The sequence below is a fragment of the Molothrus ater genome, chromosome 9, assembly GCF_012460135.2.
Source record: "Molothrus ater isolate BHLD 08-10-18 breed brown headed cowbird chromosome 9, BPBGC_Mater_1.1, whole genome shotgun sequence".
In the NCBI taxonomy this organism is placed as follows: domain Eukaryota; kingdom Metazoa; phylum Chordata; class Aves; order Passeriformes; family Icteridae; genus Molothrus; species Molothrus ater.
In genome coordinates this window covers 25404993-25523981 of record NC_050486.2, presented here as the reverse complement: position 1 = coordinate 25523981, position 118989 = coordinate 25404993, and the positions used below count along the sequence as shown (strand labels likewise).

The 118989-nt window shown below is 40.4% G+C and overlaps 6 protein-coding genes across 7 annotated transcripts in view; 2 read left to right on the top strand and 4 right to left on the bottom strand.

The window, feature by feature from the left end:
- Positions 1–1263: 1263 nt before the first annotated feature.
- Positions 1264–20528, bottom strand: SCP2 (sterol carrier protein 2). Its single transcript, XM_036387971.1, has 16 exons — positions 20424–20528; positions 18290–18344; positions 17641–17712; positions 17016–17147; positions 16256–16320; positions 15107–15233; positions 14343–14406; positions 13983–14069; positions 13214–13364; positions 12324–12471; positions 10659–10766; positions 8148–8301; positions 5599–5692; positions 4873–5002; positions 3392–3471; positions 1264–2150 (listed from the first exon to the last, which is right to left on the bottom strand). Exons 1-16 carry the CDS (start codon positions 20463–20465, stop codon positions 2055–2057), a joined length of 1605 nt encoding a protein of 534 aa, XP_036243864.1. The 5' UTR covers positions 20466–20528; the 3' UTR covers positions 1264–2054.
- Positions 20529–21666: 1138 nt separating this feature from the next.
- On the top strand, positions 21667–28330 carry ECHDC2 (enoyl-CoA hydratase domain containing 2). The gene is made up of 10 exons (XM_036388192.2): positions 21667–21714; positions 23097–23164; positions 23774–23861; positions 24164–24250; positions 25387–25479; positions 26073–26129; positions 26539–26726; positions 27173–27223; positions 27557–27604; positions 28084–28330. Exons 2-10 carry the CDS (start codon positions 23114–23116, stop codon positions 28159–28161), a joined length of 741 nt encoding a protein of 246 aa, XP_036244085.1. The 5' UTR covers positions 21667–21714; positions 23097–23113; the 3' UTR covers positions 28162–28330.
- A 1170-nt stretch (positions 28331–29500) lies between these two features.
- On the bottom strand, positions 29501–50289 carry LOC118689725 (protein zyg-11 homolog B). The gene is made up of 14 exons (XM_036388151.2): positions 50211–50289; positions 44425–44590; positions 41318–42072; positions 39089–39229; positions 37682–37858; positions 36731–36795; positions 36052–36151; positions 35921–35971; positions 35223–35384; positions 35068–35115; positions 34238–34435; positions 34090–34142; positions 33736–33833; positions 29501–31475 (listed from the first exon to the last, which is right to left on the bottom strand). The coding sequence occupies exons 1-14, from the start codon at positions 50211–50213 to the stop codon at positions 31285–31287; spliced, it is 2208 nt and encodes a 735-aa protein (XP_036244044.1). The 5' UTR covers positions 50214–50289; the 3' UTR covers positions 29501–31284.
- Positions 50290–53248: 2959 nt separating this feature from the next.
- On the top strand, positions 53249–55076 carry LOC129046758 (cytochrome c oxidase assembly factor 7). Its single transcript, XM_054515692.1, has 3 exons — positions 53249–53437; positions 53512–53652; positions 54486–55076. Exons 1-3 carry the CDS (start codon positions 53332–53334, stop codon positions 54932–54934), a joined length of 696 nt encoding a protein of 231 aa, XP_054371667.1. The 5' UTR covers positions 53249–53331; the 3' UTR covers positions 54935–55076.
- SHISAL2A (shisa like 2A) lies at positions 54008–102110 on the bottom strand. Of its 2 annotated transcripts, XR_004980669.2 has the most exons (5): positions 101522–102110; positions 93779–93918; positions 87522–87599; positions 76377–76482; positions 54008–54862 (listed from the first exon to the last, which is right to left on the bottom strand). XR_004980669.2 is itself a non-coding variant. In XM_036388154.2 (4 exons), the coding sequence occupies exons 1-3, from the start codon at positions 101701–101703 to the stop codon at positions 87568–87570; spliced, it is 354 nt and encodes a 117-aa protein (XP_036244047.1). In that variant the 5' UTR covers positions 101704–102110; the 3' UTR covers positions 82929–83443; positions 87522–87567. The 2 variants fall into 2 exon arrangements, 1 of the variants encoding a protein (XP_036244047.1); XM_036388154.2 differs by lacking the exons at positions 54008–54862; positions 76377–76482 and adding an exon at positions 82929–83443.
- A 16157-nt stretch (positions 102111–118267) lies between these two features.
- GPX7 (glutathione peroxidase 7) overlaps positions 118268–118989 on the bottom strand; it is a 9011-nt gene continuing 8289 nt past the window's right edge. Inside the window, exon 3 of the mRNA XM_036388153.1 lies at positions 118268–118830. Within this exon, the coding sequence (XP_036244046.1) occupies positions 118667–118830 (164 nt within the window). The 3' untranslated portion in view covers positions 118268–118666. The remainder of the gene's footprint in view (positions 118831–118989) is intronic.

Below are 118989 nucleotides of genomic sequence, written 5' to 3'. Positions count from 1 at the left end.
ATAAGTCAATAAACAATGCACAGGAGGAAACCATTCGTGTGACCAGATTGTACTTTTAGAAGTTTACAGTGGAGCAATGCCACATTTGTCCTAATTAACAGAAAACTAATGCCTTGGAAAAGATGATGAACAGTGGGGTCACAAATATTGATTCATCCTGCTATTAAAAACCAGGCCTGAACACTGAGTTCCTGGGCAGTAAAAGAGAGCTGGAATTCAGTACAAATGAACTGATGCATATAGAACAATAATTTAAAATATTTCCATTTCCCAGTGCAGAAATAAGCACTGAGTTAGTATGAAAGGAATGAGCCCCCAGTTTTAAGAGATCTAAGAAAACACCACCTCAAAACAAGGAGTGGTCAGAAAAGGAACTGGGGAAAGAAAAAGAGAGGCAGAAAATGCTCTTGTATCTTGAAAACTTTTAACAGGACAATTGGAATGCTGCATACAGGAAGGATACCTGGATAGACAGAAGGTTACAAGGGTGTCTCCATGTGACACAGTTAAACAGAATGACCTCTCTGTAAGCTGAGAAGCCTGAAGGTGACAGGACAAAAATATAAACACCAGGAGTGCTCTGAAGCTGCTCACTGTTCTTCCAGTAAAACACAAAGCCCCTCAAAACCTAAGAGGTATAAAACTGCAATGTATAGGATAGAAAAGGAGTGAGTTTAATTCTATATGATGTGTAGGTACATAAAATCATGATCCATGCTAAAAAAGCTGTCCAAGGATTCCAAAAGGTACTGGAAAAACTCATGAAAGACAATCCAAACATATTCACTTTTGGCTCAAATTGGTGAGCTGGGAGAAAAAAAAAAGACAGTGGCAGTTAGGAAAGTACTCTGAGTAAACAGATGATTGGCCATCTTCCTCTTCCAATGTACCAACAGGGAGAGAATCCAGGGGGCCAGAAGGATTTTTGGTCTGATGCAGTAGAGCCATTCTAACTGCTCAGCAATCTGTCACCATTCCCAGCAGGAGGCAGAATGATTGGCCTGAATTTGCTCTTTTTTATTATTACTTTCGTTAAGCCAGGGAAGTGAAAGTTTCAGTGTAAGCTCCTCAGCCATAGCCCAAGTATGTGAGGATGTGAGATGTGTCTCCTGGACTGAGATGAAGTTTATGGATGAAGTTTTTAGTGCCTGAGGAGGAAAAGGTGGATGCCTGCAGGTGTCCTTCGTGACAACCTGAATAAAATCCTCAGTTCAGTACATTAACATGAAATCCACGCTTAAAAATCTGACCAAGAGACACACAGAAGAACAGAAAAAGTATATTTAATTTTCTATTAAACTTCCAACCAGAATACATTTTCCCAAAACAGAACTTAAAGCTTTTACATAACTGACAAGAGTTTCATCATGATCAACACCAGCTTTTACCAGGAGAAACCAGGTAACATATTGGTTATCCTCCCTCTCTGCTCTCCTGGCAAATCTAATCTGTTCTCAAGGTGAAGTATTATCAAATCCTGTGAACCTCAAAGCAGCATTCTAGTTCCTGCTTACTTCTGGATATTTTGTTTATTTTTTAATTCCAAAGTAGTAATAAGAAAAGTATTTTATAGCAAATTCCTATTCTAAAAAAATGTTAGAGATCCCCTTTACAAGATCATTTTAATGTTAAGCAGCAGCAAATTGGAGAGAATGGAAGTCAGAAAGCATTTGTATGATCTGCTATCACAACCTTTATAAAATGCAACTCATTTCATTGATATGCCAAACTATTTATAACTTTCCTCTCTTCCTACCCACCTAATCTCAACAACAGTAAGCAGCCTAATTCAGCTCTAATTTTTACAAATTGTCCATACTGATTAGAACAAAAGCTGTCACAAAGCCCCACCATGTACCATTTTAAATGTTAGTGCCTCAAGCTCAGCCATAGAGAAACTGATGGAAATTGTTAAGAGATTTAAGGTTCTAACCACAGAATTTAGGTGAGAGAGGTCCAATCAAACCCAGGCTGTGCCATATTATTGATAATGTCTAGTTTAATTCTACTTTTTTGTCAAGAATATCAAGTACTGACTATTTACTCTACTGAGCTCAAAGTTTAGCTTTGCCTGGCTGAAGCTGTAGATTCTGAAGTTTCATTGCCATGCCCATGTTCCCAGAAATCTTCAATTTGCCTTGAAAGAATGCCTGAAAAGAAAGAGAAATTCTGTGAAATGCAATACAACCTATTATCCCAAATGCACTCCTCCAGACAGTTATGGCTTATTATGGATGAGCAGTTTGGTATTTCCAACAGTTCTGGCACCTCACATCCAGCAATAAATGTATTGTCTGACTGCAGAACAGCAAGCTGAGGAAGTTGTATTGTATTTTTGATACCTAAAGAGAATAAACTTGCTTGTTTCTCAGATTATCACAGCCATGGGCCTGTACGTGGAGCAGGCAGAACAGCCCATGGTTGGGTGGTGACTGCTCATAGCAGACAAGCTCATTAATCCAACTGCAGACTATAAAGCCACAGTGACAGTAGGTGCCATAACTGATTTCTTAGCTCAATCTTCCTCAGCCTCAACTGGCTTTGTTCCTGATCAATTCAATTTTACAAATGTCTGTTTGTAAAGCAGACATGCAGAAAATTTGGATTTTTTCCTCCAGACCTTGTAAGGAGATAAACTGCATGCACCAAAATATCCAAAATGTAGATGTAAAGCTGGAGTTGCTTCTGAATTTTCTACATGGATACTACAACATTTCTATAATGTGTTTTATCTTAAAACTTCTCCTAGACACGTTTCAGTTTGCAAAATTTACCCCATGATTACCAGACCAAAATCTTGAAACAGTTACCCAGAGCACTTCAAATTTGGAAGCACAGAACAGCAACTTAAAATTAACTTAAACATCTGGTTTACTTGTACACTATGACTGCTTTTGGTGCATAGAGGGATAAAAAAAAGAAATGAAACTAATCAACCAAACAAAACCCCCCCAAACTCGCCACCCAACAACGAAAAATGACAGGCATTCAGTGGATGCTCAGCTCAATTTCTACTCTTCAGCATCAAGGTGACTCCTTACACTAATGTCAGCTATGGGGGTAAAGCCCTCCAAAGAAAGAAGGAATGTGGGCCTTTCTCATGGCATGTTGCAAAAACAGGATTGCCTCTTCTCTGCAAACCAAGCACTATTATATCTGGGATTATATTCTGGGATATAACACAGGCCACATCCCTGCAGGCTACCTGACACACATCCCTGTCCTTCTTGATGAATCTCACTTTGAGTGATTTGTTCAGAGCACACCGAAAATTGTCATTTTTCAGATCAGCCATGGCAGTTTTGGATGAAAACATTCAAATTATTTCAACTTAAACACATTCAAAACAAACCAACCTGTTCCCTGATCAGGTAATCTTTGCTGTACTTACTGTCTGAGGGTTCATTTTGCCAGTCATGAGTGCCAGCAGATCTGTGTCAGCCATGGTGATTGTACAATCTGCCTTCTTATCTGCAAGACAGGAGAAGAATGAAGACTCAAACTCAGAAATGAAACACTTATAGGAGTTACAACTGTGTGGAGCATCCCTTCAGACCACAGGTCAGCAAATGATATCTGAAGTATGTACAAGCAAGAGCCATTAAAACAATACCAGCAAGAGGCAGCTGGGCCACCTTGTAGCACAGAGCACCTCAACAGTGGAGAAAGATGGGCCTTCCTGAAAAGCTAAGCAAATTAATTCACTGAAAATCAATAACAATTACCTGTATCCAGACAGAATGTTCATTGCAAGCACTGATAAGCATTTTTCAGCTTTATCAAGCTTATATTTGCTAGTATGAAGATCAGCTTGGAATAGATGAGTTTTCCACTGGGACACTCTCTTAAGATGTTCATTACTGACATTTCAGGCATTTCCTGCCCTCTCCTTCCATGGGAACAACATGTGCACTCTGAAAGCACTCATTTGAAGTCTTTCAAGTACAGAAGTTTCTAGGATCTTCTTACTAAGTAAGCTGAAAATTTGTTTTAATAAACTCTGATGTAAATACTGATATGTAAACCAAAGGGCTAAAATCTGCACACATCTTTTCCTTCACTCATTATTAGATTGAAATCTTTGACAAATTGCTGCCCATGCAACAGAAGACTGTGGTCTTCTTTTTGTAATAACATAACAGTGAATTTCTGAATCAAATCCCCATCATGTTTTTAATTAAAAGTTTGTGTTGCAGGTTCATGGATATATCAGATTTTGAGGACTGGCTCTTGCCTTTGGGTTTGTTTTTTTTTTTCATTTTCATTACTAGGATGTGTGACTTCAGATTTGTGACAAGACATTTTCATGGCAAGGGTACAAATCTTGTGTTCTCAATATTTTTATGGGGCTCCCCAACACCACCCAGTCTGTTTCTTATTTCAAAATGGAACTGGAAGTTTATGTCAGCTGATACAGCACTGAAACCAATCAAGTTTTGTTGTTTAACTACCTGCAGAGAAGTAACCTGACAAGGCAGACCAGTTTACTGCTTACCAGTGTCTCCAACAAAGCAACTGAAGAAACGGCTACAAATTACATTTTTGGCCCAAATTTTAAGAGGTGAGAGCAACAAAATCCCTGAGGTTTGATTTTCACTTTTTTTGTTTTCATTCTGATTCCTGTGAAATCACATCACAGATCTGTCTGTAGCCTCTCAGAAAATACACTATTATCTCCAGACAGATTCAGAGTAGAAGCTGTTTAGTTCTTGGCCGAAACAGCATGGATTAAAAGTGTCAGTAATTAGAAAGTTTAAAATTAAGGTAGCTCTACATAATTTTTGCTCAAGGTCACTACAACCTGAACAGAATATGAGTCTGTATTCATTAGTTTTATGTGTGTTCTGAATGACATAATAAAAGAGCACTGACCTGAATTAACTGCCACAGAGCCTTTACCATTTTTCACATCTACTATCCAAGTTGCTTCTTTCCCACCAGGACCATCTTTTACTTTGAAGGCAAAGATTCCACCAATTTTCTTAACAAATTGCTCTCCTTCCTGTAATGACCATTGAATGAGAAAGTAATTTACTTCAACATAATTTTCAGTTAGTCTTAATTTAACAAAAGTAATTAAAAACCTTCACCATTTCTACTAACATAAAAATATCTATTCCTGCCACTAGGCATCATTTAAACAACCATCAAAAAAATCTAAACAAACAAAAAAACTCAAACTTTGACTGTCTATATTGAAATCTATTAAACTAAGAATAGTTCTAATAGCCTTGTCCTGACATGAGTTTGACAAAATGCAATTTCTTCTTCTAATCACACTTAAAAGGCAAGCACCTAACCCCAAACACAAAGTTCTTTGGTTAGTTAGCAAGCTCCTCACCTACAATCTAAACTTGCCTCCACTGAAGTATCCTTATGCAGGTAGTAACTATCTGGGAAAAGGTAACTTAAAATCATGGCAGAGTGTAAAAGGCTTCTTTTACAAAGAATTGTAAAAATTACAAAATCCAATCTATAGAATTTATTTCAATGAGCAGTCCCGAAGAAGTGGTGGATGCTAATACATTCCCAACAGGCTTCACACACATTCTGTTATCAATTAAAATCCTGTTGTAGGTAAAAGAAGTAGCCAGATACCTCTTGGAGCTTCTTTTCAATCTCTTTGAAGACCAGGTGTGCTTTAAATCCATCAACTGCTGCACTGAGAGGCACAGCTGCAATGCGGCCATTGCTGAAACAAAAACCCCATTAATTTAAACACTTTAAATCACATTTTCAACATCTTCAAATGACCACCAATGGGCCTAACACCAGCAAGGAACATTTCATTAGTACAAAGCAACTCTGGTATCAAAGTGAAGCTTGCTCTCTTGATAGCCTGAATTACAATCACTCCAGATATCTGGGTGTTCTGTGTGGATGAACTGAAGATCAATTTTACAATGGAAGTAAATCATTAATCTTATTCCTGATACTCTGGAGAAATCACCCTGCATGGCCTGATAGCAATATGAAACCCAATTCTTGATTCCTGCAGGGTCACACAGAGCCAAGGTATAGAGAAATGTCCTAAGAAATGGCAATTTAAGGAGCAGGAGGAACAGGTTCCCTGCTATCACCACCTCTTGGCAGCAGAGCCCAGAACTGTGGTCAGGGTTGATACTGCTGAAGTGATAGAATTGCTCAGGAAATGCTGCTGGAACTTACTGGGGTGGCAGTGACACTGCCCTGCAGATGTGTGACAGGGTGGCCAGAGTGGGCACTGTCTTGTCTAAGGAGACACATCCATTTTGCTAATAAACCAAGGCTGTACTAACAGGATGGACACTGTAAAGTTCAGAAAAAGCCACCAAACAAAAAGCAGAACTGTTTCAAAAACTAATGCAAAACTGATCAAGTCCTGCTGCCTTGATTCACATTCTTACCAGCTATTACTAAAGCCACAGGCCTGATCTGGAACCAGTGACTGACTGTATTGTAGGAAACTGGTGTGAAGGATCTCCATAAACATGGAGTTTCACCACCTTTCCCTTAATTTCACAATGCACATCATCACTCAGTTACATAAGGGGCACATCAGCCACTCTGTTCCATTCCAAAGTCTGACACACATTGGTGCAACTCCCTGTGTCAGGGATCTCCCACACAGAGCCTTTGGGAGAACTAAGGGGCTTTAAGCTTCTCTAGGATAAGATGAAATGAGCGTTGCTAAGATTTTTCTGGGTTGAGTTGTACTTAAAACAGTATTTTAAAAATCCTGAACACCAGTGAAGGTGAAATGAGCTACAGTAAATTAGACTTAAGTTTCTTCAGGAGAAATATTATCTGTATATGAAAAGCTCTCTCTGACAGGAAGGATTACTTCTAGCAGCACCTCAAGGCTGATGATATAAAAATAGCAACATTTTCCATGAAGTGACAGTATTTTTAAAGACAAAGCTCAAAGCAATGGGAAAAGGTGTACTCCCTGTAACAGTCTTTTCCCTTCAGATGTAAAACTGTACCAACACCCACTGACAAGTTACGTGAACATGTTTGAAGAGAATCCCTCAGAAGACATATTTTTCCTCACATGGTACAACCTCTTATGGATTAAAAAAGAGACAGAATTATCACTCCTGACACCACAAAAAATCACTGCTGCAGCCCTTCAAAGTTCAGTGGCTTCTCTCTCATCACCTCTTCCACAGGTTATATTGTCACCTCCCAGGAATTGCACAGGTTTAGCTGAAACAGATGTTAGAAATATCAGCTGGAGGAGGGAGGGAGGAGAGGGGTGTGTTTCTTTCTGAAAGGCCAGTGTATGATAAATTCTGCTGTTCACGGGTTTTCAGAGAAAACAAAGCACTGGGATTGAGCTTTAAAAGCCATAATACCCACAATAACCAGGCCTTTCTAAGGAAAGCTGAAATTGAAAATGTAAAGGGAACTGTATCGTAAGTGTCCCCTGAAATACCAGAATATAAATTTTAAGTGTTTTCTCTCAATTCCTGTCCATTTGAGCACTGAGTTCCAGCAGAATGCAGACACCTTCATATCAGTGTTCTCCCATTCTGGAATATGCTACAATTGCAAGAGCACAGTCTGCAGCGAGTAACAGCCCAGAACTCTAAGGAATTACAGTATCACATGAAACAGGGCTGAAAGCAATCCTTCACAGAGCTAAACCAGTAACAATTCTAGCAATGAAAGCAGTGGTTTCTCTGCTCCCATGAATGTCTCGCTGGTTTTGGCAGATACCTAGTTTCAATCAGTCGCTTTTAATGTGTCTTGTTTTATTCTCGGACTGGTTTTTATTTGGTGGCTTTTTTCCTCGGAACATCGCTCTTCCTCATTGAGGAATGGCTCCACATTGAGCCATTTCTACAAGCCGGTGCGAGCTTTTCAATAACTCTCAGTGCTCAATGTGACACGAGAGTGTGTGAATTTTAACCTCAGTACAGACGTGCAGTGCTGCAGGAACACAGCAGTGTTTAATTTACAGGGCAATCTCCCCCTTGAGCAGCGGCAGTAACTCCAAAAGAACGAAGTCGTGAGGGCGCAGGCAGCAGGACAGCCAGGCTGGGCCGGCAGCGCTGTCCCCGCGCTCCGTGCAGCCCCAGCCGAGCGCTCCGGAAGGCCTGGCGGCGCAGCCGCGGCTCCCCCCGTGCCGGGCGAGCCCCCGGCGTGTGTCAGCCCCGGCTCACCTGCTGTCCCGGGGGAAGCCCATCCTGAAGAGCGTCACCACCACGGCGCCGCCGAGCCCCAGGTTGTGCTGCAGCGCGACCTTCGCCCCCGGCACCTGGCGCCGCCCCGCCAGCCCGCGCAGCTGCCAGCACAGCTCCGCGCACTGCGCCAGCCCTGAAACATCGAGCGCAGAGCCGGCTCAGCCCGCGGCCTGCCCGCCGCGCACCCGGGAACGGGCTCGGGGAAACTGCCAGCTAGGGAACTGGTGAAAAATGCATGCATTTTATGACTGGCTTTTCGCAAATGTTAAAGTGAATATTATATGTGTTGTGTTAGAAAGTAATGCTGTATTAATTCTCTTAAGTAGTGTGTTAAATATAGTTTTAGGTTATAAAAAATGTTAAAATAGAAACTATGCTATGTAGGATACTTTTTTTAAAGAAAGGACTCGCAGCGAGATAGCAGCCACAGGACATCTAAATCTTTCAGAGAGAAAGAATTTATTGCCCTCTTATCAGAAGAAAGGAACTTCTTCCCGCCTTGAAGGCGCTGTTAGGATTAGAAGGAAGAAGCTGACCGCTGACCAGACAGAATCCTGTGTTTGAATGGAATTTATGCATCATGTATGAAGTGTATGAATATGCAACAGGCTATTGCTTTTAAGGGTTAATCCCTTGTTTACGGGGGTCCTTTTTCAGGCTCGTGCTGCCCAGAAAAAGGTACCCGGACTGTGTGTAACTCTTTGTATCTATTGTCTCATATTGTCCTGACTCAAATTGTCCCAAATTATTATTACTCTAAGTGTATTACTATTTTTAGAACCATTTATTACTATTAAACTTTTAGAATTTTAAAACCAAGCGATTGGCGTTTTTCACAGAACTGGATGTCCCTGGGAAACCCAAAGGAAGGGGAATCCCTCTGCACGGCAGCCCTGACACTCTGTGATTATGTTCACCCTCTGCCATGCCATCAGCCCTCTCTGCAGCCAGGCCCGCTCCGGGAGAATCCCGGAGTTCATTCGGTTGGAAAAGAGCTCCGAGACCATCGAGACCAGCCCAGGACCAAGCACCGAGTGGGTCATGTCCTTCCTTCAGCTCTCCCCCACCACCCAGGCAGCCCATTCCAATGTTTAACCATCCTTTCTGTGTCAGAATTCCTCTGGATGCCCAGCCTAAACCTCCCTAGCACAGCTTGAGGCTGTATCCTTTCATCCTCTGGCTACAACCCTTCTTCCAGGGAGGTGGAGAGAATGAGAAAGTTCCCCCTGAGCCTCCTCTTCTCCAAACTGAGTCCCCCCAGGAATTCCTCACAGGATTTGTGCTCCAGACCTTCCCCAGCTCCATTGCCCTTCTCTGCACATTCCTCACACTTTTCTCCTTTCCCTTCCCCTGGACAATGCACAGGTCCTTGGACAAGGCAGACAAGCAGTCTGCACTTCATGTACAGAATTGTACATGTTGCCAACTGACACATTATGAAGAAGTTAAGAAGTTTTAAAATTCCAGTCCTAGATGAGAATGAACAGGTTTCATTCACATTCTCTCAGCCTCAAGGAGAGGTGTGCACTGTGGTACAGCCTGCCCTGCAATGGTTTGGATATTTCAGAGGATTTACATGACCCTTGCTTAGCATGTAACTGGCCTCAAGACTGTTTCCAAGGGAAATGAAGCTGACAGGCTAGGACTTGTCATTTTCTGCATTTTACTGACTCTTCCTCCATCCCACGGCACTGGAGAAGCAAGAATGGCACAAAGTGCCTCTGCTTCTATCACTGTGTAACTGACAAAAATTAACATAAACCTGGCAATGCAGTACTCTCACTCTGTTAAGGATATCCACAGTCTCATTATCTGGAACCCTTTTCCTCCAAAGTTTCCTAACACTTCCTCTGGCCCCCACACTTAACTGCATATTGTAGCTCACTGTTACAACTGTTTAGATTAAGATTTGGTGTTTCACAAGGTTTCATCTTCTCCAGTTTTCTGATAACTTCTCATTTCCAAATTCACCCAAGGAGGGTGAATTATCTTCACAAATCCAACACATTTTGTCCAAGAGCCAACTCATTTAGAAACAAGAACAGCAGTTTAAAGAAAGGAAAAAAAAAAAACCAAAACAAACAAAAAAAAGGGGAAACCTATGTTGCTGGGAAATGGTGACCAAGTGAGCTTCTGTTGTAAACATCAGATAAATATTTTGACATCCAAGACTTAACAAAATAGGCTCTAGTACAGCTAACAATGGTACAGGCTATTCAGAGGCAGGAAAAATCTCCAAAACCAGAATTTTAAAGGATGACATCATATTAGAACAGTTATTCAAATATTATTCAGAAGTTGTACTATTGAGCAATTATTTAGGAAGATTAAGCTGTGTTACCCTGCTCCAACACTTGGATTATTTGGAAAGAAGACTTGAGGGAAGAAGCTTTGAGGCCCTCACATTTCAAGCACAGGTGGGAAGCACCTGCCTGCTCAAGAGCTGTATCTCTTATCTAATGGGTATGATTAAATGAAGGTTTTGCATACCTGTGGCACCAAGAGGGTGTCCCTTGGAAATCAACCCACCACTGGGATTAATAACCCATTTTCCTCCATAAGTATTGTCTCCTCTGTCGATCAGGTCACATGCTCTTCCTATAAAACAGTATTCATGTAAGAAAAATGTTCTTTTTGTATTTGTAAGTGATTTTTCAGTTCTCCTGTAACTTACCAGAGGTGCTACCTGTCAGTCAAACCCTAGGAAATGTTACAGCTCATCTTTTACAAAGAGCAAAAATTGGCCAAACTACATTAATGAGACTTGCTCATACCATTGGAGAAAGCATAACATGGAAGAGAAGCATTTGGTACAAAATTTGTTTTTAATTTGCAGCTGAATTGTTCTGTTGGTGTATACAGCATTATGATGTAATCAGTATAATGAAGCTATTTATATTTTGTTCATGAAACTGCAGTGATAATTACATTTTTTGTAAGTTGTAATTTGTGACCCCCAGGACTTTGAATATGAGCACCAAGCTGAACACAAACCCTTGCCACAAAGGCCAACTAATGGTACCTTGGGCTGTATTAAGACATTAAAATAGTGAATAAAACCACTCAGAAGACTAATATTCAGAATTATTTAGCTTTCCAGACTACAGACAATTCTCCCTTTTAACCAGGCTCTTACTCATTTATTCTTGTACCAGCTTCTCCAGCCTACATTAACACTGAAGTGTAAAAAAGATCTGTCATTGCTCCATGGTGCCATTAAATGAGAATACCAGGTTAGATTTGCCCATCTAAATCCACAGTGGCTTGTGCCATTTCATTAATCTTTATGCCTAATTATCTATCATTCCAAGATAAGTCTCATATACTATTAAGGCCAGACTGACAAAGGGTTGTGAGAGCAGCAGTATTAAATAACCATGCACAAGGCTAATTAGTCAAATAGACAAGTACCACCAGGATTACTCTGCATCAATTAAAGGAATGAACCTAAAGAGCTTAATGCACCTGTTTAAATATGTCAAACATTTACCATTTTTGCATTTTGTCAGCAAAAATGACAGTAGAATGCAGATATTAAAAGGCAAACACATAAGTCTTCCTGGAGTTCCATGTCTGCTTCAGCAAGAAAGCTCAGACTTAATATACCACCTAGTGCCAGAATATGGTATTTCCTCACAGTTAGTTAAAAACAAATTAGAGAAAGATAATATCAGATGATAATCTTTGCAAAACAAGAATATGTTTACAATTTAAATACATCATGAACTGAAATAGCAGTTCAATGCATTATTTATTTGAAACCATAAAAAACCCTCTTCAGCAGAAAACTTTAATGATTTTACTTACAGACACAGAGCTAAATTCTGCTGCCATTGAATCTGTTGCAAATTCACTGACATTAAACTAATCTGAGCATTGTTACACAGTTGACTTTAGATGCACATTGACAATTTGCCAATAAATCTGAGGCAAAGATGTTTCAAAGATCAGTGACTGGCTAAGGCCCCCCACAGGCAATTCTTGTCCTATATTTATCTTCTTAAAAGGAAATATGCAGATGGAGGGAAATCTTGGGGTAAGATTATGATAGAGTGCAGCTCCAAAAAAGGGGCCTGAGATCACAGGAGTTCTTAATTTGGGTATTCCTGGTGCTTTCCATTTTAATAAAACAATTATCTCCACTGCTGCTATTACCTTCTGGACACAGTCCCAGAGCTTCATAGGTGATGAACTCATTAACTGAGAAGCAGTCATGAAGTTCAATCACATCAACATCTGTAGGTTTCAGCCCTGCTTTTTCAAAACATTTTTGTGCAGCATTTTTAGTCATGTCATAGCCAACCTGAAAAAAAAGGAAAAATTCTATGTTAAAATATCATTACAGAAGTATAGCTCACAGTTTAAGTTTTACACTTAACTGTGCTTCTAGAGATCTGGTCAGTGAAAGAAGGAGATGGTATTCTGATTTATTTTAATGCATCACATGTCAGAGTTTGATATTCTTACAATAAAAATTGTCTAGAAAGAAATAACATGTTCTAAGGCTTATTGCTGGCATGCAAAACCTTTCTGGGGAAAATCCTCTATTTCCTTAACCTTGATCACAACCCAAATTGTTCCTTTGCATGACTCAGACCAACAGCCTTGAAACAAATCCTCAAATTGCACTGTTACCTTTTTCTATGATCCACCTGATTGTTTTAAATTCCATTACTATTATAAAGAGAAAAATTAAAGGAATTTTCTTTTGCTGTAAAGTTGTTTAAAAAACAGCCTGTAAATAATTGGTTAAAAACCAGGTTTCTGATAGCCTGTTTATAAGTTACTTATTATCATTCCACAATCATACTCTTTGCTTATTCCATACCTGTCCAAATGAAATCAATTTTACATTCACCACACAGCATAATATGTTTGCTCACTGACATGAAAATGTTTATAGCATCACTAGCACTTGCAGGTACTTAAAAAAACCCAAAATCAAACAAAAAAAAACCCACAAAATGCCAACCCAAAACCATAAACAAAAAACCTCAGAAAAACCACCCCAATGAGTACCAGGGAATACAGAATTGTAAACCTACCATCCTCATACAACTGTTTCCTTCAAATGTGCTTGGATAATCAGTAGCCATCACCTGTGCTAGAATTTCCACAGCTTTTGGCTGCAATTGGTGCCTTTTCACAAACTCCTCATTAGCCAAAACTGCAGCTGCAGCACCATTTGATGTTGGACTGATTGAAAGAAAAATAATGATGTTATTGTTCTAAATCAGTAATGTCAATCTTCATTAGACTGTTGATCTTCCATAGATTTATCTTTTAATGCATACAAAAAAACCCAACAAACAAAATTCCACTTTCTTTGGCTGCTACCACTGAAACTATAAATTCCATCAGTGCTTACTGGACACTTTCAGTAATATTTACAGCAGGCATTTGAAAATCATTACGTCAAAATAGAAATGTGTCATTAAGGTTTTTCAATTTAGGACAAATCAAAGCTTCTACTTGGCTATAAACATATATAAACATATATACACCCTCCAGGAGTGCTTAGGAAAGGCTGAAGGGAAGAATTAACAGTTAACAGCAATGGATGCACGTTAGTAAAAGAACAGAATTACATTAGAACCCCAAAGTACAAAACTTCTTTCAGCTCACTGTATTACACTGAGAGCAAGTACCTAGTGTTTTGTCGTTTCAGATTTTCCACATTTATTTATAGAAAGTTTTACCTAAAGCAATCTGTAAATTATAATTAACACTCAAACAGACTTTATTTAAACAGATGTCCTACCATATTTGTCCTAACATCAAGATCTATTTCACAATGCAAAGTCCTCTCCTTACCAACACTGTAAGACAGTCAAGTAATCAAAAATTTTGCGAGAATGCAGAACTTCATCTAACGTGTACTCCTTTTGGAACTGGGAATACCTAAGGAAACACACAGGTGCCATCTCAGACTGAGCAGTACACATACCAATATCACACTATTAGGCAGCTATAGAGCTCTCTTTACAAAGTATAAGGCACTGGATAGAGAATTAGTTTTTCATATATTTCTAGAATAATTTATTTCTTTTCTCATTCCATATTAATGAATATATGCTGAAAATATTGTGAACATATTCTAAAAATACTACTTTGTTGTGAATGAATTTTTTTAGCAAGCAGGGATGTTGACAAGAGGCAGAGTACGTGACTCACGGGTTGTTGGTTGAATGGCTGTGGTTCTTCCATGCAATTTTCGCAAAGTATTCTGGATTTGTCCCTGAAAAGGGGAAAAAAACCCCTGTGTTTAAATACTTTGTTTGCTCAAACAGTGCTGACATAACAGTTTAAATATTGTGTCATATAAGAATCTGACCTTTACAAGCATCTTTACAAGAGACACATTGTTATGAAGACTTTCCTTAGATCTCACCTGAGGTTTCAAAATTAGATAAAGACTACTAAACATGGCTGAGTTTTAGCTGACAGAACAACCCACTTGCATATTTAAGTCTCACATAAAAACACAGAAAGCAAGTGCATTTTATTTGATGTATTATTCTACTACTGGAACTTAAATGATCATTTTCCTATCAGTGCAAAACAGCTGCAGTGAAATTGTAGAGTCTAAGTCTATATTTTTTTTTTCATATAATAGCCTAAAAGTGCAAATAAAAGATTTATATATATTGTATATTATATATATAATAATTGGCTGTTACCTTGGAGCCAATTTCCTTGTCTGGTCAGGGGCAGCAAACAGCAGTGGCAGCAGCCTTGTACTAGGTATTAAATCAAATCAAATACCCAACAGCTTTTGCCAAACAGTTCAGCCCCATGCCCATCTACCTATCCTAAGGCACAGGGATAAAGTGCAGGGAGTTATGCAACCTTAATGCTATCATTTCATAAAACAAAATCCTATTGCTTTTAAATCACTTCATAGAGAGAAGACAATGAAAAAATGTATTTTAACAGACCATATTTCTCCATATGTTCTTTGCCAGCGCTTGCAAACATCTGAGGTGCCACTGGAGCACTTGCTAGGCCATATTTATTTATCATAATTTCCAAATGTTTGTCCATAGGATTAGTTCTGTCTGCAAACTGAAAACAGAAATACAAAGCAAATCATAATTTCTTTTTTTTTTCCCAGCATCATGACAAAACTGTCACAGATTTCAAACAAATGATAGGTTTTTCTAATATTTTAACAAGTCCCTGGGCAGTATGCTGCACTTCAGAGACATGATCAGAAGTATAGATAATTTCCCAGCTATAAAAAAAAGGAAATAAGCAGAAAATGCTTGACATTATAACCACTGCACTGATTCATGGCAAGAATCACTGCTACATGATTTTAATCACAGTCACTATTTTCAGCAGGGGACTTTAGGTATTTTTCACCTCACTTAAAATCCTACCATTTACATAGCTTTAAGTTATAAAATTAATACTCTAGTAGTATTTTCAATTAAGCTTAGATGAAATATTGTAAAGCATGTTAAAAGATAACTCTTTCTCATTTTTATCACTTGCTAAATTTAACATTTTTCACCCAAACCTCTTGAATATATTATCGAATTTGGCAGTTCTGCAGTTAAATGACATATGGGCTCTAATATTGCTTGCCTTAAGGCAAAATACAAACAAACCCACACACACTTCTCCAGTAAAAACAAATAAGAGTCAAGAAGCCCTCAGTTTTTGGGAGAGTGTGTTAAGATGTCAACTGAGTAAGCATCAGAGCAGCAGAGCCAGAATCTTTCTTTGATTTGCTGTTGTTGAGAAAGACACTTCAGTTACTCAAAGCTTCAGCATTTTATCTGGTATTTTCCTTTTCTCCCCACTAACCCAGCCTTTAACATAATCTTGGCTAAATAGAACAAACATGACACATGGATTTTGCATGGAATGTTTTAGAATTTCTTTTTTATAGTATGTCATAGCTGCCATCAGAATCACAGAACTCACTAAAAGATTATTTAGATCAAACTAATGGTTTCTTTTGTCATCATCTACAGGAACACAGTAAAGCAAGTGGTGTTATTGATAATACATCTCAGAGAATGAGGAAGAAGTGCATCTCATGTACAAACAGAAGCATATCAAGTGTTTCAGACACTTACACCTGAAGCAAGAGATCCTTTTGCCATCCTCTCAAAGCCAAGTGCCAGAACACAGTCTGCCAAACCTTAAAATAAAATAAAATTTGTGGCTATTTAAAGCACAATGTGATTATAAAAGACACTGGGTACTAACAACTATTCCATTACAAGATATGTACAGAAACACCTGCCAGCTGCTCTTCCTTCCTCCTTCATTTTTGAAAGAGCTACATTAAGATGGACAAGATATTGATACAAAGATATCGATACCTAAGAATGAAAGATCACTACAGCACTGGGCTTTATTCTTAACTGTCTGACAGCAACTCTCATAGACAAGCAAGCATTTATGTCTCAGTTACAAATACTAAACAATCATACACAGTGTTACTATGGTTGTCAGTACAGAAACATCAGCATCAGTGCAAGAAAGTATCAAAGTCCACAAACCAACTGCAAAAATAGGAGGAAAGACTAATCTGATGGTTCAAAGCAGGTCTGTCAGCCTGCTCTCTCCCCTCCCTTCCAAAAACGTGGTAGTTAAACACTTGAAGTAACTTCAAGCTAAAAGAAAAAAGCTAAGCTTTTTAGCAGATTCTTCTTTTAGTGCCTGCAGTACTCTAATGCCACTTGTTCTGCACTCCTGCAAACAATTACTGCAGAAACACTAAACTGGCAGAACTGATTAGGTTCATACTCAGGACATGACACAGGAAAAGACAGGTACACCCTCATACACCATCCTACTGCATCTCTGAGGTCACAGAGCAGAACAACCCACCTCCTTCTACAAGCTGTCTGGCCATGAACAAAGCAGTGGCTCCAGTAGCACAGTTGTTGTTAACATTGATGATGGGAATGCCAGTTAGACCCAGACCATGGTAGATTGCCCTCTGCCCAGAGGTTGAGTCACCTTCAAACGGAAACACAACATTAAAATAAGGCACAAACTAACAAAAGTTCTGCTTTTGCTGCCAGTATGTGCAATGCTACCAATTAAACTGTAATCCTGCACTTCTGAGCTGCCACCTTGAGAATGGCTCTCAGGTATGCACAGTAAAGAACCTCAGAAACAAGATGAAACTCCTCAGATTTTAAAACCAGAAAGGTTTGTCCTGTTTCTGTTTCACAGGCTGTGAATCAAAGGGACATAACTGGACTGGACAGAAGGGTCCCAGAGGTGTGGCTTGGGAGCTGCTCTAGGTACCACAGCAGACTGACTCTACTTCAGTTGCCACAACACAATTGCTGATAGAGAACCAGAAGGAAAGTAAATAGAAAAAGCTTTTTGGAACAGAAATAGATTTCCCCATAATAGAAAGTTTCTTGATGCCATTCCTCATACTTTATCTACCTAGCAGCCTGCAATTGTCGCAGAAGTCACATCCCAATCAAACAATACTCACCATAAACATAACCCACACACGCCTGCTTCACTGCTGAATAAGGAATCCCAGCATCAGCTAAAGCTGCCTGGCCTAAAAAAAAAAAAAAAAAAAAGTTTAAAAGTTGGAAAAAAAGTTTAAAATTTAAGGTAAAATTAAAAAAAAATCAGCTCTCACAACCACAACAAACAAACCTAGAGTAGTATGTATGAGTCTTGCATTCACAAATGAGAGTTGTAGAGATTCCTTATTATATGGTACAAATATGGTCTTGTACCTCATAAGGACAACTTCATTCTCATAAGGACAATTTCACAGTATTTTGAGTTCTGAACAAGCTTCTTTATCAGAAAATTTCATTCAATCAATTCTGTGCTCATGCCCAAGGTTGTTCATCCCAATGAGAGTAGGTTTTCAATAATATAGGTAAGTATTCAATTATTTAAGTGCACAATCCAGTTTTAAGCTATCCTGCTGACTTCAGCCTGGAAGGGCTGACCTGGACAGGTCAGCTATGGATTTGCTGAAAGTGGTCTGAGTTTTAAATCTGTTTTTTAGATGTATCTATTTATTAACCAGTAGCTTTTCCTTCACGTGTGTAATAAAACTATTGGCTGTAAGACCTAAAAAAACATCAGCAATCAAACCAAACGCTTTATTACTAAATTACCTGCTTCCTTAGCCATGTCAGGATAATCAGCACACTTCTCACTAGGCTTTGAAAACTGGCAAGAGAAAAAGAAGGAAAACAAGCTGAGAATAAATCACCATGAGATTTAATTCATATTTTGCTCAAATTGGTATATTTAAAAGCTTTAGATTTAATTTAGAAATAAGTTTTAAATAATGCAAAAAATGTAATTTCATTGACCCAAAAGTGCATGTACAAAATCTTTACAATTCCCAAGTGCTGCTGCCAGACCCTGCAATGGCAAAAAGGAGAAAATAGTGCAACTTTATGGGAGCTGAGAGCCATTTCTGGTCACTGTTAAAGAAGATCCATGACTATGGAGATGGACAATAATCCTGTCCAAAGCCTGTGGGTGGGACAGAGAATAACTGTAATCTTCACCAATTCATCATAATATTCATTGAAGCTCTGATAAATACTTCCCTTACACTTTTTCTTTCTTTTTTTTTTCTTATAATCCTATTTGTAACAAGAAAATGTTTGTTCTTTGTAGAGAATTTATCATACCTTACTCCTCAACATTGGAGTAGAGGTGACATTTCTATTTTCTTTGCAGTGTAACTCATTAGAGACCATCACAAGTACATGTGGTTTGCATTTTTACATCACTAACAAAAAGTGTCACTGCTAAAAGAAATCCTCATGCTAACTACTTATAATCCTACAAATTATTTGATGTCCCCTGTGAGCATATGAAAGTCAATTTGCTGCCTCCTTCTGCTTATGTCCCTGACTCCAGCCATTCGTACCACTTGGCTGTACTTTCTGCAGAGCCTCCTTTCATTAATTTAGACAGAGAACCTACACAGCAAAGGTCATAAGTTGGTGAGTTGGTCATTGTAGAAGTCTGTATTGATACTGCTTGGGCTAACAGAGAGGAGAAGAGTCCTGACAATTCCTCAAGTCATGCTCAAGTGGTAACTGAGATGATCGACTCCTGAAAATGCAGAGCACTGGGGAATTGACAGTTAAACACACAGGAAACGTGGACTGCTGTTGTCAGAAGATATAACAAATTTTAGCAGTCATTACATCATTAATGTTAATCAAATAGAAGGATTACAGTCCTAAAAGATTTCATTGTAAAATACTTAAGATACAATATGGTGCCTGACAGGTTTTACTTGTCTCTTCCATGAGGATATCATAAGTGAGCTCAATAATTTCTATTACTACATTCTGTGATCTAGTCTAGTAAACACAATTAACAGAATTGCCTTTAACCTCTCAATTCCTCCCCTATCACATCGCATGCTGGAGAGGCACCCGTGCAGCAACAAGACAAAAAAGCTATTATTTAAAAGGTGGCCAGGAGGAGGAGTTTCTGATTACCCTGGCAAATGTCAAAGCTGTCTTAAGATTCATCCATCATGCCAAAAATGTTTTTTTTAATGTTCTTCTTTGAAAATCATAAAGTCGTTTAGGTAGGAAAAGACCTTAAAGATCAAGTCCAACTGTTACCCCAGCACTTCCAAACCCAGGCTGCCTATTCCTCGGTTTGACAACCCTTTCGGTGAAGGAATTTTGCTTAATCCTAATTCTAGCCTTAATCATGCCTTGTGCAAACTTGAGGCCAATTCCTCTTGTCCCATCACTTGTTACTTGGTAGAGGAGCCCCACGCCCACCTGGCTCCGCTTGCTCCGGGGAGCTGCGGAGGAGCTGAGCGGGGCGAACCGTGCGCTCACAACCCCAGGGACGGGAAGAGAAAGGCCCCAGGACAGACCCTGCCCTGAGCCCTGTCCCGGGACGGGCCCGGGGCCAGCGGCAGTGGGGACACAGGGACACGGGGACACCGTGCTCGCTGCAGGGCTGCTGTATCGACCCGCTCTGCAGAGCACCACGTTCACCTTGGCCGGGGTCCGGCCTCCCCCGCACCCGAGCGAGGGTGAACTTTGCGCGGAGCCGCTGCCGCCGGGCCGTGACCGGGCTGTGCCAGCGCGCTCCCGAGGAGCCACCGCGTCCCGTGAGGGGCTCCAGCCGCGCCGGGGAGGGCGCGGGCGGCTCCCGCAGCACTTCCTCCGCAGCACTTCCCCCTCAGCGGACAGCCGGGGGGCGCGGCGAGGCCGGCCTGGCGCGGGCCGGGTCCCCCCGCGCACAGACGGGTGCCGGTACCTTGGTCATGCCGACGCCCACTACGAACACCCGGCGCTGCATGATGGCGATGGCGGCGGGACGATCCCTGCTTCTCCCGCTGCTGTCGCCGTGTCCCGCGGGCCCTCAGCGACACCGGGGCGGGGGCGGAGCGAGCGCCCGGGGGCCGGGCCCCATGGACCCGCCCCTTAAAGGCGCAGCGCCCCCATTGCAGCACGGGCCGGGTGTCCCTGCCCAAAGCGCAGCCATGGCCGGTCTTACAAACATCCCTGCTTATCCCCCTGAATTCCCCCATCCCGGCGATTAGCAGGCGTTTTCCCAAAGAGGACGTGCAATGAAGTTCGCTGCTTCTCCAGAGGGGGGCAGTGAAGATGGTGAAGGGTCTGGAGTACAAGTCCTGCGAGGAGCAGCTGAGGGAGCTGGGGGCGCTCAGCCGGGGGAAAAGGAGGCTCGGAGGGCCCTTGCTGCTCTCCACAGCTCCTCACCCTGGGGGTCAGGCTCTGCTCCCAGGGAACAAGGGACAGCATGAGAGAAATGGCCTAAAGTCGCACTAGAGGAGGTTTAGGTTGGACATTAGGAAGAATTTCATCACAGTAAGGGTGCCAAAATATTGGAATGGGCTGCCCAGGGAGGTGCTCTGGGCAGAGAGTCACCATCTCTGGAGGTGTTTAAGGAAAGACTGGACGTGGCACTCAGTGCCATGGTTTGGGGGACAAGGTGGTGATCAGTCATAGGCAGAACTTGATGGTCTCAGAGGTCTTTTCCAACCCAATTGATCCTGTGGCTCTGTAATTCTTTTCCTCTAGAGATGTCTTTGGGATGGATACGTGACGAGATCCTTCTCTTTTTCTGAAATGCTGCTTGTTACCTACAGATTTATTTACAGAGAGACCTGAATATCTGACCCTTCATCCACTCAACTTCCCCCTTCCCTCACTCCGTCATCCTTGGGGATCTCCACGGCTCGGGCAGAATGCAAATCACCTCCTGCCTCCCACAGACCTGGCTGCACCCCGCCCAGGAGGTGCCAACTCCAGCCAAGCTCCTGGCGGTGCTGTTTGCGGTGGCGCCCTTGTTTCCCACCTCGCGGCTCCTCCCTCGCTCCCCTGCAGCGGGCTGTCAGCGCTGCCGGCTGCCGGCGGGGGCCGTTCCCCGGGAGGCGGAGCCCGGCCCGTGCCGGTTCCGGCGGCGGCCATGGCCATGCTGCGGCTGTGGCGGGCGGTGCCCGCGGCGCTGCGCGGGGCGCGGGGCCGGGCGGGCGCGGCCGGGGCGCCGCGGGGCGCGGAGGTGCTGCTGAGCGCGGCCGGCGGCGGTGAGTGCCGGACTCGGAGCGCGGCTCCGTTTCTGCCGTTCCCGGCGGAAACAGCTCGGCCTGGCGTGAGCGCGGCCGTGTGTCCCCCCGCACGCTGGGTGACAGCCCTGCCGATCCCGGGGCGCTCCTTGTTGTTCTGCTTTCAGTAATGCCTTGATGCTATTTTTCAAAGCGCTGCTGCAGAATGAATAGTTAGATACTTTTCTCCCCCTAAAATTATGTGTGCATGCGACCTCAACGCAGGAAGTTCTGGTTTGCATACTTTAGATTTTTCTAATAGCATTAACATTTTTCTAACAGCAGTGATAAAGATAGGACAGGACACCTTGACACATTTATCCATGAGAACCACGAAGTAGTTTGAGGTTTGGCTCAGATTGCCCGGGATTTACTTTCTGTGTCACTGTTGCAGGAGTTTATGAACAGTTCTTGGTATTTTGCTGGTTACAAAGACATTAGGTAGTTACCAGCTGTACATTTCCTTTGCTGGTTCCCGCTGTTCACTCGTGTCTCCGTTCCAGTGCCACACATCTCTGGTTCAGCAGCTGGCCACGGCCATAGGCAGAGGAATAAACAGAGACCTTCCAGCAGGGCAGAAAGACCAAGCAAGGCAGGTGCAAGGTACGGCTGTGCACCTACAGCACAGCAACAGCATCTTCCAATGTTAAGGCTTGCAAAGTGAGCAGAAGTCCAGACAAAAAAAGAGAAGATGTTGGGTTTTTTCCTCTCCAAAGTATACAGAAGCCATTGGATAATAATTTACAAATCACATGTGCTAAGAAGTAGGTAGATGTTGTGGTTTTATTTTTCTGCTTGGACTTAGGAACTTTGAGTAGAGTCCTTTCTGCTGATGAGCTTATAATGTTGAAATTAAATGGAGTTCACTTTCAAAATGGTTCTGGAACATGAACTGAGTGTGACCTGTCTGTGCTGTTCTCATGCAAACAGCAATCCCAAGAGGATGGTTTCCTTCATTAGGGAATGTACTTGAATACAGCAAGACTGTACAATAAAAATTAAATAACATTCAAAGGAGAAACCTAAGATGGACCATTTGGGCTCTGGTTTGTTGTTTGTTTTTTTTTTCCCCCATTTCTGCAGTGATTCTAAGATATATGTTCTTGGATGTCCTGATCATTTTCTAAAAGTCTGCTTCCTCATAGTCTTTTACAGGCCTACTGAATTTACAGTTGTTCTGCATAACTGAGTTTTGTAGACATGGTGTGCCACCTCCAATTTTAAAATAACCGATTGTTTTAGAATATACTTTATATGCATTTTCAGGAAGGAGAAGATGCAGCATAAGCAGATATTATTCCCAGTTGAATTACTGTGTCAGAGAACTAAATGAAGTATAACTGAAATTGTCTCCTATTACTAAGGTATTGCTGAAATCCTAATGAACCGACCCCACGCGAGAAATTCACTGGGAAAAGTATTTGTAAATGAAGTGAGTATGGGCCTGGCCTGTGAGTGTGTTTGGAACCACAATCAATAACTAACTGCAGTGAGAATAGTTGTGGGAAATCTAAAAAAAAACCTTCTCTCATAATGAAGGGCAGATGATTGGGACAAGACAGGTGAACCTTGAGAAAAACAGAATGTAACAGTTACTGCCTTAGATGTGGGCAGGGATATCTGGGTTATTTAAGTTAGCTACTTTAGGTTAATTTATTGAAGTTAACTCAGATGCTAGTTAATGTCCTTACTTGTGTCATTACAACAAAAGCATACTCATTGTCACACCTTAGCAGGTGATCTGTTCAAGGATGACACATCCTATAGAAAGTCTGGCTCATTCCTGGACAGGAAGGGAATTTTAGATACAGCAAAGGTTCATCTATGAGTGGAAGGAAAAAAGAGATGGGGAAATGTGTCATTCTGAATTTGTAGTGGAAAAACCCACAGGTTCTACTGACATGATTTCCATGAATTTTCTGGCACCTGCAGGGAAAAAACCCAAAACACTTCTAGCATAGATTAGGAACTTGCTATCATTTCAGTATATATCCACATGCCTAAAATTTTTCTTCTCTTGTGTGCACTCCCTCCCCCATAGCTGTTCAGTGCCCTGGAACAGCTGCGCTTCGATGAGCAGGTGCGGGTGGTGGTGTTCAAGAGCCAGGTGAAAGGAGTGTTCTGTGCAGGTCAGTAGCAAGGCTCTGCAAACCATTCTCAGAAAATGTGGTGGCTCTTAGGGCTGTGTGCCAATCAGATCATGCACTTGGAAATGAGTGCTAAAAGAAATTAAAATAAATATGTCAAAAGGGCACAGAGGGGCACTCTCGTTACTGCTGCAGCCCAAATGTCCACACTCCAACTTCCATGGACCTTACTTAAGTGGAATGCTGTATCCCAGACTTTTTAAATGGTCTGTCCTCTGAGAGGGACAGGAGGGAACATTTCAGATGTCTTTTCCTGGATTCCAACCTTTTTCTCCTTTATTTAGGAGCAGATTTAAAGGAACGTGCAAAGATGGATGATGCAGAAGTTGGAGAGTTTGTTAGAAGACTGAGAAATCTTATGGATGAAATAGGTAAAAGGATTACATCAGTTGGAAAATCTATTCTAGACCACTTGTAGTGAAACATTTAGAAATGCTGTAGGAGGGGATAACCAGCAGGTTATCCACCTAGGAGTAGCTTTCCAAATGGCTTCAGCTTATGCCTGAAAGAAAGATCCAATTAGAATTAAATCCCATCCTGCTGCCCCTCCATGGACAAGATCTGTTTCTTATGCACAATAAAGCACATACACACCTTTGTAATAAATACCTGACCCGAGAGAGGATTAATTTATTCCACACTTCTGTGGAATGCTTGGGAGGCAAGTGCTGTGTTGGTTGTCCCACTTCCAGTACATGTTCAGAAACACTCAAAATGTGGCACAGACCTAAGAACATGGATTTGAATCTCTGAATGGATTTGCTAAATGGATTTGTGCAATGTCAGGGGGGTTGTTATCTACAACTCCCTCACCTCTCTTTTCTTTTTCTTTGCAAAATGAATATGAGCTTCTGCAAGGAGTTTTCTTCCCCTATTTATGAATTATTCTGCTCTCACTAGAAAGAAGTACCAAAGTCAAATCTGTCTAAAATACCAATCAGAATTGCAGTAATTTTTAAAAAATGACAGGAGCAGTCAGAGGGATGGTTACAACAGAGAACCAGCTCACCTCAGAAGTTTGCATCCAGCTGCCTGAGTATTTAAAAATCTAATCTCCAGGTACATCAAGCTCCTCAGCTATGAGGTAACCTAGTTAAACAGTGTTTACTGTTTTCAGGAGCCTTGGCTAACAAAAGCACCACAAAAACCAAGTGTTGTGACGGGGCCTACGGATGGTGTCTTCTCTTTGGCTGTTTAACTAACTGCAACAGATGAATATTCATGTCATAAATTTGCAAGGAGAGGATTGATTCTGTTTTGCATTGCAGTACTTTGTTTGCAAGCTTCTTTGCATGGAAGAAGCATGTTTTGCATTCTTACAAAGAAGGCAGAAGTGCAAGAAGATAGTTTTTATTACTGTTTCCAGGCCAAGAAATTTGTGGCAGGAGAAAACGAGTCCTTGAGCAATTCTGAACTGAAAGCTTTAGAACGTAAGGATTTAAATTCCAGAGCCATGCGAAACAGAACTTGTGGAACACAACTGTGCAATCTGTGCTCTGTTCTGCAGCTGCCCTGCCTGTGCCCACGATCGCTGCAATCGATGGCTACGCCTTGGGTGGAGGATTAGAGCTGGCCCTGGCCTGTGACCTCCGCGTGGCAGGTTTGTGCTGCTCACTGGAGCAACCTCCTGGTAACTGATGGCTGCATTTTAAAGAGAACTTACACACGTGACAGGGGATTGTTAATGGAGTCCAGAAGCTTGAGAGAAATTCAAGAGAAGGCTGTACAGAAATGGTGACATTTAGTTATTTGGAAAGTAGTTCCTGTGCTTAAAAAGTAAAACCTATTTTTAGATAAGATTAGGATTCCTTTAGAAAACTATTTATTAGTAGGATTGAATAGTTATAGTAACTTTATACTGGATCAGATATACTCTAGCTAGATCTAACCTTCCCAGCTTAAATCAGTTTGGGTTGCAAGACTTATTTCTTCTGTTTCTGTGCCTCCGTCCATTATATTTTATCTAGCAGGGAGTGAGGTCATTTTTCCAGCTAAAATTGCTACACTGGGGTAAGCAGACTTGAGACAGATATGGGGTAAGTACTGTAGTATTCAGACTTTCTGGCTACCCGGAGAAATGGAGTTCCAGCTCAGTATTGACAGTTTCTAATTTTATTGATCAGTTCAATCTGGAAAAGTTCTAGTTATACAAATCAAAATGTAGCTAACTCTACATTTATTTTTTTTCTATAGCTTCATCAGCTAAAATGGGCCTTATTGAGACCACACGAGGACTTCTGCCTGGAGCAGGTAACCTTCATTAAATCTTAACCTTCATTAAACCTTCATTAATATTCATTAAATCTCACTTTCTCAGTTGTATTGTAAATATTTTGCCATTAGAGTGTGTTCGTGAACACTTGAAGTGTTTTGAATGTAAATTAGAAGTAGCATCTTACAGTCACGAAAGAGATCTATGAATCAAGAGTTCTGTCTCAGACTTCCTCTGAATGTAGGAAAGTCCCTTTATACCTTTTCTTTTTTATCAAAATACTGAAGTCTTTCAGATGCCTCTCAAAATGTTAACATCTTCAGCTTGTAGTTATTAAAAAAACATATGATCCCTTTATTTTTTAAGGTTCTTGCTTTTATAAGGAGACAAAATACTAGTGAGGCATTTGTCAGAAATGGAAAATGGTGTTTTCCCCGTTGTCCTAAGGTGGAACCCAGCGCCTGCCCAGATGTGTTGGAATAGGCCTTGCCAAGGAACTCATTTTCACTGGCAGACAGGTTGATGGAGAACAGGCAGCCTCCATGGGGCTGGTAAATCACTCAGTGCCACAGAACAGCGAGGGAGATGCAGCTTACCAGAGAGCTTTAACTTTGGCTAAAGAAATCCTGCCCCAGGTAAGTGCATTGCTCATGGGACCAATGTAAACACAGTGTTTGTGCTCCCCTTAAGAGAGCAAACAAACACCTGAAATTCCTTTCTCTGAAATACTGAAGTCGTGGTTCCTGATCTTTAAGTCTTTTTAAGTCTGTTCCTTTTTGTGAGTGCAGTTTCTGTTGGAACAAGTGTTAACATCCAGCTGCTTAACCCACAGGGCAGGTTTAGCCCCCAGCTGCAGCCACACAGACCTGCAGGACATTGAAACTCACACCGTGTTCATCTGTGAACTGCAGACAACACCAAATTGATTTTTATAAAATACTTATTAACTTACTGCAGATTTCTGTAGACCAAGATGTCATTTGGAGCAAAATAATAATATAACAATCAATCTGTTATAAATTATTGTGAATTTAATTATTTTAAAGTATTTGTTGTGGTTTGTTTTTTGTTTTTAATAAAGGCACCGTTTGCTGTGAAAATGGGAAAACTGGCAATAAACAAAGGAATGGAGGTAATAATTATTTTGTTTAAATACTGAAGTGAATGCAAAGACTAGCAGCTCTTACAAATTACTACAGTAAAATGTTTAGAACAGATGAGTTATAAAATTTTTATCAGACACTTAAAAACATTTCAGAGGTTTTAAAAGATTTCTTTAGAAGTAAAAGTAAAATGGCAGGATTTTTTTTTCTACAGATAGTAATACTGTACTTGTAATTTGGAGTGAAGATCACTTACTATGACTGTTTGAGAGTGACTGACTGCTCTGATTGATTTGAGAGCTCTGGAGTAGCTTTGAGGGCTGCACTTCAGACAAACCTCACACCTTTCCTCTCCTTCCCAGGTTGACATTGCATCAGGGATGGCTATTGAGGGGATGTGTTATGCCCAGGTAATCTGCCTTCAGAATTCATTCCTGAAAGGAACAACTGTATGTTAGTTATAGAATGAGTTTTACAAATGGCTTTAGTTTAATAAATTCAAAATAATTCCTCCTGAAGTTCACTGTGGCAAGTTTTGAGAGCATTCAGCTTTCTCAGCTAATGGAACAATACAGGGTTTTACAATACTACAATATAATGTGTCTCTCAGTCTATTTTAAGATGATGAAGTATGAAGATTATGGGAAAATTGTTTTCCTATATAGATCTATGGGTTTTTTCTTAGGTGCTTTGTTTGTGAGCTACTCTACAAACTTACACTGCAACCCTGTCTCTTTTTTTCCTAATTGCAAAACATGGAATTTTATGTATCATTAAAAGAAAAGCAATCTTAGTCTTACACCACTACTGCCAAATTAGTCAGGACTTAAAAACACATCAGAGTTGTAAATGGAAAACATACCTGTGTTTTATTTTTTTTCTCCTGTAGAATATTCCCACCAAAGACCGTCAGGAAGGGATGGCTGCCTTCAGGGAGAAGCGACCGCCTCGGTTCACCGGCAAATAACCCGTCCTGCTTCCCCTTGAGTGTCTGGAGATCCACTGATTTCTTAGGATTATTTTTATGACACCATTCTGTGCACTTAGCTCCTTGCCTTGGACTGCATTTCTAACTATTCCACTGGATCGTTTTTCTGTACAAATCTCCAAATAAAGATGTAACTTTGTACTCCTGATCTTTAAAGCATGTTCATGTGAAGTCAGTGGTTATGGCTCTCACACAGATGACAAGGAAGGAATATGGAGAAGCTTTGGCTCACCATAAGCAAAAAAAAAAAAAAAAAAAAAGGCAGAATACATAGAGCATTTAAACAGGAAAACCAAACACTGGAGAGAAATTAAATTTATAAAGATGTATCAGTGCTCTTCCAACTGCTTTGACAGAAGAAGCAGTAGTAGCACAGAGCAGTGGCCCTTGACCCCAGCTCTGCTGTGAGTAGTGCAACACTGAGCCACTCCAGGAACCCAAGCTCACCTCCCTTTGGCACCAGTGCTTGAGAACACACAGGCCCTGTATGTGCACAGGGACATAAGGCCATCCCATCAGTCTATGCCAGACACCCTGGGCACATAATCTCTCTCCATCACCTATATTCCTCTGTTAGCTGACTGGAAGTCAAGGTTATTTTCTCCTTCTGCTTTGAGGTTCTCCAGCACTAAAACATGCCACACAATTTAGCTCTACAGCTTCTTACTTTCCTAGACTGGGGCTTCCAAAGAAAAAATAATTAATCAGCAAACATGGTTTTAGGAAATGCTTTATAGGTTATCAAAATAAGATGTGGCTTACCACATTGGAACTTCATGCCACAATAGTACCAAAGGAAACCACAGTTTCACTTGTGCCAAAAGTGTGTGGGAACCTTACAAATTATACACATACAAATTTTCTATGTAAAGATCTGCAAAGGTAAAGCAGAGTCAGGATTTGCAGCCTTCACAAAAGATGGCAAATGCTCCAGGTGGAACACAAAGTTTGAAAGTTGTTTCCAGAATTATTTTGCCCTGGCAGAAACTCCTGAAGTTGCACAGGAGTGTGAAGAGACCTTCCTATAAGTGGCATCTACAAACAGATATAGTGCACTTATACCTTGTAGGCATGCAGAGTTTCCAGCTTGAAAGAATTCTGCTCACTGATTGCCTGAAGTGTGGGTGAGCAAAAGAAAATGGGTATTTAGCATCTCTGTGCTTGCTGGTTGCAGAATTTCATGAAGTGACACATCTCTCAAACATCTGGCCTGATGCCAGCATCATCCTTGCATTTTGTGCTGCATGAAGGAGTTAATTTTTTTTTTTTCAGGTAAGTTGCTTCAGCAAATGCTCCTGTTATTAGGAAAAGACAGCACTGTAAGGAGAGTTGTCATCTTTATTTTAAAATCTTGTAGCAATTGATTTATATTCATTCTAGTGACACCAATTTTGACAAGTTTTGTGATCCATTTCATGTATAAAGGAAATTCCATAGCAGATATCTTAGAAGGGTGGTGGGTAAAAGCCTGTAGGCTGTTTTCATAATTCAAAGCTACAGCCAGCTGAATTTCTGTTGGAATTGAGAAAACTTTATATAACCAGATCCACAGATTAAAATGATGCCAGCCAAAATTATACTCTAGTACAAAAAACAATTACACAACACTGATTAAATTACTGGATCAGTACCTTTTGAGGTTGCTGAAATACACATTAATTAGGTTATTGAAGATTAGAGGTGGTGTTTTTATGTGAAGGATGGGAGTTGGGAGGGAAAGGATTTAAAAATAGTAAAATACAGTCATCATGAAGAAGCCATTTCTGCTGGTAAGCTACCAAACATAAGTTTTCTTTTTAAATTCAATTATCCAATATTTACAGAAGAGTCTTTGAATATCAAATCAGTTGCCATGGAAATATGGAAACGAAGCAGATAAACAAAAACAACACCTGAAATTAAATTGCATTTGAATGGACATGCAGTTTGCTTCCAGCACTTGCATTGTATCAGGCATCTGTACACTGTGCAATATGTTTCATTCAACACGTGGTTTGGAACCCAAAGGTAACCAAGAAAGAAAGAAGTTGTTACAATTAGCATCTTTATGTAAAATTTCATACTCCACAAAACAATGCAATTGACACAGGGCTTACGCAGAACATTGGGTGATACTTTGCACTTATTGTGATGGCTTGGAAATATAATTCACTGCACAATACTCACAGAATATTTACAGAAAATGAAAGCAATCATTAGTCTCTTATAAATAAGGTGACCAAATATCCCAGCCTTCTATGAATACATGCAACCCCCTCCATGACGAAGTCATTGCAGTTATTTTGCTCTAATGAGCCTTCTCCCATCCCCATGAGTATTCTAAAAACAAAAGAAAGGTATCACACACAACCAAAAGGAGTCACACAACAAAACCCCATACTTGTTATAAAATTTAAATTCTCAAACATCCTTTTAGTACTGTCTCATTTTAGTTCTGTTTCTACTGCTTTACTTCAATGGGTTTCCCCTTTCCCTGAATGTGATGCTGGTCCCCACCTCGACAGGAGCAGGGAGGACTCTGGAGAAATGAACTGTAAAAAGGCATCATCCCAGCAGTAAGAAAAACAAAAGAACATGGCTTGCAGGCAAAAGGAAAAGGAAGCTGAAGACCCATTTGTGTCTAGAAGGGTGAAGAGACAATGGACATTTTGGTCGCCTTAGTTACAAGTCTCTCTGTCACCTGCATGCACAGACTTTTGTTTTAGTCTGTAAGTGTTGATCTCACAACCACACAGAGTTTTATTCAAACACCAAACTGGTGAACAGTGTTATGAACAGCAATCACAAGGATGGAACAGCCTTTTCTCTCAGAAGTCACAAAACAAGATACTCCTTGAAGTCTTCTTTCCAGCTGTGCATATGGATCTGTACAAGTCCCATCTCCTGCAGGCATGACCAGCTCAAGCTGTGACCCTTTACAAGTTGTGCACGAGGTTGCCATTAAAGGTGACGTTCAGCAAGGTTACCACACATGGTTTGGGTACCACAGTTACCAGCAAATCACTTTAATGGTGACCAATAGGTTATAAATTACTCCAACTACACACATATCAGAGAGGATTATTACAGAGACAATACTTTACACTTCTCTACCTGCAGCTTTCAGTTTGGTTTGGTTTGTTGCTGTTTTCTACACGGTGGTGGTCTCCCATGGCGCATAATGTGTTTTTCTAAACTATCCAGGATGGCAACAGCAATCCTTTGGACATGGGGATCAGTGTGGACATTTTCCTTGATGTTGTACAAATGCTGCAAACCACCTTCTTCAATTAACATGCTGCAGTATCTGGCGGCTGTAATAGGATTATAAAAAAGAAATTAAAACCAGAATTATCTAGGGTAAAGGTAGGAGATACTGTAAACACTGACTGAAATCCACTTTTGTCTCCAGGCAGTATTTAAGACACTCCCTGAAGTGTCCACAGAAGTGCATGAGTACTTTAACAAGTGACAGCACAACAGAGTTATTTGGACAGGACTCTAGCTGTAATCAGGCCTCTTACCAGTCTGTCTCAGCTGACTGGAAAGTGCCCTGATATGCACAGTATTCTCTCTTCCCCCCACCTCCTCTACAGGCATTTAAAGTGCACATAAACAAACCAGAAGAAATGGGAATCAAAAGCACTATGGTGTATATGAGTATCCAGGTAATAATAGCCCCTTTCCCAAAAACCTTGGTACAGAACAGCTACCAAAAAATGGTATCAGATATACCACATCATTTGTGGAGGTCTCCAGGCTTGGAGAGCAAATACAAACTAGCTCCTTCCAATAGTTTGTTAAATATATTGATGGTGACCTCTCATTAATTATAAGTTGCTACAAATGCCTTTCCAGGGTTTTTTCCACTTACATTCTGGAATTCACTAAGTTGAAATCACACCCCCATCAGCTGCAGCATTATTAAGAGCAGGGAACAGCTATAAAAAGAGCTGTAGGGTGGATGTAATGTGCAAGCTGCAGAAGTTGTTATGGAAAGGTCAGGATGACTGTAATGCAATCCACAGGGCATTACCTCAGATGGGCCCAATTTCACCATTCATCTCAGTGGTGCAACACCAGACTTGTTTTAATGCTGATGTTGAGCATTTCGCTGGGGATCACATTTACTGTGGCGCTACAAATATTTTAGTTAGGTTACCTCACTGAGGTGACTGTGACACAGACAAACAGCAGCAGAAGAAAAAGATACACAAAAAAATTAAACCAATTACTTCCAGACTACTTTACACTATCTTCTATAAAAGGAGGTCAAATAAAAAGCATCTCCTCTCTGGGACTACTAAAAGCTTTCTTGGTACCAAGCACCAAAAGCTGAAGATTTTCCTCCCAAATATATCTTCATATTTCAGAATTAAACACTTTTTCCCCCACAGTAGGTTATTACATTTGCTACCAAACATTTGGTTTCTCTGCAACTTTGTCCAGAAGCTTCTGGCTTCAACGACCACCAAAAATAAAAGAATTCTGTCTTGGTCTCAAATCAGGAGTAGGCCAATGCAAACCTCAGTAGCATGTTAAAAGCTCAGATGTGAGGGCAAACAAAATACCAAAAATAAATAGAACAAATAGGACAACACAAAGTTAACAGGACTGAGGCACAAAGAGAAATTACAGGGCCTTATTTAAAATCTGTTATCCAGATCTGACCAGTAAAACAATTCTGTCAGAACAGTCTGACTTCATCATGAAAAATCTCACAGATTTCTGGACAGTACCCTGGGAACAGAGGCATATTTATGAGCTCTATGAAGGGCAGCAAAACAGTATTCTGTGTGCAGTTATATATTATGTGATGTTATTGGTGGGTTCTGAATAGATGCCTTATCACTGCAGAAATAGAGATTGATGGGACAGGGATAAACAAGCCTAGATATGCTGCCATCAGGGAGATTAAAAACTGGCACAGAAAACACTTCAAATAATTTAGAAGAAATCTGCTTTATATAGACATATTCATGACAAAAATTTCTGTCAAAAAAACCCCAACATTAAAAGCCAGGAAGGTTTGTCCCCTCCTACACTTAGGTATGGTTGGGGGATTTATTTCCTTTTCCCAAAAATTATGCATAACATCAAATGCTCTCAAATCATTCTATTTCTTATTTTGCAGATGGGAAAGAGAGATTAAGAAAATGACATTCATGCCACAGCAAGTTACTGCAAAAAGGCAATTAGAGATGAGGAATAACTATAGCTTCTGTTCCCATAGTAAGACACTGCTACCTGCCATAGTCATTGCTCTTAATTTAAAATTAATTTTTTGCCCAGCATTAATATTTGCATATTCTATTTGAATAAAAACACATGTGCAAGCAAAAAATGTAGTTAAATCTTAACAAATCCACATTTTGGAATTCACACTATGCATCTAACAGTAAAATTTCAGTTAATAGAAGAGATGTAAGGAACTTCCACTACTCTCTTTTTCTCCCCCATTTAGTCAAGCCCCAGGAGTGAACACCCCAGAAATTTTTATTTTTCCCACTTCATGCTAGTGAATAACATACCAAAAAATAAGAATTTTAAGGGTAATATTCTCTCAATACATACGATTTTTGCTGCAGACGTGCTGCATTGCCCACACTGCCCATAACTGGACACCAGGTGTCATGAAACAGCCAAGTAGTGGGAAAAATGGATTGAAAGACCTATTAAAAAAAAAAAGAAACAGTTACTTGCTTTATTACTAGATACTATTACTTCACAGGTCATACGTCTGTTCCACATGTTAACTACACATGTTAGCCACATGTTAACTACAGGAGACATTGATAAATTCCAAGAGGCTGGTCTGCTGCATCTAAAACTCATTTAAGACAACTACCTGCAGATATCAGATATAGTAGATATGTGGTATGCTTTATTTTCCCCAAGCTCTTGATCACAAGATAAGACAATATTTACCTGTAAGCCACCATCTCACATTCTGGGGTTGGCCAATTCAAAATGGCAGTATGCTGTAAAATACAGAACCAAGAACATTGATTGTTAAATACAAACATTGAAACAAAAATAGGAAAGACTGTGATAAAATTCACCATGATTTCTGTACCAGCTGTTCAAGGAGAGATGTCCTCTGGCTGCGACTCAATGTCCAGGCCTGCTCTCCTCGAGATATCAGATGAGCAATAATCCCTGCTGCAAAGTAGCTGACTTCCACCTCCACACTGTGCAACAATTTACTGATGTGGTCTATGAAGTCCTTCCACATTAACTCAGAATGGAGCTCTTTCACTTCAGCTATGTTATTCTAGAATGGGGAAATAAATAATGAAAAAAAGAGAAAATGTCAACAGAAAGAAGATGGCATGAGGGAGATAAACACAAACTTGAATTATATTGTGTGAGTAGACACAGAAAAACACTCAGATGAGATCTCTGTACATCCAGGTGACCACCACATGCCAAAATACTACTTTTGCTTCTGGAAATTTTTCCAGTCTATGCAGGAATTTGCATCAAAACAAAAAGGTTTTCTCATAAGTGATTTTATGCCATTAACAATTACATTACACTAAATCAAAGGCTATTTTTGACATTCTCAAGCCCAACTTAAAAAAATTCCAACAGTGCAAAATTCTTCATTCCACTGACTTTCAACCTACTTTTTGTATTCGGACTTATGTGAAGCCTCACTCTCCTTTCTGAAAAGCTCTTTTTATTTACTCTAACCATCAATTTCAATATAACTTTTGAAGAAACACAAAACAATCCAAAAACATGTCAATTGCAAATAATACACATTATAAGGATTAAAGAAGAACATAAAAATATTAGGATATGAAAAACTAATATTTCAGATTAACATAAGGTAAAAAAAAATCCTTTCAAAATAAAATTTTAAAAGTATATATTTCAGACTGTTTTTCTTTTTCATCTCACCAAAAGTCCAAGAACTTTCTGTTGGATGGATGATTCAGATGGAAAAGACTGTGGATAAAGGAAACAAAAACCAAGTAAACATTTATGCTTATTATTGAAACAGCTTTAATTATAAACCTGTGCTGCTAATCCACCACCAAGGCCCCGTTCCTCACCTCTAAGACTCTCATGAAAAGTTCTAGCCCTTGGTTTTCAATAAAGTGCCGACACGTTGTTGGAGATTCATCTGTGAGGTTCCAAAGTGCACTCAATGTGAACTTGAGGGTGGTATCTACAAGATTCTGATTTGTTTTCTGTTTAACTATTTGTAGAAGTTGCTGGGGAAAAAAAACCCATCAAAATGTCAATATATGTAATAACTCCTCTGCTTTTTCTACACTAAGTGGGCAATGCATAGCTGCCATTTATACACAGAGTAAAGATAAACATGCTTAGAGTCAAACTATAGAAAATAAACTGGCTATTAAACTTTTTACCTCTGCTCTGAACACGGTTGCCTGCTAAAGGAATTCCTTTGTTTCCACAGTAATTACATGTGTAGGGCTATTACAGATGGCACAAAACCACCCACAGAACTCTGAACCTTTACAGCAGTATTTACTTCACATATTCTCATTCTGAGCATCTTTCATCTTAAACAATGAATTTCAAATCAAGATATGTCTTGCTATCTTACTTTGCATGAATTGTGTCAAGTTTTTCCACTTTGGCTTACCTTCCCAATCATTTTCACCTGAATACATGTTAATATGTTCTTAGAATTTTATCTCCTTATGTTTACTTTGCATCTTCAGGAATACTGCTAGTATGAACAGGGGGAGAGGATGGGATGGCAGGAAAGCATCTGACTTACCCTAACAATGAAGAGTTCTGCACCAAGTTGAGCTGTTTGCTCTGTTGAAAGCTGTAAACAAACAAAAGCAAATCAGCATTATTTTAAACTTTAGAAATGTTATCCTATCCTCTCAAAGCTTAATTCCATACCTTTGCAGCAAGAATGGAAATTATGGCTACAGCCATCCTTTGCATGTTTTGATCTTCATGATTGCACAGCCACTGCATAACAAGTTTGGCTGCTTCAAACCTGGAAGTTAAAAACCCATAATTTTCATAAGTCTCATAAGTGTTAGTAAAAGAAAGATATACACAGACAACAGAAGTATGCTTCATACCATAAAAAGTAGAAAGACACAGTGAAATTGGATGAATTGTAGGAGCCTCTGTCAGCTTTAAGCTGTTGACTTAGGTTCTCTTACTTCTAATTATATATCAGAGTGCACAGGAAGTGCTTCCAAAGAAAGAAGAAAAATTTGGCACAATCTTCTGAAACAGTAGACAATCACACTTCAAAGTATTTGGACAAAACATTTGAGCTGAAAAATGTCTGCAAAAAGCAACCTCAGAGAAATGCTGACTTCTGTTACATGGAATTAAGGATAGACCCATCCAGGTGAAGTTAAAAAACCTCTGTACAGCAAAGGATTTTTTCAGAACTATACTCAATGGTATATATTTGGGTCAGCAGGCCTAAAACAATATAGGCCAGATAAATTCAGCATGCTGGAATGATTTAAACTGAGCAAAACTGGGGCCACAAACAAAGCTTCTGAAGAAAAATATTCTGCAATGCTACAACTCATTTCAACTGACACCTAAAACTTGCCTGTTAAATGGGACATCCTGAAGGATTCTGTCACTGCATAGTGAAAGAAGGCAATTCTTTTGCAGCTGTGAGAAATATAAAACAATTGCTTCATTAGAAACACAAAAATTTTGGAACACTTTCTATTGGGGTGCATGAGACAGAGAGTACTTTGGACCTTATGAGCATAAGAGAACTGATAGATAAAATGCCTTGGCAAAAGCAGAACGGAACTTTGAAAATTAGATAGCAAGAAGATTTAATTAGACAGGTTTACCAGAAAAAGAAAATCCTATTAATCAATGCAAGCAAGAGATGTTGGTATATGCATAAGTTTGTGTATGCGATTTCAACCTAATCACTGTAGTACACATTACTAGTCTCCCTAAAACAGTATACAAGTGCTTGTATCCCACAATAAAATCGGATTCTGATCACCAAGTTGTTTCAGACACATTTTCTGAAAAACCCTTTCCTTAGGATTTTTCCTCCTGAGAAGCCGAGAGGCCTCAGGAACAAAATGTAACCAATGGTTATCTGCTGCTGTGGAATGCAACAGGTGGATCTGGGATTGGTCTCATGTGGTTGTTTCTAATTAATGGCCAATCACAGTCAGCTGGCTTGGACTCTCTGTCCGAGACACAAGCCTTTGTTATCATTCTTCTTTTTCTAGTCTTAGCTAGCCTTCTGATGAAATCCTTTCTTCTATTCTTTTAGTATAGTTTTAATATTATATATATAATAAAATAATAAATCAAGCCTTCTGAAACATAGGATGAGGGAAGAGATGAGGATCTGACCCTAAGACCCCTGTGAACACCGTCACACCGAGTCAGTCTCCCGTCTCTCTCCATCGCCGACAACTTTCTTGCTATGAACATATTTCCCAAGGGCCTGGGACGTGGAGAAACCTTTTGTTGAGACCCACAAGACAGAGGACGGCACAGAAAGCAGAGAAGTTTTGCCCTGTACCTGCTGATGATTGGGGAAGTGCTCCATGGCCTTGAGGAGCAGGTGCGTGACGTCTGCCAGGAGGCGCACGGGCATGCCGGCCGCCAGGTCCTGCTTGGTGAGGTTGAAGACGCAGGCGCTCGCCGCCAGCTGCACGGGCAGGTTCAGGGGGTGGTTCCTCATGCCCATCACCACCAGCTGCAGCACAAGGGTGGCCCACGTTAGCTGCTCACACATTTGCACACAGACCCCCAAGAACAATCTGCCTCCTGCTCCAGGCCACAACAATGACTCACAGCACCCAATTTCTGCCTCCCTTGTACTTGAGTGAGAAATCCATCTGGTGGGATTGGAATTCTCAAGGAATAACATTTCATTCTGCTCAGCGATTCAAAGCTGGCAACTTCTACTGCTCCAAGTCCTTCTGCACAGCTTGCAGCAACCTCTCAAAGAAGAGGCTGCACAGATTGCAAGAAATTCCTAGAAAGAGCCCAGGTTGGGATAAAATCACCAAACCCTTTCAGAGGTGAATGAAGCAGGACAGATTTCTGCAGTGCAATGATAATGATGTAGTGCCTTGTTGTTTGGTGATGAGCCATCATTTGGAATCACATCCTGAGCTGCTAGGTCAAGACAGATTTTTTGCACGTTCTTCCTGAATGATGTTTTTGGCTATGTATGTTAATTTTGATCTCACCAAATAAACACCTAATAATAATATTTTTCTTGTTGATAACTGATGGGTAAAGTCTTTTCGACATTGATGCCAAATTTAAGGCCACTTGTTCAACATGGAAGACGATAAGAAAAATAAAAACCATTTGTCCTACTGGTGCCTCTTTTTAGGATCCCTACAAAACTTAAACCATCTCCAACGTTCTAGACATGGAAAGCCAATGCCTATAACGAATTTCTAAGGAAGGTTTTGGGCTCCAGGTTACAGTCCCATACAGAACACTAACAACATCCATTCACCCATTACCCTGCTGGAGGGTGACAGTAGAGAAGCTGTCACTGAATTCTTTCCTTATTATTAATGTTTTGTGAGCATCAGCAGAAGGTACTGCTCTGTCTGGTGAATAAGAGTAGACACAATTTTGATTAGAACCCAAACAGATATGATCTAATGACAGAATTCAGTATCTGAGGAATATTTCATATCATATTCAAAGATAAGTGAAAAAATCAATTTACATGCTACTAAATTTAGATAATTTAAGTTAATAGAGAACAATTTTGCCTAACATAAAACACTACAGGGCATCTTTTACTTCCCCTGTGTTTAAATAGTTCTTTTTTTATTTAACATTACAATTTTAATCTTGAAGAACACAACCAAAAAGGTAAAAGCTTATAAACTAATTTATACAGGCTTTTGGGGATGAGCTCAGGAAGAACATACGAGAACCATCAAAACTATTATTTTACCTTTAAAATTTCAGGCTTAGTTTTTTCCATGACATGTGTCAGGCTGAATAAATGAAAGAGTGCTTCTCTCACAAAGAAGGCTCGTTCACTGTACCGCTTCAGTGCTTCTGAAATCTGAGTTTCATTTGCTTCTCCTGACACCTGTGAACACAGAAATAATCTTTAGTTCAAAATGTCAACATTTTACTTGCAAAGTTTTGTTCTCAAAAAATGCAGAGCTGCAGTTTCAAAGGCAGTGATTTGGCCAAGTCTTTCAGTAAGCAAACGATTGCCAGCCTGCTCTAGTTTCCATTTAATGATATTTTCTGTTTATAACTATAAATTGTGTAACTGGTTTGTTCCTCAGTCCTACTATTTAATGAATCATTGCTGCAATCACTGTTTTTTATAATTCTTAGGGCAGCATGCAGAAATTGTTCTACTTAACATGGCACATACAAAAAAAGTAAAAGGTTATATATAAGTCTTTATATTTATATAAAGACACTTTATATAAATATATAAATCCTAATTCTGTGCATCCTGTATTGTATGCAGGCATATTTTTTTTTATTTCTGATATCAGGAATATAGTACAACCTTGAGAGAACTGACAGCATCTTGGATTTTGTTTTATATTCTGATTAGAACAGGGCAACCCTGTTTACTGACATGTTGTACAGCCAATTATACCCTACATGAAAAATTTCCACTTGGTTTCATGTTCTTCACTATAATATCTGCCTAGTGTTCATAATCAAATTTCACAGGGCTGCTGTAAAGACAGTAATATTTTACCTCTGCTGTTTCCTTGAGTTCTGTGTCTTGTTTACTCTTTAGCAGTATCTAGACTAAGCAGTTGAATATTTCAGTAGAGTTACTAATGAATTTAGGTCAGCCAAAAAAAAAAAGGAAATAATACCAATCATAGCCTACAGTCTCTTCTTGACAATTATGCCTTAAAACAAAACAAACTCAAACTGCATTTTGCTAACCACAACGCCACAAGTCCATCGTGACTTTCACATTACTAGAACCTTCTTCCTTCCTGCCTTTTCATGGTGCAGACAGTTCTATGAAGCAATTATTCTGAACAGCAAGGATTACATTGTATTATTTTATACCAAACATGAGGTATAACCTCCTGGTGCTGGATATCATCACACCAAAGGGGAACTTGCTTTCTCTGTGCATTTCAACACTGAGACACTTTGCTATCAGCTGTGACAACTAAGTACTCAAGAGACCTGGCCCTCAACAACTGCCAAATTTCAGGGGGAAAAAATACAAGAATTGTGTAGCTGTGTTACTCCACTTGCCTATAACAAGAGCATTGTGAATTTTACAACTGAAGTGGAAAACTAGACTTGCACAGGAGACAGACTAAACTATGGACACATTAGGCTCTCTTCCTCATTCCCTCTGCAGCTTCCATCATCCTCAAGACACAGCAGAAAGGAAAACTCAGTGTCAAAGATGATATACCACTGACATGTCTAAAACAACTTGTTTTCAATTAATTCTGACCTGCTCATTCTCCAATAATTGCCTTCAGATTTTACAGAACAGGGAATGATGTCTTGTTGCCTGGCTCTAAAAGATAAATAAATGCACTTCAGAAAACATCATCTCATCCTAAGGGGCTAAGTAATTGAGGATTTGTTCAAGAAGAGGAAGTCTTTCATCCTAAGTTATTGCTTCTTAGGTGATGTATTCTCAACAGAAGACCTTTCAAGATATGTAGAAATATTGTAAGAGGAAATAGCAGTGGTGATGGAGCATAACAGCAGCTGAGTGATTCAGCTTTATTGTATCTGCCGTGTTAATCATGAACTGCTCAAAGCTTATGCAAATTCTACCTCCACCCCTCACACATTGCTGACTTATGCCAGATACTGTCTGGGATCCAGAGAATATTATCCCACTTAGTGACTTCAGACAAGGCAAAGCTCAGCTTTCTTAGATATGGAGAATCAAGATCTAAGGTTCACTGAAAAGGCACAGAAAACAGATGCCTCTTACAAGTATATGTATATATACAGTATTATGTAAATTTAGCAATTTATGTCAAAATTAAATAGAATTTCACCTAAAGGCCAGGTGAAATTATAATTAACAGTTTAAATTATAATTATAAATTATAATTAACAGTTTAAAAAAATGAACCTACACACACATACATTACAAACTATTAGCTCTATTTCCCCTGCACATTCTATTTTTTCAGTGAAATTAATTCCCCCACTTAACCTTCAGGTTTCCTTCTCCTGTTAAGAACTCTGAGTAGCCGGCATCAGTAGCTAGCAGTCCTACAAACTGCATCGTGGGCCGCTGCAGAACGAATGCTTGTACAGCTTTATCTGTGACATGTTTTCTTCCAGAAATGTCCAAAGACACAAGGTTAGGCAAGATATCTTTCTGTTCCAGCAAACGAAGAGCTATGTCCGATGTGAACTGTTTGTCATCCGAAATATCAAGGTGATTCAGGTATTTTAGTTCTCTTATAACATCCAGAATCTGGGTTGTGGTCATTTTCAAGCATTTCAGGTGGTGCATGGTCAAAGACTTGAGCCTGTCTTTGCAGGTGAGGAGTGCTGTGATGTCAGTGACAGAGGTGTTGGATATATCCAGACTTTCCAACCTGGGAAGTGAAGCAACATCTGCCAAGTCCTCATTGTAGAAGAGCACATTGGTGATGCTCAACGCGCGGAGCCCAGACAGCTGACTGAAACACCTCTCGTAGGGGTCTTCCAGAGAAAGAGTCAGTGAGTTCAGCACCAGGCACTGCAGATTCTGCTGGATCCACTTATTGCTGCCCAGTCCACTGATAATGTCTGTGATTGTTATATCTGCATTGACCCCTGTGGCATCCAGCTCCACCAGCTTGTGATGGCAGAAGGCTTTGCGGAAAGCCACGGCGGAGATTTTGGCTTTGCGGATGCAGGCGCGCTTCAGGCGCATCTGGGTGCCTCGGAAGATGCCCACGGTGCCATCGTTCAGCAGCCCTGTGGGAAAACAGCATCAGTGCTTGGCTCCAGCGTTACACACCACCACTTGGACATGAAAGGGTACAAAGTGTTGGCAGAGAAAACTAATTACAAAGTAGTTTGCCTCGGATCATTACACCACTGATCCCAAAATCTTACGTTTGCGACTCCACTTTGAAGATTATGAGGTCAACGCTTGGAAAATTCCAGCTTTAAGAATAGGACAGATAAATAAGAAGCAGTAAATGCACGTTACCTGCTTGGTTCAGAAAATGGAACACACAATAAATAAAATATGGGGATGATTCATAAACAATTAGAGTGCTGCCCTCATTTGCTGTATTTTTCTCACTGAACTGGTTAGAAGTGTGCTAAAAGCAGAATTTCAAAATTTCTGAGTGCAGTTCTCCTCTGGCCACAGTTCCATTAACCTCAAGATTGCACCATCTATCAATGTTTGGTTCTCATCTTGCTTTAACTACATAATCTAGCATTTGACTGAATTCATAAGGAGGATCAATACTAAATTAAGCTAATTAAGTCCTATATGAAGAAGGTAGGAGTGTTGCTCAGAAACAAGCTGAATGTGAGAAAGAAACCTAAGAAGTGATTCAAAGAATAGAAAGAAGAGGGCAAGGAAAGGGTGGGAAGGAGAAAAAGACAGCAATGAAAAAAAGAAAAAGCAACGATCTTGTTTAGTGTCTTTTTACTCTTTAGAAAGAATGCATAAGTAGCTTTTTCTTGCAAGACACTGGCAACATCCTAACTGAAACAATACATTGAGTTCCTGAATTACCAAAAATGCATTGAATATACAAATATCAAATCTTGGTGTCTTATCAACAGAAGGATTACAAAAAGCCATGTGAAGGGTACAGCTGCACAGGCATCCACACAAAAGGAGTAGGAAGAACATGTCCTAGTTTTGCTCCTACAGGGTTATAAATGTCAACACTCCCAGCTTTTCATCTCCTATCTTCACACATACTTAAGAAAGGAAATGAAATAAAAAGGCAATTTATTTGAATAATAACATCATTGCCACAACAGTTTGGATTTAAGTCATGGGCTAGTAATTGCCAATATAAAGATGTGCAGACCTTTCTAGGGAGCAAACGCTTCAGGCACTTCTGACCAAGTAGTCTGGGGACTACTTTCCCCTTTTGCAGGGAAAGCAAAAATATGGGATGAAACAATTGGTATGGAGCAGAAAAAGTAAAAGCAATAAATACAATTAGAGTTTGGTTTAAGTATCACTAAATTAATTACTTCATAATTTTTGCTAATCTCTTCATTTGAGACCAAAGCACTCTCCCTGGCCTACCTAAAGACTGAGTTTACCTGCTACACACTTTTTTCCATCCTGCATTCTTTGTGTTTGTGGTATTTTGGTGTCTGGAAGTGTCTTCACCACTTCCAGCATTGGTAGATAGTTTCTGGCAATTCAGTTTCCTTTAATCTGATTTCTTGGGATTACTCTAAATAACTCCTTATCAGAAAGTAGTGTATATTATAGATTACCCTTTTTTTTAGTGAGCTTGTCTATTTTAGGACCTTTCCTTCTGTTACTTCTGACCAGAACAACTTGAGAAAGCCATTACTTGCCCAGTAACACCCAAATACAATCTGCATCTATAGGATAGGGTGTTTGGTCTATTTACAGCAATTTTTCTAGTGTCATGTCTCATTTTTTAACAAAAGTCTACAGTATCTCAAGGAACGGGTCTCTTATCTCTAGTACAATTTATACCTTTACTTTTTCATTATAAGAAATTTTATTATACAAATTTTATCATGCTTAAAGCAAGCAACCAAGATGGGAGCCCTATCCTCAGAGAAATGCTGACAGACAGCCAGTAAGCCAGTACACAAAATATAAGGATACCATAAGCTGTTTATACCACTCTAAAACTAAGGGCTTTGAAACAAATAATTCCATGTCAAAAAAAGTATTAAGAGAGATGAGAAACTGTTTTAATGAATCACAAGGGTTTTTTCTAACTTAATCACAGGGGCACACAGTAAAAAAATCCAATTAAATGCTCTTCAAGAGGTATTGTTGCTAGAAGTAGTAGAATCTTTTTTTGTTTTTTTTTTGTGAAATGATTGAAAGAAGATTGAGAAATGTTCAAATAAAGGAACAGTAAAATCATAAACCAAGACTAAGAACTTTCTATTTAGATCTATGTGGCAATGCAAAGCTCAGCTGAAGCTGTGTAAAGCAAAAATAACAAAAATTCTCTATTAAGGGATTACAGAACACAGTTTTAACAGCTGCAGCAGCAGATTCTACTAGAAAATATAGCAGAACTGCAATGTCACATTCCAGTGAAATAAGTTCACCACTGAGGCACAAATGATTGTTTTTACCATGAAATGCCATCGTCTGCAGCAGTCGATCAGCCACCTCTTGAGGGAACATTCCTGGCTCCTGCAAGCAAAATGTCCCATCTTGCCTTTCTGTGCAGAACTTCTCTAGGTTGGCAGTCAGGAAATTCAAACAGATATCAAGTAAAGAATACGGAGAAGCTTCCTCCTGTCATGTGCAAAACACAATGAAACAAAGATTTAGTCAAGCCATTCTTTCTATGAAACTTCTCTAGAATGTCTTTTTTGTTAGTCTGGCAAATATTACAAGAGGAAATGTCTCCCTCAGAGCCACACAAAATCAGGCCACACAATGAACAACTCGCCAAACCGACGGGAGCCTCCTTCCCCTGTCATCCCCAGAACCACAGCCAGTCACGTCTGCTGTGCTTTGAACACCACTCGTGTTCCCAGAAGAAGAAATGCAACTGCTGAAAAATAATTTTAATTTATGAAGTCTACTGGGAATTAATCTATCAAGACAGACTGAAAGAATCAAATTACACTTGTGGATTTAAAATATTTCTTTTAATCTTTCATTTAAGTCAATGCATATTAGAAGTCTACTACCAACCTACATAAGAAATGCAGATATTGCAGACAAACTGCATATATAGGAGCAATTTTTGATACTGAAAAGGGCAGCTACAGCTTCACATCAAAAAACGAAACCCAAAAAGAACTGGCTTAATTCCAAGTCTCATGCAGCAATAAACTAACATCCATTACAGTGATTCTTTTCCTCTTTCCAGGCCCTCTGCACCTGGAAATCATCTATAGCAGAGGTCTGGGTACAAAGGACAAGGCAGAATATAAACTTGATCTTTTGCCTCAGAGTTTCAGGTTGCACCCTGATACATGAAAATCTCAAAGGGTTTTTTTATTCCATGTCTAATAATAACCTACTGTTTTCAGGCACACAGATTAATCAACATAAAGAATGACTCTCAGCACTGTGAATCATCCCCAGCACCACACAAAAGAAGGCCGAGTGACTGGTACATACTCCCCCAGACAATATTGAAAATAACAGCATCAACTGTTGTCAGATCTCATCTGCAGGAAAAATAGTAGCTTCCCTTTTATACAGAAAATTCTGGATAATTTCACCTTTCTTTCTCAGCCCATTTAACTTCTGTTGCTTCGCTTGCCTAATATGCTGATCACAGGAGTACTGAAATATGTAAAAGGTTATAGAGGAGAAATATAAATAAGGTTACACAGATAAGTCTTCTAAAATAAGGCGCACATGTTTGAGGATTAGGAGGTACCACATTAGGGCGAAGATGGAATGGAGTCTATCTTTAATGAATCATGTATTAACAACAATTAGAGACTGCAGTTTAATGGCTCCTGAAGATTTAAGTACAGGCTTGGGAAGTAAAATCTCCAAATCATTCGAATGCAAGGTCTTTCTGCAGCTTTTGATAGGCAACTTTTATTCCTTTGACTCAGTTTTACTAAGTGCTTAAGTTTCATTATTTTTTACTTTATTATTACATTGTATTGTTATAAAAACAGGAATTACTTTGTGATGTAACTTGCTCCCATACCAGGAAACAGCAATTTTGGCTGCCTCTAATCTTAAGAGGATAAGAAAATGAAGGACAGAATTTGGAATTGTGAATGTCTTATGCTTCTTTTTGTTTCTTTGTAGTGTGCAATGATGCCTGACTATTTTAAAATAGTACATTTTTTATGTGAGATGGGAAAATTTCCTTTTAAACATTTCAATCAATATATATACCCAAGACTTCTATGACAGCTGATGAATCAAACAAAAATCAGAATCTTTACTCAAAGGTGTATGAAAATCATTCCCACAGAAGCAAAGACATCCACATCTCCACTAGATCTTGTGTTTCTAATTTGATGCTCAAAGATGACAAAACCAGAATACTGTCTCTCTTCATTCCTCCTGGAGCTGTTCCTTCCTGTCTGCCAGAAAAGCTGAAACACTTTGATCTATCAGTGAACAAACTCCAACGAGAATTTTTAGCCCTGTAGATAGGCCACTGGCATATGACTCAGAAAACTATTTTTTCAACCAGTACCTCTGAGTGGCCAATCTTTCCTTTGGAAATGCAAGTTTAATTTTTACATAATCCCTCTGGAAGTTCACGCAGGGCATCTCCATACAATCAAGGAACAAAAAGCACAAGCAGGGATCAATTACACTTGCAAACAAAACAGTTCTGCTTTGTTTAACTCCACTCATTCCCATTACAGGAGACATTTGTAATATTTCTTCAACTTGCTGCCAGAAGGCTGAGCAAACACCCCTGACAAAGGCTCCTGAGGTACCCTGGGCAAAATGTTTTTATCTGTATCTAATGAAGTCCTCTGACAAGCACCCTAAAAACAATTTCCTAAACTGCCTGCTGCTGAAATAGAACAACTCAAATGCAGCCTGGAAACCTTGTCACGTGAGCTGGAGGCATTCCTTCCCTCACTCTTCTATACTTCAAGACAATATTGCCCAGTTAAAGTTGTATTTAAGCTCTTACAAGGTCAGAATTTGAGTGGTTCATTTCTCTAGCTCTGCTTTTGAATGTCAGGTTGAAGACAAATCTGCCATTTGTTTTCTGATCACTTCACTTTGTGTCCAATGAGACACTATAAATGTATGTCAACCATAGCAGAGCACTTTAGTTTTTTTGTTATTATTTAATAAACATCACCCAGCAGTTTTTAAGTAGAACTCCCATTATGCTATTTTACTTTTTCATAGTCATCTTAATTATCTGATACTTCAATTAACCTCACAGTTTCTTTCATTATATCAAATTAATTGAGTAACCAGAAAAAAAAAAATTAATTCCCCAAACCACAGAATTATGAATTACATGATGCAAGCAGGGGTGCCTTCATTAACTAAAACATATATTATGAGAGTCATGTGACATATCTAAAACCTGGCTAGCTTATGGAATAGCATAAAAAGTAGAATAATTGCATTTAGATGGGCTTTTAGAAGCTTATTTAAATTAATTATGTTTTTAAAAAACTTTTGAAGTGCTCAATATAATCAAAGCAGACCAAAAGTGTGCAGGGGGATGGGGTAAACTGCCTGGTTACTGCCCTGTAACAGTAATCCAATACAGAGGTGAACTGAAATGCAAAACCAGCTTCAACTTGATGTTACCAGCTCAGCTTCGAGCTCACGCCAGTTGGAAAGGTTCTCCCAAAGAACATTATCCTGCACTTTTTCCTTTGAGAATTCCATCAAGCAGCTTTAAACATCACTAGAATATACTCAACACATATTTAGAAGTGCAGTTAAAAAGCAAAAAGAACTTAAGGGGACATATTAAAGCACTGGGAATAAGCTAAAGAACCTTAAGGCAAACATTATAAGCCCAGTTTATAATGGCTAAGTGTGAGTATCAAAATAAAATCCTGTTCATTTGGGGAAGCATCACCAGGGAAGTACCTGCTTATATAACAACACCTAAAGAAAAATAACAAACAGGTATAACTGCTGTTTTCTGTCAGTCATTACAATCTAGCTTTACAAAGAAAAAAAAAATAGTAACTCCATGGCTGTGTGGGCCTTTCTCACCACAGAGGTTGTGATCCTACCAACTCCAGCCTGGCAGATTCAGTTCCTACAGGCTCTGTCTCTCAGACTCCTTAAAAATCAAATTTTTTTTCCATCTGTAGTATTTTGTTTTGGCTGGTTCTTGCTCCCCCTCAATAAATCAGTATGTAACACTGGAAGACAAATCCCAATTTCATCTCTAAAAGAGCCATGCCTGTGATGTGCTCCCCAAGTTTTACACCAAATTGCAGACTCAGCATGACAAACCCCAAGCATGCAAAGTCTCTGTAAGCCAGGATCACCTGATTTTCCCTCTCTGAAGTCTCAAAGGAAGAGATGGGTACAGGATTAAGACTTTTCAACTTGTGGTAGTCATTTCTCTCAAAACATTAACAGGAAAAAATAGGTAATTTAGAGCCTCACTTTTGGTGTTGGATGTACCATGTTTTCCACCTCTCCACAGCCCCAAAACTTTACTTACTTTCTCAAAATGAACATTCTGAAAACAATTAAGAAATAGCAACTCAAGCAACAGCCACCAAAATTCCTCTGAGTGCTAAGAGAGGAAAGCAGTGAAAAATAAACAGTTTCATGATTTATGCCACTAAGAAAGCTTTATGATTATCCTATTTAAATTAAGTTAAATGGAATTAAACAGAAGTAGGTGATTTATTAGCCAGACTCAAGGAAGGATTATGCTCAAAACTCCAATTTAACGTTAACTATTCTGGCACAAGAAGTGGGAACATGGAGATTAAAGCTTCTACTGATACAAAGTCAGCAGCGATCACAAGAGGCCTAAAATTAAATAGTGACACATTAGAGCTACATAGTAAGGCCACATATTTTAAGATTAATATCAAGAACTTCAGAGACAAGTTCATAAATTAGAAATGATAGAGAGTGGAACCAGAGTGGTGTGCTGAACCACAAAAAAAAAAAAAACAGGGTGAAGGAGCCAAAGAAGGTGCCAGGAGCACAAAAAAAAAAAAAAAAAAAAAGGATGGATTAAATCACTTTCAAGACACTCGGGAGATGTCACAGGACTATTTATGTTAAGAGGTATCTGCACCATTTCAGTGTAAAGGTAACAGCGACTAGAATACTCTGGGGATGAAAAGCACATCGGGAATAGGACATAAACCCAGCTTTTCTTAGCCTAGAGGATCAAAAGGTGAGAGATACAAATGCTACCCATAAATAAATACAGCACAATAAACATAAACTATAGACAGGAAAAAAAGCTATTAAAGAGAAGCACACTGCAAGCACAGCAACAAAGGTATGTAGAAATGCCATGAACTGGAAGTTTTGCCATAAATTTAGACATCAGTACATAGGTAAGCAATGAAATTCTACCCTAGTTCACTGATTAATGAGCAGGCACAAAATGTACCTACTTCAATAACAATGACACATAACTTTATTAGGGGATTGACTGAAATTAGGCTTTTAATGACAAGGGATGAGACTAGATTGCCCAGGAAGCTGCTGCTAGTCCTTGAAAAGCAAATCTGCACACTCATGCCTGGAGCAGAGGAGCAATCCAAACAGCTCCCATATGTTCAGCTCCGGCCTGTCTGGAGCAGGGAAAGGCTGCTCCTTTGGCAGCTCCGTGCTGGGAGAGCTCTGCGAGGCCCACGCACCGAGCCTTGGCACGGCTTCCTCCAGACAGAGCCCGGACAAAGCAATTCCCACTGGGAAGGTGCTGTTTGGGGCTGGTGGAGGCAGGAGCAGGAGGAGGCACGGGCGGCCGGGCTGTGCAGAGCCGGGCTGTGCCCTCACTCCGGCCGGCCGAGGGGCTCTGCCCCGCTCCGCCCTGGCGGCTGCTCGGCCCCGCACGGAGCCGTGAGGGGCCGCTCAGGGCGGCGGGTCTGGGCCGGCCGTCATCGCCCTCCCGGCGCCCTGGGGACACCGGGGCACACCGAGCCGGGGATCGAGCCTCCCTCCCTGCCGTCCGCCGGGTCCCGGGCGCCCTTTTACATAACGGGCGGCAGCGCCGCGGTTACACAACGAACGGCGGGGCTGCCCCGGCCCGGCCGCGGTACCGGCGGGAGGGAGGGGAGGGGGCTCCGCCTGAGCCCCTCAGCCGGGTTTGCGCCGCCGCCATGGCGGCCCCTTCCCCGGGGTCACCTCCGCTACCTGCGCCGGGTCCGGCACCCGGGGCTGCAGGAGAACAGCTCCCTGCCTCCCTCCCTCCTGCCTCCTCCCTCTTCCCTGTCCCTGCCCGCCACCGCCACCCCCTCACCATCGCGGCGCTGGGTGCCGCCGGCGAGCGCCCAGCCAGCCGGTCCCGTCGCTGGGTTCCTTCTCTTTTCGCTTTTTTTCTTTCCCTCCCTCCCTTCCCCCGTGTTTACCCCCCCGACCTGGAAGTGAATGTTGCCTCAGCCGGCCGGGATCCCGCCTCCCTTAAAGGGGCTGCGCCAGCACAGGTTCGTGCCGTGTACGGGGAGCGGAGCCTCAACAGTCGCGTTTTAGGCTCGAAGTGTGGGGAGAAGGGGCCATTGCGCAGCAAAGCGCATCGGCCTCTCTTGCTACGAGTGTGTGGGACCTTTTCTTCGGCATGGTTGCTCCGGTAGCGGAGCCGGGACCCGAGAGCTCTGAGGCGAGCGCCCGGCTGGAGCAGGTGAGCAGCAGCTCTGGGGACCTCCCACAGCCATGAACCGGCGTCAGCTTCACGCTTCGTGCTCTCAAGCCTCTGCAGTTCAAGTGTTTCCTGCACAAACTGGTTTATTCTGGTAATATGAATAATAACGTGCACCAGTACAATAGGTTCTGCCGCCTGCTTTGGGGGGGAGCTTTGCTGTAAGCATAAACCATTCCGTACAAAGTAATTTCAGGTTTCAGATAACAGGAGTAGTGAATAAAACCTGTCTCCCAAACAATACGTACAATGTACTGTTGGTCAAGAGAATACAGTTATTTCTTGTTTCAGGATACAAACTAAAAAGTGATACAAATACCCTTGTATTTGTAATAAATAATGAATAATTATTTGAATTAATAATGAATAAAATGAATTAGAATATAGAATTTTATGTAAAAGAATTGCTGATTCTACATGCAGAAGCTTTAGATAACTGTTGTTTGCAAACCAGCAAGACAAATAAATATTAAGGAACAATTGCTAAAATTATTTATGTTTCTTTCTTTACCAGATGGCAAAAGATTCTATACATACTATGAAACACAGTTTTACCAGTTTAAGGACTGCATAACAAAGGTCAGTTATAGTTCCAATTCTTTAGATTAGACTGCTGATGTAGAGAAAATAAATTACATGCTCAGGATCTGACAAGCACAGAGTTAAGAATCTTCGTGTTCTGAATTTAACCACTTAAAAACCTAATCTGCTTAGACGAAACAACTTATATAATTATGGACACAGATATTAGCTTAGATAAGGAAGCAGCTCATACTATTATTCTTAGTCCATTACGTGTTTCTTCCACTTCGTAATGTCTTTGCAACTGTTCTCTCAATGGCTTTTAAATTAACTGATTCACTCTGACCTATCACCAGATGTCGTGTTTTCCGAATTTATGATAGGAACTGGGCTCAGGCAGTGAAAACTTTCAGTGACAGCCTGACCCCCTGCTCCCAGTGCCTGTTCTAGCCTGCCTCCCTGTACTCAGGAATCCACTCCTGGTATGGAGCAGCCATATGGTTGAGTTGGCACAGGCTCAAGGAGCTGCAAAGACAAAATCCCAGCAAGAGCAGACTCTTCAAGGACTTAAACTAATAAACTCAAGGAATTTCTACTGAGCCTGTGCAAACTGAAATGTTTTCAAAGCTGGATTTCCAGAGAAACAGTATTGCTGGTACAAAAGCAGTTCACCTTCTAATGGCCCCATCCAGAATGGAGGTTCACACAAACATTCTCAGATTGCAGCCAGCACTGGCCAAGCAATGTGTGTCTTCTTCCTGCAGTCTCACACACATAGCAGGGGGTTTTGGTCAGTACGTATTGAAAACAAGACTTTAGCTGCATATGGAAAATGTGTTTTAACGTCAAACCAAATTTTTAACAGTCTAAGAAGTTTTAAGGAAATACTTTAGAAGGTGTAACTGGTGTTTCAGCTATGTACCTGGCAGGGTTTGCTGCCAGTCCAGCTGGTGATGGTTGGTCAAAATTAGCTCTAGCCCTTAGTAAAGGATAAGGCTTCTTCCTATGGGAGACTGTGCAGAATTTAACTGAGCTTTATTTATCCCAAAAACTCGACAAGCTATTCAAGTTATTCTACTTGAATAATTTGGGACAAAGCATTTGCAAATATTGCAAATATTCTTTGAAATTTATTTTAACTCAAGCTCGGATTGATTTTAAGCAATTCATCACACAGATTTCTAATGAGCTACTTTACTCACAAAAAAATCAGTTTGTGCTCAGAACTGCTGGAATTGGATAGTGTGCCATGTTTTCTGTAAGTATTCTATTATCACATTTGGGTTAAATTAATTAACATTAATCCATAATGTGGTGGGTGCCCATCCCTGGAAGTGTTCAAGGCCAGGTTGGATGGGGCTTTGGGCAACCTGGGATAGTGGAAGGTGTCCCTGCCCGTGGCAGGGGGATTCTCACATCCAGGAGAACCAGGGTTCGTTGTGTGTTGAGTGCTTACCCGTTTCTGGGTGTTCCCAGTGCCCCAGCACTGCCTGCTCAGTGCAGGTTCCAGTACTTCAAAAAGTACCTGTGAGAGCTTTTGTGGTACCACAGAAAGGAGTGGGGGCTGGGAGCAGTCTCTCACAGCAGCACCTCTGTTCTAAAACGGATTTGGAAATTATCGAGCTGTTAATCCAGACAAAAGTGTGCAGGAGGCAGACAGAGGAATAGGGAAAGCAGCCCTGCTCCTAGGCCATGCAGAGCGCAATTAACGTACTGTCATGTCTCAGTCTCTGGATTGTGCTGAATCAGACCTCGGGAATACGCATCTGGTGGCGCAAAACTCTGAAAGTAAAGTTCTAACAGTGTGTTATCGCTTAAAACTGCTGAACCCTCAGAGTTCCCGATGACCCCGGGAGCGCACAGAAGTAATGAGAGGAGCTGTAAGGGAAGGGACGCGAAGAGAGGCCGGGGAACAGACGTGGGGGGAGTGACCGGAGGAGCGGCCACGGGACGGGGAGGAGAAGCGGGCGGAGAACGAGCGGCCGGAGGCGGGGCCGGGTACGGAGCCGGTCCGGGCGGTCGCAGCGGGCGGGGAATGTGCGCCTGTGGGCGGGGAAGGGGCGGGTGCAGGCGGGGCCGGGTGCGGGTACGGGCAGTCGGAGCTGGCGGACGGGGAAGGGGCGGCTCCGAGGGGTGGTGCTGAATCGAGCGCTCGGCGCTCACCGGAGGCGCCGTCGCGATCGCGCCGTGACCCAGCGCGGCCATGGCCGGCTTCATCAACTTCGCGGATGAGGAGGAGGTGCGGGCGTACCTGGAGAACCTGCACGTGGAGTACAGCTACCAGTGCTTCAAGGAGAAGGACCCGGACGGTAAGGTCCTACCGCCGCTCCCGCCCGCCGCCGCGGGGCCGGCGGGAGGCTCAGCCTTGTGCCGTGCCTTGCAGGCTGCCAGCGCTTCGCCGATTACCTGGACGCCGTCAGGAAAGACTTCGTGGCGGCGGCGCGGGTGCTGCGCGACAACTGCGAGGTGCACGGGCACAGCGAGAGCTGCTACAAACTGGGGGCCTACCAGGCCCTCGGCAAAGGTGCGCAGGGGGGTTCTGGGGCTCGGGCCGCAGGTGACTCCACCGCCTCCCCGGGCAACCTGCTCCGGTTCCTGGTCACCCTCACATCTGCCTGTCCTCCTGACCTTGAAGGAGCTGCTACCTGTCCCGCCCCTTTCATGGTCACCTCATAAAAGTTGGAGGAGGATGGAAAACCTAAAATTGCTTCCTTCTGAAAAATCAGCTTTATGTTAGCTATGTATTATTTTTTTATAATTACAACTGTTTAACAGGTATGTACAGTCAGTGCTCAGTGTTGCTGCATATTCAGTTCACAACATTTCTTCTAGTCAGAAGAAAGAAAGTAAGAAAGAAGGAAACTCGCAGACTAGTAATATGCATACCTCAGTAGTCCCCAAGGCTGTTCAAAATGTATTTGCTGGCACGGTAATGGAAAGCGCTTAAATTAGTCAGAGATCTTCCAAGTGAAGGTACCAGTAAGGAACAATATTATTACTGTAGTTCAAAACTAGTTACAATCGGTGTATACTGGCAAAATAATATTTTTAAGATATAATAATATTTATAAGATACTAAATGCATGGATGTAGTGATGGGAAGAGTGTTTTGTGGGTCAGGGGTTATTGTTTGGATACCGGTGCTGTTGTGCTTACTGGTGAGTGGAGGACAGTTTTCTAAGTCAAAGACATTAGCAGAATGTTTGTCACTGAGACAACAGTAGTGTCTCTGAAGTCCTAAATGTTGACTGTAGTATCTAAAGTGATGGATGCCATATTTCCAGTGGGAAGCATCCTGCAAAGCAGAAAGCTCCCAGCTGTTTTAACATGTCCTCACAGTAATGTCTTGACTGACAGGTGGACTCAGCCCAGATTTGAAAGCTGCCTACAAATCCTTCATCAAGTCATGTGAGAAAAATGGGAAGAAGTCAGCAAATGCATGTCACAGTGCTGGGCTGCTGGCCCAGGACGGGAGAGCCAACAGTGATCAGCCTGACCCTGTTGCTGCTAGAGACTATTACACAAAAGCCTGTGATAGCAATTTTGCTCCCAGCTGCTTCAACCTGAGTGTGATATACCTGCAGGGAGCACCTGGGGTCCCCAAGGACATGAGCAGTGCCTTGAAGTACTCGCTGAAGGGCTGTGAGCTGGGGCACGTGTGGGCTTGTGCCAACGCCAGCCGCATGTACAAACTGGGAGATGGCGTTGAGAAGAACGATGCCAAGGCAGAGGATCTGAAAAACAGGGCAAAACAATTGCATAAAGAACAGAAAGAAGCTGCAAGTTCTCTAACATTTGGGGAGTAAAACTGGCAGTTGCAGTTATTAAGACTGGTTTTTAAATGGCAAGTGAACTTGTTATTTAAATTGTGAGCGTACAGTTTTCATTTAAATAAATATCCTGTATTTGGATATGCAAATAAAATTGTATTTATATGGATATAACAAATTACCATCTCTGCTGTATTTCTATGCATTCTGCGCATTTCTATGGTTTTGAACACACAAGTTCTTGAGTGTGTTTTGCTTAGATCCTTTCCTTCTTTTTAAGGAAGTGAAAAACTTGTGATCGTTTGGGAGTTTTTCCTGCATGGTTTCAAGCACAAAGGGTTTCTTTTGTGTCCAACACTTCAATATCCAGGTCTGTGCTCTATCTGTTCTAACACACAAAAATCACAACTGCAGGTAATCTCAGCTTGGGCAGTCTGAACTGTTGCATCTCTCACAGGCATTTTCAGAGCTTTGATAGCTGCACCCTTGCATGAGCTGCTCTAAGTTATGGATATTCATCTGTAATTCTGTAGGTCTAGGCCAGTTCCTAGCTCCCTTAATTCCTCCAGTTGCCAACTGCTTTGTGAGTGTGTATCTGCCTGTCATATGTGCCTGAGTGCTTCAGGCTGCTCTCCCAACACACAATTGCCCCTTATTTGATCACACACAAATCATTTTACCTTCCTGCTAGCTTCTGGAACATTATGTTCTATTTCCTCTAGTTCAGATTTAGGGAACAAGGTGCTAACTCATCAGATTCTGGACTCAAATCCATAACCCATATATATGCAAACTGTAGCTAAACATACAGATTCTGAAACAGCTGTTTAAATAAGCAGGGCAGTGTCTGTAAATGTATTCGTGCACTGACAGGATCCTTTGTAATTTTGGTGTGTGTAAATATATGTGACGTTTGTGGAATGTATGTTTTGCTGTAAGTTTACTACTCAGAACCTGAATCCTCTGGCTCTGGACTAAATAAAGATACAAACTTCACAATTGAAATAAGTGAAGTGGGATTAAAAGCAACATTACTTTGGCTGTGGCCCCAAGTGAAAGCAGAGTTGTTGGAATCTTGCTGCATGCATGAATTAAAGCAGTTCTTCCAATTTAACAGAGTTCTTGGGAAGGATGTTTGCTGCTGGAACAGAACCCCAAGCTGCACAGCACAGCAGTGACACAGGCACCCTGTAACAACAGATGGCAGTGTATGAAAACTGCACACTGGTGTGGCTCTGGTGCAGCCTGGAAAAAAACAAATAGCGGTGGCAAAATCAGAGTAATTTTTTTGTTAACAGTTATTGTTTTTTTGGCAGTTCAAAAAGGTGAAGCTCTTAGAGAAACAGTCTTTGCCTGATTTTTTGCTAGGTACTATTCTGGACATTTGTTTCACTTGGGAAAGGTAAGTAAATGCTACTTCTGTGGACTGTTAACAGTAGTAATAAAACAGTTTGGAATCTGTGTGTTCTGGAATAGGCAATTACAGGTGGGTCAAGGCACTGAGAATTGGGTGGTATTTTAAGCCCTGTAATGCTCACTGCCACAGAGTGCCTTGTTCAGATCCTCAGCCCAAGCACTAGAGCAGTTTTCTTCCAGCAGGACCAATGATTGTCAGTGATCCTGCCAGGGACTTCCAATCAACACAGCAAACAGGCACCAGAGAACATCCTCAGTAGAGTAACACTCACTGGGGATAATTAAAGCCATACATAAAGCACGTGTTGTGGGGAGGTTTTTTCATAGCACTCGAGAACTCACAGACCTGCAGAGCTTAAATACTATAAAGCAAACCATTTTCATAAAAGCTGTGAAGTGTGTAAGATGCGTTTATGAAGTGTCATCCAATTTTGCACCACTAGTTGAAAAGGTAAAACCCAAATTGAGCAAGGCTCTTGTATTTTCAGGCTGTCTCTGAACAGTTTGCTGCCTGCTCTGGGCACACCTATACCTTTTTTGCACAAATATTGATGATAGATGCATTTAGATAGCTAATGCCCTCACCTATATGACTCTTTCCCCTCCAAAGTAACAAAGCATCCAAAAAAAAGTCAGCCAGTCTCATTTCAGTGTATTTCAAATTATATGTTCTTAATGCAGTTTGTAGCAGAGTATACACTCTATGAATAGCAGTCTATTCTCAGCCTCAAGATTCTGTTCAGGAGACATAATCAAAATCTTTAGAGGTGTAGATTTTCCTGCTAATCTTGGTTTATAACCATCTTGCTCTGATATTATGGAGGTAATACCAAAAGACCAATATCTTCCTGCTCTTTTTTTTTTTTAACTGATGTTAAATGAGGCTAAATTTTATGTTCTCCTGGAGGAAAACTTTCTTCAAAGCCTCTGAGGTCATAAAGAAAGAGTGATAGATATGTGATTATAGCAGAAATATGGAAGAACCCGTTGATCTCTCCAGGATCAGTGGGTTTTCTAAGAAAAAAAATTATCTCAGCTTCACAGCTCCTAAACCACTGTCTGCTTTCCCTTTCATTTGTTTGCATTGATTTAAGCATACAACCATTAATAAAGCAGCAATATACTCCAGAAGGAGCCAACCCTAATTAATTAAATAGACATGTGAATACATGGCTGTAAATGATGAAAGCATTCTCTGCAGGATGCTTCCTGCAGTTGTGAAAAGATCACCAGTGGAGGGCTGGTTTTGAACTGAGATTAAATACTCGCACCACATCTTGTGTCATTAAGTATAATTTGGATTAATCGTGGACAAAAGATGCTGTTGGGTAGAGAAGCCACATGATTTTGTAGAAAAGGAGAATCGTTCTGGTTGTTCTGTTTATGTGCTACATTGTAATAAAAGCAGTTTTGCAGCTTGCTGACCTTTTGTTCAGCCATTGGTAACAACTCGTCTCTGCAATGTGTGTGTGAAGGGAGTTCTTGTACACACCCGCCCAGAGGGATGGTCTGGGAGATTTTGTGTCATCATCACACCAAGAAACAAAAATAGTAGTGTTCCTTGTTATAGGACAAACTTTTTGTTCAGTACAGGAAGAAATTCACTCTGTTGGCAATTTTTCACTTTATCATGTGAGACAGAAGAACTCTCAAGTAGCTTTTCTTCTCCTTTGGTAGGTGGAGAGGGAAGAATTCCTCCTTCCCTTATGCTTCCCAGCATCTCCTCCACTAAACCTCAGAGCAACACAGTTCTGGGTTGGCTTTTTTGTGGGGAAGAAGAGAGAGGAAGGAAAAGGAGTCATGGCACAGCAAGAAACAGGTCAGGAAATAAGCAATAAATGTGGTTGTATCATTATTGCAGTAATCTGTGCTGGGGTAACACCCAGGGGTTCAATTCAGATCCTGACATTATGCCATTTGTGTGCACCCATAATGACACCCCTGATCCAGACATCCACAGTCTAAGATTCAGGATTGTCCAAAGTCCCTCGCACATATTTCAGTACTAAACACTGGTACCATGCTCTCATTTTCAAGATTCTCTATCAACAATATGGCCCAGAATCTACAAAAAACAAATTTTCCCAAGAATCTTTAGACTATAAGGATCAAATCCGTGCTGAATTTTTTTATGCCTGATTTCATTTGCCAGATCTGTAGCCTCCCAGTTCTTTAATTTTACTGTATCCATACTTGAAGCAAGCACAATAACCAGTAATTACACTAATTTTAGACTATATCACATATTTCTTATTTGTTGTTATTGCCTTCAACCCTTAATATTAGTTGCAAATTACCATTGTTATATTTGATCTGAATGTGTTTTATACTTCTTACAGACACACTTAGTTTTTTTCAGTCTTGTTTGTAATACCATAATATGGTTCTGTAAAATTTAAAAAAAAATTTTGTAATCTTTTTATCCTAATCAACTAATCAGACATTTGTATGCTATGAAATTATAAAATTTAGGCCACTTTGGAGTGGTGATTTCAGATGGAGATTTGTGAACAGCATAATTGCAATGCATTCATGTGCTCGAATTCATGAGTGTGGTGGGAGTACTCTGTAAGTTCTCATTCTGTCTATGCAAAACTGAAAAACAGTGCTTTAAACGTACCCTGGAGAGTTTTTCTTAGCAACTGATAAAAAAGAAGAAAGAAAGAAGATGAAAAAACCCCACATGTTTATATAGCAGTTGTCACCCACAGGATTCTAGTGCACTTCACTGAGTCCTTTCCAGCTCACAGAGAGCCATTCCATACAGAGCTGGGGCAAAAAAGCCACCAAAGAAAAATGTTGTTGTTTGGCTGTGATGTAATTTCATATCTTGAAGATGAGGTTAACCTGAGTTTATGTTAGGCATAACATGTCCTTATTCTGACAGTCCTCTTTTGACTGTCTCAATAAAAGCCTGCTGTGCACATTTCATTTTCACCAAAACCACTGAAAAGAAGTGGGTTGGTTTCCTTCCAGCTCTCCTGCCACTGGAAGCACGCCATGTTCCTATAGAGCTTCCTGCCCAGAAAACTCCTGTTGCTTTGCAACAACCTTTTCTGCAAACTCCTGAGAAGGAAACCTGGATTTTGTCTTTAGTTCAGGGCAGGAGGACAAGCCACTGAGCAGCTACTGACTCATTGCAGGACACACAATGTCAGTAGGGGCCCAAACTGATTATTCTCCAAATGATATTTAGCAGGGCAAGGACTTATCAATTCTTTACAAGCCAAGAAACACTAAGATGGGAAACTGGCCTTTGAATGCTATTCTGATAATATTTGTGGACTATTATGGCAGACACATGTGACAGCCACGTCAGCACAAGTGTTATCAATAACGGCTGAAGAGAAAATAAGAAGCTGTGACATTGTCAACACTGCAATCAGCCCTTCAGAGAAGTTATTTTCTGTGCCTCTTTAAGTGAAATGTTTTCTCCACAGCATTGTTTTACTTATTTGTTCTGCAGCTGACACAAAGGCAATACAAAATATCTTACTTGTCAGGGAGGCTGAGATAGAGTGACATCAGCTGTCACAGGGACCCAAACCTGCCTCAGACTGGCAGCTCACATGCTGTGGTATTCATGAACAGACAGTGGCCCTCAGAGAGATTATGTACCATTTGAGGTAAAAAACTTTAGATATTTTTGAAATCCTGAGCTTACTCTAAATTCTTTTCTGCTGAGTTTTGTGAGTTTTATATGTTCCTCAGAACTCAGGGGTTGATATCAGAAGATGCCAGGGACTGACATGGTTACAAAAGCCACAGAATATGTGAACAAATTCAATACAAGTGAAGGTTTCTGCAGGAGCAGCACAGGATTCGTTACAGCAAACAGTGAAAACTTCCCACACCCTTTAACTCTTAACCAAAACATCTCTGCAGTGTACCTGGCTTGATAATTTCTGTTTTCTGTGTACTGCAGCCCAAGTGTGATGTTTGCTGACTGTTCTGTTTATTGCTCCCACAGCAGGGTATGGACATTTCCAGATCACACTATCACACTGTAGTGACAGTGCTGATCCACTGATGGTTTAAACTGCAACACAAATCAACAGCTAGTTAATATAGCTCTATAAATGACAGGAGATAGGTGATCTCTAGTGACTGGTTCTAATTCTCTATGACCTTTCTTTCCTAATGTAATGCCATCCTGATATGTGTGTCAAACTAAAGCCTAGGGTCAGAGAGTATCTTCTTAGGCAGCACCTGTACCTTTTAGGCAAGAATTTAAAGCTTTCAGCCCTTTCAAATAAAGGATGATTTTGCTTTAGATATTGTACAGTTACAAGTTGCAACTTAAGGTAATATATTTTATATATATATATATACTATTTTCCCCATTATAATCTTTGGGGAACAATTCCAATAAATGGTTTTGTTCTATGATTTGAATAAATAAGTAACCCCCACTTGATTTCAGTGACTATTTTCCCCCTGCATTTTTCAGTACTGACCCAGAATAACTGCTATCATCCCACAGGCAGATACATTGCAACAGTCAATGAGAGCTTTGAGCCAAATTGTGGAAAAGTTTTATATCTTTGAAGCTCCAGTCGAAATTCTGCCCTCCAGAGAGCCAAAGGCAAGGTCATTTGGCCAGGTGCAATTCCTGCAGCATGCACACAACCTGGGAAAATGGCATCCAGAGGGAAGGCAGGACCTGGTGCTCAGGAGCCTGCTGCTCACACTGCTGAGGGGCTGCAAGTCCAGGCTGCTCACACCTTGCTTGCTGTTCTCAAAATGCATTACTGTTGCTGGGGACAAACAGAGGGTAACAGAAAGGAAGGTAACATCTTTTGATGTGTAAAGTATGAAAGAACAAAGCTTTTTGATTCAGTTCCTGTTCACTTGGCTGAACCAGAGATATTGTGAGGCTTGGAAACAGATGTACCCTTGAAAACTAATTACACTGAAGCTTAATGCTTGAAAATTTTCTTTCAGGAAGGTCCTTGTGCAATTGGGGATTTTGGGCTATTTCTCTGCTTTTGTCCTGCCACTGCAAATGGATGAGATGAATGTGTGGATGGGAATTGATTGAGTACTGTCTGTGCTTGGAGGCTTGAACTAATAAGTGACAAACATAAATGCTGTTTCTTGTTAGAACCTGCTGTGTGCAATCCTGCTCAGCCTATGAATACAGCTAAAACCAAAGGGACTCTGCACACTTCCTGCAGCACATCAAGCAGCAGCTGCCCCCACCTGGGACCTATGTGACTGCTTTAGGGGGCTGCTGGAGTGTAACTCAGCTTGGCCCAATCACTCCAAGAGGACAGCTCATAGCAGAGCTGGTGAAGATAAACAGGATCTTTTAAAATAGTAGAATCTGAAAAGCAGGGCAGCTTCACAACAGAAATGATCAGGAATAAATTGCAGAGGAGAGGAACTATTTCTGGCCAGAACCTACTTGTCCTTATACAAAATGAGGGCAGGTGATTAATTAATTCAAAGTGAATTCTATTTTTTTCTCATTGCTCAGGCAGTAAACCAAAAGGACAAGTAATTTAATTTAGCCATTTAAGCATCTTTTGATGCCAGGAAAGGGGCATATCAAACTGCTTTTTCCTGATGTCTCCAGAGTGCATCAAGAGCTACAGTTATACTGTGTGCAACAGGGAGCCTGGGAGGACTCCTTAGAGATGCTGGACTACCTTGTTTAGCTCTGGAGATAAACAGGTGATCCTTTTTTCCAGCTATGCCTGTTCCTAAAGGAAATTATCTCAATCCTAATTTAATGAAGGAGCCAGATCCAGATCATGGCATATTCAGATCACGTATTTTCTGGAATAGAATCTCAAATCAGATCAAATTAGTCCTGCAAGGTGTCTGGACAACCTGAAATAGAAATCTTCCACAACCCAAGATCTCCCCTGTTAATTAACCCTGCAATCCCTATGGAGTGAAACTCCAGGCAGGAATATGACTCTATGGCATAGAGTGGGTGTTGATGGGCATTTATTAAATAAGGTCCAGGCTTAAACCCCCTGTGGGGCAGAAGAGGTGAGGGCCAGGACAAAAATACAGCCTTTCCTCACTGGCTTCTTCACTTCCCATCTGTAGCCAGGGTTGAGCCAGTGGCTAAGTGCATACACACACAGAGACACATCTGAATTTTGGAGACTGAAGGAGTTTTTGAGCTCAGACCCAACTGTGCATTTACTTGATGGGATTGCAATAGCTGTTTGAAGATTTTTGAGAACCCATTAAAGACTGAAGAGTACCCCAGCACTTTGGATTGCAGGCAGTCTGAGTGCTCTGAATGGATGAAAGACTAGAACTAGACATCTCTATTAAAAAAAAAAAAAAAGAAACAACTCTAACCCCACAACAAAATCCAAATGTTCTCAGGATCGAACGAGCCTTTTGTGCTCTGTCCTCTCTACATGCTGCTCAGCTGTGCTTTTCTTATTTTCCTGAGGGAGGACTGTTCCCTTGGCTACCAATGCTGGCCCCTAATAGTTGGCATGTGGGCACAGGATGAAAACATTGCTCTGTTTTTCTTTCATTCCTGCAGGAGCTGTGGGAACACAACTGGAGAGGTTTCTGGTAGGCAACACCTCCAGATGATAGCACTGAACCAAGCTCGGTGATTGAGCCCTCCCAGGCACTGCTCCAGCTGATCTCTGTACTCCTGCTGGCCACTGCCTTGTCAGAGAAGTGCAAACAGGAGGTGAGGTTTGGGGCTTGTTTCTCTGCCCTCCTGCACAGCAGGCAGCACACATCACCTTCAGCTGCTCCGTTTCCTTTCAGGCACAGGCAGCAGCAGTGCCTCGTGCACAGGCAGCCTCATGCCATCACTGCAGACAAAGCTAATGCTGGCAGATGTAAGCAGCATCTCTTAATCTTGCTGCCTTTCTATTTTAAGGACATTGTTGCTTCTGCATTAGAGGAATTAGAATAGTCTTATCTCCTCTTGAGATCTCAAGGTCCTGCCTTCATTTGCCATTATGTGCTCTGTGAAACTATTTCATTAAAGCTTCCACACAGTGATCTTTGCACAATAACCTGCTCTCTGTAGTCCCTCCGTGGTCTGAGGCTGTTCTCATTTAAATTATGTTTCTGTGGAAGGAATCAAATACATCTTTTTCACTACTTAAATGCCTGGAGCAAACTAATGTTCTTCTGCAGTCATGAAATGCAACAAAGGAACCATGATTGCAAGGGTAGGCAGGCTTGCAGTTTCTGTGGAAACTGGAGACCAATGTGATGAAAGGGGCAGAAGAGGGAAGCAAGAACACAGGTCCACTAGATGAACAGAAACGATTGTACTTTTTGTTCCAAGAGAGAAGTTGAGCAAATGAGGCAATAAATGTGAGTGGATGAAGAATTAAGAGTCTGAATAAGCAGCCTGACATGGTTTTCCAGTTCTAATCCAGTAATTGTGCCTCTGAAGGTTTGCTTGATGAGATGCAATACAGAATTTATTTATTAGGTAGCTGGGAACCTGGTAAGGACTTGAGGTGACTTATAACACAAAAGTAATAAGGACACCACTAATTTGGGATTGGGAGAAAAAGAGAAGTCACAAGTGCAGAAAGTCTCTACTGCTTTTATTATTTTTCCCCCATATTTTCTGTGGTGGCCATACCAGCTACAGATATGACCAAACCTAAGAATTCAGGGACATGCCTGGTGCACATGTAGATCAATCCCATCTTTGTAAGCAGGACTGCTGGCTTTGCCCACCAGAAAGGCTCAGAGGACAGAGAAGGCAACTTGTGGAGAAGGAACACGGGAATCATTGGTGCAGGAGCTGCACTCAGGGCTTAGCTGTTGTACAGGAATGTGCAGTGTTCCTGCCTAGCTCAGGAACAGAGGGGAGGTGATTTAGCAGGTTGGTTTGCTGAGCCTGTGTGACCTGAATTGAAATTGAGCCCCCAAAGGGGCCTTGCAGTTCTACACTCTGGTTCTCTGTCTTAAGCCAGAATTATCTGTATTTATTATATCTGAGACCTGTCTGCTTAACCTCTACCAGAGTCTTCAGTCACTGCATGCAATTTTTTCCTGTGTTTACTAAACTTTCCAGCAGAGAACGCATAATTTCCTCAACCACCACAAATACAATGTTGTAAAAGAATAATATGGAAGCAAGCAAGAACAACCAGCAGTACAGAAGCAGGAGCCCCAGCAGTCTTTGGCCTCCTTAGGCCCTCAAGTACTTATTTAGTTCAAGTTGATTGCAGTAGGGTGCTGTTTACAACCAGGTGAAGAACGAGAGCCCTTCCAGCACTCTGGGAGTGAAGATTTGATTCTTCAGCACCAGAGAAGATAACTAGCAGGGGATCGGTGGAAAAATGCAGCTAGCTCATTGCAATGAGGTAGAGAGGCAGAAAAAAAGAGAGTAGCTTCTGGTACTAGGGATAAGGATCATTTCAGATTTATCTTTCAACTGTGTCAAAGTGTAACTGCTCTTCAGGTTTCATTGTTAGCGCTGTCATTGCAATAATACGCTAGAAATGAAATGCTTTATTTACTGATAAGAAAAGAGATTTACCCACCATGTGATATGCTGCTATTTTCACACCAAGATTGTATCAGAAGTCCCAGACAGCTGAATAGTATCTGGAATTAGAGGAAAGCTAATAGTGGAAACCTGCTGCTCCCAGCTGCTGTCCAAGTAGAGATGCTACAATGTGCACTAAATCCTGATTTTATTTAAAATACTTTTACAGAAAAATGAAAGCTCTGCAATGGCTGTGGTCCAATTCCCCAGAAAAGAGGATCCAAGGCAGCCTTTCCATTGCTGGCACAGACAGCCCTGCTCTGTCACCTCCCTCAGAAGCAAAGCTAAAAACCAAACTTGTTGATCTGAATAAGTAGCCTGACATGATTTTCCAGTCCTAATCTGGTAATTGTGGCTCTGAAGGTGTGGCTTGATGAGATGCAATATAGAAAGATACATAGTCTTTTGCAAAGGTTGGTCCACAGGTCATTATTTCAGCCAAAAATTTCAATTTCAAAGGAAATCAGAGGAAACCCAGTGAAGACCATGTGAAAACAGAACTCACCCACCCAGCCAGCCCAGTAAAAAAGGCTCCTGGTGTGACCCAATGAGTCAGCTCATTTTCTTTCAAGCAACTCATTTAGCAGAAGGCCTCAAACCACTTTCACTGAACAATTCTCTTAGATTTCCATGGAATAAAACACCAGATCCCATTTGCACAGTCTGCCATTTCCTTTTTGCATTAAAACTCTGAGCTGCCCTTATCAGGTCAGGGCTGCCTTATCACCTTCCCAGAAAGGCTTCAGTCCTATAAAAAACAGAATTAATATTCACTGCATCCCTCAAGTCTTGGAGCTCACAATTTAAAATTCCAAGTGCTGGCTTGGTAGCTCCAGCAAAATTCTGGAGCAATCCTAGGAAGGATTGCCAGGATCTCTGTAGCTCCTAAACCCCTTGGCACAGGCCTCCCAAGTACAGCAGTGCTTTTAGGGAGCAGCTCTGGCCAGGGGCTGATCCCTGTGGATGTAGAGACCAACAGCCCCAGTGGGAACACCAGGGGTAAGAGACCACTGCTCCCATTTAGCTCGAGATCATGATTTATTGGCACCAGTTACAAATGCAGCCTAATGAAAAGCAAAGCTGCAGAAACACGTTTTATCATTGACTCAAAAGAGAAATCAATATATTCATATATATTACAGGGAGCAATCTCCATTAAAAAGCAAAGGGATGAGACAACAATGTTCTTCATACTTGCTAGGATCCTACAGTTTTTTAACATTTAAGCCTCTCTGTCAAAAACTGGTGGGTTCATACAAGAGATCAGCCCAATCCACCTGCTTTTACTGACTCCTGGAAACTTACAGCCAACTACCAGGCCCTGCTGGGAAGGCACTTTTCCCAAAGTATGTGGAGGTCTGCAAAGAAGAGAAAGGTTTTTGCCTGTGAATGGTTCAGAGTAACCAGAAGATGCAGTGAGGTTTGAATTTGCCCATACTGACATAGTACACTCTGCATTTGCTCACTTAAGAAAATAAAATTGCATTGAGGGGATTTGTGTTTCCTTGATTGCCAGGAGATTGAATGGGGGCTGTTTGGGTCAAATGAACAATTTTAAGTGCAGTGCTTTGTGCAGGATTAAAATAAAATAATTATTAAAATAAAATAATAATTAAAAAGAAATCAAAAGAAATATCCTGAGTCACTAGCAGCCTGTCTGTCTTGTAATCACTTGTGGTCTAATTTACTGAAATTTATTTCTGAAATGAAAATTTATTGGGATGCCACTTAAAATAATTTCACTGCTTTCCTTCAGGAAGCAAAAAAGTAGGAAGAATTAAGCTGGTCAGAGCAAAAATTCTGTCAAAGGAGGCAGCAGACATAGCAGGAGTCACACACTACCCTGGCTCTACCAGGCCAGTGAGTGCACCTTTGCATAGCTGCAGTCTGCCCCAAACAGCTGCTCGTCATAGAGTGGCAAAATCCACTAAAAGAAATTGACTGCAACATTTGCTACAACAGCTACATGAAGAAGAAAAAAAGAAGAAAAAAGCTACATGAGACTCTGGTACATTTTGTTACTGAAAACAAGGAGCTTTCCAAGTGGCTCTGGTCACAGATTGCATTATGCACGTTAAATGGCTGTGTCAGCAGGAGTACCAGACAGTAGGTGGAGTGAGGAACATGAACTGAGAAAAGGCAGCAAAATTACCTAATACAGGCAGCAAAGCCACCAGCAGAGACTCACTGCCAAGTTCACAATGAGCTGGAAGCCACAACTCTACAAAGGTGTCAGCACAACCACTGTGTCTCACAGTACACCAACTATAAAGTACCTATGGCAGTTCTGAAAAGTAGAAATGTGTTAACTAAGGAACACAAGGAAGATTTGAAGAAGTCACCTCTAACTATGATGTCAAAGTACGACTTTTACATTTGCTGGTATCTCAGAGAAAACACTCTGGGGAGGGAAATCTTCTGTACTCAGGAGGTTACTGCAATGAACCTGGAGTACAAGCAAGGATTGACATTCAAAGTAGAGGGCAGGGCCTTCAGCACCACTTTCAGCTTTGGAAATTCTAAGTTACCTTCTAGCTTGTGGTACTTTGGAAGAAAATCCCGAAAAACTTGTTAAAACCAGGCATAACTAACTAAAAAGTGTGTGCTTTGTGTTCTTTAGTGTCTCTTCAGCTCTGGCTCTGATAAACCACTGAAATGTTTAAGCCGGTGCTTTGACAAAACATGCCAGGCTCACCCCTACACGGGTGGCCTGACAAAGCACCTGGAGAGCTGCAAGCTGGGTGCTGCCTTGTTGAGCAATGCCAGGACTCACCAAGTTTGTCCTGCCTCCTGTCCTGGCCATTCTGTGCTGCAGGTTTGGCCCCAAGTGCTATTCACAAGCTAAGCCACGAAATGCTGCAGTGCTGCCCTTCCCACAATGAGGAGACAAACTGACGTGGGGACATTCACACCTCAACTTGCACAGGAGTCATCCCAAAGGATAGAAACACATTTTTTACTCTGTACGTAAAAACATTGCATCTAATTGAACATCTTCTATCTAAAATAAATGTTTGGTCCCTTTCTGCAAATTCAATGGAAGTCAGAGTAAACCCATCTGTTTTCATCTCTGGGACTAATATTGCTTCCTCCATTTCATTAACGTGCATTTATCCTGCTCTCCCTTGCACAGGAAATGCAGCAACCCTGAACTTTGATTAGGAGCAATCAGAAAACAGCCACACCTGCATGTAGGCAGTGGGAGGCTTTTCAATTGGAAATGGATTTTGAGAACATAATGTCTCTGTTTTGAAAGGGCAAATGCATCTTTCAAGGAATACAAGCAATGAAAAACATTCAAGTATTGTATTTCTTCAAGGATAGTAATGCTATCATAGAATCAAGTGCCTTAATTGCTGAAGTGATTAATTTCTGCTCTTTGGAACTAAATATATTCAATGTTACTAAAGAAGTCCTGGAGAGTTTTTCATAAGCTGGATGATAGCACAGACAGTGCTTATCATCTGTCCAAAACAAGGTGTCCTTTCTCTTGCCCATTTTAGGCTCAAGAGACAGATGCAAGAACTGTGGTGTGGGGACCTGCAGTGCCACTAAAGCAGCCCAAAGAACACTGCAGCAGGGCAGGGCATGGAGGAGCAGGGTGATTTCTGCTGGAGAAAGCAGCCTGGCAGGGAAGCAGTGCCTAACTGACATAAGTGGCTTTTATTCATTCTGTTTCCAAGTCTCTACTATCTTTAATGCTTGTTGAAATAAAGGTTTTGGAAGCAAAGTCCTTCCTGATGGTGTAACTGTCTTAGAATTTAACATGGTTAAATTCTAAGGATGTTTCTGCTCCTCATTTGTCAGGTTCCCAGGAAAGAGGGAGGAAGGCAAGATTTACTATTCCCCTAACACCTAAATATAAACTGTAATCAGATTTATAAACAACATCTACAGACCTCTTTCATAAGCTATAAAAAGCTTTGCAAAGTACATCTGTGCACTTCTGTTTCCTTTTCATAGTCTTTCACCTTTGCTTCTATCTCCCTAAATAGAAAGATAATAGTATTAATCTATTCCTTGGGGCTTTGTGAAGATTCACAATTAATATTTATGCAGTAAAATGAAATAAATGCTGTATAAGTGCTGAGCATCATTATTGTTCTCTTTCTCTCTTCATTAGCACATCATGTACATGCCAAGTAGAACAGATAAACACAGAAATTAGCTGCCCTCAAAGTCAGGCAAGTGAGAAAGGTAACATGAGTGCTAGAGAGCCATTAATTAAAAATGTTTGCTGTGGGTGACATCTGTGGCAAACAAAACAACCCTCTGAGATTTAAAGAATTAAATGTTTCTTTACTCATTTGAGCAAGTTCCGTCTGCAGCAAAGAAGTTCTGGGAATATTTTCAAATTAAATATGTTGCACATACTCCCACAGCAGCTGCATCTTAAACAGGAATCCAACTGAAGCAGCAAGTAGGTTTTGCATTGTAAAACCTGGAAACCTCAGTGATTCTTTCCAGATGTCATTTATTTCCTTTGTTTATTACTACATGTGTGTTTTCCAAAGCACAACTCACATGGAACTGGCTTCACCTTTGCAACTACTAGAGTAGCCACTCGCCATTTCCACAGGTTTTTGATGCAGGAATTTGGATTAGTCCCAACATGATCAGGACTTCTCATGCTGGCCTGCAGAGCTGAGGTGGCCATGCCCTTCAGAGCAGTCAGGTTCTGCAGAGATAACCTCAAAGATTTTTTCTCTAGGAATATCTGGCTATCTGATGGAGTCTAATTAACCCTGACACAGACAGCTATTTAAAAAGTAGTGAACCATTTCATGTTCTCAGCATTTGCAATTCAGGAATATCCTTAAGGAAAAGGAGGAAGATTCATTGTGAATGCTGTCCACTAATTTGCTTGATCTTTTCCTTTCAAGAGGAATAATCTCCAATGAGAAGCAGTGGAATCTGCAAATGGTGTGTAAGAACAAGTGTAATATGCAGCTGTAAATTAAAATGCCCATTTGCCATGGATAAGAGCTAGTAAAAGACACTCAGCGAAGCAGGACAGCTTTGCTCTCATCAAAATCAGAGCAGAATCTGCCTGTCAGAAAACAAAATATTCTTTGTTCAAGCAGATCATTATGCTGCTTTTTACACACTTTGCATTTCCTAACCACTCCTTAAAGCTCTCCTCTGTGACAATCCATAGCAATCCTTAACTAGAACTGCAGACTGCAAGGGGTCTCCACCAATTAACACCATTGCTACCAAATAGCAATGAAGGAGAAAAAGCCTTTTAAAAATGAGAGAGTAATTGTAGCAGCAATTGTTAAGTGCAGTTGCCTTGCAGGACTCTCAAAGGAATCCAGAATGGAAAGCCTTGTGTTACAGCCCTCACCTGATGCTGGGAGAGACACTGCCTTTAACACATCTTTGCTGTGTTCTACCTATTTTGCTTGTACAGCAGAGTTTGGGTTGGGAGGAATGGATTGGGTGGGGAGTTATGGCTGATGTAAACTTAAAACTAGCTTAGCTCATATTTAATTTTTTAAAAAATCATGAACAGTGCATGATTCCACCTTATAGGAGCACAGAAGGTGAGTGGTGCTAGAAGGCCCTGGGCTGTGATGAGAGGGAGGGAGGACGTGCTGCTTAAGTGCCATGGCTGGTGCAAGCCTAATGCCAAAAGAAGGGGATAAGACAAGGGGACCTGGAAGAGACTGGGAGCAGGAATGTGTAATGAAGTTACTGCATGGACAGGATTAAATGGCTAAAAGTCATAAAAGTCACAGAAATCATGCGAAAGAAACTGGAATTGTGAACTTGGCTCCTAAGCTTCCTAATGCGTCCTTACCTATCCCAGTACCACTGATGCTCATTTGCATAAAAGGATGCTTTATTTTATAACAGCAAATGATTTGTCAGCTGGCCTCTGCATCTGCTCCCTGGCAATTTAGATTAATGGCATTTATGGCTTTTCTTTAAAGAAATTGTTGCAGCTTTCCCATGGTGCCAAAAGAAGGACGTCTATTGTTCTTCATGCTATAATTTTTAAAAGTCTAAGTTGTTTTTTGATTTGCTTAAACTGAGAATATGAGTAGCAAAAGAGAATTAAATTTGCATTGCATAAAATAAAGATGAAAGCACTTTGATGGAGTCTTGATATACACTTAGGAAGCATTTTTAAAATACCCATATTCCCAAAATGTACATATACACATTGAGGATCCGTTGCTTGTTCAAAGGATAATTTATTATAATTTATACTGTTTGGCTACTGAAACAATCTGTTTTCTTCTTCCTGTAAGATTTTAGATTATCTGAAAGGATCAGAGTAAGATGTTTGTTCCAGTGGATGTAGCCATCCACTATCACAAGCTTTCTTGTGCCTCTGGATAAGAATTTTACGCCCAACAATAAAGACGGTCCCATATTTAGCATAACTTGCAACAGCTCTTTTTCTTTGGAGGGTGCTGAGCCAGTTCCATAGAAGGACTGCACATGGTCTGTACATAATCTGGCAGATCCATGAACATCCTGTTAATTAGAGCTGCTTTTGTAAATTCAGGAATAAAGAAGCCTAGTCCCTGTCTCACTGAAATACCAGATACAGTAGCTTACCCGTTATTTGTGCTTCAAGTTCTTTATTTCATCCTGGGGATGAAGACTACAATGTTCATCAAAACTCCAAGCAAACATGGAGAATTTAGGTACCAAGAGCCAGTGGCCTGGTGTACTGAGGGAGGCAACAGGAGAGCAGCTGTCTGTGGTGAGTGGGCCTAAGGCAGTGGCTCTACACTTGGATGCCTTCTCTTGTAATCCTCTGGCACATCAGAATGAGTCTTTCAGCTTTTTAATCAGTGGTAAAATAGACAATCCAAATTGTTAATTGTCTGGGAAGAAGAAGAAAACAACATTGCTACAATTTTGTTGAACAATTTTGTTTTCATGATCTCCATATCCATATTGCTGATTAATTCACATTTCCAGCTGCCCTTCACATTTGCCATGAATTTACTTCACTCTAATAATTTTTTATCTTTTAAATTTTGATTTGACTGGAGCAATTTTTTTCTCAGCTAATTCTGATCGTTTCTAATTTGGAAGGCAAAGGCAGATATGGCTTAGCACGACATTAATATCCCTCAACACTCTTCAGTTTTCATTTGGCCACTGGAGAATTCTTTAGTGGCTGAATGTCATGTTTTAATGAAATGGTTTTTCTGGGAAAAACTGTTTTAATTTAGTCCTTTGCCCTTCTGAGCCACATAAATAAAGCTGGAAAACTGAACTGCTATTTGAAAACTGGGCACTGGAAGACAAGATGTGTACAATGGCAGTTCACATGCTTTACTCATTGCTTAAAAATCACATGGTGTGCAAACTTGCAGCATTGCACTATCCCAAACACTAAGCCATTGGGATTATATTCTGGAATTGTGCTGAGGGAGTTATGATACAGTTTCCTTGATAACTCGTACACATAATTAGATTATATTTCATTTAAAGAAAGCACCTAGCAAGAAGAATTCTGACTCCTATCACATTAATTCATACTAAGCAAGATTTTTAATTAAATCCAGGTATCTAGAGATGCAGCAAGGTGCTTAATCCCCATGGTCTGATGGAGAAGTAGGCTACAGTCAGTTTTATAAACCTCACTTCAACTTCCTTAAGACCAGTCCACCTTTCTTTTCTCTTCTCCTGCTCTCTCCTGAGCTCTCCCAGCCTGTGTTTCAGGCTGGCTGTGAGCCATACAGCACAATCCTGAAACTGAGCAAATGCAGATACCAGGCCAGACTCAGGGCTTTGCTAACCCATTGTTTGGAGATGGTATTTTCCTAGCAAGCAGACTGAGATCATGTCTGCTCACAAAAACAAGTGTAGGCACACCATTGGATTCAAGGTAATGTCAATTATTCCTCAAAATTGCTGGCACACAGAGTGAAGCAGAGATTAAAAGCAAATATGGTCTTAATGCACTGTTATGAGTTGTGCTGCTCAGGGCTTGGCAAATGTTCCCATGCAGAAAACCCCCAGGGATTCTGCTTATCCTGCCTATCACGCCCAGGACCATAAATCACTACACTAGAAATAAGGAGCACTGAAAAACATCACCATTATTTAACATTGTAGAGCCCTTTCTCCAGAGAAAAAAAGAGTTGCTACAAGGATGAAATACAACTTATGGATTTGGGATGTACTTTTGCCATGGCAAGCCAAACCTGGGGCACCATGTGCATACGGAAAATTTTAGGTTCCTTCCATTTTCCTTAGCCTGCTGTGCTGACTCCAGGCCCCAGCTATGGGTTGTACTGCTCTGGATTCTGGAGAACACTTCTAAATGTGGCAGATAGGTGGGAAACAGGGCATCGATTCTTATTGATCCTCCACCTTCATCCTGGCTAGACAAAATCCTCTGCTAATGTGCCTCTCTGGGTATTTTCCAGGGCTGGCCTTGCACTGGGGAGCACAGAGCAGAAAATGCCATCTTTCCAAGTAAAAATAAGGAGTAAATGTTTCTCAGTTTACGAATGTGAGCAGCACAGCACCTTGGTAATTAGTAGTTTGGGGGCTTCTCATTCTGAAGGGTTTAATGGATATTAGTGATGTTGAGGAATTCTGCTTTAAACAGTAAACACCATTGGAGCTGTTTATCAACAAAAGTTTTCAATCTAGGTCAGACACAAAGGATTAAAAAAAGCCAAAACAGTTTATGAAGTACTACTGGGTAAGAGACATTGCTTAAAAAACAAAAGAAACACAGGGGGAAGCTATTATACACATTTTGAACATATGGAATTTGATCTTTAGATTTAATTAAATGCCTTTGTGAGGCACTCAATAACACTTGAGTACTGTTCATGCCACAGTATTTCATCAGTTTGCCCACTACCAATCATATGTTAACACAGAAAACACATGCCCTGTAATGTTTTTTATTCTAATACCTTCTAAATCTATATTCACATCAGTGCCTTCTTTAAAGTCCTTAGATAGGAAAGTAAGAACAACATTATGGATTATCTTAATTGAAACCAAGATGGTCCCAGCTTTTACTTTACTTCTTTTTCCCAAGTATTTTTTATTCTTGTCTACACCATTTACCAATCACAACTAAAAGCAGTCCTAAGCCACCCCTGACGAGATGAGATGCCATCCCTGCTTGCATGAGATGCTTACAAAAGTAATAAAAGTAATGAGAATTTTAAATATCTGGTTTTGTCCTTGGGGTTTGGCCATGGGTAAGATCCCTAACATGCAGATTTGCACATTCTCCCCACCAAGGAGCATGCAGTATCTTTCCTTTTTTAATTTCTAGAAAAAAATGTTTGTTATAAATCTGGGATTAAGGGCAGGTGTGGCTACAAACAAATTTGGGAAGGTGAAGTAATTGCTGTTTGCTGAAAGTAATTGCTTCTTGTTATGATTACCATAGCAATTAATGTAATTCTCTATAATACCATTGGGAATAATAAAGTTAGTGGAGAACAGCAAACAAACACCTTTGTCTGCTCTGGAAAACAGATTAGTACCAAACCTGCCTTGTTATATGGACAGCAGGAGAGCTGCATCATCCTTATCACTTCACTTTCTTGCTTTCAAATGCTTGGCTTAGTCAAAGTCATGAGAGACAATTAGGTTTTTGTCACTTAGCAACCAAAACTGGGTTCAGGAGCAAAGCAATTTGCAACAGACAGTACTTGACTACTAAACGTTTCCACTGCAGCACATCTACAGCCACTCACTCCTGCTTGAACTGAGGGAGTCTGGGCACAGCAAAACAACCAAAGCACCTTTCGAAAGAAGTGTTCACATTCCATTTTTCAAGCTACTTAGAGGAACTTTGTCCTCCCCTGATTTCCCACCATCCCATCACCCACACAGAAGAGTTTTTGAAGAAGTCCTTGAGGCAGGAAGGACACAAGTGAGCACCTAAGGCTGTCTGAAGGCATCTCAGTGCTAATGCCAGCCAAGTCAACTGCAGTAAAACACCCATGTACCATGGATATCACATGGACCTCTCCTTCTGTGTGCTCACTCGGATCACTCAGGTGCTTTCGAGTTTCAAGTAGGTACTTAGGATGTCCCTGGATGAACAGGAAGTTTTGAATGAAAATATGACACAATGGAATAATGAAAAATTATTGTAATTCTACAGTCCTTGTAAATTATGAGACTTTGGGTATTCAACAATGGTAGACAAACATTGGTGACAAAAATACTATTCCTTTTTATAAAAGTACTTCAAATAACTCTGTTTTAGAAGGATCACAATATCTAGTTAAGATTCAAGGCCTAATTCTGGTATTGGTTGGAGCCATTCACACCATGGGCTCTCAAAGACTCAATTTCAGCAATGCATGAGAGCAGCAACAAGCACAATCTGCTTTCAGCTCTGACCTGATGAAAGCACCCTTGACTCACACAGCATTGTCCAGAAGTGACACAAGTGTGTACTTTCTGAGGAGTTTAAATGCAATCGTGAAAAATGTTTTATGGATATTACAGGAGCTCCTGATGGAAGGAGAAGCTCAGTGTTCTGGTCTCAGAACACTGATGGATGAAGAGAATTTTACTCTGATGTTCCAGCATCCAGCTAAACCCTTCAGTTCTGGAAGACTGAATAGATGTAGTTGAAAATCACAGTAGCCAAGTATTTCTCATTACTTTTTGCAGCTGAAATGCTATGGAAAGTGGAGGAAATTACTTTGGCTGGGGCATGCAATGCTTGCCTGGAAGTCCTTAAGTATTTTGTTCAGCCCCAGTACACAGAAAATAAAAATGTCTGAACAAATTTATTGAGGGTTCAGTTCTCTGCTTGTCACACTTGACAACAAATCTTTGACTGGCTGGAGATTGGTGCTGCTGTGTAGGGAAGAGCAGCTCTCTCTTGCCCCACCACCCTGCCTAATCTCTCGCACTGGTGATCTGCTTATTGATCATTGCTGGGAGATCCAGCTTTACAGACATCATCTGCAGGGATGCAGCAGAAAGGGAGTCCACAGAGTAAAAGTGGAACCTGCAGCTATGGGGCCTTGGCAGCTGAAGAGCAACTGCCTCCCCTCAAAGCAGCTCCAGTGGCACAAAAATCTACATTCACCTGAAATAGTACAAGATCCAACAACAGTCTTGGTATATTAGACATGTGTTAATTGTGTTCTGTAGATAAATAAAATGACATTTAAATTGACTCTAAGAATGTAAGTGCACATTGAAGCTACTGAATTTCCTTATGCTAAAATAAGCAACAAAGATTGTGATGGTATTTTTGCTTTAAGAAAACCTATTCTTTTTTAAACTTATGCTTCTCATTAACACAAAATAATGGGTAACCACAGATCTAATTGCCAGGGTTAGTTTGTGCTTAATGACATATGAAGTCTGCTCCTTGAATTCCAGAGAAATGTGAACTTCTGGGTGTTTCCCTCTATTCCTTTCTTAAGTTTGTGTAGCATTCCTGCCTCCTAAAGATTTACTCTTTAAAAGGCTGTTATGTGCCTTTAATACTGGGGGCTCCCACTCTTCCTAGGCATTAGACTGGAAAGCCCATGTGTTACACAAACATCTGTTAAAATATTCATATTCCAAACATGTTTCAAGACATACCTTATAAATACCCAGATGATCTTAGATTCTGGAAGTTACCAGGGATTAGTTTAATATTTTCCAGCCAGACCCCAGAGTTTTAGATACTGAACTGAACACGATGTACCTGAGAGAGAAGAACAAATTAGAAAAGTGTAAATTTTAGGGGTGGTGTGACCCAGAATCCAAAACTTCAAATACTTTTCCCTGAATCATCTTATTCCATGAGACTTGAAACCTACACAAACACCATTTCCTCCTGAGGCAGGAAGAAATTGAAGTCTGGAAGGCTGAAAAATAACTTTCCCCAAATCCTTTCTCTCACATCTCTGCTGCTGTGTTAGACATTAGGAAAAGTACAGCAGTGTGTGAAGGCCTGGATGTGAGCAGCTGGCAGTGCCATGCTCCTGGGTGACCTGCCACTGCAGCGAGTCACTGAGTGTGGGTGCTGAGCAGGCAGCCTGAGATCTGGCAGCTGCAGAAGGAAACATGGACACAACCTCACTGAATTCTCTGCTGCAGCAGCACACCTGCATCCCCTCTGGAACAATAAGCCCTGGGTGGAGAATGGCTTTGTCTTACCTGGTCCTTCCTTTCCTCCTTCTTTGTGTGCTTTTCAAACAGCACAAGGAAACAGATGGTCTATCACTGGCATTTCATCTGACAATTTTGCCCAGATAAGTCTGAGCCAAAGAATTTTTTGTAGGTAATGATGAAGCTGGACATGGCTATCTATTGGCCAGTGTTCTTGATAGGACATAGCCACAGGATTTCCATCATTTTGTCTGTGGTGTAAATGACCAGACAGAACAATGACTTCCACAGGCCTTCTGTTCTCAGAGTTCTTTCTAACTCCATCTTTTGGGGTAAACTTTTTTTACCGTTCATGCTTGTTGCTTCTGTCTATTTCCCTTTCCCTGGATGTTACCATGTGGGATAAGCAATGCATACTGAGTACTGCTTAGACACAGCCCAGTGCTCTGCCAGTGAATTCCTTCTGTGGGTGTTTGAATTCCCTAAGACTAAGTTACAGATTTAATTTAGTCCCATTATATCACTGAAACAGAATTCTGCACTTTCATTTTTCTCTGTCCTGGGATATCTTATGCTTCCTTATGCTATTCCCAAAAGCAGCTGCACAGGACATCATGTTTTGTGATGGTTTTATTTTTGGCTGGCTCATAATTAACTGTTAGCTGGTGAGTTAAAGTATTATTCCACTTCCCTTGTCTAAGGCTACAGATTGACTGTGCAGTGCTTTACAACTCCTTTTTTATTATTATTTAAGATATTGCAATATTCTGCATAACTTAGAAAATTACTTTATTTGACTTTATTACATGCTACCACTGAGGACTCTTCAGGCTCCTCACACTACCTGCTGTTGCCAAGCTGATAAACATGAAACACTGCCTGTGGATAACGTGCAAGGAATATGATTTGCCTCGAGTGGAACAAGCTCTCCAGTTGTGACGTATTAGAGGGATCTTGATGCCAAGAGCCACCCATTAACATGCTAATCAGCACCAAGGGGAAGAGGCAAAACCACAAACCCAAAAACTCATCAAAGTTTGAAGGAAACCACAGTTTTATCCCAGTGGTGTTGTACCAGCTGTACCAGCAGTTCATGCTCAGGTGCAGTACGTTTATCCTCAGGGCAGAGGTGAGGACCTACAGGACAAGTCACCACTTGTGAAGTCACCACTTCACAATCTTTTTATCCAAAAGATTTATCCAGTCCTCATGACCTTTGCTTTCCCAGCTCCTGCCTTCCCATGGTAACAGAGAAAATAAAAAATACAAAATATTCACAAAATATCCTTAGAAGAAACATATTACTCAGAGCTGATCTGTACATTTAGCCATTAGAGCCAACAACTTCAGCACTTGCTTTCCCAACTGTAGCTCAAACTGCTCTTACTATTTTTTAAAAGCACATGTATTGCATGAATACATAATCTATTTCTTGAGTTACCTGTTAATTGTGGAGAGATTCTGAATTTGTTGTATTCATCATGAATAAATCCATATATTTCATTTGCAATTTCTGGCTTTTCATGCTGTAGGAAATACTCAGACACAATCTCACATGACATTAAAGTCACTGCACCATGTCTCTCAACATCATCAAAATAAGGAATCATCTCTGCCTAAAAGTGAAAAGAAAAATTTCCCAGGTGCATTATTTTCTCCTCTGGAGAAAGGATTTTGGGATCTTTTTTAAAAAAGACAAAATGAAAACCAACACTGGGCTGAAAGGACAAGAATTTCCTTTACCTTTTAAAAAACCAAACACACAAATACCGATTCTCCCATTACTTTGCCTCACTTCTTTGCAGCTAAAAGATCTCTTTAGGAAAACCAGTAACTGAAGGGTGCAGCCAGTCTATAAAGCTCAGATGAGGTGAAAAAATGAGTTTTGAAACTTTGCAAACAAGTTGCTCTGAGCCAATTTTCCCACAGCTGAATCTTTGCCTTGTTTGTTCTTGTTTCCCACAGGTAGTTATGGCATTGGCAATTTGAAATAACTTGCTGATATTCAGCATGTTGTTTTATTTCCTCTCCTATAATTGAGTTGTGCTGGTCTGACATTTTGATTCAGCACTATAAAAGAAGCAGATCCAATTTACTGAAATTTCTGTGGTTGATTCAAAAATACCGATTCAATTTCTCAGGACATTCATTAAGGGAAACATACTTAACCTCACATTTGTTTGCACAAACAAACAGCCATTCATCAGGAACAAGAGGAACATCTCACTCTCCCCAGAATAAGTCACAACTTTGGGTAGGCATGGATCTGACCTCAGACTTGGTTTCCACAAGGCTTTTCTGTTTTGGAGTACAATCCTATAAAGCCATTGCAGAGCCACTTCAGCACTCTCTTGACCCTGCATCAACACCTAAAAGGTTTCCACCTGCTCCAAGCTGTGTGAGAGAAGAGGGAGAACAGAGGCAGCAATAATGGCAAAGGAGCAGGTCAATGCAAGGTTTATTTGTGAAATCCAGATGATCATAGTAAACATGAGAACTGACAACACAAAATGTTCATAAACCAGCTGCTCACTTTCCTTTATTTCTGGAGACAAAGTGTGGCTCTTCCTTCTGCCCACCCTTTTGGAACAGATCCAGATTTTGCCTGGATGAGGGCTCAGGAGGTACAAGATGCTGCCCCATCAAGTCCATGCTCCTCTGCAGAAGTTCATCCACAGCCAACTAAAGCCTGAACAATCCATTTTCCCTCAAAACTTTTAGGTCACACTGTGTGACCCAGCTGACAAAAAGTTCAGCACTGCTGATGCAGGAAAGAAAATAATCATGGTCCTTAATACCCTTTTGCCACCAGCTTCTTTTTAAACTGGGGGAAAGGGAAGCTGTGGTTTCATAAGATACACTTCATCTTTAGTATCCTGAAACATCAGATGCAAAAAAGGTGCTTATGTGCATCTCTTTGAACTTACACTGTTCCCACTAATCAATTTCACCACTCTGTTTTGCTGCTGCCATCAAAATGTACTCTCAGTATATAAAGCAAGGCTCTTCAACAGTTTTTTTCTAAAGGATGTGGGTTGGAAAATGCATAGGAATAATGGATGGGACTAAAAAGGTGTTTTCAAGTGGCTGGTTTATAATACATGTGAAATCTAAATTTCAGTATATTGGCCACAGACTTAGAGATTTCAGAAATGCCTGGGTAGGTTCTTCCCATACAAAGGTATCTTATACACACTCTACACACATCTCAGGAACTACAGAATGACAGGAAAGGGATGCTAAGTGCAATAATCCTGCTGAGCACTAGAAACCAGCACCTGTTCCACAGACCCAGAAATAAACGGTGTAGGGAACTTGCAGAGATGGTTCTTCAGATGAGGTTTTCAACTTTTTCAATTTCTCTCTGCAGCAGAAATCTCTTTTTTTTGAACCAGACATCCTTCACCTGGCTCAGATTCTTCAAAAGCCAGTCCATTGTAGAATCCTCTCATCCTCTGCTTTTAATCAGTATTAGTGGATCTCTACCCCACTATTTAGTAGCTATTAAAATATGTACTTTTTCTGAAATTCCTGCAGTCCCAAACAAATGACTATGAAAATAACAAGATCACTTCAAAATCTATTGGACAATTTTTTAAATTCCTTACTTCACCTTAAAAGACAGGATTCCTGTGAGCTTCAGGCTAACAGAACAGAACTCCAAAACTTCTCATTTTTATTCCTAGGAAGTAGCTGAATCTTTATGCTTTTCCTGCCTCAATTATTCCAAAATTTGAAGGATTTAACAGTTGTGAGGATCTCTAGCATTTGTCATGTTAGGAAAATCATTAAAACAGGCATTATTTTCATTCAGTAAAACTGACTTTTCTTTGGTCTTTCTTCCCTAATTTAAAAATTGCAAAGGATAAAGTCTTCAGAAATTATTTTTAAAGTGAATAATTAATTAAAAGTGATTATTATGAAAATCATTACATACTTGACTGATTGTGTGGCAGTATTGATTAGGTATTTTCTACTTAGACCCAAAGTCAGATTAAGGCAGTTACTAATATTGCATTATCAGAGAATGGTAGGGATGACAAAAGTAGATCACTTTGCAGTGAGCTGCCACTTCTGCCAGGGTGACTCCAAAGGAAGAAGGAGCCAGGCCCAGAACTGCCAGTGGGGATCAGCCAGCCTGGTTGGGACCAGGAAATCCATCAGGGGCTGCTGCTCATGCTGCTTTGCTGGTATCTGTGTGTGCACACACACAAACACACTTTCTACATCCCACAGTCTGAGAGGCTTATTTCACCCAACTTTGATTTTGTCCCTATGATTAGAAAAACTCCTCAACTTTAAAAAACAATAAAAAATGCTCACAGCAACTCCTGTGAGATTTAGTAGCTTCTGTATGGCTGATGGCACAACAGCCCTGAATTTGCTTTATGTGGTAATTTAAGCAATTTAAGCTTAAAATGTTCCCAGGGCAAAAATTAGGGCTATGTCTAACAAGTACATTAGGGCTTATTATGCCTATTAAGCACAGGGAGTCGCCCTTGTTGTGACTGCACATTACATTTGAAAGCTGTTCTGGGCAGTGTGCTGATTCCCTAATCAAACTTGTGTGGGAGGTACTTTTTGGTGACATTTAGAAACCCTCAATTACAAAGCAACTAGCTAAAAGGGCAAAGGAATGGGTTTTCCTAAGCACAGTGACAGAAAACAAAAACAGACATTGGGCATAACCAAAGAACTGGAACCATTCTTTTTGCATTCTGTTTTTTACTTTTAATTCTGTTACTTTGGTGCCTTAAGAGACTCAAAATGAATAAATAGTCCAGTATCTGAGGGGAAAAATAACCTCGTTACTTGAGGAATCAAAGATTTTCAAATTACCCAAGAGACAGAAATCAAAGATATTTTGATCTTGCAACATTCAAAATATCCATCTTGTTACTTTTAAGCATCTTTAGAATTTAAAAATTAAAGAAGTGCTGACTCAAATTTGTATGAAGTTAAAATAACTTAAATTTTTTTTTCATTTTCCATAAATCTTTTATTGGTGGTTCAAAATGAAGCATATGCTTCCAGAACTTTTATCTCATGGCTGGCACCCTCCAAGGAAACCAGACTGCAAAACTCTTTGACAGTCCCAATCAAGAAAGTTATGAGGCTGGAAGATCAGGTTTATGTCCTGTTGTTTTAAAAACATTTTCTTTATGCATCCAATGTGGTTTCAATTTTCTGCCAGTCCATAGTGGCAAACAGCAGTTTAATGAGATATTATATACAGACAGCTATTGGAAGAACACACAGCACATTCTCTACTTCAATGGGAGGCACTGTGTATTATTTCACACAAGAGCAGATGAGATCAGAAGCACTTTGGGGTTTTGATGCACAGTACCAGACAGCTACAGAGTTTCAATTTCAAGCACTATCACACAAAAAGATGTTACTCCCAAACAGTAGACAAGGATTCTGTCTTAACAAGTTGAAGTATAACAACAGACAAAATTGACATGGTAGGTAAGTATTTTAGGCCTGATCTGCAAATGGAAGTTATAATGTCTACTGCCTTCATATCAACAGCATGGTTAAACAGTTTTGAAATTCTTTTGATCACTCACCTTAAAAAACCCTCACAAGATGAAAAGAAATCATTATCACTAATGTTCATGATTTCAAGACTGAAAGCTTGAAAGAACTGACAACTCAAATATGACAGTTAAGATTGTGTTGGCTGTTCCTAAGACTTCTGGAGAAATAAAATGTGCAATTAGAGCTCTTTGATTACCTGAAGGAAGCTCAACACTTCACAAATTAGTGCTCCAAACTGAATTACTACTGGAAAATTTTAGCTTGCTTCCCAATAAATATTCCAACATGTTTTGATGAAGAATCTGCAAAACAACTGTTGATGTTTATTTCAATTCATTTCAGTGTATACCAATGCCAGTGAAAACAGCTTAAATCTTAACTCCCCTACAAAAATTTATTCTTTATTAACTTCACCTTTTGTTAGAAAATTCTTCAAAATAATTTCAAGATTCACAAGAATCTTCTGAGGAAACAAAAGTGAGGGGAAATGATTAATTAAGAAAAATACAACACAAATGCCAGATTTTATTGAGGTACTACATTCACATTGGTTTGTGCACTGAACAGTCACATTTGGCTAAAGACAACCATGTTCATGACATGACGACACCACACTGAGATGGCACATGGGGAAAGCTTAAAATAAAGCTTGGTCAACATGGTGTGCCAAACTCTGCTCTTCTTGACAACTGCATTATCTCACTGGAATTGCACGGGGTAGAGACAACTTGCATGAAAATGACTGAACAGCAGTAGCTGACATGTGCAAATCAAAACACACAACTTCTCAGAATAGTAACCATACACAGACACAGCCTGGCACAGCTTCAGATTGGCCCTGGCTATAGACAGGGGTTGTAAGAGCCAGGAACCACCTCTGGAAGAGTGAGTCAGGTTCTTGTGGCTTACAGTCACACTCCATCCTTGTGCCTTAGGAAGTGTCTTGAAGTCACTTGGCTCTGGCAACAGCTTGTTTTGGTGGGGGCTTTGTCATGGATGAAGCTCTGTATCTGCAAAATACCAGTAACAGTAACGAGGTAGACTGAAGAAGGGATTGAATTTTCCCCTACAAAAGAATCCAGAACAAACCACGCAGCTCAATCCATTTCACTGGCACAGATACTTCTTTCCAAGTATCTCATTATATTCCTAACCTTTATTAGGTGAAGAATAGCACCCCTAAAGTGCATTACTAGAGCTATGAAACACTAAGTGCCTCCTCTGGGGGTGTTTGTGGATGGGCAGCTCCGCTGCTCCTCTGCTGGGCAAGTGAGAACTTCCCCTTGCATGTGATAAAGGCCCACACACAATGGTGCTGAAACAAAACAAAAAAGGTTTTATACATAAAGACAGTCATTCACCTAGCATTTCTATACAGTGCCTCTTGGAAAATGCACCACTAAAATCTACATCAAACCATGCAGTTAATTTCTTTTTAATGATAGACATACTTACAATGTGTGCCTTTAACCCTGAAAGACACCAGAATATATTCCAAACTACATTTGAGGAATTTCTATACAAAATAAATTGCTCTATTGCTCTACTGCTCATTTAAGCAGGATTGATTCTGAGGTAAAACACAACAGCTGTTGGTACAGATGGATTAAGAAGCAAATGTTTGTCTGGATATGCAAAAAAATGGACATGCACTGAAGTCTGGCTGGACAATTTCAGCTAACTCAGCTCCTGACAGAAGTTCTGAAGCATGAAATCTTGGGCTTGAGGCAGATGGCAACTAGCAGCAGGAGCATCCTAACCACCAAAGAACATCAGTACTGATTCACTGAGAGGAATGATGCTCATCTGAGTTATCAGTGATACTTCTTCTAGATTCAAATTCTAGATTGTTTTCTGCTGAAGACTCTGAGGATAGTTACACATTCCTGATGAACTTAAATGAAAAGCTGAGACATACATGTAAAGTGAGATTTGTACACTTCCCCAGCACTGCAATCTGGCTGACAGCAGTGTGCTCTGGCAGCTGAGGAGGCAAACCCCATCTGGGGTGTGTCAGACACCAATAAATGGCCAGCTGCTCAGAAGAGGGGGTTATCCTGCTGCATTGAGCCTTGCTGCAGTCTCACTGTGAATGAAGAGTGTGGTTCTGGGCTTGCACAATTTAAGAAGGATGTTAAGGTACTCAAAAGCATCCAAAAGAGACCAACAAAGCTGCAGAAAGGGCTGGAAGGACAGGTGGAAGGAGTGCCCCATGAGCAGTGCCTAAGGACTTTGGGCTTGTGTACTGCAGGGACAAGGAGGCTGAGGGGTGACCTCACTGCCCTGTCCAGCTCCCTGAGGAGGGGAATGTGGAGAGAATGGCCCTGGCACAGGTTGCCCAGAGAAGCTGTGGATGCCCCATTCCTGGAAGTGTTCAAGGCCAGGTGAGATGGAGCTCTGAGCAACCTGGTCTACTGGAAGGTGTCCCTGCCCATGAGAGCAGGATTGGAACTAGATGATCCTGAAGGTCCCTTCCAGCCCAAACCATGCTGTGATTCTCTGATCTCTTCTCCCTGGTATCCAGTGAAAGGATGCATGGAAATGGTTCAAAGCTGCACCAGGGGAGGTTTACACTGGATATTAGGAAGCATTTCTTTACTATTTAGTCAGCTTCTTCAATTATACTTGAGGACTTGGTTTCTCCTTTTTAACTACAGTACCTTGATTTTTATTCTATTTCACTTTTTTTAAATTTAGGAACATTTCTTGAGGGCACAGAAATAATTCTGAAAGGTAGTTTTAGCCCCAGAGTCTTGCAACTCTTCTCAGGGTGGTGTCATTCAAAAATTTTATTCATGTGCTCTTTAGTTCTTCAGCCAAGCTCTTACTACTTATCTGGGATAATGTGCCAGACACTTCCCAAGACATCCTTCTTCCCTCCAAAAATGTGCTTGAGAATGAGTCACTGAAAATTTCCCTTTTCATAACAATCTGTAATCACAGCCACTTGTTCCCACTTACCTGATAGGCAAAATTACCTTGACAAAGAGAGAAATTAGACTGATTTGTCATGATCTGTCTTCACTAAATCTGTGTCAGATTTTTCTTGTGCATAGGTCAACTACTTAATAATTTAATGTATTATCACTCTAAGTTAGAAGCAATGCCTTCATCTGCCTAGCTCCTCTCCTTTCCCTTTGAAAAGCTAAGAGCTGTGTTTGCCCTTTTGCTGGAAAAGAGCAAGCAAACAAACCTGAATTGTATGCTGAACTGCACCAACCACAAGGGGTCCTGTTCCTAATTAAAACTCAGTGAATTTGGCAGAAGAAATATGCCTGCTAAAGGAAATCTAATTGGCACCTGTAGCTTTCTCCCAGCAGTAGAAATTTGTAACAACTGATGGACTCTCTGGATTAATGCTGCACTGTGAAGTGGCTCTCCATGACAGGTGTGGGTATGAAATCTGCAGCAAGCACATGTGGAAAGCAGGAGACAAAAAACAACGAGAGACCTGGAATTTCTATCAACACTTAGCCATATTATGTGTTGAAGTTCAGAAAAGATCCTTGCCTCCTTTTCCATTCTGAATCAGGAAGGAAAAAGGCTCACAGGCTAAGGACATAGTTTTCCTGGACTTAGCTCCAAATGAGATCTCAAGTATTTTCAGTCTTCACTACAATTCCAGCCTCATTTTGGCAAAAAAAAAAAAAAAATAAAAAAAGTTGTGTAATTAATACACAAAAAAAGCTTCCAGATCTTTTGGTCTTTATATAATGCATGCATATATATCTATAATGGTCTTTATATAATGCATATATAATCAAACCCTACCCAAGTCCTTTGCAGCTCTCTCTCAATTCTCTCCCTGTAAGCAACAGTGGGTTAGCAGGCACCCTGTAAACATCAGCCTCTCTACCATGACAGAAAAGAAGGCAAAGAGAAGCATGAGGAAATGAGAGGCTCATGGCCTTCAAAAAGCAATGCCACATTCACAGAGCTCAGCTCATCTCAGTACTTGGTGCTTGCCTGGGATATTTTTGGATTTTCTCACTACAGACGGCTTTCTGACTGCAGGATCCATTTTAGTCTTTCCATGGCATTTTTCTCCCACAAGCCATTTCATTTGCAACAGCAGAAAAAAAAAATGTGTGGAGGTGGTTAGGAGTTTTGAAATTAGTTTTGTTACACTTCAGTCTTTTTATAAGGAACAGGAGCCAAAATCAACTTGTTATGCTGATAAAGAGTTCTGAGAAAGATGCATTTGCACTTGGGATGCACAGCGTGGCTTTTTTTAAGGGTACAAGTGAAACAGGGAAGTCTTGACTCATTTACTTTCCTGCTCATCTGAAAACAGCTGCTGAGCAAATAGGACCACTTATTTTTCTTGTGCTAGACATTGGTGATCTGCAGCTATTCTCACATTCTGTGGCTGTTAAGCCATGAGCTTTCACCCCCTGCAGAAAGTAAAATGCATGTTTCATGCCATTTGAAGTCCTTTGCATTATTCATAAAGTCCTCTTAAGTCTGAAGTACAGCTCATCTGTACTGGGGTACATTTTAAACACTGTTCTCCATGGTCTGTGCCATAGGCAGTTTGACCTTTACACATTATTTCAGCATAAAAATCAACTTTCTTGCAAGATAACCCTCTCCAGTTCTGTAGCAAAATTTACCTGGCACTGATTCCTGCATCCCCAGGAAAACTGCCCAACAGAACTTCACTGCTTTCACCCTTCATCACACAGGAGCCTCTCTGGCAATTCATCACTAAAGAAATTCTTTTGAATAAGTTACAGTGTCTGCCTCCACAGTAAGCTCTGGTGCACCCAGGCCAGCTCAGGGAAAGGACAATAACAGCATAAGGGAATATAATCTTGTCTGGCACATAACCATGATGGAGTATTCAGTGCCAGTAAATCTGGAAGAGATTTGTCTGGGGAAGGACTCTGTCCAAGTCTCTGCAGATACATCCCTGTGCAAGGACAGCATCAGGGCAGTGTGTAAATGAATCAGCCAGAGACAGTTTGCTAGTGCTTTTCAAAAAGTTAAAAACCCACATAAAGAATAATTTTATAAAATCCATGTAAAACAGAGTAGAGAGTATACAAATACAACAGAATAAGATAAAAAGAAACATTCTCATGGTACCTCTTTTCTTCATAACATTGGTAGAATCCATTCAGTGCCTCTGTCTTTAACATATCGAACTCCCTCTGGCCTCACTGTCTGTAAAACAAAGGCATTTTTAGAAGAATTAAGAGCATTATTCTTCCATCAGTTGCAAGTAGTAATACATAAATATGCCCACTGCATTAGAAAAACCACAGTTCCTGGAATCTTCTACATTTTTTAGATGAGACAGATTAAATCCATTCCACTTTGCATTCCTGGGCCTCAGGGAGGCTGCAATTATTAACTTGTGTTAAAAAGGAATAAACATCAAAGAGAAGAGCAGTTTAAGGAAGCAGCACCGTGGTATAAGCTGGGCTTGTAGCAGGAAATCAGAAAGTCTCCTGAAAGAAATTGCATTAAAATTTCCCATATTCAAGAAAACGGATGAGAAATCTCAAACTTTCATCCCTCTCCAAACATAATCAGTCACTGCTGCTTTCAGTCACCTTCATCCAGTGACCCCAAAGCTCTGAGTGTGTGTAGGGAGGCTCACAATATTTCTTTGCAAGTGTTACCCAAGTTTTATAGAAAGATTATTGTGATGACAGGAGCAGATAAAACTATTTTTAGTTAAGCATTTTACCAATCTCCCACCAAATCTTTAGTTCTGGCATCTCCCATCTTCTGAGTGTTTGGTTTTGAAGCTTAGTAGCATTTGAATATTGTTTTTCAGAGCACAGCTTCATAGGTTAATGTAAGAAATAGTTAAAATTCCACCAGCTAACTGGTACAGACACTTGCTTGGAGCAGAAGGGCAGGAATCTTTTGATTCAGTGCAGATAACTCGAGTTTGCCCATCTGAGCAGAGTAACTAAAGCAAAGGCAGCCCACAGTGGATCACAGCAGGAAGGGAGGAGAGAGATACTCTGCCAGTTTTCACTGATCCCTGCTGGCAGCTGAGAAAACAAAGCTCTAGAAGAAAAGACTTTCCTAAATGCACTCAACTTTATTTCCTTTCTTACCTGATATTTGTTCTTCCATTCCCTTCCCACTATTCTCATTCTGTTTCCAGTCCTTATTTTCTGCTACTATCCTTCCCACGATAGTGCCCACATCCATGAATAACAAGTCAAATTTGGAGACTCTCCTCCCATTTCTCTGCCCTAAATCTCAACCCTGTACATGATTCCCCCTCTGCCAGGCTCCCTGTCCATCTCTCTCCCCAAGCACCAGGCTTCTGCTCCACTTGCTGGCCCCCAGGACCTTCTCCATCCCCTCCAGCATCGCTGCCTCCCTGCCCTGCTGCTCCCAGCTCCATCAGTCCCATCCCTCTTCCAAAAGCTCCCAGGAGCATTCAGCTCCTTGAAGTTTTCTCCTTTATCTGCCAGCTCCAAAGCCTCTCCCTGCTTTATCCTGTCATCTAATTCTCCTTGTGGAGCTCATCAATCTTCCTCCCAGGCCTCCCTGGATTTCCCATTACCCTTTAGTTCAACACTGTCTTTGACCTCATTTTCCATTTTCCCAAGTGTGGGCCAACACAAAGAGACAGAAAAGATAAACTTAACTGGGCAGGGTACTTTTCTCCAGCCACTGTGTGGGGAAGGGATTGAAAAACAGATTCCCTATATCCAAAAAGGGATGAAAAGTTGAGAATGCTAAAATTTTAATTTTATAAGAACCTGAAGCAAAGCAGATTGAGAAAGGGGAATTATTTGTTATTGAGGTGTTTTGAAAGCTGAATTTTATTTTCTTTTGTTTGAATTGAAAAAAATGCAATTTGGTTTCAAAAATACAAAAACGGGATTTGGTAGTTTAGCATTTTTAAAATCTGCACAACAGTATTTAAGCTAAGATCTTAGTTGAAAACAACTGAGTTATTTCAGCTGGGAAAAAAAAACAAACCCAAAAAGAAGAAAAAAGAATTCTTAGCAGTTACAGAGGAAGGCACTTTATTTTTGAAGCCTACAGCAGCTAGGGGTATATTTGTAGTAAAAAACATCCTTCCTAATGAGCTGCAAAAATCTTGCTGCTACAAGAAAGTCTGGGAAATTTAAAAGCTAAGGAGTCCAATAAAGACATTTCAAAATCCAATCTGTTCTAGTGATGTACCCTTCCATTAAACTTGAATTCCCAGCTTTAAAATGGAAATTTTCTTCATTTCATAAAAAGAAGGCAAAAAAAAAAAAAGTGTTTTTTTTTCCAACAGTTGAGCCCATTGGCTGATTTTTCCCGATACAGAAATCTGAGGTACATGATAAAAGTAGCCTAACTGGGGAAATTTAGAGCCAGCTACAAGAACACCAAACAGTTGAAATTACTCCTAAACCTAGAAGGCAAAATTATGGGTGTACACTCCAAAAGCCAAGCAGAGCATCTGAATTCAGACAGCAGCTATCTGCTTGCACAACCAATAGTCAGAAATTGTACTGAGCTAAGAAAAACAATGTGTGAGAGTTTTGTGCTTTTTCATCAAAATACCTGAATATTTAATATATGTGAATAACTCCCCATGAGGAATCTTTGATTAAGGAGAGAAATAGGGACAGAAAAGTCATCTGGCTATTTTTCAAGCTGTGTTTTTCCTTGTTATGAAGTGAAACCATGAACTTTTGCAAATTGTGATGTCACTGCTTTGCAAGAGCAAGGAATGAATAACTTCTATTAAAGCACATCTTCCCTAGCACTTACAATTAATTTACAAGGCCACAATTCTTTCACACTCCAACCCAAAGGTCCTTGTCTGACTCTGAACACATTTACAGAGGTCTTCCCATGCTAAATTTTAAGGGAGAAGTATTAGTTATCATCATAAAATGTAATTTGCTATTCATGCTTTGCAGTGGCATGGAGCACTTCATCTCAAAGGTCTTTCCAGACCTGGCAGAAATAGCAGGGCAACTCAGAAAATATGATTAAAAACTGTTTGGGTCATCAAGGCAGAGAGACTCTCTCCACCTTTTATATCTGTGATGGCAAAGCCCATTCTCAGGGGTCAGCAGAGATGATCATTCCTCTCCCATCAGCTGCCTGGTCAAGGCAAGGGTATGGGGAAATCCAGAGCCACACCTTTTCCAGGGGTGCCTCTGAATTTCCCCTTTTCTGCCTGTTTACCACTCCCATCCTGATAATTATGCAATATTTACTCAGTCCTCCTTATCTTGCACTGTGGGGATGTTCCAGCATTATTCATTCAGCCTTAACAAAACACTTAAAATCCTGTGACTTCTACCTTCCCACATAGGGAAGGGGATAAACCTTTTGCAGAAAGAAAAGTTTTTTGTTAAAAGAAGAACAAAGCACATGGCCAAATTCCCTTTCACCTTGAATAAATACATCATGTTTGCATATTCAGGCTTGGATTTCTTCGAGCCTTCTTTTACCACTACTACACATCCCCAGCCTTCAAATGGGAGAAACAAAAACATCTACAATGAGTTCAATGAAAAATACTTTCTCTTGGAAAGAGCTTAACAAGCAACTGAAATGCAGGATCTTCATTTATATGTGTTTGCCTGCACATACTGTCTTGCATATTACAGATCAACTTTGCACTCTACAAATATAAATGTCTGACTCCAGTAACATTTAAGTAGTTCTTCCTTGTCTATACCAGTGGCTGAGCTCATTCTTCCTGAAATTCAATGCTCAGATTAAAATGTAAATTTTTGCTAGGGCTAAAACATCCTTAGCTAACTCAAGAACCCAATCTCTAACACTCAGTGCTGATGCAATGGAAGATCTGTGCTGATGCTATGGAAGACCATTTGTTTAAGGTTAAACAGAGGCAAATTCCAGTAGATATGCTTTTTGTAGAATCAGAAACTTTAATAAAGGGCTTCATATTCAGTTTATTGTTAGATTTATCATTGATCTGGATACTGTTTCTGTAAAAATTCAACCACTCCACTTCTGTATTTTGGAGATCTTGGATGAGCCTAAGAACAATGACCAACTTTTGTTATTATGTGAGATAGGGAAAGGCATAAAATAACCAATTGTTTGTTTAATGAGATATGAAACTCCAACTGAGCTGATGTATTATGGGTGAAATTGAATATAATAAAAAATACTACTTTCAAAAATGAGTGCTCTCTGAGTGCTCCAGGAATCCAGATGTTGCACAACAACTAGAGTGTGACACAGCCTTCATCTAAAGGCAAAATTATGCCAGTTCAGAAAAAGCTGTGTTGAACTGAGTTCATACTTAAAACTCACAGCCCTCAGGACTGCAGCTTTCTGAAGCGTCTAAAAACTGTTTTAATTTTTTAATTTGTTTTTATTGCTTATGTACAGTTATCCTGCATTCTCAGAAGAACTGAAAGATGAGGAGAGAGGCTGTTTTTATTTTCTCCAGGGCTGCAAGCAGCTAACCAGCCATTTTGTCAGACACTCAGCCCTTGTATGACTTCCATGCAAAAGAAACCAAAGTATGATGAAGGCAAGCAGTGAAATGAAGGCTTGTCAGTGAAATCCTAAAACATTTCTAAAGATCTCTCAACCTTGGCAAAGCAACTGGCTTTCAATTTCCAGCATCCCACCTCACCAACAGCCAAAGCTATGAGAATTTGGATGTGAAATAATTTTCATTTGAAGCAGCCAAAGAAGCAGAATAATAAAAGCAAAAAACACAAGATGAGAGCAGTCAAACCCGTGTTTAAATACAAAGGAATTTGTCCAAGCAAAGCTCCAAACCACACAGAAGATGGCTGGGAAAAAGCAAAGATCCCTCAGCTTCCCTGCCTCGTAAGGTTCAGAATTGTGGCTTGGGATGCCTACATGAATGCTGGGTCATCAGTGGGATGCTGTTCACCTCATCCTACAAAGAGAGGAACAGCCTCTGCCACCCAAGCAGGATGTGGGTTTGCAGCAGGGCTCAGGTCCCTACAGAAAGATGGAATTGCTTGGCAGCAGTGGTGCAGTAGCAGCACCTGCCTCCTTCCCAGCTCCTCATGTGCTAAACATGTCTGGCACAAAAATAAAAGGCATGAGAAATACAGAACTGCTGTCCTGGCAGTGGATTAAGAGCTGCTGCCATAGCAGGAAAACCCAAGGGAAGAAATTGAACAGCAACATGTTCAAAAACATAATGCCTGTTTATAATTAAGACACAACCATCTTGTAGAGGAGCACGAGAGCATTTTGTTCATCCCACCCAAGAGTTTATTTAGGCTGTTCTAGCTAGCAGGTCTTAATTCCACTCTCTCTCCAGGATAGTGTGAAGTTTTCAATTTGTAGATTAGTAGCAGTTTGCTGAATGTGTGACTTCAGCAGCTTGCTCACCTCACACAGCTACAAAGGAAGGCTTTGCAGTTCTGACAGCTCTATGAACCATTTTTAAACCAAAGCCTGCATTCTCTGGAGAAGAAAATTACACATAGGAAGCTTGATATGAAGTGGACTGTGTTAACTAGACACTCAGGAGGGGGCTTACTGCTCTATAATAAGCTGTAATTACAGAAACTCATTGGTCATTTACTGCCATGCAGGTGTAGAAGCATTTTAAAATAACAAGTAAAGAGAAAACTTGAGCTGAGGGGACTTTTTACCTAGCATTTGTTGAATTTCCAATGCCTACATAAGTAGGCATTTTATTTCCTACAACTTTACTGGTTGAACTGCTGAAACAGTTCATTTAAATATTTAGGAAGTCCAAGACAAAGGGTGAAACTTATCACACCCCATCTTGCCAAGGGAGATTTCACAAATGTAGTGAACTGGAGCAGCAGCAGCAGTAATTTTCCCATGTGAGTGGGTTAGTGCAGACTACATGCACTGTTCCTGCAGGCATCTGCCAACACAGTCTGGGCACAAAGGCATGGACTACTGCTAATGAAACAGTTTTAGAATTCAAAGTCTGGATCCTATGTCAGGAAGAAAGGAAAAAAATAAAAAGAATGACCTCTCTCTGTCACAAGAAAATACACTTGAACTCTCTCCTGAGATTCTTATTCCTAGAATGAATCACTACTATATGTTTATGTACTCTTGACAGGAAATCCAGAGCAACTAAATCAATAAGTCTCTTCCTGATAAAGGGGCTAATTTACCCTCACCCAGTATTGCAAACTTCTACATTTTTCCTACTACTAAATAAATATACTAAGCTTGTGCTAAATGTTTTGAATTTGGTGCAGATTTCACAGAGCAGGCATACAGCAGGACAGCTTGATTACATCTTGACATTCCCATCAGAAAGAAAACACACACTGTTGGATTCCTCCACATCCATTTAAAGACAGAGTAAGGCTTTTCCTCTGCAGGTGATAATGCACATCAATAACAACTGGTCTTACCTGCTGTCTGTAAGCTCAAACCAGTATCAAGTTTGCTGCGTGGCTTGGTGCTGATAAACAGGTAACAGAGAACACACACAGTGATGATAAAAGCAAAGAGGACCACTGCTGCTATTGACAGGCCCACGAGTGCTCCAACACTAAGAGAGAAAAACAAAAACAATTAAGTGTACAAACAGCCCGGAGGACCCATTAAAACAATGGTCAAGGTGGAGTCTGGAGTTTACTTGTACTCAGGCATGGAAGTAACTCTGTATTTTGCTGTAAATCAAAGTTGAGAGCTCAATACTTCAATTGCATAAACTGCAGTTATTTCACTGTCCTCAGAAGGGTCAATGTCATTACACAGCAGTTGAACATCCGGCCCTCAGTGACATTTCATGCATATTACTCCTGAGTCTGACATAAAGTGTATTTATGAAAATCAGAAATAACTTCATGCAGTAACTGATATCAGTGAGATCAAAAACTTCTTCAGTGCATACACTGAGAGGGATTCTAGGGTTCCAGGCAGCTCAAACTACATGACTATTAAAGCTGTATTTTCAGTCTGAAATGCCATTTTTATAGTATAAAAACCCATGCAATCTATGTTATTCAATTCTGTTAGCAGCTCTGCAGAGCAGGGTGGAGTACTGTGATTGCTGTTCTGCCTTTGCATAAATGAAATAAATCTCCAATCAAGACTGGAGAAATTCTCCCATGATCTTTGTCACAGTAAAAGGAAAACTAAAGCTGAATTAGTTTACTCACAATATCAAAGGCATCAAAGGAGCAGGAATGAATTACTCTGGAGGCCAAACATACAGTACTATATGTAGATTTTATCAAGGTGCTATCCTGCAGAATAAAAGCTACTTTATACATCTCCCATAGGCATACAGTGAGACACTATATGTATACACTGAAATCTCTCCTGATTTCCAGCCCTTATTTTCAAGTCTTTTCCTAATATAAAATTCTCCTGATGAAATAAAGGATCCAATATAATACAGACTAGCTATCATTTCCTACACTCTCCTGGGCCATTTGATGCCTTCCATGTTCCAGTCCTCTATTCTACAGTCCATGACAAAGATTCTGACTTCTGGTGAAATCAAACAGCAGCTTTTTGGTCACAGATGAGGAGTCTGAGGACTGAGAATCCTTATATTACTGCTCTGGTATATTTACAATTTTGACAGATGTCAAAAGGACAGAGAAGAGATGAATGTCTTGAATTCTACAAGCTCCATCCTCTAGTCATAAAAATGCCTTTATACATCACTGCCATCAGGGAGAAGTGAACTCTACTGTGGCCTTGCAGGAAGATGAGAAGAATTGTGCCTTGGGATGTTTTTATGAATTTTACATTCAAGATACTGCAAAGCTTCTCTACAAGCTCCCACAGCACCAGCACACAGATATGTCCACAGGAGAAATTCTTAAAATCAGCAGGATGAGAACAGCAGATATTGCTATGACTTTCACACGAGGTTTTCATTAGTTACTGGTCAGATTTAGTAATGAAGTTTGGGCAACATTTAGCTCCATGCACAGCTAAAATAATTTGTTATCAGCAAAATGGTTCTGCAAAGAACAGCTTTACTCTTCTGAAGATTTTTCATGGTATTTATCATCTGCATTAAATAGGATATCCTGATGTCTTTGTGCATATATGTACATATTAAGCAAATTTTTCCTTACTATTTTTTGGCTCAAACAAAATTTGCAAGCAATATTCTGCTTACTATGGAATCTGAATATGACCTACACTCAGAGATCTCACCTGGGTTCTGGCCTTATTTTGCATTTTCACTTGGAACACCTTGACCCAAATAGACAAAATAGAAGACATACATATTACAGAAGGCTGGATAGCCATAGAATCATGTGATACAACCAAGACTCTTCAGAAACAGTTATTTGTGCTTTTTTGTCATGACAGTACACGCTTTATTGTAAGATTTCATTTAAATTCCAGCCCACAGTGCAGGACTAAGGAGGTTCTCACCATTAAGCAAACATTAAGCAGAGTCAGCTGCCCTAAAGCCAAATAGATCAAATACATATTAATGATTATACATTTTTCTATTCAGACATCTGTTCCTTCTTGGCTGTAGCTCTTCTCCATGCAGTTGTAGAAGATGACATGGACAATACAGTTGTGTATTGCAGAGCACAAAGAATTTTCAGTATCACTACACAACTTTGGGAGTTACAAAAGGAAAAGGCAAGAAAAACCTGAGGAATTCTCCAGGTCAAAGCTCATCATAGGTTATGTGCTACAAGAAATGTTGATCATGCTCCAGCAGCAAGATGAGAAGATCTCACCAGCATCACAAAACCAAACAGATACTCTGATTCCACTTCCTGAATGAATCAGGAATCAGGACAATGTGTACCTACTCTTTTTAAACACACAATGTTTTGCTACCAGATTGTTCTCAAACTGCTGAAGCTGTCAACCCACAGAGAAGGTATAATTAAGTTCTGTAAGATTAATTTTCGTTCAAGTTTGGGGATGGAGGGCTGTTTCTTAATTAATCTAATTCAGAGAAATTTAATATCTCTTCCACAGCTCTGAATACTGACATTTCTTAACCAGAATACAATATTTTCTTTCATTCTTTACATATTAAAGCTGTTATTAGAAACAAAATACCAAATGACTATGATCATTGACCACTTTAACAATTACACTCCTGAAAATAAAGACAATCTTACAGCATGTCCTCTAGATTCTACAGCAATCACTATGGTGCTGCATATCTGCTTTAAAAAGTCTTTGCTAAAAGATTTTGGCACCTTCCATTCTTTACTTTAAATGCTGTCTGAAGGCCACATAGTAACAGTCTATGGGTCTCAGGGTGTGTCTTCGAGATCAGTCTGACAGCAGAGACACTAAACAAGCAAACTAAAAAGTCCCTCTTGCCCACAGCTGTGGCCTCATTAGTGAGCAAACCCTCCTGCATTAATAACCCACTCAACCCCAAAGCAAGTATGTTGCATAAAGATGGCAGTAAAGGCTATGGGGTAGCTGTGACATGAGCAATGTTAAGTTTGGTAGGAGATCCAAACAGAACTCTCCCAAGTTATTTTCCAGATAGAGCCATACCACACATTTCACTGCTGTTACACTGAGTGCCACATCCAGGCTTGCAGTACAGCCCAAGGCTTCACTCAGCAGAGGCTCCACTCTGCCAGCAGCCTCCCCAGGGATCCCCAGGCTGTGTCCAGAGAGCTGCTGAGCGGCTCCATCGACTTGTCTGTCAGTGGATAATCAGCATCACACCCCTACAGTTATTTTTAGTTCATAACATTAGCCCATCCACACCATCAAAAGCCAGGGAAAATTTAAATATTGGCTAAGCAGAGGCAGCATTGCCCACTGATAGACTGAAAGGAAGCTCATGAGTCACCCGGATTCGAGTAAATCAAATGTTCCCAATGCCATTGTTGCAGTGACGTGTCGTTCACAGTATTTGCAAAGCACACAGATAAATATTCTTGAGAGACTGGAAGAATGGGCACAGAGAAACAAAAGGCTTGCTATTTTGGAAAGCCAAAACAGATGCCTGGAGGTTGGTACAGCCAAGCAAAGCTTGGCCTCAGTATTAGGCCACCATGTAGGTATTAATTAAGAAGGCATTTTGAGTAAAACCTATATGTGGCTTGACAGAATTTTAATCAAATATGTATTATTACATGCAACTTAAAAGATACAGCTTTGGAATGGATATTAGAATTCTATTTGATACTGAAAGAGGCCATTATAAAAATAAGACTTCATAGAAGAGGGACAAAAATAAGCATAAAATATTTTAGAACAAAGAGAAACAAAAAGGCTGACTGAACATAACTGCTTCAGTTCAGTACAAATACCACATGTTCAGCATTTCTCCCCTTCCACTCAGCTTGGGAGGTAAAGCAGATGTGATAACTGCACGGGCATGCACAGCACACTGCTCTGGAGGCTGAGCTGCTCAGTGTTTGGCTCACTGCTGTTTTATAGCATCTGTGTTTGTGGATTCAAAAGCTGAATAACCTTCTGATGAATTCTGCCTTTTCCTAATATTGCCTTCCCTGTTCCATGGGCTCCTGAAAACTGTAAGAGACAGCAAAATGCATCCTTCCCTCTTCTTTGAGGAAATAAGTCTTTCAAGATCTATGATTAAAAAAAAACCCCAAATTTTATTATTTTATTTAGAAAAAAAAAGTATAAGTCAGAAATTAATAATATTATTAATTATATATAATAAATTTTGCAGAAAATGTGAAATGTGTCAGAGTTGCTCAATAGTCTATTATCTATGATAGTCCAGCAGCTCCCAGTACAGCAGGTGTTTGGATGTTGTCAAATATTGCAGTTTTGGCAGAAGTGGGAGGGGAAAAGAGGGTTCCATGTTGCTAAGGGAATGGGCAGTGTCTAGTTCTAAACATAGTACAGGCAGTAGAGAATTGGCAAGAAAAAAGAAGAGCATAGGCTAGCAAGAAACTATTGATTTGGGTTGCCAAGGCTGCTGGCTTCTCCATGAACTGCTCAATCAGAGCTGGAGGCCAACAGGTCTGGCCATGTCCATCCCACAGCAGGAAAAACAGATGGGAAACGTGCAAGAGTTTCCTGCAATTCCACCTGCTGTGCCACCAAACTGAAGGAACCTCTGAGATACGACCAACCACTTGTGGTGCACTCAGGCACTGCTTTCAAAGACCTGGGGGAGTCAAGCAAATGAAGATTTAGGAAAAGAACGCCCAAGTCCTGGAGTACAGCAAAACCTAAAAGAGTTCCCCCATCAGAGCCTCCTAGTCCTTTCCCTTCCATCTCCAGACTCACCTTGACTGGTTTGCCTAACTCTTGTTTAGTTTTAAATCTTAAGGGTTTCATGTCTTAAAAGTGTGTCCTCAAAAGCTGAAAAAAGCATTTTAAGGATTATTTTATCATATGGCTGTTACCAACCAATATCAGTAAGAGTTTAGTGATCATCAAAACATTCTGAGAGGGCAAAAAATGTTATTTTTATGTTTACTTTAAGCTACTAATTGAACTGTCATGTGAAAATATATACAGTTCTCAAAATAATGTAATACTATCATGTTTATAACACTATAGTGTTAATAACTAAAAATTATTCTATTTGTTACTGAAAACACTTATAGGAAGTGATTCAATTCTAACCACTCACTAACTTTGCTTAGAGAGGTAAAATGTATTTACTCACCTATTTCTACAACAAATATAGTCATTTATGGTAGGAATTAAGCACAACCAAAACTCCACTAATGGCAATTTCCATGAGACCTTTCAGCAGCTTAGGGCTACTGCAGAAAGAAAGAAAAAGAATCCTTAATTTTCAAAGTTTGAGCCCAAATTTCTGACTTAGATGAAGGCTAAGCAGTCATTTCTCAGATCCTACAAAATCTTTTTAAAGGAAGAGCTTTCAGAGAGGTATTTAATAAAAGCCTCTCCTGGGATTCAGTTCTTGGAGGTAGTTTTTGAAAAGATCAAGCTTTAAGAGTCTTCACTACAACATCCAGATGAGACATTGTAATGCAATATGAACTTATTCCTTCAGTTTTTCTGCCATCCTGAGAAGGTTTGCTGTGATTGAAACAGTCAAAGGTTATGCAAAAATATAGCATTAAAACAGAGTATTTGATAGCAGAAGTGTAAAAAAGGACACTTGGAAGTGTCTTCTCACATCAGAGAAGCCAAATAATTGTGTGTCTGTCACAGAGGCGGATGGCTGGGAGATCCCCACAATCGACCCACTCTTTACACCAGACAAAGCAGATTTTAGGTAATAATACGTTAAATATTAGATCAGATAAATTAAAATAATAAGTCCACAGTACTGGACAGCATTAACTCAGGAGCCCTGAGGGAATTCACACGTGGAGCTGCAGAGCTGCTGGCCGAGGTGCTGAGGGCATCTGGCTGCACAGCGCTGAATCTGAGCCCGCCTATGATACCCAAGTTCACTCTCCCCAAAATGAGGGACAGGTCCTTTGACCTCTACCCCCAGTCATCTCATTACCATGCTCCACCCCAGGGAGCTGATGGCATTTACAGCTTCCTGACATAAAATCTTGAATGAAAGGATCAACATTAGGAGGAGGGGAAAACACTGCCTTGTAAACCTGCTGGAGTCTATGAAGTGTCAATAGGCACAGGGATAGAGGAACCCAGCAGACAGAGTTACGTGTCTCAAAAAGCCTTTGGACAAAGCCTTGCACTGAAAGTGGAGTTAAAAAGATGGAATTTATATAGGATTAGGGAAAGGTTTTGCTACAAATTTAAGGCTGCTTAAAAGCATAAGAGCATTGTGCAAGGCTTGAGTCGTCCCTTTTCAGTGTGAAGAAATGTCACTGAGACTGATTTTTATTCATATCTTCATCTATGACCTGGTGAAGAAGGAAATTTGAGTTTCTGATGATCCTAAGCTCCTACAAGCAATCAAATGCTGAGGGCAAGGAACACTACAAGAAAACTAAGTGAGCAGGCAAAAGTGATATACATGAGTTTCAGTGTACATAATGTAACATATAAAGAACAAAACCAAGCCTACATAGCAATAAACTCAGAACAGGCAGTTCTGAACTCCAGAAAAGTTTTAGAGTCTTCAGTGAGAGCTCACTGAAATAATGGAGTCAATGTGAATGGCATAAAAAGACATTAACACATTGGCCACCAACAGAATGGAATTGAGAGCAAGACTGGAGGCAACATTTGGCCACTCTGTAGAACCTTGCCACACCCACACCTTGGGCATGCAGCTCCAGATTATGCACCTCCAACATCAGCCCTGTGGAGTGAAAAACAGTATGGATGAGATGGAACCAAAACGATGGGTGTGACACAGCATCTGCCTCAAGGATAATCCAAAAGCTCTTCTGTTTGAAAGGTGAAAGCTGAGAATAGATGCCCCAAATGCTCACAACATTTTAAACACTGTGCATAAACTGAACTTGCAATTGCTGTTCACCAAATCTCACAATCTGAATACTAGAGGGCACTCCAGAAAAGTAGTAGGGAACAGTATAAAACAGATAAAAGGATCTATAGTCAAACAGCAGGTAGTGACTGCTGCCAGCAGGGTTGCAGAAGCAGACGGTATAAGCAAGCCCAGAAGGGGATTTGACAAAATCAAGGATAATAAGAAGTCCGTAAGAAACAGAGTGGAAGCCCCATGCAGAGGTGTGACACGGCCAGCCTGGGTGCTGAGGAGCCCGAGGGGAATCAGGCACAAAAAGCAGCCGGGCTGGCTGAGTGCAGCCCTCCTTGCCGCTGCTGGAGATTCGGCCAGAGCCAGGCGGATCCCTGCACTATCCCGGGAGAGCACCAGGCTCATTATCTGCCCCTTCCAAGTGGAAAGTTACGTAGTGCTTTATCTTACATGGTAAAGTAGCTCAAGTCACTGGGAACTTTATGGCACGCAGCATCTTAGGCGCTCAGGCCCCGAGACAGCCGCTCCCCTCACGCCCGAAGGGCGGGAGACGCTCCGGATGCTCTGCCAGAGGCACCGAGCGTTTCCCAGCCTTCCTTCCCAAGACCACGAGTTATTTCCTTCAGAAACTACCCTGGCATGAACACGAGTCTCTCTGGGATGAAGATGCATCTCTACCGCTACTCTCGGCGGGACAAAGGCAGTCTGAAAGTGCCCGGCTACAAGTACCTCACAAACACACACCCGAGCCGAGCTCGGGCGACCACGGGTCTCCCGCCCGGCGCCTCTACCCCGGCAGGCACCGCCGCTCCCCTACCTGAGCCACCACATGTAGCTGTGCTCGTAGGGGAAGAAGCTGTGGGGGTCATCGCAGCAGTACTTGACGTCCTGGAAGCCGCAGCAGAACACGGCCCGGGCGTCGCCGCCCGCCCGCGGGCAGCTGAACCCGTTCACCAGCACCTTGTCGGCGTTGAGGTAACTGCTGCACTCGGCGCTCATGGCGCGGCCGCCAGCCCGCTGCCCGCCCGGCGCCTCGGCTCAGTGGCACCCGGGCGGGAGGCGAGGAGAGGCGAGGAGAGGCGAGGCGAGGCGAGGTGGCTGTGGCGGGCGGAGCCGGACGGGCAGGGGGCTGCGCTGGCGGCGGGGGCCGCCGCGCCCACTGACCGCGGGGCCGCCACAGGGCGGGGAGCGGCGGGAGCCCTCAGGGCAGGCAGCGGAGGGCGGGAGAGCGCCGTGAGGGGCCGGCCCTGTCCCGGGCTGCGGTTTCAGAGGCTGGGGTACGGCTGGAGCTCAGCGCTGGGTCCCATGTGGAGGAGAGCTTTTAGGGGTCCGTCCTTACTCGTAGCCTGGGTGTGGTCTCAGGAAAGGCAAAACAGGGAGAGCACGGGGAGGGATCACACTTCTGTAAGAGTCAGGCCCCCTTGGCTTGATGAGGGGGGAAAGCTCCAGCTCAAAACCAGGCTCAACTCTTAAAGATGCGCTGCGCAAAGTGAGAGGATGAATGACAGTGATGTGGCTGGTGCAAAGACTCCGGAAAAGGGGAGATCAGGAGAAATCGAGTGTTGAATATCAACAAAGAAAAAAGAAAAGATGACAGTGAGATTTTGTGAGTTGTAACTTCATCACTTGAGTTGTTCTGATGAAATCAGATATAATCAGATCAATTATTTTCATTATAAAATTGAGGACTGACTTATTTGGAATGTACACAGGAAAATGATCTACCAAAGACCACAAGGCAGCCTTTTCACCTCAGTTGTGTCAATAGTGTCAGTACTTGTTAGGATTTAAATGTGTGTCTTGTGTTATTTGAGATTAAGAGACCAATCTCCTGGTCATTTAAGTCACAAAGACATGGGAGGCGTTTTTCTGTGGTTGAGGAAAGTCTCTAATGAGGGAGAGATGGCTGAATCTCATCTCAAAAGCCATCAGTTGGTTGCCTGGATCATGTGTATGAATCAGTCAGCTAAACATCATGTGGTGTGGTGGAAACCAAGAAGTGCTGGGGTAAATGTCATGGATTTGGAGCCTGATTCAAGACTTTGTGAAGTTGCCAATCCTGTGTTCACAACAGAGACCTAAGTCTTACAACTTCCCAGGATGGAGAAATGTCCAATACCAGTCTAATAGATATTAATCTCTTGAAATGTTTTTATGTACCTTGTTCAGTTGCTAATAATTGTTTTCTTCCAAAACATGAATTGCAATCCTTGTGTTTCTCTCTGATTCTCTCTATCTGTCTGGGATTGGTTTTTTCTTTGTCTTACAGTTTCTTGATCTGTTTTCACTGAGGTTCCGTTCATACCTGAATTCGACAACCAGGGCAGAGAGTCATGAACCCTGAGTCAATCAGTTCATGTTTTCAAGTCAACATTCCCAAATCAAGTGGTCAAGAGACTTTCAGGAATAGAGAACATTCTTGGTTGTTTTTGTATTTCACACTGCTGTTTTACTTTTGGAGATTTTTCTCTCATTACTCAGAACTCAGATAACTATTTTCCTCTCAGAATTGTTACTACAGTGATGTGGAACAAATAGAATTACCCATCCCAGTTTTATGCTCAGTCTTACACAAACTTGGATTCATACTTAATAAGATAGACCCGTGTCAGAGTTGGAGTAAAGGTGAATCCTTTGTCCAAACTTAAAGAAATTTAAGTTTCAAAGAAAGCTGAAATGTTCTGGGGTGACAACATCTTTTTTTGTTTGTTTGTTTTATCAATCAGTATACTTATTTACACCAGGCAATCAGTTTGTATTTGCCGTGATTACTGGGTGACAATAATTAGTGTGCTTTCTTGTTGCAATTATTTGGAAAGATTTATATGAAACATTTGAAATATGTTTGAGTTATCTACCTCAGTGACTAAATTAACTACGTAATTGCTGGAGGATTGAAATAAAAAACCATTCTCTTTTGATGAGACACTCAGAAACAGGATTTGAAGTGGGAGTGGGAGGCTCTTCAATGACCAGGGGAACATGTGCAGTTACAAAACACAGACCTCTGCCAGTAAGAGTTAGTTGTTTAGACCTCATAAAATATGTTTTCTTCTCTCTTCACTATTACCAAAATCTATTTAAGTTACTATACAGATGATGAGACAAGTTCTCTCTGCTGAGTGAGGAGTGTGTTTCCACCTCAGAATTAGGTCATCCAGCTTTCAGAGAAACGCAGATCCAAGACCTTTGTATGGCACTTGGAAGTAAGAAACAACATGTCCAGGTATTCAGGAGCAGCTTTCAGAATTGTATCCAAAGCAGGATACTTCTATTCTCTGAGTGCTGAATTATCATCCTTATGAACAGGAGTCCCTTGAGCAGTGAAGCTCCAGCTCTAATTCTGGTAAAATGTGCTTGCAACCCATACTCCTCTGCAAATCTTTAACTGATTTACTGTTACTCACAATGGTTTCCAAGAGACTGCTATGGCTGTACTTAAAGCCTGTCTTCAAAATACTTGGGGCCATGGAACTGCAGCTTTCTCTTTCTTATAACTGCTTTCAAGCCTTCCAGATGGATTCATAAACATCAATATATGTACGTTGTTTATGCGAGAATTAGAACAGCAGCATTTTTTGTAATCATTAAAAATAATTGTGATCTTCATCTAAACTAAAATTACTGTGAAAAGTGCACAGCCTCTTATTTACTTATCCTGACTCCACAAGATACTGGCCAGCAGAACTGGGCTGGTTTAATTTTCCAGCAAATTACAGGAGTTTTTCTGGCTGATTCTGGAGTTTGGAGCAAAGGAGGCTTGAGAAAGAAGCTAAAACTTCCTGATTTAGCTATTCCATTTAGAGACAACTCAAAGTGAATCGTGCTTCTGCACTGGTGACTACTTAAAGGCTAAAAACAAACATTCATATTAACTGTTGTGGGACACATTTCCACCAGCCAGCCTTCCACAGAAAGTTAATTATGAACTACGATATAGGTGTCTAGATCAGCATCAACCCTCAAACCTACATGCAAGGTTTTCCTTAAGAGCATAACCTAATTATTAATTGGCAAAGAGCTGCATAAATTACTTTCAAAAGGAATCTGGTGGCAAATTATGCAATTTAACAAAATTGTCATGTCAGGATGGTGTAGCAAGCTCTGATTAGGAGCAAAAAGTTAAATTGACATCAGAGTTAGTGTAGATAACATATTTTATCATGTTGCATGAGCAGCAGGCACTTTGGGAAGGCAGATGACAGCATAAGGCTCAAAACAGAAAGGGGCACAGAAGTTTTAAGCGCTGTGTACTTGCAGCACAGAGAGATGCTGTCACTCAGAGGACTAAAAAAGAACTGTGTGTATTAGTGAGGGACTGAAATTACCAAGAGGATATGCTACATCTTGGGTTCTGCTCTCAACTCAACCACCTGGGAGCAAGCTGCTTTCCCAGTTGTAACTCTGTAGATTTGTGATAGTGATGGGGTTGTCTGACACTTGTATGCAAAAGTGTTTGCATTTTGAGATCCTCCCTGTGCAAGTGAACACATGTATAAAGTATCAGTCTATGAGTTTTTCATGTCACTCTAGAGATTTGTAGAGCCTACCAATCTTTCTAGTCATTTTAACTGTCCTTCATACACGTTATCCTCTAATTGATTCCCCCAGTCAATATAGGGTATAGATTTTGACTTTCATCTTTCTCTGCTTCACAGAACTAAATAATGAAGAAGGAGAAAGCAATTTTGAGCCTCAGGAAGCTGATGCTCAAAGGAGGTTTCAATCAAAATTTTAAGAAGGAAAATCAGTGAAAGAGAGAAGTAGGAAGTGTTGATACTGGTAATTCTGCAGTCAGGATGGAGTTCTGATAAGCAATTTGTGTTTGTGTAATGGCCTCATTCTCTACAGTGTTTGTGTGCTGTTATTGGTAAATATTTCAGAATAATGACTCAGTGGAGCAAATCTTACCTTTTGACACTTACTCTCCTATCTGGAAAGAGAACAGTCAGATGCATAAAATAGCTTTCAAAAATGAACCTAACCAAATAGTCTTGACTGCAGTTTGTCTTTGTGGAGTGGTTGAGGGGTTTTCATTTCTTTTTCCTTTTCAGAAAGGAAAATAGTTTTTACTTATCTGAGTAGAAAGCACAAAACTGGCATGTTCCTTACAAAAAAAAAAGGTCAATCTGACACTGCCTCAATCATTTAACATTAACATTTATCCTGCTTGTAAAACATAATTATTTATAATCTTAGAGACACAAATATGTGTTGCAACGCATTTTCTACTTGAATAAAAGGATGCAAATTTTAAAAGATTCTAGCAAGTATGTAGCTTCTGTATGTAGGGGATGATTATGGGGATAGTTCTGAAACAGAGTTACTCAATTACAGACAGTTAGAAATGATGGGCCTGTTATTTCAGACTGTTTAAGCAAGATCTCCATCAGAGGTAGCACTTGTAAAACATGTAAGTTTCTTCATCTTTTCACCATTTATTCTACACCAAGCAACAAACCAGAAAATTATAGATTCACAGGCTTATATGAATTGTCACTTTCTATCATGCTTTGAATTTACTTTGTCTAAAGTTGAAGATAAAAGATAAATATCTGAGTAAACAGGTTTGAAGTGCTGGCTTCTACATAGCAGTGAATAAATAATACAATAAAATATCTTCCCACCATTTTCATGGTAAACTCAAAATGAAGCTTTTCATTGTCTTCATTTTGTTCAAACTCTTAGGTCAATAATTTAGATTTAGTCCTATTAAGCATATTTTTCAAAGCCCAAAAGTTGTTTTGTTATTGAATTATGTACATTCTTTTGCATATTTTTGTGTGACTTGGCTCAGAATCCTTTCTGTCACTTAGCCATCACAGAGAACTTTTGTTCTAATTTATAATTCAAAGAGATGCAGATACCAACAGTTGCAATAATTCTTCCTCTTTAACCCTCCCACACAAATGTCTTTATATTTTCTGTAGGGGGTAACATCATCTATTGTAAAATTCTGCAGCAGGAGAGACACTTCCTACAGGAGCCTATTTACAATTGCTTCTTATTTTAAAAAGCTTATTGTTGGGACTGAAGTTTTCTGTCCTGTGTGAAAGAAGGTGTTAAGGCCAAAGAGCTGGGCTCTGACCCATTTTGGGGTAAGAAACTGGAACTGGTGTGACAAATGTAAGAATTGAAGGCTGGGATTTGACAGTTAAAGGGAACAGGTATTGGGTGAAGAAACAGGAGTAGGAAAGAGATATATTGAAAGGACAAGGCAAAGATGGCCAGTCTTTGGAGTAACAGGAACTCTGTGCCCTACCTGTGAGGCTTGGAACAGAACATAAGTTGTCTGCTTGTTTCCTTTTTTATCTGCAAATATGTTTAAATCCTCTGGAAAAATGTCAGCTTCATTTAGTTCTCTTTCACACATATGATGACAAACAGTGACTTTCTTATTTCATTCATTCACGTGGCAAAACTCTGCATGGTGGTTTGAAATATTTCAGATGACTCATGTCATTGCCAACATGAAATTCTGCTCTTGTTTTCTCTATTTGTTTTCAAACAGAAGAAATTACATGTGCAAAATTACATTCAAAGAATATTGGATTACTTAGAATTTAGAAGTGCCAGACTTAGAGCTAATAACCACACAACTTTTGGCAAGATTTCAGCTCATTTCACAATGAGTTTTTAATGACTTTATTTTCTTGCTCTTTTCTAATGCATGGTCAAAAAGTTGCTTTTGAATGTTAACCATACCTAGTGGGAATACAGAATTACTTCAGCCATGGTTTTTGGTAATACTTATGATCCTCTCACAGATAGTGATTCATTTTTCCAGTGGTCTGTGATGTGAGGGTGTTTCATTCCTGATATTGTTACATTGCTCACAAGCCTTTCTTAGCAATTGTTTTCTTGACAGATACTCAATTTTATTTTCTAGCTTGAAAAGCTCAGTTTTGTTCCTCATTTCTGGTGCTGAAGGTGACTTTGTTTTCCATCTCTGAACACTACTAGATTTGGGGATGCTGTAAAGAGAACCATTTTCCATAGCCCTCCTGTCTTTGGCTGAAACTAGAAAGCCTTATTCAGTTTCCATCCCTTTTCACTTCAGCAGTGGATACAAAGCAACAGTTGTCCAAAATGTGCAGATGATCCAAAGAAAAATAAAAAGTATATTCTTATTTTGAACACCTAACACAGCTTATCCTCTGATAAGATGGCTCTTATTATTAGCAGTCTAAAGGGATATAGACTGCTAATAATAACTAGAGGTTTCATGGTTTTTATGTCTTCGAGACAGCTACAGGTCTTTCAGCTTAACTACATTTACACAATAGTTATTAAAATGCCACTGTTATCTCTTATGCATGCCTCATTATCAGAGCACCTGATTACCACACAGTCTGTAACTAATGGAATTCTCTGGGTGACAGAGCAGACCTTCTGAAGCTGGGCCAAGGGAGCCATTGGTCAGATCCTCACCTCCTCAGTCCTGCTCTGGTGAAATGATCACCAACTACATCTCAGATGAGGGATTCGTTTCATCTGTGTCAGTCTCAGTAATCAGATGTTCTCTTAGAAATTGCATGAAGCTATAAGATATATTGTATCTGTTCATCCTAACTATCTTCTCATCATTCTTCCATACCTGGAATTTCCACCAGGGATTTTGACAGGAATTGTTTCTCTGCTGCTACTGAAGTGGAATGCATCAGTGCAGCTCATTGTGATGGGCATGATGGACATCTCAAGAGAAGAAGTCAAAGCAGAATCAAGCTAAACTACCTTAATTTACAGCAGCATTGTTGTTTGTCTTATGGAAACAAATGTAATTACTTCATTTGTCTGTTGCTCTCTATTTCTTGCTTTTACTCGTGCCAAAATAATCAACTTTCAGATGATAGCTTGCTTTCTCTGGTTGGATTTACTAAAGGTAGTAAAGACATCTGTACAAACTTTGGAAGCAGAAGATTAAGTTCTATTCTTTGCTTTTCTTTCACTTGTTACATGCTTTTGGGAAAATGGTATTACCCACATGCTTAGGGCTTCATCCATCAGATCAATATCAAGCCTCTTTTTCACAATGCTCTGAGGTTACTCTAAGTTTCAGTAACAGAATATAGTTATTACCATATTAGACTAAAAATGTTCTACTTTACCATTCTTTATTATTACCATAGTTCCTTCATCAGTAGCAAACATTCTTGGGTTCCATCTCACTAAAAATATTCATTTTTTGTTTTGAACCTCATTGCATTCAGTATGTATTAAATTTAGAATAAAGCATATAACATTTATTTTAAAAATTGGAAAAGCTGTATTCTAAAATTTAAAAAAGGACAATTGTTTAGTTTGGTTTTCGTGTGATTTTTTGTTTTGTTTTGTTTTGCTTTGTATTTTTCTGTAACTAAGGTTGAATTTAAAGGTTAACAGAAAGATCTGCTGAGAAATTGCTTTTCTATTGGCATAATTGAGACTCCATCCTCGTGGAGTAAGGGTCAAGTCTTAATTGTTCACAGAATAACTGTTCAAATAGTGTAAATTTGTGAAGGCAAGGCAGTCAAGGCCTGGTTGGTATTCAGCCTTAATTACATAACCTGAATTATACAAAGCAAGGGATCCTCAGGTGAAGAAAGAACTGCAAGAGCTTGTCTTGGGCTGGGAGTTCTGGGTGGATTCCTGAAGAGCTCGAGCCTACAAGCAGAGCTGTGTGTAGGTAATTGAGTTGCACAGTCAGTGGAAAAGGCCAAGATGACCACATCAGTTTTGGTCATGGATGTCTCCTAGCAGCCCCTGTTGATTCACTTCATCTCAGGAAGTTTTCCAGAGCAGCACACAGATGTTTTTCCCAATCAACTGGTTCAGTTATTGGGGAATGCTTCCATCTTGCACATGCACAGCCTTGTAAACATGAATATGTTTATGTAAATGCGTAAACATAAATATGAAGCCTCTTTGCTTCAGAGCCAGTGCAGTCACTATTGGCTGTGAGTGCTCAGGTATGTCTATGATTTCACATGCTTCTTTTTATTGTTGGACTTTAAATCAGCATTTGCATCAATGTAAAGAAAGATAAGCATAAAAGAAGATGAATTTCAGTGGTTTTTTGTGGTGTTTTTTTGTGTCACTGGTTGCTATTTTGTAGTTGAATTGCATTTTAAATTTTACATTCAAAATGTTCAGGCTGAGACACAAGCACATCACTGCCTATTCCAATGGAAATTTGTTTTTTTATTCATTATAGGTCTAAAATTCAGAATTTTTATTACACTAGACACTTTTACATTAGAAGCTCCCATTCTAAATTCTCTTTTCTGTTTCAGAATAATGCCTATAGGAAATCTGTAATGTTTTTATATTACTGCATTTTTTTCTTAGAAAGTCTCAAATCTTATTTTAAAAAAGACAAGAATTGTGATTATATAAACAAATAAAATTAGCGTCCTATACAAGGCCAAGCACAAGTAGGAATGCACCTAACATTACAGCTTTCCACATTATCTGTTGAGTGGAAAAATTTTGAAATCCTAACTGTTCTACAAAAAGAGTCCTTATCCCTGGAAATTGCCCATGTTTTTTGGCAGAATGCAAATGAGATTCTATGAGGAGCTGGTCTCAATGAGTTTATGGGTCCCTTCTAAATTTAGATATTCTATGGCTCTGTGCTATCAGCAACATGGAAATATTTGCCTTTAAGTGTAAAAAATTTGGTGGGCTTTCTTTTGAAATAATGCAGTGTCATCTCACTGATTTAAGTCTTGCACCAATTATTATAATAGCTTTAAAAGGAGTCATCTTCCACACAGGAATGCAAAAGGAAGAGAAATAACAAGTGTGCTGGCTCACTGCTGCAAGCCTACACAAAAGAAAACCTGGTCTGACAGTCAGGACAGTGCTGGGCATTCATTACTTCTCTGGAAATAACAGATGCTTCACTGTCTGCTCATTTTAGAAAATAATCCATTCAGCTCATAAATCAAGGGCTGAAATGTATTTAGAATAGTGGTAACAAAATCAGTCCCCTGCCATGAGGTCACTCTGGTGAGTCACCATCGAGTGCCAGGGACATCATCCTGCTCTTCCCAACAGGTAATTATTGCAAACAGGCAAGGGGAGCAGTGGCATTGCAATTATCAGAGCTGGTGTAGATACTGAGGGCGGTTTTAGCTGATTTTGGAAGCATAAAGTGTATGAACTAAGATCACTAACCAAGTAGCATTGATAGAGATGTGCTAGAAGTACAAATGATTCTTTTTTCAAGTGTGTTTTACTTCATTATTCCCCAGTTACTGTGGCTCAAGATGATTCCTGAGAACAGCTGATTTCCTGCATTTCTGACATTCAAGCCAATTGAAAGCCACAAGAATGTGAATTTATTAGCTGGCTGTTAGAGATTTAATACACAAAAAAGCCAAATATTTATAGATGCTAAGCACTTGGTCCTTCCAACACATCTCTGTAGCTATTGAAGGTATACAACATTATTTATTTGTTAATGTAGGACTTGTGTTCATAACATACTGTATATTTTAAGACCAGGCTCCATGTAGGATGTAATTTCATTCACTTGTTAATTAACTAAAAAATATTTTGCCTAGTATTATCAAGTCTACTAAATGAGAGGAAAATAAGATGACAGACTGATTAATTCATATAGTTTGTGTCAGAAAGGAGACATTTCCAATGTAGGAAGCCAAGTCCAGCACTGAGAGCACCCAGTCTGAACACTACATGATGGAGAAATCTGCAGCAGGTTTTTAATGTGCAGTGCTTTAATGTGTACAAAATGCTCTTGAAAGGAAGAAAATAATTAGGTGTGCCCTTGAAAAAGAAATGTCTCCAACAAGAGGTTCAGAGTATTGCTTACTTGGAAGGACCAGGCACATTTCAGACTAGCACACAATATTTTGGACGAGGATTCTTCAGGAGGATTTTCAATAAATATTGAAGAGCTTCGAAATGATGTTTTGCAGGATATAAAATAGACAAGTTCTTGCTGTAAGATTGGGATGCACAGAGGTAATTTTTGTTCATTGATCTTGTCATTGGTAGCAGTTACTGAGCTTCTGTGCCTGGTTCAGAGCATAAGGACGAGCCCATCTTGGGACAGACTCAGGAGAGATTTTCTTCAGTGAGATTTTCAAAGATTCAGTTGCCCTTGGTCCTGGGCACCAGAGTGGTTTTTCTAGCAGAAGCACAGCAGGCTGAGGCTCATCTTGAGTTTTGCAGCACAAAAGTATGGCCAGAGCTTTCTTTGAGACCCAAGTCAGAATGACTCCACCAATAAGCATTGTTCTAAAATCTAATTAGGTAAAATACCAGTCCTGGCACCAAACTACAATGATCCTCTTCTATCCAGGGCTCCCCTTTCAACATATTGCCAACATAAGCATCCTAAATATCTCCTTTATCCTTTGTTGTCCTGCTGTTAATAGAGAAAGTGAGAAAATAATCTCTGATCATGAACTAGACCAGAGAGAGAAAATAAAATTGCTTCAAATCACTACAGATTCCATTGGACCCCTTTTCCTCCTTTTGTCTATTGTGTTTTGACCTACCAACAGATGCTTTAAGAATACTTCTCAATAGGTACTTTGTGGAGTGGGTTATCAACCTGTAATTGTGTCAGAAGGAGACATCAAGGAAAGAACCAAAAGAAATGGTCAGAGGTAAAAGGCTAGAAAAGGAATGAACTTTAAATTGATGGGTAAAATTGACAGAGAACTATGTCAGACCAGATTAATTATTCACAGGGCAGAAAAATTTCCCAGGAGATGACAGAGGATTATACATCCACTTGCCATAATTCAGGTTTTTATCAGAGCTTGATAACAGAAGTATGCCTCTGCTCTAAAATCTTCCTCTGGCATTGAAATAATTTACCCTGGACTCTCCTGTATCTGTACATACAATGACACCTTTTTGTTGCATACAACTTCCCACCTGGAACTTGGGCAAAGTTTATCCCTTATCAGCTGGCTGTCTATTGGTGTTCTCTTACCTCCTGAAAATCTTAAAAAGAAATCTGGTTTACATCCTTTCTTCTACCTAAATTATTAAAATTATTCTGATTACATGTTAACTGCATAAATTATTCCCATGATATTATTTTTAAGTCAGTTCTTTGAAATGTTTTTGTTTTCTGAAACTGTTTTGATGAACTCTCTGTTCCCAGTTTCCTAGTGGCTTGACAAACACATTTACTGAGCATGCACTAAACAACTAGAAATGGTGTCTTGCAATTCCCAGTATTCAATAAAACCAAGTGATTCATATAATCAGAGAGACTTGATATTGCAATTTTACTCAATGATATATTCCTGTTGACTTCAGGATAGCTAAAGGCAGAATAGATTGGTAGTCTCTGAAGCTAGCAAGACCTTTTCAAAAGAACAAGAATTCTCTTTTTTTTTAAATCAAGCTGTTCCCTAAGCTGAAGCTTGTAGAAAAATATGTTTTGACAAAATTCACAAAATAAATTTTTTAAGTTTTAAAATTATCAAAGCTTTTTATATTTGCATTTAGATTCTATTTCTTGGTTTGAAATAATTTTAATTGTTAGTATTTTATTTATAAAGTTTGAACACATGAATATCAGCTTTGAAATGTTTCTCATCTGTTGCATCCATCTGAATGTTTCAGCTTAAGCAGACTCACAGTTTAGGGGTTACTTTTCCTTGAAAACTTAAAATACTGTGCCTAGATTTGGAAGAGGAGATTTCAAATCTAAAATGTTTATATGCCAGAAAAACATTTCCCTACATATCTCTAGTGGTTAGTGGTCTCTCCAGAGTACAGGAAAATCCCAGTAATAAAATAAGAAGTATTTTGAATATAGAAGTAATGACAAATCAGAATGAGTGATGTGACTCTAACTAAGGGTTAGACAAGCTGATTTATAATTTAAACAGGGAATTCAGCATGTTCTTTACTTACAAGGAACAGTTTGACTATTGTGCCCTTTTCTAAAGATGGATAAACAATCTGTGGGTTATGAATATTTTCCTTGCCAGCTGTTCTGTATTTATCATTGTCAGATTTCCTTGCTTGATAAAGAAAAATATAATGGTTCGTCCTATAATTCAGATGAAAGCACTAATTATGATGAAACAACCTTGCCTTTAGGGCAAGGGGGACAACAAAAACCAGAGGACTGTTTTATATAATACACTAACAGCTTTCTCACTGCATCTTTCACCTAAGGAAGCTGAAACTACAGCTCCCTGAAGCTGGGATATCTGTAATTTCTGTCTGATGGGGAAAGGTTCCACAGAACTGCAACTACAGATCAGGCAGTACCAAGTTTGTTCTCCACAAAATTGTCCTTCAGTCTTTTCTATAGTTCTAGAATATGATTGTTTCCTTTTACTGACACTGTTCCATCAATTAGTGCTTGGGGAAGAATCTGGCCCTGACTAGGTAGATGCTGTTAGTTCTGCTTGAGTGGGGGAAAGGAATCTCCTTCAGCAGAATCACCTTGAAAACTTTCACATCTGTGCTTACCTTCCAGAATACCAGTCTGCTCACTCAGAACACAATGATCCTTCAATCATTCTTGTTTCCAGGAGTAAGTTTAGAAGATTTTCTTGTTGAGCAGGTATTGTGCAGTGCTTTGAGATAAAGCAGCCCATCTTATCTCTTAGGCAGGTGGACTGGTGGCTTGGGCCAGGTTTTCTAGGCTAAGGATGGAAAGTTGGGGCCACCTTCAGCTGCTGTGCAGACACAGCTGGAAAAGGGCAGCCACTCTCACTAGGAAAGGCTCCTCTGTTGTCTATGCCAGGGTGCTGCAGAGTTGGCACAAAAGCTGTTTTGTTGTTTCTCATCCTCTGTGGTGGGCATCACTGTGTTTGTGAGCTGCCTAGGTAGAGGAATCAGCTGTGTAGCACCAGATCACAGATCAGCTTTGAGATGATGTTTGGTACAGCTCACTGATTTCCTTCTGCTCTGTGTATGTCTCTGCTACGGAGCTTTAATTTGGTTAAGAATTCGCCCTCAAATTTGGTGATTTCAGTATCTCATCTGTCAAAGGTTTGTAAACTCCTTTGTGTTTTGTCAGTGATGCTTTTACTGCAGGATCTGTTAATTGTCATAGAGAATACCTGATCTTTCTGCTTACTTGACACTTTCTGTGAATGAATCAGAAATAAGCTTGTTAAATTCCATCTGGCTCTATGAGTAGAATAGTATAGATTTATCTCTGCATAGAATATATTTGGTTGATTCAATAATCAGAGGTAGCATAAAATTTGTTTGCTTAACCAAAGAGATGTCCAGTCTTCTGAAGATCCTGACTAACATCAGCAATTTCTTGAATGAGATGCTATTGTGTTTGAAAGGATAAATTGAGTACCATCCAGCACAGAGAAATTGTGTCTGGTTTGCCACTGAAGTTTCTGACTAAAATCATAATAGAAACTCAAGTGAAACATCCCCAGCATCTATCTAAAACAGCAGATATGACTGTCAAGATAACTAGTGTATTTGGCTTTGTTCTCCTTATAATGCCAAAAAAGGAGATTTAAACCCCTGTCTGTTGCTTCATTCAATTGTTCTATTTCAATGTAGCATATTCCATTTCAAAACAGAACTTTGGTTTCATGTAGGTCTGATTATTACATTCTTTATGAGACAAAGTTTCAAAAGATCAAAAGTGCCCTGTCTAATTTTAAACTTATATTTAAAATTATTTCTTTCCCCTGTGGCATGTCAGAGGGTGCACATGGCTGCATACATTCATGTTCAGGTGCTTAGTTTAAAGTTTAAAGCAACAGGCCAAGAGTTCACACCTTTAAAGGTGCAAGCTGTAGGAGATCAAGTCTTAGATGATCAAGGCAATTGTTCTCTATGCATGAATGTGCTCATCTGGTAATCCACACTACTGTTTTCTCTGCAAAGCAGATAAGTGGCAAGGAAAAATAGTCTCATGCTATAGATTCAGAGCTGGTTTACAGTTTTCAGAACTTGCTGTGGGGAAGATCTCTGTCAGATTACAACAGTGCTGGAATTCACAAGGCAAAAAAAGTAATTTCTGATCTCTGCATGCTCTCTCTATAGTCTCAACAGTCAAATTCAGCTCAGTGCAATTTGATTTGCATTTTTTTCCTGAACAGGGATTCATGAAGTACTTACAGTGTGACCAGATACGTATTAATCTGCAAGTAAGAATATTTACTTTTACTCCAGAACTTTGATCAAAAGGCCAAAGCATTTGTTCTACAAATTGACTTAGTGCAACAAAGGATGGAATCTATGCCATGCCTAATTTAATAATGAAAATGTACCTGTTAAGTTCAGACAAAGTAGCTATGTGCTTAAAATCATGTTGTTTTTCAAGGCTTGCATATGTAATACTTACCTTAGCTCTCTTTAAATGGCCAAACTTGGAATAACACCAATTATGACAGCATCGCTCTGGAGTGATTCTTAGCACTCAGACATCTGCTCAGACTTCAGGTTGCAGAAATTCTTCACTTGCACTAAAATAATAACACAAACAATTGCAGCCTCATTGTTCCTTGACAGAAGCCCTTTGAAAATCGTGTCAGGAAAAACTCTTTTTATCTCAACAAAAACATAATGCTCAGGTTCCCCTGCTCTTAACTCCAGGATGCTTTGAAAAGAATCTAGTCTTGTCCAATTGCAGTATTATTGACAAGTGAAAGCTTTTTTTGTGCCTTGTAATGCTTTTAAAAGCAGCACAAACAATATTTGTCCATCTAGGACAAAACCTTCCCAAATGATCTTTGCCCTTATGCCTCTTTGGATTTGAAGAACTTGTCTAATAGAGAATAGAAGATTGTTTCTATGCAAATCCAGAGTTCTGGTTGAACTTGGACAACAAAATGGAAATAGAAAAGGCTGAAAACATTTTTCATAGCCTAGTTTGGTCTCATCCAGGCTTTAGGTATAAAAGGGAAACAAGGTTTCTAAGGAGAAAATTTTAAGCCCTGCAGCACATGCTAATAGCGTGCTGGGGCATTGCATTAGCATCAAAGGGCAGAGAAATGAGAAACAGTCTGTGGAGTAAAAAAGACCTCCTTTTCTAGGAGTTGGATTCTCTGTCCCTGCACAGTATCAGATGGGCCTGATTTTCCTTCCTTTGTGATATCCTTAGCAACCATTGTCTTAGAGTGATCGATGTAAGAATAGACTAAATTACTGAATCAGGCATAGAGTTCAATTCTCTCGCCATCAGAGAAGGAAAATACAGATATTCACTGCCACAAGCATCAATTTCCTGCACTCTTAGGTTACAGTTCAAGTGAGAAGTAGCTGATAGAGCTTGGAACGTACTCATTAGTATCAATGTTCAGACTTTAACATTTCCGTGCCCCTTTTGTCCCAAAGATTATTTGGCTGCAAACTGTCTTTTCACTTTCTTCTCCTTCCTTTTTTACTTGATTTCTCCTTTTACTTATGTTCTTCTATTACTTCTTCCTTTTATTCTCTCTTCCACCCCCTCTTTTTTTTTTTTCACTGAAACTTAAAAAAACTTGCTCTCAGCTTCTTTCAGGCAATTTCAGATTGTTTTGTGCAGTATAATCTCTGCCTTTTGTGTTCTTCTTGCAAATCCTAAAGTCCCTGGAGCTCTTACTTCCATGGAGAACTCCACAGAACGAGTCCAGTCAGTATTCTTCTTTCCCCTCTTGTCCTGTGAGCCAGGCCATGCCATGCCACAATATTTGCCTTTGATTTCAACAAGAGCCTGAACAGCTCTAATGGCACTGAGGAGCTGGGAAAACTCTTTACCATAAGGTTTATTTGTACACATGGGCCCTGACAACAATATGGACAAACATTGTTTGTGCTCCTTGAAAGCATCAGAAAGCACAAAAAAGGCTTTTACGTGTCAATAATACTGCAGTTGGACAAGGCTAGATTCTTCTTAAGGCATCCTGAGGTTAACAGGATGGGAACATTGGGTTTCTGTTGAGATAAAAAGAGTTCTTCCTGACAAGATTTTCAAAGGGTTTCTGTCAAGGAACAATGAGGCTGCAAATGTTAGTGTTATTATTTTGGCATGAGCTGGAGACTTCTGAAGTCTAAGCAGATGCCTGACTGCTACACTTGAAAAAGGCCCCATTAAGCATCTGTAACACTAATGTGGTATTAAACTATATAACATCATGCAAGAACTAAATGTTTGAAAAATTCTTTCCATGGGAAAAATATTTTGATTGTCTGATGTTTGTCTGTACATGCAGCAAAATTGGATAGTGTCATAAACTGAAAAATAAATTTAACATCAGTTTTATGAAGGAAGAGTAATTCTAAGGCAAAATGCTAGCAGAAGAAAGAAATAGCCATTTCATGTAGACTCTGGTCCTAAAGATGTTCAAATGACTATTTAAATATCATCTGATAATCTAGGTGAAAAAAATGCAGAAATTCATCTCATGGCTTCTGGAGAATTTTTATAGGGCCTTTGTCTTCATCCTTCTTTCATTTAAATTTTATAGATGTGTTTCTCCCATGCCCTTCTAAACTCTCTATACAGATGAAATTAACTATGTTTGGCTGTGGTAACTGGAACATGCAAAATCTGTCTGGTCTGAAGTTATCTGTTTTGGCCCTCTTCCTAGCCCATGCCTTTAGTCAATCATGCACCTTCTGCTGTTTATTTTATTCAGTTTATTTATTTTATTCAATCAAAATATGACAACAGATTTGCAGATATCAGGGAGATCCCAGCTAGGACATTCTCATTATTCTGATCTTTCTTCCTATACGAACTAACTTCCTTTAGTGTTACCAACAACTAATAATTGAATTGGGGAAGAAACAATTGCTGAAGATTTCTTCTTTCCTAGAAAACTCAAACTGAATTTGGTCAGTGAAAAACATATTACTTTGACCATGTTAACTTGCTGGTTTCTGCATTCTTAGATGATGAATACAGATTCAACTGGTCATAATTTCCTTTCCCTATATCCTCTCTTTTGGAATGTGAAAAGACAAAGTCCAGCCCTAATTCTCAATTAAGATGCAATTGGCATGCTGAGGTTTTTGAAAGTCATAATTCATCTTTCTTCTTTAGAATGATTTTCCTTACAAGTTCTGTAACATGGGGCCTTATTTCTTCAACAGAGACAGTAGAGTCCCAGGCCTTTACTACTTTCCCATTGGGGTCCACCAGGTATTTCCAGAAGTTCCAGGTTGGTTCTTCTCCTGTAGAAGCTACAGGGGAAAGAAAAAAAAAAAAACAAAAACCAACAACTTAAACATTAGAAAACCACATTAAATTCCTGACATTTCTTCATGTCAATTTGATGATTAACCTTGCAGAGGAAGAAGGAATATAAAATTAAGAGGAAGTTCAGACTGAATAAGATTAAT

Excerpts from the sequence above, each read along its gene's own strand:
- SCP2 (XM_036387971.1), bottom strand. The coding sequence starts at position 20,465 with ATGCAGCGCCGGGTGTTCGTAGTGGGCGTCGGCATGACCAAG. Across the intron at positions 17,148-17,640 it reads GTGTGTGGGTTATGTTTATG|GTGACTCAACCTCTGGGCAG; the intron begins GTGAGTATTGTT and ends TTCCGTTTGAAG. Across the intron at positions 8,302-10,658 it reads ACACCCTCTTGGTGCCACAG|GGCTGGCGCAGTGCGCGGAG; the intron begins GTATGCAAAACC and ends TCGATGTTTCAG.
- ECHDC2 (XM_036388192.2), top strand. The coding sequence starts at position 23,114 with ATGAACCGACCCCACGCGAGAAATTCACTGGGAAAAGTATTTGTAAAT. Across the intron at positions 26,130-26,538 it reads AGGACTTCTGCCTGGAGCAG|GTGGAACCCAGCGCCTGCCC; the intron begins GTAACCTTCATT and ends CGTTGTCCTAAG. Across the intron at positions 27,224-27,556 it reads CAATAAACAAAGGAATGGAG|GTTGACATTGCATCAGGGAT; the intron begins GTAATAATTATT and ends TCTCCTTCCCAG.
- LOC118689725 (XM_036388151.2), bottom strand. Across the intron at positions 35,116-35,222 it reads TTTTCATGAGAGTCTTAGAG|TCTTTTCCATCTGAATCATC; the intron begins GTGAGGAACGGG and ends CTTTATCCACAG. Across the intron at positions 34,436-35,067 it reads AGAAAGTTCTTGGACTTTTG|AATAACATAGCTGAAGTGAA; the intron begins GTGAGATGAAAA and ends TCCCCATTCTAG.
- LOC129046758 (XM_054515692.1), top strand. The coding sequence starts at position 53,332 with ATGGCCGGCTTCATCAACTTCGCGGATGAGGAGGAGGTGCGGGCGTAC. Across the intron at positions 53,438-53,511 it reads CAAGGAGAAGGACCCGGACG|GCTGCCAGCGCTTCGCCGAT; the intron begins GTAAGGTCCTAC and ends CGTGCCTTGCAG. Across the intron at positions 53,653-54,485 it reads CTACCAGGCCCTCGGCAAAG|GTGGACTCAGCCCAGATTTG; the intron begins GTGCGCAGGGGG and ends CTTGACTGACAG.
- SHISAL2A (XM_036388154.2), bottom strand. The coding sequence starts at position 101,703 with ATGAGCGCCGAGTGCAGCAGTTACCTCAACGCCGACAAGGTGCTGGTG. Across the intron at positions 93,919-101,521 it reads AGCTACATGTGGTGGCTCAG|TGTTGGAGCACTCGTGGGCC; the intron begins GTAGGGGAGCGG and ends TTTCTCTCTTAG. Across the intron at positions 87,600-93,778 it reads TTTGAGCTTACAGACAGCAG|ACAGTGAGGCCAGAGGGAGT; the intron begins GTAAGACCAGTT and ends TTTGTTTTACAG.